The following is a 144,179-nucleotide window of genomic DNA, read 5'->3' as shown; positions in this document are numbered from 1 at the left end:
CATTCAATGAGGTCATGGCTGATCTGATTGTGGCTTTAGTTCTACTTTCTTTCCTGTCCCCCATAACCCTTGACTTCCTTGTAAAAACTGGTCTAAATCAGCCTTCAATACGTTCAGTGTGCTGAATCCCCATGCTATCTGGGGTAGAAAATTCCAAAGGTTAAATACCCTCTGAGAGATTCAGTCTTAAATAGGAGGTGCCTTATTTTGAAACCATGCCCCCCTAGTTCCAGATGCCCCCATGATGGATAACATTCTCTCAGCATCTGCCCTGTCAAGCCCCCTCGAAATCATCTCACATTCTTCTAAACTCCAATGAGTATAGTCATAAGACAACAACTGAGCATACTCTGGCACCAAACATAAGTGTTCTTTCCTTCATGTGTAAATCTGAACAGTGATCGCATGCAAGCTCTTGTGCGCAAGAGAGAAGGGTAGCTATTAAGAGAGTAAGTGAATGGGCAAAGCTGTAGCAAATGAATTTCAAATTAACCAAATGTGAGGTCGTCCACTTTGAACCTAAATAGGATAAACCTTCTAAATGGTGAAGAGGTAGCAGATGTGGATGCCCGAAGAGATTTAGGGGCCATTAAAATGTCAAGAACAAGTAAAGAAAATAATCAAAAAGCCTAATGAAATAGAGGAATAGAATATTTGAGGTTAGATACCATGCTACAGCTACACAAAGCCTGGTTAGAACACATTTGAAAGCAAGGTGTTCGGTCCTGGACACCATGGGCAGAATATTACATTCCCCCCACCGGCGGGTTTATAAGGGGGATGAGCATAAAATTTGTCCAATGGCCTTCCTGCCTCACCCAACCTCTCTGCCATTTTACTCTGGGACGGCAAGGCCTGCCCATCTACCCTTGCCCCAATTGAGGCTCTTAAGTGGTCAATTATTTCCAATTATTTCCACCCAGTCTCAATTTTCACACTGGCGGGAGGAGTTCCTGAGTATAGGGGAAACCTGAAAATAAATCAGATTCAGGCTTCAGATGGAAGGGGTAGAGGGGGAATGCCTCCATCAACAGCTGCTTTTAACCTTGGTGCTGTCCCTTAAGGTCCCATAGCAGCAGAGGTTCCCTCCCCCCAGGCTCCAGCCTCTCCGCCGACATCCCAATTCCCCATTATCCACCTCCCCTAGACCTCCTCTGGCATCCCCGCCCTTAGACCCCCCCAAAACTTACCTCCTCCTGGAATCCCAGGACTTAGGCTCTGGGGACTGCTTGCAGTCTCAGTCCTAACCACTGCAGCTTCTAGTGCTGCATGAACTAAGAGCTGCCGGACAATCAGATTGGCCGGCACCTCCCTAAGGCAGGACTTCTTCCTGAGTGAGGGCCAGAAGTCTCGTCTCCAGCCAATTAACACTCGGAGCAATAAATCGCTGCAGGGTAGACAGTGTTGGTGGAGATGTGTTCCCCAATGACTCTTTGGATGGCAGAAAGGAAAGCCCCGCCATCCTAAAAATCCTGACCCATACCTAGGAAGGGTGTATTGGCCTTGGATGGAGTGCATTGTAGTTTATTAGAGTGAGACCTGGAATCTAAGGCTAAAGTTGTGAGCCGAGATTACACAAACGAGTGTTTTATTCCTTGGAATTTACAAGGGGTAACTTGATTGAAATTTTCAAGTTATCAAAGGGGGCTAATACACCAGATAGAGAGAAACTAATTTTGCTGGTTTGGGAGCCCAGGACCAGCGAACACGGCCCAAAAATTATGACCAGGCCTTTCAGGAGTGAAGTTAGGAAACACTTCCACACTCTAAGTGTGGAAGAAGTTTGGAACTGTTTCCTGCAATCAGCAACAAATTCCAGATAATTTGTTAATTTTAAAACGGAGGTGGATAGACTTTTGTTAGCCAAGCTATTAGGGGAAATGGGGAAAAGGCAAGTTTGTGGAGTTAAATCACAGATCAGCAATGATCTCATTGAATGGTGGAGCAGGGTCACTGGCTAAATGGCCTCCTCTGTTCCTATGTTCCTCTATTCCCAGATATTGGAGCAGAGGGAAAAGAGATCATCAGACTAGAAAGATGTTTGAAACAAAAAGAGGAAATGCTGGAAAAGCTCAACAGGTCTAGTAGCATCTGTGGAGAGAGAAACAGAGTTAATGTTTTAAATCCATATGAAAGGTCATACAGACTTGAAAGGTTAACTCGGTTATTCCTCTCCACAGATGCTACTAGACCTGCTGAGTTTTTCCAGCATTTACTGTTTTTGTTCCAGATTTCCAGCATCTGCAGTATTTTGCTTCTATCTTAGGAAGATGCTTGTATGGAAGTAAAACACTCACTTGGATGGGAAAAGCCAGTTTCTATGCGATAGATTGCTCATAAATTTGGAGTCATGAGGGAGCAGAGCGTTATACCTTTGTCAGGTCCCCTGCTCCATAATGACCATACACACACTCTCTCTAGCTGGAGTCACAGAGTAATGATCTAGTTTAGGAGATTTGATTAATTTTTCCATCTTCCTAAACCAACAACACTAAGGTCAACCATAGAGTCCCCACTACGGGTGACATTGTAAATAGTTCCTGCTTCTCAGATACTGTCCTCTCTTTCCAAAGTTCCATCATCGCCTCCTTCCCAAAACAAGCTTCAGCCTGTTCTGTCCTTACAAATTATCACTCGTTTTCCAATCTCCACTTCCACTCCAGAGTCCTTCAATTGTTCTGGCCTCATAAATTTTTGCACATCTTTCCATTAACCTCCTGCTTGAATCTCTCCAATCAGCTTTCCACACTTATTACAGTAACAAAATAGCCCTAACCAAAGTCAGCAATGACATCCGCCTGACTGGTACATTGCCCTGCTTCATCTTCCTTTGGCCCTTTACAGCCTTTTAATCAGTCGATCACATAATCCTTTCCCAACCAGAGGAAATAGATTAGATAGAAAGAAAGTATCAAACCCAAACTCTTCTCCATTGTTCAGCTCTGTCCTTGCTCAGATCCACTCTTAGCTTTCTCATTATGGCTGGAGCAACACCAGCAATGACTTCTATTTTTTCTCCAAGCCATTAACTCCTGCGTTGCTCCAAAAATCGACCCGTGGTCATCATTTATATGTTGTCCATTGAGGACGTCATTCAATGACATGGGCCAGGATTTTCCCACCCATGGAGTCAGCTTTCAAGGGCACGCTGCCGGAGAAATTCCCTAAAAATTGCATCAAACGTGTCCTCCAAAATAGAGCCAGCAGTTAAATTGAATGCTGAGTAAGGAAAGCGGTAATGACGGTTATACCATGAAGGGTTACATAAACAAATAATTGTTGCTTGGTAGTGCAGAACTTGAATATTGCTGAAAAGAGAGACATGTTGCCATGTTTCATTTTGCACTCATCAAGGCTGTCAGAAAGATACAATAATTTTCATAATGTTATTGAACTTTATTGTAGAGTAATAGTGGGGTCTGTGTCTATGTGTGTATATCTGTGCAGGGGACTTAATTGAATTAAAGGCAACTGTTCTAAAGGCTTTGATGTACCAGAAGATAAGTTAGGTTTGAAATGTTAACTAGTTAAACATGGGGAAAGTTTTAGAATGTGAGATGTAAAGGGAACATTTGCATTTTTAAATAAACCAGACTAGCTTGAATTCAAAAGAGGGAGCGAAATGTATCACCTAGCCTGGGGAAATTAATAAACAGTGTGTTTACTTTTCCCCAAAGATTACTGATAAAACTGGTACAATGATAGATTTTATTATTAGAGAGGTAAAGTCCCAAGACATAGTAAAACAATGGGAATATGCATTCAAAGGGGAAAATACATATAAAGGAGTGAAGGTTGTGTGTAAGGGCAGGCATTCTAATATTTAATACAAGTGTGAAAAGCCTCCAGTATCTAAGCCTTAAGCTGCTGTCTACAAGGAACTGAAGCTGAGAAAAACACACTTTGAATTCGACTGTTCAGGGTATTGTGTATTACTTTGCCTGGATCTTTTAAAATCTATGTGTTTTACTATTGCCTTAATGGAGGTGTAACTGGGGTTTAGATTAATTAGGGGATTTAGAAGTTATCATAGTAGCAATTTGTAGATCTATGTATGTGCATAAAATAATTTCTTCTATTAATAAAGGTTTAATTTAGTTTTCTAAGAAACCTATAAGGCTTGGTGGCCTTCTTTTACTGAATTCAAAGCCCGCATCTCGAAATAAGTACAAATTGCAAATAGTTATGGCAGCTGCTTCAAGTTTCCCTCTGGGGTTTGGGCAACTTGGCATTTACCATCTGCCTACCATAATAAGGACAAATTTGAGAGTGCCAAACTTCAAACAATCACAATAATTTATACTAGACTGGTAAACAAGTCGACTCTGATTGGTTGATGCATTAGCCAGGAGGTTGGGGAGCCAATAGTTCCCATTCTGTCAATCAGAGTTGACTTGACAACAATGAATACCCTTTTCTACAGCAGTATAAATTGTTTTGATTGTTTGAAATTTGGCATTCTTGACCTGATGAGTGCAAGATAAAAAGTTTTGGCAACATGTCTCTCTTTTCAGCAACAGGCAAATAATTCCATACCAGCAATAAAGAGCATAAGCATCAAGGCCTTAACCCCTCAGGGACAGGAGGCCCTACCCAACAGAGTTGCCAGCCAGTCTGATAGTTGTTTTAGTCAGCCAACTTTAGGGATCATTCACTCTTAAACATTGGCTGGTTCGTAAAACCCAGGAGAAGATGTTAAGAGTTCATGTCCTGCTGATTATATTTTGTATTACAGGATTGTCAGGCTGACTATGCAATGCAACTGAATATTAAATGTTAAATTGAATTGACTTTGCAGCCCATACCACAAAATACAAAAGCTTGCATTTTTACAGGCAGACTTTTGAAAATTCATTATCAGGATATGGATATTGCTGGCAATGCTACCATTTATTGTCCATCCCTAAAAGATATTGGTGGACTTCTCCTTGAATTTCTGCAGTCTGTGTGAACTCTCACCCTAACTCTCAACATGCTTTAAGTCGGGAGTACAAGGATTTTGACCCCATGACCATGAAAAAATTGGGATATATACATAAGTTGAGATGCTGGGTGGAATCATCCCAGGTTTGCACCAAGTGCGGTAGCGGGTGGGTAAAACATTGCCGGCCACAATGGCGGTTTTTCACACAATAGCGTCTAAAACTCAGTGCATTGATTATGTATTCCCCGGGAAACATGTCATTTCCATGGCGGGCAGGCTTTCATTCATCCACCACACCATCACCTTGCTGCTTCATCATACCAGGGGCTATATTGAAAGTGCAGCCACGTGCACACCTCTTAGCGCTTCCAGCCCATGACCATTGCACTGAGGCATGGCCCTGAAAGGCAAGAAGACTGCAGCCCTGGGTTCAATGACGCATCTCTCGAGTGCATTTTGGATGCAGTGGAGGCCTGCCATGATGTCCTCTACTCCTATTCTGGCCACAGGATGGACAGCAACATCACTAATCCAGCTTTGGAGACAGTGACAGCAGTGGTCAGCACCAAGCCCCTGCCAAAGCGGCCCTGACAGCCGCCCAATACTGCAAGAGGATGAATTATCTCTTCCGTTCCACCAGGGTAAGTCACTCTTCTCATCGCTCTCAACTCACACACTCACAAACATCCACAGGGCCCTCACTCACTGTCGGTTCAAGGGACATCACCTTTCACTCTCTCACACACACCTTAATTGTCCTCATCCTGTCCATGGGACCACTCACCACCCACACATGTCAGACATACTTATCATCTGGCCTGATAAGCATCCTGCTTACACTCAATCCATCTCTATTCATGCAGGACAAGCTGGCACATAAAAAGAGGGAAAGGTTGCAGACTGGTGGAAGAATGCCTGAAATCAAGGTCCTCACAGGCTCCAGCTGGCAGGCGAGGATCTAGACCATCCCTGAGTTGACGGTGAGGTCGCTGGTGCTCTGCCAAGTCAGGATGCAGCAGTGCAGCATCCATCAGGCAACCATGCTGTGAGTTATGTTTTCTGTTTCACAGGCCACTGCCATGCATTAATCAGCTCTCCCTGCTTTCAGAGGCACATGACCTAAGGCCTCCAATCAAGCCCCGAGGGAAGCTCAGAAAAGGAATCCGCTGAAACCCTCCCAGAAGTTCCATCGCAGCGCTCACCTACACCCTCCATCTGCCCAGAGACACACTCCTCAGTGGGGCCTAGCTTTAGAGTAGCCTCAGGATCATAATCTGGTATATCGTACTGTCTGATCTACAGCAGTGGGCGGCAGGGGTTTCCCAGATGTCCGACACTCGGAGAACTGCTGGAGGCCAGACAGTTGCTGAGTCTGAGTCAGATGACAAGCCTCTGGGATCGGCCATGTCACAATGGCAAGCTCGGGAATATCAGGAAGGGATGTCCACTGCGCTCCTCAGATTGCAAAGCATGATGGAGGAGTCCGTCCGCCTTCAGGCTGAGGTGAAAGCGCCAGCATGCCAAAACACCAAGGTCAATACTGGTTAAATAGTGGTCCCTATTGCTGCACAGGCTGAGATCTATCGCTGATGCTATAGTTGGTCTCCAACAGTGTGTACATGAGAGGGCGCAGGGCAGCCTGATCTCACCCCAGCTACCCCTTCTCCTCAAGGTGTCAGCCAGGGGCCCAAGGGCACCCATAGGGAGGAGGATCAGCAGGTAAACCACCCTGGGCCATCCATCCAGGTGACTCCAGGAGTGTCCAGCCCATCCGGACTCCCTCTTACTGTGACCTCCACAGCTCCAGCTCCACATGCCAAGAAGGGTGCCAATGCCACACAGCAGGACCCCAAAAGCAGGCTGGGGTCCTCCAGGTCTCAACCATCCTGAGGACACCCACCAAAGTCATCAAGGACAGGGCATAGCAGTCAACAAGCTGCCTCCACCTCCACTGTAGATGTCCAGAGAGCACCAAGACGCTAAGTCTGTTTGAAAAGTTAAGAAGATGTAGTTGCATAACCTGGGCACACATGTTAATCATTTGTACATAATGTTCACTATTATAAATACACTCCCAAGAATGTCTCCCTGCCTGTGGGCCCTTGTCCTGATCAGCAGTATTTGTGTCACTCAGATGTGAAACCATTCTGCACAAGATAAAGGCAGGTATCTCGGTCCAGGGCCTCTTCCTTGTGTTTTGTGCAGCCTTCATGCCAAAGTGATGGGCTGGCCTTACTCTCCCTGCACAGATTAGTAATGCCTGCACCTTAGCGGTTCTTGTCATTGCTGCCAGAATGCCGTGAACAGGCATCACAGAGTTCCGTCATTCTCTCTGAGTGCTCTCAGAATCTTTAAGGTGGGGCTGGCCCCCAGCTCCCTCCTCAGCATCTATGACCAGTGAAACTGTGCTCCTGAAGGAATCAGGTGCTGAAGGCAGACAAAGGATCAGATGCTTTAAAGTTTCATGGCTGCGTCTCCATTGAAATGACCCTGATCATGGAGCTAATATAGCCGTTCATTCTACCTTATAAACATTTCTGTAAATTCCATTGTGCCATATGTCTTTGAAAATAGACATTCCCATAATATAAAACTTTTCATGGTGCTAATATTGCCAGTAACCTTTGGGAAAAATAAACACACAGCTTGACCTAGCTTTATCTGTATGTTTATGTATTTAGCATTTTAACCCCTTTCTACCTAACATCTTTTGATACTTCCAATCCTCCAGCACCACCAACACACACAAACACGCACACACACACATACGCACACACCAAACCCTACAGTTACACTATTAGCCTAATTTACAATAAATCACAATAATATTATGAAAATTATTATACTTTCCTAATACCGACTGAGAATGTAGAAGTCGTGCACACTCCCTGCAAACTGTGCACAGATCTGCAGGATGCATTTGTGGTGTTTGCACACCAGCTACACATTCAGCAAATGGAAGCCCTTGTGGTTGATATAGTTGACCCCTTGTTGTGATGGAGATCTGAGTGCAACATAAGTGCAGTCGATTGCACCCTACACCTGTGGGAAACCCAAGATCTGGCCAAATCCCCAATCGCTCTTGCATCCTGGCTCTTTTGGTTCCTGTCAGGAAGATATAATAATGCTACTGGAATTTATTGTAAAATAGTGGTACCTGTGTTTATAAGTAACTCTTTCAAGCACAAACACATTTCCATCTGTTCCTATTTAGATGAAGTTGCATTGTTTCATAGTTTGCCATTGTGAGATTTGAACTCTTGATTTTGGGGTTATAAACCTAGTACCATAACCACTTGGCTATTTAGGCCAAGCCTTAGGTCTAATTGTATGTGTGAGAGACTTAATTGGATTAAAGGCAGCTGGCCTGAAGGCTTTGATGTATTAGAAGAGAAGCTGGAGTTGAAATGTTAAGTAGGTAAACATAGAGGGATAGGGAACATTTGCATTTTAAATAAATTGACTAGGTTGTTTTGAAAAGAAGAAGTAAAATGTGTCACCTAGCCAGATGAACTTTAGAAACAGTGTGTTTATTTTTCCCAAAGATAGCTGGTAAAACTTGGCATTGTAAGGGGAGAATTTTCTGAGCGGGACCAGGCGCAGGTGGGCGCGCAACCAATCGCTGCCCGCAATCGTCTGCATTTTACATGGGCAGGCCACTGAAGGCCCGCCCAGCATGATGCGCACCTGGAAGCGCTGAGCGCTCCCTGTGCAGGAAGGGGCAGGAGGCTGAGTCACCTGCGCGTGAAAGAGCACAGAAATCTCCCTGAGGCACAATGCTGCCTCAGGGAGATTAGTTTGATTTTGAAAAATTTAAATAAAGAAAAAAAAGAAATTTGAGTCATGTCCCCTCATGTGACAGTGTCAAATGAGCTGGGACATGTCACTGAATTTTAATAAAAATTTTAATGCAATTTATAAACATTTCATGAAACCTTATCCCGCCTGTGGATGAGGTTCCATGATAAATGCGAAGGCTGTCTGGGCTCTTCGCCTGCCCTCTGCCAACATTAAGATTGGATGGGCTGCCCTGTTAATTGATTGAATTGGTTTTTAAATGGCCTTAATAGGCCTTCGACAGTTCGGTGGGAGCGCAGCTGACTCCGGTGCACGCCCGTCCAACTGAAGATCGGAATGACGCGCAGTGACATTGGGACACACGCCCAACATTACCGTGTGTCATTTTAAGCGTCGGCGAGCGGGGCCCACCCCGGCTCACCGACCAGAAGATTCAGGCCTAAGAGATTTTTATTATCAGAAAGGTAAAGTCCAGAGACATAGTGAAATAATGGAAATTTGCGTTCAAAGAGGAAAAAATGTATAAAGGAGCGAAGGTTGTGTGTAAGGGAATGCATTTCTAAGATCTAACAAGTGTGAAAAGCCTTCAGCATCTATGCCTCAAGCTGCTGTTTTCAAAGAACTGAAGTTTTGAAAACTCACTTTTAATTCGCCTGGTTCCGAGTATTGTGTGTTACTTTGCCTGGCTCTTTAAAAATCTATGGGCAGAATTTTCTGCCTGTCAGGCGGGCCTGACCCAATCTCCGGAGGCCAGGGAGCCGATTCCCACCGGAGAAGTGGGCCCTGTTGCCAGTTTACGTGGGCTGGCCAATTAAGGCCCGCCCAGTGGGAAGCGCTATGCACTCCCTTTGTGGGCGAGGGGGATTCCCTAAACACGAGCCTCAGGGAGATTGCTGACACTTTTAAAAATGTTAAAATTAGAAAGAAAAAAAAATCCTTAACATGTCCCCCTCATGTGACAATGGGTCATGTTCATTAATTACACTAAAACCCGCCGCTGGATGAGGTTTCATGTTTTTTCTAATTCCCACCGGGGCTTCTGGCTGACCCGCTAACCTTAAGGTTGGACGGGCAGGTCCTTTAATTATTTCAATGATCCTGTCAATGGCCTCAATTGGCCATTGACAGGTCGGCGGGCCCGCAGCTGATTTTGCTGTGCCCCCATCTCCCTGAAAATTTAAATGGGGCGGGATGATGTCAGGGGGTTCTGCCCAATGTCATCCTGCATCATTTTACACATCGGTGAGCGGGCCCCGCCCCCTGCTCGCTGACAGCAAAATTCAGCCCCATGTGTCTTCCTGTTGCCTTAACGAAAGTGTAAATGGGGGTTAAATTCATTAGGGGATTTAGGAGTTATTATAATGGTGCTTAAAAATAATTTTTCTTATTAATTTCAAAAAACCTGTAAGATTTGGTGGTCTTATAAAGACCGAATTCAAGTCACGCACCTCAAAATTTGTACAAGTTACAAAACAAGTTGTTGTAGTTTTTCCAAGTTTCACTTTGGGATTTGAACAACTCAGTGTTTACCACCAGCTGTGCTATAACAGTCCCAGGAGTGTGCCCTCATGAAGATGGCATCTGTGACCGCATGGATGCATTTGTGGGTGGATATCCGCCTGTGGAGCCCTGAAAGGAGCCACTGGCATAAAAATTAAGCACTGCGGTCACTTTCATGGCCACTGCAGTGCATGGTCTCCATGTTCCCATGGTGCCAAATCCTGCAGTAGATGGCAGATGTCACCAACTAGCTCCCTAGAAATGCACAGTCTTTGGCAACACTGGTTGTTGGCCATATGCAGGAACTAAAGGTGGTAACTATAGACCCTGGATCTAGCTGCACACTGAGCAGCAATGACTCACTGTGGCTCTTCAGCAGCATGTGCAGCAGCCTCAGCCATCTCTTCTTCCTGAGGGTGCTGCTCCTCCCTCTGCACAGCCAGGCACCTCCATTGCTCTCTTCTCTGTCGTCTCCGCTCTCTGTACGCCACGAAGCATACAGTTAGTTCACCAGGCTCCATTGTCCGGATGTACTCCTCCTGAAGGGTGAAAGAAAGAGATGCATGGGTTATCTTGGGTGTACTAAGACACTCTCTTGGTTCAATATGAAGGCCCCTTAATACATCCCAGAGAGCGCTGGTCACCACTTGGATGGCCAGGGTTTAGTGCACTGCATGGCTGCCCGAAATCCCAACCACCTCCGGCCGCTTCGCCTGACCAATTGGCAGCAGCTGTTCCCAATGGACTGCATGCTGTGCTCTCAGCTCAGGCGCAGGCATTCTCCTAACCCACACTGCAAGGCTGCACTGTTAGCTTCAACCATGGGAGAAACTGGTCTAAGATGGGATAACATTGCAACGGGCTGTGAGTGCCTCCACCAGTGACTGCTGCACGACAGCTTTAGCATGGATTGTACAACGTGCCCAGTCATCCAAAACACAAACAGAATTACCTGGAAAAACTCAGCAGGTCTGGCAGCATCGGCGGAGAAGAAAAGCGTTGACGTTTCGAGTCCTCATGACCCTTCAACAGAACTGAGTGACCAGTTATCCAACTGTTCTACAGTCCACTAAAGTACTCATTAATTTACAGTCTGTGCCCAAGGACTGAAAAGCTCTGGAACACTTGGTAGCACTTGCATGCCTCTGCATTGCTTGAGTGGGCACATAAGCTACACGCCTGACTCCACACATGTCAATGTGGCTGCGTCTGAACAGTCTCAGCTGAAAAGGAATGGTCACTTTATACAAGGTTTCTCTAATGCGTGGTCATTTCCCTCCCTGCCACCCACACATGCTTGTGCACCACCTTCAACCACAGGGCAGCCCTTGCCTTCCCAACCCTACGTCACCTCAACTGCAGGGCAGCCCTGGCCCCGCCCTCAAATCGCCTCGACCGCAGGATAGCCCTTGCCCCTACCCCCAATCACATTAAGCATAGGGCAGCACTTGCCCCCAGCCCCAATCACATTAACCATTGGGCAGCACTTGCCCCCAGCCCCAATCACATTAACCATATGGCAGCACTTGCCCCCAGCCCCAATCACATTAACCATAGGGCAGCCCTTGCCCCCATCCCCAATCACATTAACCATATGGCAGCCCTTGCCCCCACCCCAATCACATTAACCATAGGGCAGCACTTGCCCCCAGCCCCAATCACATTAACCATATGGCAGCCCTTGCCCCCAGCCCCAATCACATTAACCATAGGGCAGCACTTGCCCCCAGCCCCAATCACATTAACCATATGGCAGCACTTGCCCCCAGCCCCAATCACATTAACCATAGGGCAGCACTTGCCCCTATCCCCAATCACATTAACCATATGGCAGCACTTGCCCCCAGCCCCAATCACATTAACCATATGGCAACACTTGCCCCCATGCCTCCAATGTGCCTCAACCTGGAAGTCCAAAAGGCGACCTGGGCAAACTGAGCAACTTCACTGTATACTCACCTCCGAGTTCCCCTCAAAGTGCAGCCCACTGAGTGCACGCCTTATATATGCGGTTGTGAAACACGTTGGCCTGCAATGCCGACTTACGCGGACGATCCAGCGTGGCGGAATGATTCCGGCGGGCTGGCCTTATTATGACATGCAGATGTATTATAATGAGGTTCCCGACGTCCAATGGTGGGAAACACAGCCCGCAATCGACTGGCTGAGCGGACGATCGCAAACTGGTTTCATGACGCAGTGAAACCAATTGTTGGCCTTCTCACCATATTGCCTGCTCATGATACTGAACATGCCCGATGCTAGCAGACACAGACGATTTCACCCACTACGTTACTTGGAGGGAAATTTGGAGGTAATGGTATTCCAATGCACCTGCTGTTCAACTTTAATTTCTAATTTCATATACCTGGGGGTGGATTCACAACAATAGCAACAACATGCATTAATAAAGCACTTTAATGTAGTAAAATATCCAAACAATCTTCATGGGAGCTATTATCAAACAAAATTTCTGACTGAGCTCTATATGGAGATAAAGGTTAGGTGCTCAACAGCATAGTCAAACAAGTAGAGTTAAAATAGCAGGATTATTAAAAGTGGACGGAGGCAGAGAAAGAGAGATCAAGAGAGAGATGCAGGAAGGTTTAGGGAGGGAAGTTTAGAGCTTCAGCTCTAGGCAGTTGAAGGTAGATCAGTGGTGGAGCAAAGAAAATCCACCATGTGCAAAATTGGTGAAGCACAGAGATCTCCGAGGTTTGCAGGGCAATACCAGTTTAATGCCCACAGGGCAATTTGAAATGTTATGCTGTAGCATTATATATGGGGCATATCATGAATCACAGAATCACAGAATTTTAATGGCACGGAAGGAGGCCTTTCGGCCCATCATGTCTGCACCAGTTCTCCAAATTACAACCTAGTGCTTTTGCCCTACCTTTTCCCCATAGACTTGCACATTTTTTCTATTCAAATAATCTTCTAATGCTCTCTTGAATGCCTCAATTGAACCTGCCTCGAAAACACCTCCAAGTAGTGCATCCCAGGCTGAAACACTCGCTGCGTGAAAAAGTTTTTTCTCATGTCACATTTGCTTCTTTTGCAAATCACATTAAATCTGTGCCCTCTCGTTCTTGTTCTTTTTATGATTGGGAACAGTTTCTCCCTATCTACTCTGTCCAGCCCCCTCATGATTTTGAACATCTCTATCAAATCTCCTCTTAGCTTTCTTCTCTCCAAGGAGAACAGTCCCAACCTCTCCAATCTATCCTCATAGCTGAAGTTTCCCATCCCTGGAACCATTCTTGTAAACCTCTTCTGCACTCTCTCCAATGTGTTCACATCTTTCCTATAATGTGGTATCCAGAACTCCAGCTGAGATCTAAAGAGTATCTTATGTAAATTCAGCATAATATCCCTGCTCTTGTGCTCTATGCCCCTAATAATAAAGGATACTATATGCTTTATTAAATGCTCTCTCCACCTGTCCTGCTACCACCACTGATCTATGCATATATACACCCAAGTCGTTTTGCTCCTGCACCACCTTCAAAATTTCACCCCTTATTTTATATTGTTTATCCATGTTCTTCCTACCAAAATGTATCATTTCACACTTCTGCACATTGAACTTCATCAGCCACCTATCTGCCCACTCCACCAACTTGCTTATGTCCCTGTGAAGTTCCTCCTCAAAGTTCACAACACTCCCAAGCTTCATATCATCCACAAACTTTGAAATTGTCCCCTATACACCAAGATCTTGATCATTAATTTACTTCAGGAAAAGTAAGGGTGCCAATACTGACCCCTCGGGAACTCCACTATAAACCTTCCTCCAGCCTGAAAAACATCCATTGACCACTACTCTCTGCTTCCTATTTTTCAGACAATTTTGTAAGCACGCTGCTACTGTCCCTTTTATTCCATGAGCAATAACTTTTCTCACAAGTCTGTTGAGTGGCACTGTGTCAAACGTCTTTTGAAAGTCCATGTACACGACATCAACAGCATTACCCTCATCGAGTTTTTCTGTTACCACTTCAAAAAAACTCCAGCAAGTTAGTTAAAACTGATTTCCCCTTTAGAAATCCATGACGGCTCTTCCTTAACAACCCATATTTTTCCACGTGACTACAAATTCTATCCCAAATAATTGTTTCTATAATCTTGCCCACCACTGAAGTTAAACTGACTGGTCTGTAATTGCTGGGCTTATCTTTACAACCTATTTTGAACAAGAGCGTAACGTTTGCAATTCTCCATTTCCTCGTCACCGCCCCTGAGTCTAGGGAAGACTGAAAAATGATGGCCAGAGCCCCTGCAATTTCTACTCTCAATTCCTTCAATATCCTTGGATGCATCTCATCCGGTCCCAGTGCCTTGTCAACTTTAAGTACCAACAGTCTATTCAACACTTCGTCCTTATCAATTTTGAACCGTTCTAGTGATAGAATTTCCTCATCTGTCACCATGGCCTGGGTAGCATCTACCTCCTTGGTAAAGACGATTGCAAGGTATTCATTTAAAACCTCAGCCGTGGCCCTTTCCTCCATGTGTAAATTCCCTTTTAAGTCCCTAATCAGCCCCACTCCTCCTTTTACCACCCTTTTACTATATATATATGCCTATTGAGGACTTTGGGATTCCCTTTTAAGTTGGCTGCCAGATTTTTCTCATAATCCCTCTTCACTTCTCCAATATGCTTTTTCATCTCCCCTCTTAACTTTCTGTATTCCTCTTGGTTCTATATTGTATTTTCTACCTGACACCTATCATAAGCAATCTTTTTCATTTTTATCTTACTTTCCATCTCCTTTTTCATTCAGGGAGCTCTGGATTTGTTAGCCCCACCTTTCCCTTTCGATGGACTATACCTTGACTGTGCCCGAACCAATTCTTTTTTGAAGGTAGCCCGTTGTCCAGCTGCAGTTTTCCCGCCAATCTTTCGTCCCAATCTAGCTGGCACAGCTCCGTTCTTGCCCCATCGAAGTCGGCTCTCATCCAGTTAATTATTTTTACACCGGATTGCCTTTTGTCCTTTTATATCATCATCCTAAAACGTAAAGGATCACTGTCTCCTAAATGTTCCCCCACTGACACTTGGGGCAACATTTTCCCCCCATCAGGGGCGTTGTGCGGGAGTAGGCGTGAGCGGGCAGGATCCCGATCAGCGCCCTCGGTCGGGGGCACGCTGCCATTTTATGTGGGCACCAGCGTAATGTCCGTCCGGAAGCTCTGTGCGCTCCCTGTGCGAACAGGGGGGGATTCCCTGAGCAGATCTGTCACCCACACACGTGGAAGAGCGCACAGATCTCCCTGAGGCAAAGTGCTGCCTCAGGAAGATTGGCTCAAATGTGAAAAACAGATTAAAGAATAGAAAAAATTTTGCTGACATGTCCCCTCATGTGACTCTGTCAAAAGAGCTGGGACATGTCCATAACTTTTATTTGAAGAGTACATTAAGATTTTAAAACCCTCATGAAACCTCATTCCACCCGCGGATGAGGTTTCATGTTTTTTTCTGAAGGCTGCCTGGGCTCTTCGCCTGCCCACCGACCGTAAGGTTGGACGGGCAGGTCCATTAAGTGTTTTAAGTACCTCACGAATGACCTTAAGTGACCGTTGACAGGTCGGTAGGCACGCAGCCAACTCGGCTGTGGGCCCACCGAACTGAAAGTCTAAATGACGCAGGGTGACATCGGGACACACGCCCAACGTCACCCCACATCATTTTACCCATCGCCAAGTGGGTCCCGCCCCCGCTCGCTGACCAGGAAATGCTGCCCTCGATCAACTTGGCCCAACTCATTTCCAAGAACCAGGTCCAACAGTGCATCTTTTCTTTTTGGATTGGACACATACAGCTGTAGAAAATTCTGCTGAACACAATCTAGGAACTTTTTCCACTCTCCGCCCTTTACACTACCACTGTCCCAACCTACATTCAGGTAATTAAAGTCCCCCATTATAACTATTATATTATGCTTGCATCTCTCTGTAATTTCCCTGCAGATTTGTTCTTCTACATTCTTCTCACTCTATAGACTGCGCCAAGCAATAAAGTCCATATTTGTGCGATTATTTATAGATAAGTCATTGAATATACAAATATTTAGTTTAGTAGTGCACAAAGCTTTGCAAAAATTGATCATAAGCCAATATATTATGGAAATAAATTATTTCAGATAGCAAAGTCGGAAAATTAAGTAAACAAGGTAAACACGGTTAAAATACATACGTTGTTCAGTTCATATTTTCACAGAAAGGATTGAGATGGCTTTAATCAATTAATTAAAACAAGGTAATACATGGCAATTCGGTGTCTCTTCTACTGTGTCCAGTCTGTCGTGTTTAATTGAATCTAGGGAAGCAGATGAAAATTTTCCTTTTTATCCCACTGACAATTGATTGATGTTTCCACTCTGCTACAAAAGTTCACACATTATTGTCAAAAACCACAAAGCCTCAGGTGTCAGAAATGGTAACAGGCAAGTTCTGAATCAATAGAGAATAACAATCTAGCAAATCGGCATCTGGGTCACAAATTGCTTCTGGGTGACTATTTTTGCTTTGCTAGTTTCTGAGCTCTTCCTTCCTGATCTGCTTAACAAAGCATATGATTTATATAAACAGAATATGTAACTGATTTCATGCTGAAGTTATAGGATTATTTGTTTTCTTGGTTATTTCGGTTTTTGCAAACATTTTGCTCAGAGGGAAATCTCCCAAATGCAACATTTCCTTAATTTCCATCCAAGCGAGACTTTGTGCAGTGCTGGCTGATGAAATCTTTCCCTAGTGAAATTTGTCCAATTACTTCCTTATAATCATAAAGAAACTGACATTTTTTGCCAATATGATCCATGAACATTGCTACACAGGAAAATTCAACCTTTAGGGCCACTAACACTGCTATTAAAAGGCAATGTTTACTCCACCTTCTCCGTTTGAATAGAACCTTGTCTAGGATTTTCTTTCCTAACATCTCAAAGCTATATTTCCTGTCTCCTGGAATCTAAAGACTACCTTTTGCAATATAGCCAATGCATTTCCTACAATGACATTTCAAAACAAAGGTCTATAATGCAATAAAAACATTTTAAAAATTAACAGTAACATAATTAAGTTTCTCTTTAACATACAAACATACAAGTTAGGAGCAGGAGTAAGCCATTCAGCCCCTCAAGCCTGCTCCATCATTCAACAAGGTCATGGTTGATCTGATTGTAACCTCCAGCACAAGAAGCTATAATTGAAGGAGCACAAAGATCTCAGAGGGTTGTAGGGCTGGAAGAGGTTACAGGGAACAGAAGGGATAAGGCCATGGAGGGATTTATAAACAAAGGTGAGAATTTTAAAATTGCGGCATTGCTGGAGAGGGGATATTATACTTCAGCAAGCATAGCGGTGATATAAATGGAACTTGGCAACTGTTGGAATACGTGCAGCAGGAATTAATTGAGACCTGCGAGTTAAAACAGTTTGGGCCACAGTTGGATGACATTCGGGAGGGGAACGCAGAGGGGCTTGAAGCACACCTCAATGTCCTGCCTGCCCAAACAATTTCTGAGTGTAATGGCAGGATAAATGAGTGAACAATTTTGCTTTTAATCAACTTCACCTGAAATGATTGAAAAATCTATTCTCATCTGTGCAACAAAGAAAGGATTCTTCAAGCTGCTTCTTGGCATTTTGAGACCCTACACTCTTGGAGTGGTTGTGATGGGATTCACTGCGGTCATTACGATATGGCTCATATGCGTGGCTCAGAAATGTGCATAGAAGTAAACTGTATCTGCTGATGCACAGAGTTGTCAGAAATGTATTGTGCCTATAACTAAAACTAGATCGAATAGTTAGAAAAAAATGTAAACATGTAGAAGTTTGTAGGGAGCAGTGCAATCAGACAACCATATCTGGTGTAAGTGTCTGCACCTGATGGAACTGTAACTCAGAGTTGTTGAGCTGGAGTCTGACTTTCAGACATTATGAGGCACCATGGAAGGGGAAAGGTACCTGGACACTTTGATATAAGATGCAGTCACACTCCTTATGTCAGAAAGTGGTCCAGGTCTGGTTAGTGATCAGTGACAGGAGGGTATGACAAGAAACAGACAGGTTAGGGGACACCATGTGCAATGCTGGAGGAGCCTTGACCTTTGCCTTTAGCCAATAAGTAGGAGGTTCTAGCTGCCTGTGTGGTTAAGAGCAAAATCTGTAGGGTGGTATAGGAGGCCTTTCAAGGGCTGGTAGGGCTGTAAAGGAATGTAAAGCCAACGGGACATATACTGTTCTCTGCAGCTGCAGCCAAGAGTTCTGAAGTTTGCGTTGCTTGCCTGGTGCCAGGGTTAAAGACACCCCCTTGCAGCTGGAGAACTTGACATGGGAGAAGAAGAATTCAGTGTTCAGCAAACAATAACATAAATAGAATGAAGAATCAGTTGGTGCTCGAGGAGTTTGATGAGCTAGTGCACCCAAATTAAAAAGCAGAACCTCAAAGGTAATAATCTCTGGATCACTAACTGAGTCACATGCAAATTTGTACAAGGTCAAAATATCAGAGAGTTGAATGCATGGCTCAAAGAATGGTAAGGGTTCCTGATTCTTTCACGTAGCTAACGTTTCAGCAGAACTGGACCATGGCCATCCCAATTCCAGCACTGCTGCTCTGACCCTTGCTCTCCTTCCCAGAGCCACAATATGATTCCCTTTGTCCTCAACTTCAATCCAGTCAGCCTCCACATCTTCTCTTCCTTTTCCCTTTCAATTTGAAGAGATATTTTCTTCTGTGACAACCTAGTTTACCCATCAATCACCTCCAACATTTCCTCAGCACCACCCTGTGCAATGCATAGGAGAGACAACACTGGCCATTTTACCTCCTGTCTTCCCACAATTCAGGGCCCCAAATACTCCTTCCAGGTAAAACTGAGATACAATTGTACTTCTTTCAATTTAGTTATAATGTTCGTGAGGGAGCCTCCTCTGCACTGGGGAGGTTAAACGCAGGTCTGGTGGCTACTTTGTGAAAGTCTTCTGCTCAATTTGCAAATTTAAGCCTGAGCTTCCGGTCATGTATCATCATATTTTCCACCCATTCCCACTCTCTCCTTGGTCTCTTACACTGTTACAATGAAACCTAACGTAAGCTTGAGGAACAGCATCTTATCTTTCAATTTACAGCCTTCTGTACTCAAAGTTGAGTTCAACAATTTCAGGTCATGACCACCACTCCCATCTATTTGGCAAGTAATTGTTGGTAATGATTCTGCCATTGTCATTATGCCTCCTCTAAATCCAACTTTGATTCTTTACTGGCCCCATTACTATGCCCTTTCATCTTGCACCATCAAAATCTCCCCTGCTTTCCATTCAATCACAAACCTTCCCTTTTGCACTTTCCTTTGCTCCTCTCCCCCCACCCACCTTTCCCGGTCTCTGCAATTGCTTAAAACTTGCTATGTCTCTCACCTTTTCCAGTTCTGATTATTGAGCTGAAGCATTAACTTTGGTTCTTTCCACAGATGCTGCTGAGTATTACCAGCATGTTCTACTTTTACCAATGGGCGCATTTGAAATTAATGGATAGATTAGATGCAAAGATAGATAAAAGCATGGGGGAGGAAAAGGTATGTTGATGGGGTTAAATGTAGGCATTCAGGATGAGATGAAGACGAGTGGGAGGAAGCTCATGTGGAGCAGAAATGCCAACATGGGCCTGATGGGACAAATGGCCTGTTTCTTGTAAACCATATTTAGTAATTCAGTTTCATACAAACATACATATGAAAAATATTTGGCCCTTTTGAGCCTGCTCCGCCACTCAATTAGATCACAGCTGATCTTATTGTGGCCTCAATGCCACGTTCCACCTACCCCGATAACCTTTCAGTCCCTTCTTAGTCGAGAATATATCTATTTCTGTCTTAAAAATATTAATTGGGCAGAATTTTGCACTTGATGGGCGTGCGGGCCCCACCGGCTGGGCGGCGGGAGGACAGCCAATCCCCGCCGCCGAAATGGCACCAGCCGCCATTTTGAGTGGGCAGGCCAATTAAGGCCCACCCAGCGGCCTGCCTGACAGGTAGCACTTTGCTGTTCCTGTGCAGGGGGGGGAGAGAGATTCCCCAGCTGTCACAGTGCGCTCTTTCCTGTGTGTGTGTGAAAGAGTGCACTGCTCCCTGAGACTAAGTGCTGTCTCAGGGAGATTAGTGACGGTGTACAAAACTTAAAAAATAGCAAAATAAAAATATTATTAACATGTCCCTCTCATGTGACAATGTCACACGAGATGGGACAGGTTAATAAATATCACATTACATTTATTAAAGTTTTTAAAAAAGAATATGAAACCTCATCCCACCAGTGGATGGGGTTTCGGTATTATCAGAAGCCGCTGGGTCTCCTGTCCCGCCCGCCAGCCTTAAGATTGGACGGGCAGGGCCTTTAATTACCTTAATTGCCCTGTCACTGGTCTCAACTGGCCGAACAGGTCGGCGGGCGGAGAGCTGATTTCGCTGTCCGCCTGCCTTCCTGAAAATTTAAAGGGACCGGGATGTCATCCCATCATCCCATGTCATTTTCCCATCGGCGAGCGGGCCCCACCCCCAAATTGCTGACGGGAAAATTCTGGCCATTAACTCTGCCTGCACCCCTTTCTGGGACAGAGTTCCAAAAATTCATGACCGTCTGAGAGAAAACAAACACTTCTCATTTCTCATCTCTGTCTTAAATGGGAGACCCCTTATTTTTAAAACTATGTCCCCTAGTTCTAGACTGTCCCACAAGGGGAAACATCCTTTCAGCATCCACTCTGTCAAGTCCCCTCAGGATCTTATATGTTTCAATAAGATCACCTCTCATTTGTCTAAACTCCAATGGGAACAGGCCCAACCTGTCCAATCTTTTCTCGTAAGATAACCCCCTTATCCCAGATGTCAGTCGAGTCAACATTCTCTGAACTGCTTCTAATGTACTTATATTGTTAAGACATGGCAGATGATGTGTGCCAGGTGGATCAAATCCACGAAGGAAACTTGATCACAAGGTCACAATGGTCTTGCAATTTGTATTTTATTTTGAGATGCGTGCCCTGAATTCGGTAGTAATAAGTCCAGCAAGACTTAGAGATTTTTTAGAAAAATAATTAAATATTTATTAACAAAAGAAAAGATTTCAAGCACATATATATGTCTACAAATTACTAATATAATAACTCCTAAAACTCTTAAGTAATCTGGCTTCCAGTTATACCCCTGCTAAGACAATAGTAAAAAAATTGATTTAAACAGATCCAGGCAAGTCACCGCAATAAAAACAAAAATACCTGGAAAAACTAAGCAGATCTTACAGCATCTGCGGAGACAAGGATACAGTTGATGTTTCAAGTCCGTACGACTCTTCATCAGAACTAAGACAGATAGAAATGAGATGAAAAATAAGCTGGTAGAAGTAGGTGGGACAGGAGAGCTCAATAGGGGGCCAGTGATAGGTGGTGGCCAAGAAGAGACTGCCAAAGATGTCATAGACAAAAGGACAAAGGGGTGTTGATGGTGGTGATATTATCTAAAGGATGTGCTAATGGGGACATTAAGCTAGTGGCAGATGGCCCTAGTGTGGGTGGTGTGGGGGGAAGGGATCGAAATGGACTAAAAGGTGGAGATGAAACAATAAATTGAAATAAATGTAAAAATAGGAGGGAAAATAAAAAAAATGTAGTGTAAAAAAAGTTATAAATTATTGGAAAAGGGGGGATCGGAAAGAGGGTGGGGATGGAGGAGAGAGTTCATGATCTGAAGTTGTTGAACTCAATATTAAGTCCGGAAGGCTGCAAAGTGCCTAGTTGGAAGATGACGTGTTGTTCCTCCAGTTTGCGTTGAGTTTCACTGGAACATTGCCGCAGGCCAAGGACGGACATGTGGGCAAGAGAGCAGGGTGGTGTGTTGAAATGGCAATACCTTGGATAGTAGAATTCAAAGTGTCTTTTCCCAGCTTCGGTTTGCGTAGACTGCAGCTTATTGCACAAATACTGGAGGCTTTTCACACGTCTGGTAGACCTTCCAATGCACTCTCTGACACATTACCTCAATCTCCTTGATACATGTTTCTCCGTTATAAAGCAAATTCCATTGTTCCCATATGTCTTTGGAGCTTTACTTTTCTCATAATATAAATCATTGCATGGTGCTGATATTATCAGTAACCTTTGGGAAAAACAAATACACACTGCTTGGTCTAGCTTCTCTGGCTAGGTGTAACCTGTTACCAGCTCTTTGAAATTCAATCTACCCTGTTTTATCTAAACATGCAAATTCTCCTCACCTCATATTCTAAAACTTCAGCCATGTTTAGGTATCTAGCATTTCAAACCTAGCTTCTTTTGATGAGTTAAAGCCTCCGGACCAGCTGTCTCCAATTTATATCACACACACACACACACATATATACACACACACACCCACAAACATACCCGCACACACACACACACAGACACAGACACACACACACAGACACAGACACACACACACACACACACACACACCCACAAACATACCCGCACACACACACACACACACACACACACACACACACACAGACACAGACACACACACACACACACACACACACACACACACACACAGACACACACACACACACACACACACACACACACACACACAGACACAGACACACACACACACACACACACACACACACACACACAGACACACACACACACACACACACACACACACACACACACAGACACAGACACAGACACACACACACACACACACACACACACACACACACACAGACACACACACACACACACACACACACACACACACACACACAGACACAGACACACACACACACACACACACACACACACAGACACACACACACACACACACACACACACACACAGACACACACACACACACACACACACACACACAGACACAGACACAGACACACACACACACACACACACACACACACACACACAGACACAGACACACACACACACACACACACACACACACACAGACACAGACACACACACACACACACACACACACACACACACACACACCCACAAACATACCCGCACACACACACACACACACACACACACAGACACAGACACAGACACACACACACACACACACACACACACACACACACACACAGACACACACACACACACACACACACACACACAGACACAGACACACACACACACACACACACACACACAGACACACACACACACACACACACACACACACACACACACAGACACAGACACACACACACACACACACACACACACACACACACACACACACAGACACAGACACACACACACACACACACACACACACAGACACAGACACAGACACACACACACACACACACACACAGACACAGACACACACACACACACACACACACACACACACACACACACACACACACACACACACACACAATCCAAACCCGACTACTAACATACACACACACACACACACACACACACACAATCCAAACCCGACTACTAACATACTGTTACAACTAATCACAATAATATTATGGGCAGGATCTTCGGTTGGCCCGGGCAGGACAGGGCCCGCTCGCCTTTGTGTAAAATGACGCGGGATGATGTCAGGTGGAACTCCCAATGTCACACAGCGTCATTTCCATTTTCAGGTGAGCAGGAGCGCAGCCAAGTCAGCTGCGTGCCCACCGACCTGTCACAGTCTACTGAGGCCATTTAAAAACTAATTAAGGTCGTTAATGGATCTGCCCGTCCAAGGTTGGACGGGCAGGCCGGGACCCCAGGCGGGCTTTGTAAAACACATGAAGCCTCATCCATGGGCGGGATGAGGTTTCATGAGGGTATTTAAATTTTTAAGAAAGGCTTCAATAAAACGTATGGACATGTCCCAACTCATGTGACAGTGTCACATGAGGGGACACGGCAGGGAAAATTTTTAAACATGTTTATTGAAAGTTTTAAATCGGAGCTGATCCCCCTGAGGTAGCACTTTGCCTCAGGGAGATCTGTGCGCTCTTTCACACGCATGCGTGAAAGAGCACACTCCTGGCCGAGGGAACCCCACCCCCCCAACCCCCCTACTCCCACACAGGGAGCGCATAGCATGAGAGCATTTTGGCCTTATCAGGATGATCTAGACATCTCCAGGGGAATCATTTTTAAAGGCAGGCAGGTCATACCAAGTATTCTTCAACCACTTCATCACACATATTTGGGCATAGATTGGGCAAGAAGAATTGCAAGAGAGACAGTCTATTGGTCGGGTATGAACAATGACATTGAAGTCATCATCAAGAAGTGCAAGGCATGTCAAGATCTTATGCCAAGTCAGCACAAAACACCATTGATTCCACATGCAGTCCCTACTCTTTCTTGGTCTAAATTTGCATCCGATCTCTTTCATGTCCATGGTACTGACTTCATCGTCATGTCAACTACTTTACCAAGTACCCCATTATTTCACAGTTGCGCAATATGTCAAGCACAAATGTTGCGCGCACTCTAAGTGCTATTTTTAGTTTATTTGATGTGCCTAGAGGGATCATTACAGACAACTGTAAGCCATTTCAGCATATGTGTGAAAAGTGGAAAATTGATCACGCCACTTCTTCTGTTCATTACCCTAGAGCCAACAGCCTAGCTGAACAAATGATTCACACAGTGAAATCCCTAATTCTTAAATGTAGACATACCAAGCAAGATCTGCTTATTGCAATGTTACATCTGAGAGCGACACCTTTAAGTGCAACTATTCCATCATCAGCAGAGCTCATGGGCAGAATCTTCTGTTCAGCATGCAAGGTCAGGCCCTTCACACCGACGCATAAAATGGCGCGCGGTGATGTCGGGCACGGGTACCAATGTCACCGCGCATTATCCCAATCTTCACCCTCCGAACTGTCAAGGCCAGTTAAGGCCATTAAAAAACTAATTAAAGTGATTGTCAGGGCTGCCCGTCCAATCTTAAGGTTGGCGTGGGGCAGGCGAAGAGCCCAGGCGGCCTTCGCATTTATCATGAAATCTCATCCATGGGTGGGATGAGGTTTCATGAAGGGTTTATTACATTAATAAAATTTTTTAAAACATTTGATAAACATGTCCCAGCTCATGTGACGCTGTCACGAGGGGACATGTGTAAATGATTTTTAACTTTTTTTATTTCGAACTGTCAAATTCAACTTAATCTCTGAGGCAGCTCTGTGCCTCAGGCCCCGATTCTCCCTCCTCCCCCCGCCCGCACAGATAGCGCTGAGTGCTGCCAGGCGGGCATCATGCTGGGGGGGACCTTAATTGACCCGCCCATTTAAAATGGTGGCGCGCAGCCGATCGCGGGTGGCGATCGGCTATGTGCCCACTCCCGACGGAGAGAAAATTCTCCCCCATGTCTGACAAACCAGTGTGTACCAATTTACCCATTCTGCTCTCTCAGAAACCAGAGAGATACTTTAAAACTACAAGAGAAGATGAACAATGTGCACAATGCAGATGCAGAATTGTCAAGTTTGCAGTTGGGACAAGAAGTTTGCATCCAGAAGGTATGTGGCCACCAGCTGAGGTGACAAGGATTTGTTCAGAACCAAAGTCTTATGAAGTTACTACACACAAAAGTGAAATGGTGAGGCATAATGGAGCACAAATCAGATCCATTCCAGCCACACTCAGCCATCGTACAGGTCGACTGCATCTCGGACAAGATCCTGCATGCTACCAACAACAACATCCAAGAATGACAATCCCACTGATCACTGTAGGCAGTTAAAGAAACCTCCAGACAAGGTTCCCATCACAAGATCTGGGCATACCAGCCGATTGCTTTTATGTTTTACAGACTGGTAGATTCATCAGTGCTATGCGTTTATGTAATGCTAACTAAACATGAACATGTATCGTAAATAGTTATACTTCTTTGGAAGGGCGGAGGAAGTATCCTTAAAAAGAAAGGGGGATGTTGTAAGGGATATCAGCATGACATCACCAGATGGAAAACATGTCATGTGATCCAGTCTTAGTTTCACTTTTGCTTTGAACAGAGCACACACACAGTTTTGATGTCTTCAAGCTTTATACCTACATATAACTGTTCTCGTGTGCCAAGTCTTAGTAAATGAACTCACAATCTAACCAATCCCTTATGGGCTATTGGTGCCTTTTCTTTTGTACAGTAAATAAGTCCATGGTATTATATCATTATGATAACATGACAAAGGCAACTCCTTATTATACCTGGTGTCCTTTGATATGCTAAAGATAATCAACCTACGTCAATCAAAAGGTAAGTTTATTTTTTTATTTTACTCGAATATAATTAAATATACATAGATTTTGTCAGCAACGTCTTGAGTTGAAATCCTTAAAAACCCCAATTAATATGGACTTCATTTCAAACAAAGAACAGGGTGAGTGTGCAGACATCATTTCAAACAGAGCGGGTTGAGTGTACAGACTCCATTTCAAACAGAGAGTGTTGTGAGAGTGCAGACTTCATTTCAAACAGAGAGCAGGGTGAGTGTGCAGACTGCATTTAAAACAGAGAGCAGGGTGAATGGGGAGACTTCATTTCAAACAGAGAGTGGGATGAGTGTGCAGACGTCATTTCAAACAGAGAGTGGGATGAGTGTACAGACTCCATTTCAAGCAGAGAGCGGAGTGAGTGTACAGACTCCATTTCAAGCGGAGAGCGGAGTGAGTGTACAGACTCCATTTCAAACAGAGCGCAAAGTGAGTGTGCAGATTCCATTTCAAACAGAGAGCGGTATGAGCATGCAGACTCTATTTCAAGCAGAGAGTTGGGTGAGCGCAGGGATTTCATTTCAAACAGAGTGGTGTGAGTGTGCAGACTTCATTACAAATAGAGAGCAGGATGAGTGTGCAGACTTCATTTCCAACAGAGCGTGGTGTGAGTGTGCAGATTTCCTTTCAAACAGAGAGTGGGATGAGTGTACAGACTCCATTTCAAACAGACAGTGGGATGAGTGTACAGACTCCATTTCAAACAGACAGTGGGATGAGTGTACAGACTCCATTTCAGAGAGTGGGGTGAGTGTACACACTCCATTTCAAACAGAGAGCGGGGTGAGTGTACAGAATCCATTTCAAACAGAGAGCGCGGTGAGTGTACAGACTCCATTTCAAACAGAGAGCGGGGTGAGTGGGGCAACTTCATTTCAAACAGAGAGCAGGGTGAGTGTGCAGACTTCCTATAAAAAGACTGCGGAGCGCAGTTGATTGGTGAGTTAGATTAGTGAGTATTTCTGGTTTTTACAGTAAAATTGAAGTCGATAGTTTGTGTTTAGGTCTCTCATCTTTATTTTCTTTTTCTTAAAAATAGCTTGTGAAGTATGAGTCCACTCCAGGTGTAAAAGAATTAATTACAATAAAGTGTAAAGAATGGGGATTCTGCAAGTGTAAAGAGCAGGGCTGCTAGAGTAATTAATTAATAAGTTAAGTTAAATACGATTGTGATGGCAGGACAGGTGATGTGACATGGAGCTGCTAGACACAAGGTGATCCAGAGCAAGCACATCTGTAGTAAGAGAATTACCTGGAAAAACTCAGCAGGTCTGGCAGCATCGGCGGAGAAGAAAAGAGTTGACGTTTCGAGTCCTCATGACCCTTCGACAGAACTTGAGTTCGAGTCCAAGGAGCTTGGACTCGAACTCAAGTTCTGTCAAAGGGTCATGAGGACTCGAAACGTCAACTCTTTTCTTCTCCGCCGATGCTGCCAGACCTGCTGAGTTTTTCCAGGTAATTCTGTTTTTGTTTTGGATTTCCAGCATCCGCAGTTTTTTTGTTTTTACATCTGTAGTAAGTGCTTGCAGTTCGAGGAACTTTGGTTCAGAGTTGAGGAGCTGAAGTCTGAGCTGCACCACATCAGGGAGGGGGAAAGTTACCTGGACACTTTGCTCCAGGAGGCAGTCGCACCCATGATTCAAGTCTGGTCTGTGATCAGGGACAGGCGGGTCTGACAGCAGGTGAGGCAGGTATGGGGGTCTAAGGGTAGCATTCAAGGACACTCAGTCCCTGCAATTGACCAACAGTTATGAGTTTCTTGCAAGCTGTGTGGATGAGAGCAGGAACAAGCAAATGAGGATGAGCAAACTGACCACGGCACATGGTACAGGGAGCCATTCAAGTGGGGGAAGGAAATAGGAAAGTAGTAATGGTAGGGGACAGTATAGTTAGGGGGAGAGATAATGTTCTCTGCAGCCATGAGCGTGAATCCCAAACACTGTTGCCTACCCAATGCCAGGATTAAGGGCATCCCCTCAGGGCTGGAGAGGAACTTGGCGTGGGAGGAGAGGGATCCAATTGTTGTTGTCCATGTTGGTACCAACAACATTGATAGGACTGGAAAGGAGGTTCTGCTGAAAGAATTTGAACAGTTAGGAGCTAAATCAAAAAGCAGAACTTCCAAGATAATACTCTCAGGATTACTGCCTGAGTAACGGGAAAACTGGCGTAGGGTAAATAAAATCAAGGAGGTAAATGTGTGGCTCAATGATTGGTGAGGGAGGAATGGGTTTCAATTCATGGGGCACTGGCACCAGTACTGGGGTAGAAAGGAACTGTTCCAGTGGGATGGGCTTCACTTGACTCATGCTGGGTCCAGTTTCCTGGCGAATTGAATAACTAGGGCTGTAGAGAGGGCTTTAAACTAAATAAAAGGGGGGAGTGTTCTGGAGAGGGGATACGTAGGCTTAAAAGGCAAAAGGCTATGGCAGCATTACAGGGCAGCTATTTAGATAATGATACCCAGAGTGTGATAGGAAGGGGCAAAGTGTACAAAGATAAAGAACAGCAGCAAATAATGTCAAAGAAGGAAAAAATGGTAAAAAGACAAAATTAATGGCTCTTTTTTTAACTGTATGTAGTATTTGGAACAAAATAAATGAATTAATGGCACAAATAGAGGTTAATGGGTATGATCTTATAGCCATTACAGAGACATGGTTACAAGGAGATCCAATCTGGGAACTAAATATTCAGGAGTATGTGACCTTTCGACAAAACAGGCAGGGAGGAAAGGATGGTGGGGTAGCTTTGTTAGTATGAGGTGGAATAAGTACGATAGCCAGAAATGATCTTGAATCAAACGATGTGCAATCCATATGGGTGGAGGTAAAAGATAAGAAGGGGAAGATGACACTGGTGGGAGTAGTCAATAGGCCCCCTAACAGTAGCTATACTGTAGGATAGAGAATAAATCAGGAGATAATGAGGGCATGTGGAAAAGGCAGTATATTAATCATGGGTGAAGATTGGGAAAATCAAATTAGCAGAGATAGCCACAGGCAAGAAATCAGAGTTTATTCGGTGTATTTTCCTAGAACAATATGTTGTGGATCCACCAGGGATCAGGCTACTTTGGATCTGGTAATGTGTAATGAGGCAGATTTAATAAATGATCTTGGAATAAAATATCCTCTGCAAAATAGTGACCATAACATGGTGGAATTTAGCATTCAGTTAAGAGTGAGAAACTTAAGTCAAAAATAACTGTGCTAAACTTAGATCAGGGTAATTACAAAGGAATGAGGGCAGAGTTGGCTGGAGTGGGTTGGGAAAGAAGTTTAGCAGAAAATACGGCTGATGAACAATGGCAGACATTTAAGTAAATAGTTCATGACTCACAACAAAGATATATCCCAGTGGGGAAGGAGGATTGTAGGAAGGGGATAAATTAACCATGGTTAACCAAGGAAGTTAAGGATAGTATCAAATTGAAAGAAAAAGCATACAATGTGGCAAAGATTAGTGGTAAGCCAGAGGATTGGGAAAGTTTTAAAAAAACAATAGAAGATGACCAAAAGTATAATGAAGAGGGAGAAAATAAACTTTGAGGGTAAACTAGCAAGTAATATAAAAATGGGCAGTAAGACCTTCTTTAAATATATAAAAGGGAAGAAAGAAGCCAAAATCAATATAGGCCCCTTAGAGAATGAGGCTGGGGAAATAATAATGGGGAACCAGGAAATGGCAGAGGAATTGAATAAATACTTTGCTTCAGTCTTCATTGTAGAAGACATTAATTGCATACCAAAAATGCTAAATAATCAAGGGAAGAAATGGGGGGAAGAAATAAATACAATAACTATCACTAGAGAAAAAGTGCTAGGGAAATTAGTGGGCCTGAAGGTCAATAAATCCCCTGGACCTGATGGGTTGCATCCTAGGATATTAAAGGAAATAGCTGCAAAGATAGTGGATGCACTAGTAGGAATCTGCCAAGAGTTCTTAGATTCTGGAAAAGTCCCAGAGGATTGGAAAACTGCCAATGTAACACCCTTATTCAAAAAGGGAGGGAGACAGAAAACAGCTAATGATAGGCCAGTTAGCTTAACATCCATCATTGGGAAAAGGTTAGAGTCTATTATAAAGGATGTAACAGCAGAGTATTTAGAAATGCAAAATATCATCAAGCAGAGTCAGCACGGCTTCATGAAGGGGAAATCATGCATGACAAACTTATTAGAATTCTTTGAGGATGTAACAAGCAGGATAGATAAAGGGGAACCAGTCGATGTAATATATTTGGATTTCTAAAAGGCGTTCCATAAGGTACCGCACATAAGGCTACTTAATAAGATAAGAGTCCATGGTGTTGGAGGTAGTATATTAGCATGGATAGAGCACTGGCTAGCTAATAGAAGACAGAGTTGGGATACGGGGTGTCATTTTTTAGCATGGCAACCTGTAAGCAGTGGAGTGCCACAGAGATCAGTTCTGGGGCCACAGTTATTTACAATATATATCAATGACTTGGATGAGGGAAATTAATTTACTATCACCAAGTTTGCGGAATAGCACAAAAATAAGTGAGAATACAAGTGGTGAGGATGACACAAAGAGTCTACAGAGGGATATAGACAGGTTAAGTGAGAGGGAAAAAACTTGGCTGATGGAATATAGTGTGGGAAAATGTGAGGTTACACATTTTGGCAGGAAGAATAGTGGAGCTGAATGTTGCTTAAATGGAGGAAGGTTGGAGAAAGCTGCAGTGCAGAGGGATTTGGGGGTCCTCATGCAGATAATAGGAGAGGAAAATGAAATGTTGGCCTTTTTTCAAAGGGAATGGAGTATAAAAATAGGGAAGTCTGGTTAAACTTATGCAAGGCACTAGTTAGACTGCAACTAGAATATTGTGAACACTTTGGTCCCCTTATCTAAGGAAAGATATACTGGCATTGGAGGCAGTCCAGAAAAGGTTCACTAGGTTGATCTCAGGTATGGAGGGGTTTTCTTATGGGGAGAAGTTGAGATGGTTGGGCCTGTACTCATTGGAGTTTGGAAGAATGAGAGGCGGCCTTATTTAAACAGATAAGATTCTTAGGGGGCTTGACAGGGTAGATGTTGACAGGTTGTTTCCCCTTCTGGGAGAGTCTAGAACCAGGGGGCATAATCTCAGAGTGAGGGGGTGCCGATTTAAGACAGAGATGAGGAGGAATTTCTTCTCTCAGAGACTTGTTAATCTGTGGAGTTCTTTATCACAGAGGGCTGTAGAGGCTGGGTTGTTAAGTATTTTCAAGGCTGAGATAGACATATTTTTAATCAGTAAGGGAATCAAGGGTTATGGCGAAAAGGCAGGAAAGTGGAGTTGAGGACTATCAGATCAGCCATGATCTCATTGAATGGTGGAGCAGGCTCGATGGGCTGAATGGCTCCTACATCTTCTGGTCTTATGGTAAGTACATTCACTACACATTTTGCAATTACTGAATTATGGTTGAAAGTGTTTGTTTTACTTTGGTGTTCAAGAATAACCATTAAAATTCCATTTGTTATGACACCAATATGCTTTATTAAATGGCGAAATAATTTTAAATGACAAAACAATATTCAAAATGGTACAATATTATACATAACAGTCAGTATTACTGAAACAAAAACAGAAAATGCTGGAAAACTCAGCAGGTCTAACAGCATCTGTGGAGAGAGAAACAGAGTTAACATTTCGAGTCCGTATGTCTCTTCTTCAGAACATCTGGACTCGAAACGTTAACTCTGTTTCTCCCTCATATTAACTCTGTCAAAGTGAAACTTCCTTCCAGCCCAAAACATAGGCCCTGATATCAGAGGGTTCGGTGCCAGGTGAGGAGGTTTCCACTTTGGGAATTTCTTTGGTTCTGTCATTCAGTTCTCTGGACAATGAGGTTGGCCACCAGGAGGTCCAAGTGTCAGTCTTTCTGTAAAATTGACACCCTAGTCAAGAAAACCAAGGGAAAACCATTGGAAAACTCTTCCAGGTTACTGGTGCTAAGGAACTGGAAGAAATGTGCTTGTCCGATTTTCCCATTGCTCCCCATTTCTGACTGGCTCAGGTATTTACCACATCTTTGTAATGTGGTGACTTCCTCTGACTGATCAGAGATCATTGGTGCTCAATCTGCTGCACTTCAATCACTTAAACAGACAATTGTGCTGTCAGTGCCAAGTGATCCAGCCATTTGGGGAACTGGTAAAGCCACAAACAGACACTGGGTTGTCTACCCTTTCCACATGTGCAGCTCTCTCTCTCTCTGCAAATCTGCAGTAGCTTTATTAGATTTCACCTTGGCCTACTGTTTGTCTCCTGCTCTTGACTTCTTTTTTCCTTATTTTCCTCATCAACATTCTCATATCAGTTTCTCTCCAGAAGGTGTTGATTAAGCAGTGGTTCTATGGGCACAGAGGCTACATGAGCCTATTTGGTTCTTTTACCCCCACCTGATACCCAGGAGGAGTCTTTGGATAAAGATCAAGAGTAGGAACCTAGGCATTTTTTTGCCACCCCAGGCCATAGGGTCTGAGCACCTTTGTTGCTCCCCTAACAGTGATGAGCTAACTCAGCAGTCAGGTTTTCAAACTTATAAGTTTCAGAATTGTTTGGTAGCTTTAGGCTCTGGATAACCTCGGTAAGTCAAGCGGAAATCTAATATTGTTAGTTCTCCAAGCCCTGGTCCATCATTGTTACTTATGCAGAATATTGTCCAGGTAATCCTCCATCCTGCTTTGACAACTTTTCGGATTTGCTTTGAATTTTTGATGGGTAATGTTTTCATTGAGTTATGTGGTGGATTCCACAGTTAGCACATTTTTACAAATCTGCAGCTTTGTGTGATAATTAAGTATTAGCTGCAGGCGACACTGCAATTTGGATCATTCATGAACCATGAACTAACCACTAGTTTTCATTCTAAGAGAGATCTTTAAATGTGGCTGTTGTTTTCCCCATTCCTTTTGTACACAAGATTACATGGGATATACGGCATAGGAAAATGCCATTTGACCCAACCAGTCCACATTGGCACTTATGCTCCATTTGAACACCTCCCATTTTTCCTCATCTAAATCTATCATTGTAACCCTCTATTCATTTCTCCCTCATATGCCTGTTCAGTTTCCTTTTAAATGCATCCAAACTATTTGCTTCAAATAATCCCTGTCATAACAAGTTCTACATTCTCAACACTCTTTGGGTAAAAATGTTTCTTCTAAATTTCCTATTGGATTTATTTGCCCATCCTGCAAGGTTATTAATATCCTCTTGCAATTTGTTGCAGTACTCTTCAGTATTGACTATCTCTCCCAGCCTCAGCTAATATGGAGTCATCTGCAAATTTGGAACTTGTGTTGTTGATTTCAAAGTCCAAATCTGTGGTAATTATAGTTTCTGATAAATGTAGAACTGTAGCTTTAAGAGTAATCCTGTGTTGTAAGCTATCATGATCTGTGTAAACCAATGGGTTAGCAACATGGGGAACCTCTAGGAAAGAGTTCTCCTTTAGTATTGGAGTTAGATGCATACATGTAGCTGCTGCTGCTGTCTTGTAAATAAAGTTCAATGTTTCCACCAAGAAATGTTGCCTGGAAAAGCAACTCTATAACCAAATCATAAATGTAAATTGTGAACAGCAGTGATCCCAGCACTGAACCTTCTGGAATTCCACTTCTCACCATGTGACACTCTAAATAATTGCCCTTTACTCCCACTCTCTGCTTTCAGCCTTGAATCCAGCTAGCAATCCATTTTCCACATGTTCCCTGACTCCGCATACTCTGATCATAATCATTAGTGTGTTACCAGGCACTTATCAAAAGCTGTTTGAAAATCCAGATAAACGCATTATCACTACTTTACCATCATCTACTCTCTCTTTTACCTCCTCAGGCAAGATATTTCCTTTTGAAATCCACAATGAATGTTCATTATTAATCTTTTCTTTGCTGGATGTTCTTCTATTCTCTCTTTCAGTAGAGGTTTTTCTATCACCAATGTCAAGCTGACTGCTCTATAAGTTCCTGGGCATGCTCTGTTCACCTCCTTAAATGTAGGAATGATGTTAGCTATCCAGCAGTCATCTGGTACTATACCTTATTCAATATAATTATTCATTATATGTAGTAATGCCTCTGCTAGCTCTTCCCTAGATTATTTAAAATGTGTGGATGCAATCCTTTCAGACCAGGGGTTTTATACTCTTTGAGTTTGATGAGGTTAATCAATACAACCCCCCTTTTTTATTTTAAATGCACTTATCTCATTATTCCCATCTCATCATTCTATGGCATGTCCACTTATTCTATCTCCCTGGAAAATACTGAAGTGAATGATTATTTAATATATTTGCCATCTCTCTACTGGTACCTGTGGTATTAGCCTCTCTTAATGGTCTTATTCCTATCCCAACTATCCTTTCTTTATTGATGTGTTTGTAAATTATTTTACTTTTTTGCTTGATAATTAATGTCTTAATTCATCCTTACCTTCTTAATTACTTTCATTTATTTAATTTCACTGCACTTTGTAATTTTTAATGTTTTCTTAAACTGTGAACTCAAAGCATAAACAGATCTAATTGAATGGCGGAGTAGGCTCAAGCGCCTGAATGGCCTTTTTCTGTCCTATTTCACATGTTAGTATGTTTGTATGTGCCTTACAGTTATGTTGCACAGTAGGTGGGGCTTGGCAAAGGGCATACAGAGTTCAGTCATTTGAAATGTAGAGAAAACAATTAACGTGATCAGGGAGGGTGGTGTTCAGGGTATAGTAAGATGATAGACATGCTTGACATGATGGTCGCTATGGGGCTGTGCCAATGTGTATTCCTTAAAGCTTTTTTGAAGGTATTTTCTTCATCAGCTTCCTTTTTGTATTTTTCTCTGGTCTGAAAAAGATAATGTAACATTTTGGGCCAAAAATGCGCAAAAGCAAACCAAAGCTGGATGACAAAATAGCCAAGATTTCAACAGCTACTGTGTACTTACCAGGTGAGCTTACATAAGCTGGGATGAACTTTAACCATACTGCACAGAAGATAAGTATGCTACAGGTTATGAGCTTTGCTTCATTGAAATTGCCTGGTAGCTTTCTAGCCAGAAAAGCTAATAAAAAACACAAGCATGATAAAATGCCAATGTAGCCTAATACACAGTAGAAGGCAATTGGAGACCCCACGTTACATTCCAGAATAACCTTTGTATTATGATATTGCATGTATTTTGTTGGGAATGGAGGAGCTACAACAAGACAGGTGACGCATATCAGAATTTGGATGGAAGTACATATACAAACGATGAGCCTTTGTTGCAGAGGTCCAAACCATTTCATCGGATTCTTTTGGGGAACAGTTGCCTTAAATACCATCAGCACGACAATCGGTTTCCCCAGTAAACAGGACATGCAAAGGACAAATGTGATGCCAAACAACGTGTGCCTCAGTACACAAGACCAGACTGAAGGCTTGCCAATAAATGTAAGTGAACATAGAAAACAAATTACCAATGAAAACAGCAGCAGAAAACTTAGTTCAGAGTTGTTGGCCTTAACTATGGGTGTATTTTTGTGATATAGGAATACTGAAGCAATAACCAAAGTGATGCATGCTCCAATTAATTCAACCATCATCAGGATAATCCCCATCGTATCTTCAAAGGAGAGGAACTCAATTTCTTTCAGTAGACATCTTTGGCCATCATCACTGGACCAGTATTCCAGAGGGCATTTCATGCACTCTAATGAATCTAAAAGAATTTAATCAGCAATAGATACTTGTTAATAATTAACTACAAGCTTCTGTTATTCCAAGACTCAAAGAATTGTGTAGCTCAGAAGAAGGCCATTCAGCCCATTGTCCCTGTACTAGCTCCCCTACTCTATGATCATTACTTTGCAATTTTTTTCCTTTTCAAACACAGATATCCAATTTTAATTTGACAGTTGAATCTGCTTCCATCATCCCATTCAGGCAATAAATTCCTGATCATAACTCCCCGTGTTAAAATTAAAATTCTCCTCATCTCCCTTCTAGTTCTTTTGCCAATTGCTTTAAGCTTGTGATCTTTGGTCATCGACCCTCCTGCCAATTGAAACTGTTTTGCCTTATCTACTTCATCGTAATCTTTCTCAATACTTTCATATTAAAGAATTTGTGATTTCAAATGCTATGATTCTAGTGAAGGTTATACAAGTTTTTAATAAAACTTTTAAATGGAAAATGACATTTACTAACTTGTTGTATTGCTGATTTCACCTTCAGCACATGGTATGCAGTCAAAGCAGCAAATGTATTGTCCATTTTGTATGACTTTCCTTGTGCCATATGGGCAGCTTTCACTGCATACAGACTGTGGGACCTTCAAAACAAAAGAGAAAAAAAATGTTAAAATTTGTAGCTGAGATTTTAAGGATGAAAACTTTTTGGGGGTGGTGGGTGGGGGGGATCTTATCTGTTCAGTACAAATCAAGCATCTGCTCTAACCTCCAAATGTACTGAATAGGAAGCTTTGCACCATTACCATCACCAGGCCTAATTTAAAAGCAATTGTGAACTACCAACGCTATCTGAATTCACTATATTGGGAAGGCAGGAAATCATGACCTTTTAGGAGAAGTGCACATTTTGATGCTGGATAATAGGCAACAATATTCTGGGATTGCAATCATGATTTTAGCCATGGATCCTTGAACCACTGCAGTCCATTTGGTGTAGGTACACCCACAGTGCTCTTAGGAAGGGAGTTCCAGAATTTTGACTGAGTGACAATGAAGGAATGATGATAAAGTTCCAAGTCAGAATGTGGGACTGTTCCCATGCACCTGCTGTCCTTCTCCTTCTAGGTGGTAGAGGTTGTGGATTTGGAAGTTGCTGTTTAAGGAGGCTTGATGAGTTGCTGCAGTGCATCTTGTAGATGGTACACGCTGTGCATCGATGGTTCAGGGAGAGAATGTTTAAGGTGCTGGATGGGGTGCCAATCAAGAGGGCTACTTTGTCCTGGATGGTGTTGAGCTCCTTGAGTGTTTGTGAAGCTACACTCAGCCAGGCATGTGGGGTGTATTCCATCACACCCCTGACTTGTGCCTTGTAGACGATGGATGAGCTTTGGGGAGTCGGGAGGTGATTTACTTGCTGCAGAATTCCCAGTCCCTGACGTGTTCTTGCTGCCACAATTTTCATATGCCTGATTCAGTTCAGTTTCTGGTCAATGGTAACCTGCAGATTGTTGCTGGGCGATGGGAGCTTCAGCAATGATAATGCCGTGGAGTATCAAATTAAGACAGTTAGATTCTCTTTTGTTGGAGACAGTCATTTCCTAGCACAATGGTGATGCAAATGTTACTTGACATTTATCTACCCAAATTTTAATATTGTCCAGGTCTTGCTGCACGAGAGTACAGACAGATTCAGCATCTAAGATGTCATGAATGATACTGAACACTGTGCAATCATTAGCGAACATCCCCCACTTCTGACCTTATGATGGAGGGGAGGTCACTGATGAAGGAGCTGAAGTTGGTTGGGCCTAGTACTACCTTGAGGAACTTCTGCAGTGAGGTCCTGGGGCAGAGATGATTGACCTCCAACAACCACAACCATTTCTTTTGTGCTAGGTATGACTTCAACCAATGAAGACTTTTCCTCCTGATTCCAACTAACTTTAATTTTGCTCCATGATGACACACTCAGTTAAATGCTGCCTCGATTCTCACTTCACCTCTTGCATTCAGCTCTTGACTCCATGTTTGGACCAAGACTGTAATGAGGTTTGGAACAAAATGACCCTGGCAACCCCCAAACTGAGCATCAGTGAGCAGGTTATTGCTGTGTAAGTGCAGCTTGATAACATTGTTGACAACATCTTCCAGCAGTTTGCTGGTGATTGACAGCAGATTGATGAGACAGTAATTGGCCGGATTGGGCTTGTTTTGCTTTTTGCAGAAAAAACATACCTGGCAAATTTTCTACATTGTCAGGTAGATGTCAATGTTGTACCAGAACACCTTGACCAGGGGCATGGTGAACTCTGAAGAAATCTTCAGTACTACTTGCTAGGATGTTGTCTTGCCATAGTCTTGCTGTATGCAGTACCTTCAGCCATTTCTTGATATCATATAGAGTGATTCAGATTGGCTGAAGACTGGCATCTGTGATTCTGGGAACCTCAGGAGGATTCTGAGACAAATCATCCACTTGGCACTTTTGGCTGAAGATAGATGCAAATGCTTCAGTGTTGTCATTTGCACTGAAGTGCTGGACTTCCCCATCAGTGAGGATGGGGATATTGTGGAGCCTTATCTGCAAGTTAATTGTTTAATTACCCGCCACCATTCATGACTGGATGTGATAGGACTGCCAGCTTGGATCTGATCCATTAGTTACGGGATTGTTAAGCTCTGTCTATCGCATGCTGTTTCCACTATTTGGCATGTTGCAGTTTCAACAGGTTGGCACCTTATTTTTAGGTATGCCTGATGTTGCTCTTGGCATGCTCTCCTGCACTCCTCAGTGAAGCAGGGTTGATCATCTGGTTTGATGGCAATGGTAGAGTGAGGGATATTCCAGGTGGTCACATTATTGATTGTGCTTGAATACAATTCTGCTGCGACTTTTGGTCCACAGTGCCTAACGGATGCCCAGTTTGATGCTAGTCAATGGAAGTGAATTCAGTAGTAACTTTCAAAATGGAATTAAATAAATACTTGATGGAATAAAACTGTAGTGCTATGGGGAATGAGCACGGGAGTGAAAGTAATTGGATAAAGCTTCAAACAACCAGCATAAAAACAATGGTCTGTGTTTGTGCTGTAAAATTCTATGATTTCCATTTCTGTGAAGAGGTGGTTTGTGACATCACCTCCAAATGGCCTGGCCCTCTTCCCCTAATAAAGTAACAACTCATTAAACAAAGAAACATTGATTTTTAACAGAGGCTTACTCTTGTTTTGTTCCCATGCCATATAATACTATCTTCATTTATCATAAATTGTTTTCCTGTTGCTGCGGATGCATCGAAATAACCAACGGTTACTTGTTCAACCAAACCATTCTTGTTCTTCTGTCAGTTTATAATATCATATGATGCAGTAGGATCCCCATTTGGATCAAAATATACATGCTCTCCAAGGCGATTTGCAAATCTTACTTCTTTCAAATGCTGGAGTAGCATGGAGTAGTGACCAGAAAGCAGTTTAGTTATTTAAAGCAATTCAAAGATATGTTAAGGTATTCATTTTAAGACATTCAAATACCATAGTCCACTTTTAATTTTTTTTTAAGAAACGTGATTAATGGTAATACCAATAACTTCAACCGTAATGTACTGTATACAGCAAGTGAAAAATTTTTGATTGGCATCTTCTTCCCCACTCTCCCTTGGCCATTTCAGTTTTCTTGGTTACCAAGGGATCTAACTTGTGCAGATGTTGTTTTCCACGATACTGATCATTTCTCTGTAGTTTAACCAACTATTCATTCTACATATATGAGTCTTTACAGTGATTGTCGTTGAACTATTTGATTACAGTGAGATCACAGTAAACCCCAATCCTGTCCCCATTCAGTGTGCACACAAATCCATGATTCAATTCAGATCATTGCATACAAAACAAAGGCAGGAGCCCTGGTTGTTTACCTCCTCCTAATCTCTGGATTATAGGAACAATGCTGGAACCTTGCTTCCAATCCTGCATGGATACAACATGGATAATAAACTGATCCTGGGTCTTGCCAATTTTTTACATCTTTCCACAATGGGCAATATAGTGGAGTCTGCTATAAGGCAGACTAGTTGAGGTGAACAGCATAGATGCATTTAAGGGGAAGACTGATGAACACAAAGCTAATAGAAGTTCATGCTGCTCAGTTGAGATGCAGTGGGAAGATGCTCAGATGACAAAACCACTGGCATAGAACAGTTGGGCTGAGTGGCTTGTTTATATGCTGTAGGCTTTATTCGATTTTATACATTATGAATCTATAAACCTGGGTTGGGTCAAGACATTTATTTTTAATGATGGTGCATTGTCACTGTCATTTCTTTATTTATAAATGTTTAAATAAAATTGTAATTTGCCATAAACCATCCTAACAATGAAAGCCATGAGTACAGTTTATAGATCTGCATATTTGAAATTGGCATTGTTAAATTCAGCATTAAAATATTAATTGGAATATTTCTCTTATCTGCCATGGCTTGATGTTTGAAACATTGGCACAGAGATAAGTTCCCAAAAATTCATCTTCACAAAATAGCAAGCTACAGAGTCCATGACCTATGGCATAAACTGCTTTGTAGACATTATAGGAAACTCTCAACTGAGTTACGTCAAAGAAGGAGTTATTCACTTTGAGTAAGTTTTCATGCCCTGTACATTTCTTGGTACTGAGCACAGATATGTTAAATGTGCAACCAAACATTGTTTCCCAGAAAGCATTTACAAAACCATTAGTAGAATACGATGTAGAGCGTAGACTCATAAGGGAATGTTTAATTTCTGGGATTGCCATTTTGCGACTTGCAAATCCTATCGTTCCCCCGAGAGATTTGAAATTGTGTTTTGTGGAGGGTCTTGCTGCTGTAATCCATGCTTCACTGGCTATCCACTGAATCCCAGTGATATTCTGATGGACAATTTCCTTCAGCAAAGGGTAAAGGTCACCCTCGGAAGCAAAAGCCAAGATAACCTTTGCAGTTTACGTTTTTATAATGTCTACAATCTTGAGTATTCTTTCTTTAGAATATGTTCTGAGAACCATTTCTGAGAAAGCGATGCAGGCTCCAGCTTGTTCAATGAGCTCACTAAATGCTTGGATTCCATAGCGACCATATTCATTGTCACCTCCAATGGTCCCAATCCAAGTCCAGCCAAAATGTTCTACTACCTGAGCTAAAGCCTTCGCCTGAAAGAAATCACTTGGTACAGTTCTGAAAAATGTAGGGAATTCTTGCTTGTTGCTTCGACATGCACAAGTAGAAAAATAGCTGACCTGCAAAGTTTTTAAGAAAAATGAAATTAAGTGTCATGATATGTAGTCTTCTTTTGGGACATGGCCGATTAACAATAGTGTTTTCCTTTAGGACCTTGTGCAAAAGTATATTTACAGTTAAAAGTAACTGTACATTCAGTTCAAACAAAATCTGAACCAGTTTCTCAATGGAACGAAGATCATGAGGTACTTGTAATATTAATAAGAATCAGAGTAGTTTCCCAGACTATACTTAGGATGCCCCAGGGGGTCACAGCAATATTTCAATTACTCCCCCCTCATTATCTCAGTTTTGATCTGGAGTTTTGCCTCCAGATCATGGTTCTGGGTGAATTGGAAAGTCTATGAATTGTGATGCATGAGGCTGGATGGTCCTGTAGGTCGTTTTCATCTGTTAACACTAATAGCTACGAAGTTAGGTGGGCTCTATTATGGACTTTCACTCCTCCACATTATATTCCTATATTCACTGTGCCCAAGAGATCTAATAGCTATAAACGGAGGAAGAGGAAAGCCTGCAATATAATGTTCAGGTGCAAAGCAGGGAGCAGCTGAACCACTGATTTAAGCCATGTTTAAAAAGTACAACAAACCGCACCCCCACCCCCCCGCCCCCCCCCCCCCACCCCCCCACCGCCCCCACAACTCAATTGAAGTTTATATTTGATAGACCAGGTTTACACCCTGCTGCTCTCAATTCTAAATACTTTGAGTCTCCATAATTCAACGTACAAACATCCAGTCAGGTTTCTGCCCCTGCCCCAATTCTAAAATGGCCCTTATTAAAGGCAAAAGTTGCATCCAGTGTAGCAATGACCATGGTAAACTATTCCTCCTCAGCCAATAGGAAGCCTCTGATACAGCTGGACATGCCATCTTCCTTCCATATCTCTCCTTCATCATCCAGCTGGGTGGAGATCACTCTAGCCTGGTGCCATACATATCTATCTAGACACAGTCAGAGAATCATTTGCAATAGTTTCTCTTCCAGACACTTCACAATAACTTCTGAAACCCTCCAACAATCTATCCTTGGCTCCTTCCTATTTCTCATTTACACACTGCCCCTCAGCAATATCATCCAAAAGTACATCAGGTTTCACATGTGCACAGATATGAATTACTTCTCTCCAACTCACCATTACGTCTCTCGACCCCTACAATGTTTCTGATTTGTCCCTGATTACCAACATCCATTACTGGATGAGCAGTAATGTCCTGCTGCTAAACATTGGGAAGACAGAAGCCATTGCCTTTGGTCCCTATCACAAACCTGTTCCCTAGCCATTGAATCTACCTTTTCCCAGGCAACTGTCCAAGACTGACCAGGCCACATGTATCCTTGGTATGATATTTGGCGCCAAGGTGAGTTTTTGATGACATATCCACCAGCATTGCCTATTCCCCCTTCCATAACATTACTCAACTCTGCCCTTGCCTCAACTAATCTGCCACTGAAACTGCTATCCATAACATTGTTATCTCTGGAGTCGACAATTCCAATGCTCTCCTGACTAGCCTCCTATTTTCCACCTTCCAGAACTTAAGGTTATTGAAAATTCTGGTACCCACATCCAAGCCTGCACCAAATGCCATTTAATTACTGGCTCTGAGTTTTCTGGCCTGCATTGGCTTCTGATATGTCAATGTCACAATTTTTAAATTGTCAGCTTTGTTTCCAAATCTCTCAATGTCCTCATGTCTCGCTGAATCCATCTCCAATCCAAAACACTCCCAAGATCTCTGTACTCCTCCAATCCTGACCTCTTGCACAACCCAAGTTTTCTTCGCCCCACCCGTAGTGACCATGTATTAATTTGCATATAAAACCAAGGCCTGAAATTCGGTTCTTGGACCTCTTCTCCTCTTTACCTTTCTCTTCTCATTTAAGTTGCATCTTAAAATCTACCTCTTTGACCAAGCTTTTGGTCATATGTCTGAATCAGCACAAAAAATCTAGGATGACACCCTGATACAACACTGTTGGAGGTGCCATATTTTGGATGAGATCTCAAGCTAAGGACATGCACACCCTCTCAATAGGAGACAAAACGTTCCATGTCATTTTTATTGAGAAAAAAACAGTGGAGCTATCCTGGTGTCCTGACCAAAGTTCACAAATTACTTCTATAATAACTCCTCAACTTCCTAATTAATCTAGCTCCTAGTTGCACCTCTGTTAAGGCAACAGTAAAACAACATAGGTTTCAACAGACCAGGCAAAGCACACAATACTCTATTCAAAGTGAATTCTCTTAGCTTCCATTCCTATAGACAACAGCTTGACACATAAACGCTGGAGGCTTTTCACAGTTGGTAGATCTTAGAATGTCTCCTTTCCTTAGACATAACCTAATCTCCCTTATACATGTTTCTCCCTTTTTAATGTAAACTCCATTGGCCTAAAAGGTCTTTGCAACTTTACATTTTCCATAATATAAATCTTCCATAGTACTCATTATCAGTAATCTTTGGGAAAAATAAACACACTGTTTAGCGTAGTCTTTGTCGGCTAGGTGTAACACCTTACTATCTCTTGGAAATTTACAGCTCTGGTTTATCAAAAAATGCAAATGTTCTTCACACCTCACATTCTAAAACTTCAGCCATGTTTATGTATTTAGCATTTCAAACTTAGTTTCCCTTCTGGTGCCATCAAAGCACCCAGACCAGCTGTTGAAATCCACAGACACACACAGAGAATCTAATCTAACCCCCACTGTTAACCTACCTTTACAACAAATTACAATAACATTATGAAAATTATTATATTTTCACAACAGCAGGGTGTAGCGCTATGAGCAGTGTGTCAGGTTAGTATGGAGGTGGATAGCAAGTGGAATTTGAATATGCATTCACTGACCTTGACTACTTGTGTGAGTTCACTTTGCTTTCTTCAGCATTGACCTAACTAGCAATCTGTTCCCATCCTCTTTTAAGTGTTTAGTTCAAGATCCTCCTGGCCAGCAATTCCCCAGCCCCCAGGAAAATATGACTCCCTCCTCCTTTCCACCTCATGTATTAAGGCCTCCAGTACTAAACCAGGGGACCTTTTCTCTGGCCTGCTGTTCCACTGTTCTTCCTGCTCAGAAACTCTTTCACATCCACTTCCATCCTCTGCTGTTGCCAGAACGCACCTCCCATTTGAGAGGTGCAAGCTGTCTTTAAAAAGCGCAGGCTAGCACAAACCTGGGCCCCCTGCTTGAACATGCAGGTACTCAGTGTTGCATTTAGCACTGGGCTGTACACTACAATTAAGGAGATAAGCAGGCAGTTTGCATGCAGGCTGCATCACTTCCATCATATAGAGCTACACTAAATGTTGCGAATGGAGGTTCGTACACTTGTTACTTGATCAACTTTTAGTTTCTGTTGTCTCATTTCCCTGCTCAAGTATCAGATTGTGAAATTCAACGGAACATTGGAGCTTTCCCTTTTCATCTTGATGGGTGCTTTGCTCCACCACTAGCCTGGTTATTTCTACTTATTACTTCTTGCAACCATCAGTATTAGAATGGTCCGTAATCCTTTTGCCACATGTTGGCCATTTGATCTGTTGCTTCAGTATGTTTGAGGCACTGCAGTGAAGAGTACGCTTCTGATACTGTTGCTTCCCACTCCTCCCAGGATTAAAGGTTCTCCATTTTATTGTTCCATTAATTTGCCTCTGGCATTGGTTGAAAATCACATGAAGTTGCTGAAGCAATTGTATTGCTACAGCAGCAGAGCCCACTCCATGCACAAAGAGTTGATTTCCATGAGGAAAGTTAGCAGAACTGGGAATCCAAAATGAGTATCCAATCACTTTGAACTCAGGAAGATGGGACAGGGTCACAATGGGTCAGATTTTTTTCTTAACATACTTTCATGGGTAATACTGCCATTGGGGATTCTAACAGTTGTTGAGGAAAATCACCCTCCAGGGTGGAGAAAGATATTAGAGCAGATGCAAAATATAATCACAAAATACTCTTCTAATATTATAACAGCAGATAGTATGACAAAATGGATTTAAATCCCAGGGACTCAAATGATATTGAACAGAAGGGTGAACAGGAAATAGGCTATGTGCTAAATAATTATTTAGTTTATACCTGTGACGGAACCAAAGGTATACCATCAAAGATTAATAACATGCCTTTTATGCACTGCTCCTGAGAAATTGGCCACACTGGAACCATTTGTGGGTTCACATGGAGGATTCCTGCATACCAAAGGCAGTATTCTACAGCAGATTGAGCATAGGAACCTGCACCATAGGAGCCACAAACCTAGATGCAAAGCCAGTCTTCCAGCTTGTAAATTGAACCCCTCTACAATGGAAATAAGAGCTCAGCTGAGATCCACGTGGGAAGTCTCTGGCATCGAGCAATCTCAAAATTTGAGGAGAACAGAGACAGGTCCCTACAGGAAAAGTGAGCATCCCACAAATCTGGTCCCTTCACACATTTCTCCAACAGTGATTTCATATGTACCATCTGCAATCGGATCTGCAAATTCAGATTTAGTTTAACCTTACATGTGAGATGGCACCAGCCTAAATGCTAAACACTTGGTCTGAATTGCTGAACACTCAGTCATCAAAGTGACAGGAGAATCCATCAACTGTGATGTTAATAAAGCCACATCCTGAATAGACTGATAGAGCTAAAGCCAATAAACCACACGAGGCAGATAACAACAAATTCAGGTCATTTTCTTAGGTTTGGTGACATCAGTCACTTCTGTAAGTCTTTCCAAATTTTCCGTACCCATTTTCTGTGGAATTGCATCATAGCATCCAATATCTCCTTATGCAATATTACAAAACCTGGTACAACAATGTCCAATAATCTGCTGAGAAAGTAATGGCAGGTAACCATACTGGTTATTAATCTGCAAATTGTCCTCCAACTTGTGGCGAGGAAGAGACACCCCATGATGTGTAAGTCCCTGCTAGTTGCTGGATGATTTGCAGTGCTCCCCCATCAGTTCTGCAAAAACAACAACCATCCTTCTCTTCCCCAGACTGAATCTCACGCTGCCCTGCTGGTGGGTTTTTAGGCAGGTGGAGTGGGAAAAAGCACGAATGGGCTTCCTGCTGGCATGCCGACCACCCCAACCTCTCTGAGTTTTACTCTGGGTAAGGGCGAGGCCTCAGACTCAGACTGCCCCCCTTGCCCTAGTTGAGGCCCTTAAGTGGTCAATTATTGATCATTTAAGGGCTGTTATCCACCCAGCCTCAATTTTTAGACTGGCAGGAGGATTTCCTTGGTGTAGGGGAAGCCTGAAAATGATCTGGTTTCGGCCTCAGGCTGGAAGGGAGGGGGTGTCCATCAGAAGCTCCCATCCAACTTCAGGCGACACCACCACCACCCCTACCCGCACAAAAATGCCTGGTGGCCGTTGGACCTTCCTCATCCCCACCCACCCAACACCCCAATCTCTCACTATGCAACCCACCACCCAGGCCTTCCCTACCCTGCCTACCCTGAGACTCTGAAAACTTACTTTTCTGTGCATTCCCAGGACTTAGGCACAGTGGACATCATAGAAGTAAAAATTCTACTTCTGTCCAGTGCAGTTCTTTCATTGCAGGGATTAGAGAGCTACCGGCCAATCTGATTGGCCAGCAGCTCTCTAAGGGATTTTCCCCCGAGTGAGGAATGGAGTCTCGCCTGCAGCCAATTAACATTCAATTGAGCATGAAATGGCTGTGGGGCAGGCAGTGTCGGCAGGGATGTGCTCCTCGACAGTTCATTGGATGGTGGGAAAGGAAACCCCGCCATCTGAAATATCCTGACCCATGAGTATTATGCTGTTTGCTGCATTAATTGTCAATGAAACTCGCTATACAAGTTTAATGCTACTAATTAATATGAGATTATAATTTGGTAATGGCTGCTAATCAAATAATTGCACAAAAGAAACCATTTAATATTGTAGAGCCTCTATTGCTCCGGCTGTGAATTGTTGTTGGAGATTTTAAAAATGCCAAATTATGTTTTTGTTTAAAAAGCCAAACTTATCATTTCTGAATTCTCTCTCTCTCTCGCTTCCTTTTAATCCAATATTTATTTCTCTCTATTTCTCTTTCTGTATTTGATTCGATATTGAATTCATCCACTCTAATTCACCCTTCTTCTCAACCCTACATATTTATTCCTCAAACCTTTAATCTCACTGGTTAAGGAAATGCACTGCTTGTCCCATTGTTCACCATGACCTCAGATGCCCTGTTGGTCTCACTGCACCATTACTAGTTCATACCTCTAAGAAACTTTTGGGTAAAGCTTTTTTGAGCTGAATCAAACTGACAGAGCATTCTTGTGAGATACTCTGTACCTTCAGGTTCTGAGTCAATAATACTACCTTATAATTAAAAGCAGATGCTGATGTTTTTCATGCACATTTCTTCATTTCTTCAACCTCTCGAAAGGCGGTCCAAACAAGCACTTTCTGAGGAAAGGTTTTATATAACTTGTTTAGCGGCTTTATTTCAAAGTGAGTAAACCAACAAGGCAACAATTATGATTGGATGCATTTAATTCAATCAATTGCCTGGATGAGTGCAGCTCTAACAACAATCAAGAAACTCGACATCATCCAGGACAAAGCAGCCCACTTAATTAGCACCCCATCCACCACCTTAAACATTAACTCCCTCCACCAGTGATGTACAGTGGCAGCCGTGTGTACCATCTACAAGATGCACTGCAGCAAGTCACCAAGGCTCCTTCGACAGCACCTTCCAAACCTACAACCTTTACCACCTAGAAGGACAAGGACGGCATATGTATAGGAACACCACCATATGCAAGTTCCACTCTGAGCAACACACCATCCTGACTATGTTGCTGTTCCTTCACTGTCACTGGGTCAAAATCCTGGAACTCTCTTCCTAACAGCACTGTGAATATACCTACACCACATGGACTGCAGCAGTGTAAGAAGGTGGCTCACCACCATCTTCTCAAGGGCAATTATGGATGGGCAATAAATGCTGGCCTAGCCCAGCAACACTCAGGTCCAGTGAAAGAGCAAAAAAAATTAAGAACAGTTTTGCTTTGAATAACTATACCAAATAAAGAACACATTCACCTATCAGTGGGTAACCTTACTGGACTTAAACTTCTCCCTTTCTTCCAGTACTTCTAACCTCATTGTCTCTATAAAGGTTTTTACAGCTTTCACCTTAAGTGCCTGAGAATGGAATCTACCAGCTCACTTAGCAATGAACCCTACACCCTGCTGATTTCAACAGAATTGTTACAGCAGTAATGAGTGTGAACATCACTACAACATTACACTATCTTCCACCATCTCAAGCAAACTAGTTCATCTATCCTATACTAGCCTTGAAGTCTGTATAATTAACCCTTCTAGAGTTGAGTTTAACTCAATCATATGCCAAAGTCTTGAAGTGTGGCATAGTTGATCCATATACCAGATCACTCAGAAATGGAAAGTAGAAGATTGATGAAGTGCTGAATTCCATTTATAGAACACCAATAAACACAGAGAGTACAGTAGATGAAAAGTGGCAAAAGCGGATCACACATTTAAAAAGGGTAACAGAATAATACATGGAAATGACAGACCCATTACCATGACACCACCATCTTCCTCCACGTTTCTAATAGAAACCTTCATTAGAACTGAAAACTGTGTTATGATAAAGGTTTATATCTGAACTGATAAACTCGCATTCTTTTTTGGATGTATGGTGATCTGTCGTGCGTTTCTAAAATTTCATTTTATGGCTTTAAGGTACACTACTGCATTTTGTTATCGCACATTGGTACACTTTACCTTATTGTGTACAGTGAACCTGCTACAATACAATAAATTGTTAAATTGTGAATGACACCGGGGATTAACTGTGCACAGTTGTGGCACTGGCATTACTGTCCATTGTTGTGTTGACATGTACGTCATTATTTTTGATGCATCATCAAAGTTCTGGCTATGGTTGAGTGGAGGATGAACTTGGTGTTCAACTTACATAGAGGATGTTCCTGACATGTTGGCCAGACACTGACAGTCATTTAGGCATGAGGGCCCAATTTTCAATATTTTCTCTTTGTTCTTCCATAGAGGATAGAAGATTTTCTCAACTGGATTATCTTCCCTGGAGCATAAATCCATTTAGGTGGGCAGAAAAATTTAGATGGTTCCCATCACCATATGAGAGGCTTATATTAATAGATTGGAGTTAGGTGAAAACTATAAGTAAAAACTTGTTTAGGTTGGGATTTATGAGGATACTACATGGAGAATCAGATGACAATATATTGTGATTGTCTCCCACATCCAGCCTGATTGATATAATGTACCACATAATATCCAGAAAATATTGAAACATCTCTGGCTGAAGTAACCAGAGCCACATTTTACATTTTCTGGGTTTTTTTCCAATTCCCATTCTTCCTGTCAATCCACATTATCATTTTATTATTTGTGGTCTTCTAAATTGTTTTTTCCGTTACTTGTAAGTGTTTAATCCCCCATGTTGTTTCACATTATGTAATGTTTACGCTTAATAATAATCAAATATTCTCTTTTTTTTCTAGCTATGTTCCCTTTTATGTATAGAGCTATGAGAGAACTAGACAGTGAAAGAGACTTCAGGTTATAACTTAAAAAGCACAAGTGACTAACTGAAATCAAAGAGGTGTAAGATGTGAAGGATGGGGTACATTCAGTTGACAATCAGTAGCTGTGTTACAGCTTACCAGCCTCCCTTTTCCACAAACATATTTAATGCGAGAGGCACTTGCACAAGTCAAAGTGCAAGTGTAATTCCAAGTACAAACAAATTAATGTTACAATAATGAATTTTTTTTTTAAAAGCTCATTATGCTTTTGCAAAATAATATCCTGCAGAATAATTATCAGCCCAACTATGGGTTGGAGTTTGATTTTTCACAAAGATCTTCTTATGAAGTGAATGTTGGTTGATATAGTGTCAAAGATGCAACAGAAAATATGCACTAATGCAATGCAGAAACAATGGTGTGCACCGTTTAAATAAAGTAACAGATAAATTATTTGTATGTCTGAAAGATCACCGATATTAGTCTTATGATTATTATATACTCTACATGCATAACATTCATAGAAAGCCAATGTGAAGCTGCATTACTTTCAACACAATTTTAATATTTAAATAATTTACATAAGAAAACTGAAACAGGAGTAGGTCATTCACCCTGATGAGACAATCAATGAGAGGATTGCTAAGCTGTATCCTAAATCTAGCTACATACCTTGTTTCCATAACCTAACAAGCGAAAACCACAGTTTTGACATCTTCAGTTAACCTAGTTTCAGCACATTTTAGATGAGGGAGTTAGAGATTTTTATCAATCTTTGTGGAGAAATGCTTCCTGACTTCTCCCCTGAGTGGTCTTGCTCTAATTTTTAGTTTATGCCCCACTCTGGCTTTTTTCGCTGGAGGAAATAGTTTACTTCTAGCCCCCTTACAACTCTTATAATCACTTTTAAAATCTCAATTAAAACACCCCCAAACCTTCTATAATAATTGGGATACAAGCCTAGTCTATGCAATCCAACACCAGAATTTAATCCTTTTAGTCCCGCTTTGTTCCAATAAAATGAAGAGTTTGCTACAAAGGACTATTAGAGGAGAAATGAAAGGTATCAATGTTTTTTCAAGTGACTTTACCAATCAAATTTTTCTTAGTATTCTTCTCTGGTTTTAGTAGAATAATGTAACATTTAGGAAGAAAAATGCAGATAAGTAGGCCAAAGCTGGATGCCAGAATAGCAAACACTTCTACAGCTACGGTGTATTTTCCAGGGGAACTTATATAAACTGGAATGAATGTTATCCAAACTGCACAGAATATAAGCATGCTAAAAGTAATAAATTTAGCCTCATTGAAATTGTCTGGCAGTTTACGGGCTAAAAAGGCAACCACAAAGCAAACACAGGACAAAAATCCAATGTAACCAATTACCCAATAAAAAGCTGTCACAGACCCAACGTCACATTCTAAAATGATTACATCTTTAAAATATTTAACATTTTTCAATGGATAGGGTGGTGATGTAATTAACCAGATAGTGCATATTAGACATTGTACAAACATAAGGATTAAAACAGCCAGGCGCTGTTGCATTGGCCCAAACCACTTCATCCTGTTATTATTAGGAAGGGTTGCATTGAAGGCCATCATTACAACCAACGTTTTACCTAAAACACAAGAAATGCAGAGAACAAAGGTAATGCCAAACACTGTGTGACGTAGCATGCAAGACCAGTTTGAAGGTTTTCCAATGAACATTACTGAACAGAGAAAGCACAGTGCTAAAGCAGAAAGAAGCAAAAAGCTTAATTCTGAATTGTTAGCTTTAACAATGGGAGAGTTTATGTGAATATAGAAAATTATGATGACAGTTACTGTGAAGCTGGTTCCGATTATTGCCAGTGTCACTAAAACAATCCCCATGGTCTCCTCAAAGGAAAGGAATTCGGTTATCTTCGGTATGCATTGGTTTCGCTGTACATTAGACCAATAATCCCAAGGACATTTTAGGCACATTGCTGAATCTATCAAAAAAAGGAAGATTACATTAAATAGCATCTCTTTTAGAAATTAAAACTATACAAATAGGGTAGAATGTATGAACAGCAAATTATATATGTGCGTGTGTTTACATACCTGTCACGTTACTGATTTCACCTTCAGCACATTCTATACAATCAAAGCAGCAAACAGGTTGTCCTTTTCTGGCAGCTTTCCTTGTTCCAACGATACAGCTTTCAGAACAAATTGCCTGTGGTACCTTATGTAACAGAGAGGACAACATGTTTGGAGTTTTGCAAGATCCCAAACTTGGTCTGGTGATCAGAAGCACAGTCTAATGTAACAAAAATCACAAATGTCTGTAAGATCCAAGTTTGATTTTGATCTACAATGTATTTCCCCAAAAAAGAGGTAGAGATCATAAAACTGGTTGCTATGCGAATGGATTATGTATGGGCACTACCAGATGGCCTATGTTAGAAAGATTGATTTGTGAATTTGGATAATTCTTTTACAATTATTTATTCATTCACAGGATGTAGACATTGCTGGCAAATACACCATTTATTGTCCATCCTTAATTATCCTTAAGATGCTGATGCTGGCAACTCAGTGGCTTTCACGGCCATTTCATAGGGCAGTTCAGAGTGAAGCACTTTGCTGTGGATATGGAGTCACACATGGGTCAAGCCAGGCAACAGGTTTTCTTCCCTACAGGGACATTATGAACCCAGTTGGATTTTTCCAAAAATATAGAAGTTTCTTTTTATATTTACTTAACTGATTTTAAATTCTCCAACTGCCATGGTGGGATTTAAACACCTCACAAGATCATTAGTCCAAGGCTCTGAATTAATAAAACACTGACATAACCGTTATGCTACTGTTCCTGATAATAATTGCTATTGTGCTGTTCAACCATGGCCACATCTTGGTCCACCCTCACAGCATAGCCATGCAAACAGGGGGCGGGGGGTGGGGGGGGGGGCATGAAGATTAATTGGACGAGGAACTGAATTTGCATAGGCTTCCCTTACTCATCAACGTTAAATTATTTAGAACTAGTCTGCTGGAGATCTGACAGAAGATATAAAGACCCTATCGACAAAGCAAGTCTTAGAGTACCTTCCTCTGGTTTTCACTCCAAACAACTGCTTCTTCGTTTATGTTTAATTCTTTGCCTGGAGGTGCAGATCCATCATAATATCCAACAGTTACTACATCAGTGCTACCCCCAGCGCTTTGCCAGTTTACGATGTCATATGTTGCAACTGGATCCCCATTTTCGTTGAAATACACAGTTTCACCAGTCTTAGTGGTGAAATTGACCGCTTTCAAATACTGCAAAAGCTTCCGAGAGAAAAACAATAGCAGGAGTTATTAAAGAAAAAGCTGTGTAGAGGCTTGCAATTTTGTTTTCTATCTTACCATGAATATAATTAAAACACTTTCTACTAGAAGTGGGGTATAGTTTCCGTACCTGTTGTGATTGAAAATTGGAAACGTTTTTACACTTGTTCTCAGTGGATGCTCCTTTCACCGTTTCACATGAGAGCATATTGTGCAGAGCATGCGCTAGAGCATATGTTGCTTTGTACACGTTATACGTAATTCTCAAGCGAGATGCGTCCGTGTAGGTATTCTTAATTGTTCGCAAATTCTCTCTGCCTGAACATTCAGAAGTTTGTTCCGTCTCATTCGCCTTGTTTTCTGCCAAGCTTAGCCGACAGCTAAAAGTCGTTTCCCAAAATTCTTTGAGTAAAATATTTCCTGGGTCTGCCGAAGGATGAATTTGCATTAGAAATTCCTTAAAATTGGGTAAATGTACTTGACGTATTGCGATTCCTAATGCTCCGATAAGGAACTTCCGGCTTTCTTCTGAGGAAAGGATCGGTGTGGAAATCCAAGCCTCGCTCCCTACCCATTGGATGCCTGTGATATTTTGTTTTGCGATCTCCTTTAGCAAAATAGCCATATCACCTTCAGCAACAAAGGCCACGATAACTTTTGTACTTGATTCCTTCACAGCTCTAACGGTTTTGAGTAGCTTTTCCCTGGGATAGGTTCTATAAAACGACTCCGAAAAGGCAATGCAAACTCCCAACTGTTTCACGGCATCAGTGAACGCTTGCATTCCAAAGTTACCATAGTCATTGTCACTGTTGATTGTTCCAATCCAACTCCATCCAAAATGTTTCACCAGTTGGGCCAAGGCCCTTGCCTGAAAGTAGTCACTGGGTATTGTTCTAAAAAATGACGGATATTCCTTTTTGTTGCTCAAACATGCACAGGTTGAAAAGTAACTAACCTGTGGGAAATCAAAATTATAAAAAAAAATTATTGCAAAATTGACTACTAAAATTGGCTCTCATGAGCTAGTGGTCAAATCCGCTATTTTGTTCATGTAAATGAAGGCTGTCAAGTGTAGGTTGATGGGGATTTTATCCGCGAACTATGCTTCGTCAGCCAATTGCAGCTGATAAGGGAGCGAGGGCACTGAAAATCGGTCCGGATCACTAAGCAGCGATCCATTCTGGAAGGTGAATGCAGTCAAACATTGGATGAGAACAGAATTCGACAAGTCATTGCGATTGTAAAAGGCTAGCTGATACTCACTGACAGGGTCAAATGTTTAGCATGTTCACTAGTCCGTGCAGAAAAAATAACCATGTTATTATTGTTCCTTCTGTTGGCTGCATGGATTCGTAAAGCCCCTCTGGCCCTCATGTTAAACGATTGTCAAGGGATGGAACAATGTTGCATTCAAAAAAATTCATTCGCGAAAGTAGTTTGGAATATAACCACGGTTATAACTGATGCGTTTTCAACACATTTAAGGCGGAGGAAATGGGATGCGTAATTAAGCTTGACGACAACCGGTCCGAATTCACAACTATTTCACTAACTAGAAGGGAGGTGGTGCCATAGTGGTATCGTCACTGGATTGGTATTTTAGATGAACTCGGGTTCGAATCCCACCGTTGGTAGAATTTGAATTTAATAAAAATTTGGAATTAAAAATTTGGAAAACAATTGCTGCAAAGCCCCATAGGGCAGGGTGTCTGACCTACATGTAACTCCATGGGCCTGCCCTCTGAGCAAGTTAATGAAGTTGTGGTGGGGGGAATGAATTAGCCTATGTTGTAATCCGAAGAATGTGAGGCGACTCCACAGCTTCTCAGACAACCTTCCTCTTACAAAATGACCCAGGGCGTAATGAGCACACAATGAAGATTTATACTTATAAGGAAGAGAAAAGGTAAACAACCGAGTAAAATGTGATATAAATACCGAACTGCAATTATGCCCTGAAACGGTTCACAATATCAAATGGGAACGTGGACATAAAAGTACAAATCAAATTGGAAGATAATTGTTATAGAATTTGGATTGCAAGGGTGACCCTGAGAACAGTTATACAAATTTATTTTGCAAGACACACACTTGAGTAAACTTTCAATAAAATACCCCAGAATCAGCAACACGTAATCTTTCTTACTAATTAGGAACATTGTCACCCTTAAATATGTGTTTAATCATCTTGAGTTCAAATGGTTAAGTGGCAGGACGGAGATAATGAATAAATTAAATATTCAGTTTATTTTTCTTTGCCCGCAATCATGGCAAAGCAATGAAAGAAATGGTGCTATTTAAAAATTTCTTCGATCGTTTACCCGGGTTGATGTTAATACGAATTTGGAAAGAGAAAGTTGTGTCAATTTAATCAACCTTTGTGCTACTTTCTGAAATTGCCGGGTGTGCTCTAGGAATTTGGCAATGCAAATTACAATGTCGTAAATTCTTGAGAAGCAGTTTACTTACCATGGGGATTCTGAAAGGACTCAGTAACCTTGCGGCTGCGGCGGACTGGGAGGATCCAGATTCAGCTACAATACCGTAAAGATTCCTGCAGTCATCCCCTGATTGGACACCCTTTTGCCCATCCAAAATTTCAAAGGCTGCTTTAGTAGACAAGGATGGCATGCTACAGGAATCATAAATCTGGTAACCCAGTGTAATATTGGGGAGCAGTGTACGGTTCCCGTTTATTTCTTCAATCGCAAACATCATTGCCCGCACAAAGCGAAATTCTCTGAAATCAAACCTGCAAAATGCAGAAATGACAGTAGACGGGTAACAAAAATCACATTGATATTGTCCAAGTATACGCTTTTTCCAGATGTGATTGCACGATTAGTGGAATTTCATAGTAAGATACGTTTATTAAGCAATTCTAAACCATCGTTGTGAAAGCGACAGAAGCAATGACAACCGACTATATATATATTCATGAGACTTATACTGCTTCAACTCATACACAACTCAATCTGCTTTTGGCTCTGAAGAAGAATCATACGGACTCGAAACATTAACTCTGTTTCTCTCTTCACAGATGCTGCCAGACCTGCTGAGTTTTTCCAGCATGTTCTGGCTTTAATCTGTTTTTGGTCGTAATGGTTGAAGGATAAAGTTCCCTTTATTCTTGCAGCACTTGTATATCTAAAACACAATTCCATATGCAAGCAAGCTCAATGATGCAACGCGCCGTTCACAACATAATGCAGCAGATACTTAAAAGGATTTCCTGAACTGCAAAATCAACTAACATTTTACATTTTACCGCTTTGGGTTGGGTTTCAAAGGAAAGCTCCGGATTCTCTATACTGGAGTGCAGACTGAAAATTCCGCCCAGAACGATGTCTCCATCTTTGGACATACTGGGTAAATCAAATTTCTCCCAATGTTTACATGCTGTCTGATCGCCTGCCCTTACAAGTATCAACACAGTTAATGGAGCCCAAAGCAAACGACAATGCATCATTTGTCAGCGAAGATACCTACGATCGGAAATTACTACAAAATGCCTTTATATACAGTTGCATCTGATTGTCTTCCGGTTTCTTTCAGTTTAAATCGATTCACTGTAAAGGAAATATTGAGCAACCTCCTCAAAACCCACAAAGGAAACAATTTACGGGCAAGTCTTGACACACCCTAAGCTCGGGAGGAGCAAGGAGACACCAAGCAGGGTCTCACTGGAACCACGTTCAAAGGGGAATTGGCGTATACTTGAAAAAAAAAATACATGACCATGGGGAGTGGAGCTAATTGCTGGGGAGTGGGACTACTTAAATAGATTTTACAAAGGCACAGGCATCATGGACTGAGTGCATTGTTCAATGATTAATGCGGGAAAAAGTGGTCCCTTGCTTGGGATTCAGCAGTAAAAGGATTAAATAGATTCTTAAATTGTTTATGACATCTTTGGCAATCTCTCCTTTGCCTCCACTGGCCCTCTATCCAGCTTCACCTGTCCAACTCCCCTTAAACAGCTTATATTTCACCACATTTCTATTTCTCTTTAGTTCTGATGAAGAGTCATACGGACTCCAAACCCTTGTCTTCCTCTCCACACAAGCTGTCAGACCTGCTGACTTTTTCCACCCTGTTTTTGTTTTCGTTCCTAAATTGCAACATTGACTGCACGGGATAAAGAGTTTTGGGGCGTCCTGAGGTCGACAAAGCCCCTATATAAATGAAAAGCCTTCTTTTAATTTGAGGTAGGCAAGCAGGATTAGATTGAAGAGCGTGTTTCACGTGTTAATAGAATGTCGGATTGGACAGGCCGCATCAGAAGAATAACAATCCCACTGAGATTCAAGCAGAGCGCAGTAATCCGGCAACATAGTCTTCGCCAGGTGAGATGGACACGGCGCCATCAGCCTGACTCAGTGATTTAGAATGATACTTAGGGAAAATAAAAGGCAAGTACTTAGATGAGCACTTGAAACGCAAAAGCATACAGGGCTACGGGCCAAGTGCTGGAAAATTAGATTAGATGGCCGGCAAGGACACGATGTGCCAAAGGACTCTATGAGCAGTTCTAAGCGGTTGTTGTAGAAATCTGCTCGTTGGTACTTCACTACAGACGCGGAGGTAGAAGAGAAATGGAATAGGATAAAAATTGATAAAGATGATGGACTTAAAAAATTGTCAGCCCTCCTAGATTTCTAATGGATGTAAAGGTAGAGATAGCCGTGGCCCTGTCCACAATCTTCCAATCCCCCTTAGATATGGGAGCACAGGAGAAGAAAGGAGGATTGCAAATGTAACACTTCTGTTCAAAAAGGGAGAGAGGGATAAACCTGGTAACTTCAGGCCAGTTAATTAAATGTTGATGTTGGCAAAAAATATATAGATAATAATCTAAAATAGAATTGATTGTCATTTGAAAAAAAATATGAATTAGCGAACAACAGCCAGTATGAACTTGTTAAAGGCAAGTTTTGTTAACTAACTTGATTCAGTTATTTCATGAAGTAATAGAGAGGTTTTCTGAAGATGCTGCGGTAGATTTTGTGCATATTTGGTCGTAACTTCTGAGATCCCCAGCTTTGGATTGGGAAGGGTAGCACACGATGCGCTGGGGCACTCCTCTCAGAACTTCACTGATTTATTCCGCCATTCGCTGACTTATTCTTCAGGGTAATGCCTTGGCCAATCGGGGTCAAACTAGTTCGTTTAAATTTCAAACAATGCTTGGCAATTAACTGTCAATCACCATCATGCATTCTCCATGGCAACACCTCCACCAATCAGATTCCACTTGCCTACCATTCAGCACTCTCTTCTCATACAGTATAAATTGTTGTTTTCCCCTTGTATTGGTATTCTTGCAAAGTGTCCTGATGAGTTCAAGATGAAAAGCTTTGACATGTCTCTTTTTTCAGCAGTAGTCAAGTTCTGTGCTACCAAACATTCCATTTGCTTTCCAATCCCTTGCTGTACCAACATCCTGACTTCCTGTGATTCATGCATCAGAACACCCAGATCTCGCCGTATCACCAAGTTCTGCAGTTTCTCTCCTTTTAAATCCTATGCTGGTTTTCTTTTATTCCTGTCAAAATGGACAACTTCACATTTTCCCACATTATACATGATCTGAAGCTTTTTTGCCCACTTACTTAACCTATAGACCTTTGCAAGCTCTCTGCCTCTTCTTGACAATTTGATTTCCTGCCCATCTTGGTATCATCAGCAAATTTAGCTACCATACATTCAGTCACTTCATTCAGGTCATTGATGTAGATTGTAAACAGTTGAGGCCCCAGAACAGACCCCTGTGTCACTCCGATAGATACAGTTTGCCAACCCGAAAAAGACCCATTCATTCTTACTCTGTCTTTTTACCATGTTTGAAACATCTGGCCTTATCTGCTAGTGCACATTTAAGTTTGTACTCTCTTTCCCTTCCTGCCATACCCTGATTTTCTTTACCCAAAGCGCGACCCTGCCCTAATACCTCGTTATTATGCTTTGATTTACTACATCTCCTCTCACACAATTCCTTCCCCCAACTATTTAGTTTAAAGCCTTATTTACCACCCTAGTTATATAACTTGCCATAACACTGGTCCCAGCACGTTCAAGTGAAGCCCATCCCAATGTTACAGCTCCCACTTGCCCCAGGACTAATGTCTGTAACCCATGAACTGAAACACATTTCTCCTACACCAGTCTTTGAGCCACATATTAATCTCTCTCGTCTTATTTTACCTATGTCAATTTGCTCCAAAGAATAGTACCTTTGAGGTTCTGCTTTTTTATTTAGTCTCTAGCTACTTATAATCCCTAAGCAGATCTTCTTTCCTAGTCCTATCTATGTCTTTGGTACTCACATGACCCATGAAAACTGGATCTTCCCCTTACCACTGCAGGTCCTCTCCAACCCAGAGCCAAATTCCCAAATCCTGGCCGCCAGCAGGAAACACAAGCCTCTGGTCTCACACTTCTGACTGCAGAGAATTGTCTCAATCCCTCTGACTATACTGCTCCCTACTACCACTACATTCCTATTAACTCTCCTACTTGAATAGCTTCCTGTACCATGGTGCCATATTCATCCATCCTCCAGCTCCCAGTTTTGTCCCCACAAGATGCAAAAATCTTGAACTTATTGGACAATTCCAATGGCTGAGGCTCCTCCACTTCAACCTTTTCAATCCCCTTACACCCTCCTGCCATTGACCACTGCCCAAATCAGAAAACCAAACCTAAGGGCTCTGACAACCTCCTGAAATGATATGTCCAGGTAACTATCTCACTCCCTGATGCATCGCTGTGCCTGCAGCTCAGCCTCCAGCTCAATTACTCTGAGTCAAACTTCCTCAAGCCACTGACACTTACTACAGATGTATTTGCCCTGGGCCATGCTGGAGTCCAGGAATTCCCTCATTCTGCAGTCACCACACATTGCCTGTCATCAGTATTATGTTTTAATTAACTGATTATTATTTTCTTGATTAATTTATAATTAATTACCCTACCCCCCTCAATGAGCTTTGCTACTGCTACTAATAAAACCTTGCAACTACTGTGAAATTACCTGAGTTTTGAAAGGTAAGTGAGCAAAATACTCACCAACAATCACTTAACTGCTTCCCTCTTACCCTAATGCACTGAATTCCCATACTCACCAAATTCCCAAGTTTAAACTCTGTGACAAGTTGCTCTCAGTGATGAGCTGCTATCTTCATGCTGGCTTACTTTGTGCACTTAGATCACCTATTATCTGAAATTCTACAGAGATGACTCAGCATTGCTGGCTAGAGAAACTAGTTCAAAATAGTTATCTAATTAACTAATTGCAATTGCCTCTCCTTTAGGGAGCTTGTTTATCCCTTGCTAAGGCTGAAACAAACTTTAACAGTAAATTGTAGTCAAACTCTAAATACAAACTAGACTAGATTTTAGAAAGAGATTAACCCTTAAATTTAACCCTTAAAATTTCCTTACTCACCAAATTCCCAAGTTCACACTCTGTGACAAGCTGCTGCCTTTCATGTTGGCCTACTACCCCTGTACGCCCCACTGACAACATCGTGGGTGATACCATTAACCATAAATTAACTGAACCAACTATAAATGTATTGTAACTACCAGGACACATCAGAGGCTGGGGACTCTGCAGTGAGTAACTCACTTTCGACTCCCAAAAGCCTATCCACCACCTGCAAGGCTCAAGTTAGGAATGTGATGGAACACTCTCCACTTGCCTGGATGCAGTCCCAATAACTCAAGAAACATGAAACCATCAAAGACAAATCAACCAGCTTTAGTGGCACCTTATCCATCCTATTAAAGTTATAACCCCTCTAACACCTTCACATAGTGTTTGCAGCATGTACCAGCTGCCAAGATGTATTGCAGCAAGTTGTCAAGTTCCTTCAGCAGCACTTTCCAAATGTGTAGCTGCTACCACCTAGAAGAAAGAGGGCAGTGGTGGCTTTGGTATGCAATCATCTGCAAGTTCCCCTCCAAATCATGCACCATCCTCACTTGGAAGTAAAATGCCATTCCTTCACTGTCACTATGTCAAAATCCTGGAACTCCCTTCCTAAAAACACTTGGGGTGTATCCATACCACAAGGGCTGGAACAGTCAAGATGTAGCTCCTGTCCGACTTCCTAAGGGAAATTAGAGATGAGTAATAAATGCTGGCTTAGTCAATGATACCTACATCCTATAAACAAATATGAACTGGCATGATCAGTTTCTTCTCTAGAGAACATTCGAGTAAATAAATTCAGGCCAGCCAAATTAAACTGTTCATTAAAATAACTGATTCATGTTTTATGCAGCATGGAAAAAAACAGCTAGCTGAAAGGCTAGAGGCCATAGTACAGAATATTACCAGCAGTGAAAAATAGGAGAAAGTGATGTGCTACATCACCATTCCTGCACATATTGCTCGCTTAAAATCTTGGAACTGCATTCCTAACTGTGGATGTACCTACATCACATGGACTGCAGCAGTTCAAGAAAGTAACTCAACACCACCTTCTCAAGGTCAACTAGGGATGGGCAATAAATACTGGCCCAGCAACAAATGCCCACATTCTGCATACAATTTTTTTTATAAAGGTAGAAAAGTAAAAGAAAAACAGATAATGCTGGAAACAGTTAGTGAATGTCAAGGACTATCATGGGAGAGGAAAACAAAGTTAACCTTTCCACAGAACTGGCAGAAGTTGGAATATTAAAAGTTTCTAAGCAATTGCAATGCAAGGAAAATGGCAATGGGCATGAAAGAATAAAGGAGAAGATATGTGATGGGCTGGAAGGCAGGGATGATTAAATTAAAAAGGGGTTCAGGTCAAAAGGCTTGGTGACCAGACAATAAAAAAACAGAAGATGTTGCCAAAGGATAGTAAAGTATTGACTTGGCTTTCTTCCATTCACCTGGTAGGGTTGTTCTGTAAAAGGCTAACAACAAAGTCCTATTGAAATTGCAGATATTTGCATAGGTATCTCAGTTTAGAGTGTCAGTGTAGGGGGGTGGGGGTCGATGGGGGAGTACCAGAGTCCCTGGGTTACAATGTGAAAACTGCCCCCTGTTCACACTACTTGTAACTTTCAGTGGCTCCTGCATGAATAATTTATTTGTTACATAGTAAAAGACCACATACTATTGTGATGTCCTATTAATCTGACTGTATCTTGACACATGATTAATAGACACTTTAGCGATGTGCAGCAGTGGGTTTGGTGCGTATAGAACCTCATGTCAAATAGGGATCCATTCATGAGTGACAAGAAAGTGTTTAAGGAGGGTTCTGACTTAAAATTTACTCCTTAAATCCATATTTTTTTACACAAACATAAGAACAATGATAGGCGAATGCTAAGCAGTTAAGATATCCTGCATATTGCAAGCTGTATTAAAGTGTCAACCCTACCAAAAGCCATCTCTCACTTCTCATCAAATCATTTTGGCCTTTGAGTTTCATTCATCAGCAGTGGTATTCCATTCAAATTTCTTGGACATGATTACCACCAACAAGATACAAATCTATGAATCCTCTCCCACTTGGGGCCTGATGGACCTGAAGGCACAGAATCAACAGAGATTCCACACTCAGGTCCCTCTAAACAGCCTCGTAGGCTCTGGGACCACTTCAACAGCATCAATGGGAAGTGTCCAATCCACAATCCCTTGTGCGTTCTGTTCTCAGTGTTCTGTGATTTCCAACTGTATAAAACATGCAGTAATATAGTCTCTGTGTTATTCTCAGAGGCCTGCTTCAAGAACAAGATCCTTTCAAAGGTTGCCAAACAAAAACCTGTTCAATTCCAAGAGACACTTGATTGTTTTCTCATTCAACAAATTGACAATGTTCTGAAATGCCAAAGGTAACAAAGATTTAAATCTAGCTCCATTGCAATTAACATTATTTTTATCCTTTGCTTCTTAGCTGTTCGCATGGAACATAAAGATGTCATCATCAGGAAACCAACTAATCCTCCTTCAAATTAACCCCTAGTCCACTTTGTTCTTAAAGACACATCACGCAAAGAAAATACAGCTGCATGCACCACACAAAGTGTACCTTTAAAGTAGCAAAGCATGCCAAGAAATTTCACAGGACCATTATCATTCAAAAATATTGGCATTAAGACAATGAAGGAGGCCCAAGGACTCCAGGGGTAGATGAGGTAAATTATCCTTTGTATTTCCATAACAAAGAACTCTGCATCTATCAATGAGGAAGTATCAATCCAGTTATGTGCCAAAATCCTGATTTGGGATTTGGATATCTGCATTGCATTTCAAAGATACAAACAGTATGAAATCATCAATAAACCAATATTTGTCAGTTTACCTGTTCCAAACTGAGCTGTGAGTTTAATGGCTATTCCAATACCTCTGCGCATAATTTAGGCAGGTATTTCAGTTTAACGGGGTGGTCGTTGGGGGAGGGGTGTAGGGATGTGTGGTGCAGTAACATATTGAAGAAGAATATTCTTTTAGGATCAGGTGTTAAATCAAGGAGACCGTGTCTTTTTTAGGTGGACATAAAACATCCCATGGCAAAAATCTAAAAGGAGCAGTGGAATTTTCCTGGTGTGGTTCTCACAATTGGCCCTCATCCAACACCACACATTGAAGCAGATTATACGCTCATTTATTTCAGTCTGCTTGTTAAAACTTACTGTGCACATTTGATCACAGTATCCATCTACATAGCAGCAATGGTTGCATTTCTGAAGTATTCCTTTGTCTCTGAAGCATTTTGGGGACTTCCTGGGACTTCGAGGTGCTAATTTAACATATTTTCTTTTCCCCTTAATAATAACGTTTCTCCCAGCTTCCCTTTCATTAAGATTACAACCTTCATCTGGCTAGGTGCAATGAGGAAAACATAAGAACTAGGAGCAGGAGTAGGCAATTCAGCCCCTCAAGCCTGCCCCACCGTTCAATACGATCATGGCTGATCTCAGTTTGGCCTCAACACCAATTTCCCTCCCTCTCCCCATAACCTTTCAACCCGTTACTAATTAAAAATCTGTCTATCTCCTCCTTAAATTTATTCAGCGTCCCAGCATCCCTTGCACTCTGAAATAGTGAATTCCACAGATTCACAACCCTTTGAGAAAAGTAATTTCTTCTCACCTCTGATTTAAATCTACTGCCCCTTAGCCTAAAACTATAACCCCTTGTTCTAAAATGCACCACAAGGGGAAACATCCGCTCCACATCTACTTTGTCTATCTCCTTTAGCATCTTATATACCTCAATTGTATCTCCTCTCATCCTTCTAAACTCTAGCGAGTATAGGCCTAAGCTGCGCAACCTCTCCTCATAAGACAAGCCCCGCATCTCTGGAATCAATCTAGTGAACCTCCTCTGAACTGCCTCCAATGCAACTGCCTTCTTCCTCAAGTAAAGGGACCAGAACTGTGCACAGTACTCCAGGTGTGGTCTCACCAATGCCTTGTAGAGTTGCAACATTTTTATTTTTATACTCTATTCCTTTAACAATAAATGCCAAAATTCCATTTGCCTTCCTTATTACCTGCTGTAGCTGCGTACTAGCTTTCAGCGATTTAACAATTGAGTTACAGATTTCTATGGGTGTACTCTTTCTAAACCTTACATAATTTTAAAGGCCTCTATTAGGTCACTCTTTCCAAGAGAAAAGAGATCCAGCTTGTACATCCTTTCCTGAGAGGTATGGTTTTGCAGTTCTGGTATGACCCTAGTAAACCTCTTTTCCACTCACCCTGGTGCCTCAATCCTATTGTTACAATATATGACCATAAGATTATAAGACCATAAGACATAGGAGCAGAAATTAGGCCATTTGGCCCATCGAGTCTGCTCCGCCATTCAATCATGGCTGATAAGCTTCTCAACCCTATTCTCCCGCCTTCTCCCCGTAACCTTTGATCCCCTTACCAATCAAGAACCTATCTATCTCGGTCTTAAATACACTCAATGACCTGGCCTCCACAGCCTTCTGTGGCAATGAATTCCATTGATTCACCACTCTTTGGCTAAAGTAGTTGCTCCTCAATTCTGTTCTAAAGGTCTTCCCTTTACTCTGACGCTGTGCCCTTGGGTCCTAGTTTCTCCGACTAATGGAAACATCTTCCCCACGTCCACTCTATCCAGGCCTCTCAGTATTCTGTAAGTTTCAATCAGATCCCCCCTCATCCTTCTAAACTCCATCGAGTATAGACCCAGAGTCCTCAAACGTTCCTCATATGTTAAGCCTTTCATTCCTGGGATCATTCTCGTCATCCTGCTCTGGACCCTTTCCAGGGCAAGCACATCCTTCCTGAGATATGGGGCCCAAAATTGCTCACAATATTCTAAATGTCGTCTGACTAGAGTCTTATAAAGCCTCAGCAGCACATCCCTGTTTTTATATTCTAGTCCTCTCGAAATAAATGCCAACATTGCATTTGCCTTCCTAACTACCGACTCAATCTGCAAGTTAGTTTTAAGAGAATCCTGGATGAGGACTCCCAAGTCCCTTTGCACTCCAGATTTCTGAATTCTCTTCCCATTTAGAAAATAGTCTATGCCTCTATTCTTCCTACCAAAGTGCATGACCTCACACTTCCCCACATTGTATTCGATCTGCCACTTCTTTGCCCATTCTCCTAACCTGTCCAAATCCTTCTGCAGCCTCCTCAATACTACCTGTCCCTCCACCTATCTTTGTATCATCTGCAAACTTAGCCAGAATGCCCTCAGTTCCTTCATCTAGATCATTAAAGTATAAAGTGAAAAGTTGTGGTCCCAACACTGACCCCTGTGGAACTCCACTAGTCACCGGCCACTATCCTGAGAAGGACCCCCTTATCCCCACTCTCTGTCTCCTGCCAGACAGCCAATCTTCTATCCATGCTAGTACCTTGCCTCTAACACCATGGGCTCTTATCTTACTGAGCAGCCTCCTGTGCAGCACCTTGTCAAAGGCCTTCTGGAAGTCCAAGTAGATAACATCCATTGGCTCTCCTTTGCCTAACCTGCTCATTACCTCCTCAAAGAATTCTAACAGATTTGTCAGGCATGACTTACCCTTGATGAAACCATGCTGACTTTGCCTGCTTTTACAATGCACTTCCAAGTATTCTGAAATCTCATCCTTAATAATGGACTCTAAAATCTTAGCAACGACCGAGGTCAGGCTAATCAGCCTGTAATTTCCCGTCTTTTTCCTCACTCCCTTCTTAAACAGGGGGGGTTACATTAGCGATTTTCCAGTCCTCTGGGACTCTCCCTGACTCCAGTGATTCCTGAAAGATCGCCACTAACACCTCCACTATTTCTTCAGCTATCTCCTTCAGAACTCTGAGGTGTAATCCATCTGGTCCAGACCTTTCAGTTTTCCTAGCACCTTCTCCTTAGTAATGGCCACCATACTCACCTCCCCACCTCTGCACCGCCCCCCCCCCCCCCCCACCCCCCCCCCCCCCCCCCACGCACCCCCACCAACCCCGCCCCCCCCAAACTCTCTTGAACTTTGGGGATATCACTCATGTCTTCCACTGTGAAGACTGACACAAAGTATCTATTCAGTTCCTCCGCCATTTCTTTGTTCCCCACTACTACTTCTCCAGCGTCATTTTCCAACAGCCCAATGTCCACTTTTGCCTCTCTCTTACCCTTTATATATCTAAAAAAAACTCTTGCAATCTTCTTTTATATTACTGGCTAGTTTAACCTCATATTTAATCTTATCCCTCCTTATTTCTTTTTTAGTTGTCCTCTGTTGGTCTTTTTATGCTTCCCAATCCCCTGGTTTCCCACTGCTCTTCGCTGCATTGTATGCTTTCTGTTTAGCTTTTATGCTGTCCCTGACTTCCCTTGTCAGCCATGGTTGCCTCGTCCTCCCTTTATTATGCTTCTTCTTCCTAGGGATGAATTTTTGCTGTGTCTCCCAAATTACTCCCAGAAACTCTGCAATATAGGAACCAGAATTGTACTCAGCCCTCCAAATGTGGTCAAATCAAGGTTTGATAAAAATTTTAGCATAACTTATTTACTTTTCAATACCATCCATTTAGAAATAAACCCTAATGCATGGTATGATTTATTGATCGGTGTCAATACTTGTAGTGATTTCTGCATTTTTCTTCCAGACCCCTTCGTTCATCTACCCCATTTGTATTCTATTTCCCCAGGTAATCTCTCACCTTTTTATATTTTTTCTTATCAAATTACAATACCTCAAACTTACCTATGTAGAAATTAATTTGCCAATCACATGTGATTCTGCACATTTATTAATGTCATAGGAAGATGGAAGAGGAAACAGTCACTCAAACCTTTGAGCCTATTCCACCATTCAGTGAGATCATGGCTGACCTGTGGCTGAACTCCATATACTGACCTTTGCTCTATTATCTTTATTCCTAGTTGACAACTGTAGTTGACAGAAATTGATCAATCTTAGATTTGAAATTACCAGTTGACCCTGCATCTGCTGTCATTTGCGGACGAGTTTCAAACTTCTACCACCCTTTGGGTGCAGAATTGTTTCCTAATTCCACTTCTGGAAGGTATGGCTCTAATTTTGGGCTGTGTCTCCTAATCCTAAATTCCCCAACTAGCAAAAATAGTTTGTCTCCGTCTACCCTTTCACTTCCTCTTACTATTTTGAAAAGGTCGATCAGATCAATTTTTAGTATTCTAAATTCCAAGGAATACAGCCCTAGTAAATCTCTCTTCATGATTTAACACTCAGTCCAGATAACTTCTAAGTAAATCTATGCTGCACTTCCTCCAAAGCCAATTTACCTTTCCTAAGGTGTGATGCCAGAACTGAAATAGCACTCCAGGTGTAGTCTAACCAAAGCTTTGTATATAGGGTGGTAGACGTTTGGAACTTGTCCGCAAACGACAGTTGATGCAGAGTCAATTGGTAATTTTTAATCACTTCTAACCCACCATTTTCTAGTCCTCTAGATTCAAAGGTCATCATTCTTTTGTCTTTTCTCATTTCGTGTTCCTGTCTATGGCAGTCCATTGTAATTGGTTGTTGCCCTCTTCAGCATGGATTACTCCCACCCCCAACCCTAAATTTGGTGACGTCCGCAATTTAGAATTTCTGTCTATGCTTCCAAAGTCTAAATAGTTAACATAAACTGTGAATAGCAGTGGTCGCAACAGAGATTCTTGTGGGATTCCACCTCCCACCTTCTGCCGCCCTGAATACCAACTCTTCCCCCCCTAATACTTGTTTTCTGCCTTGCAACCAGCGAGGTACTCATTCTTCAAGGAAAATTTTTCACTTCTCTCTAAACAAAACAGTCGTGTCATGAACCAGCGTTACACGAATCTAATGCAGAGTGTGCACAATATCTTTATGACTGTCCTCAGTGCGGCTTACAGAACGGCGCAGTGCGTAACAATTGCCAATAAAGCACAAATATAACAGTCTGTGACCGCCGCTTCTGTTTCTGCATAGTTCAGTGGGCATTTCGAGTGTGGATAAACAAAACACACTATTAAAATGACATGGAGGTAGACCTTGACTTTGTGCAATACTGTAAAAAAAACTAACTCAATGGCGGAACAGGCTTGAGTTGAGGGGCTGAATGGCTTAATCCCGTTCCTATGTTCTGGAAAAGGATAAAAGCGACAGTTTTGGTGATTTTTAAGTCTACTTTATTATTCATTCACGGGATGCGGGCCTCGCTGGCTTATTACCCATCCCTAGTTGTCCTTGAGAAGGTGGTTGTGAGCTGCCTTCTTGAACCGCTGCAGTCCATGTGGTGTGGGTACACCCACTATGCTAAGAGTAGTAGAACGTGCTACCGACTCGCCCTCACCCTGTTTACAGTACTCCGCAAAGTCAAGGTCTATCACACGTTTTGCTAACTCATCGTTTACTGCATGACCTTTTCTCAATTGAGTTTTGTACACTTGGGAGGCAAAATACTGTAATTAAATGGCATTCCTAATATTTTGATCTGATAGGCATCAGAATGCAGCTTGCTTTCTTTCGCTAGTAACATTGATTGTCACTCTTATTTTGTATCGGATTTACTTTCACGCAATAACTGGTAAACGTGTATCCACCCTGATAGATGTACAATATAATTCGGATCAGGATGAAAGGATGTTAATTTGACCTCCGCCCATGACAATATGGATAATTTCGCAAATTGGCGCTCAGGTGCCACGCTTGGGTCTTCGGGGATGTCGGTGTGCCAAAACTGCACCTGCTGGCAAGAGCTTTTATTCTTCGCTTTTACGCGTTGTTCTTTTTCTGAAATAAACTAAAGGGATATTTTGATTTCTTTGGGGGATTTGTCGGTAACTTGTGTAATATTTGTGGAAAATCGTACCAATTTTCGCTCAAGACTTGAGTATAAAATGAACAGTGCAACACTAGCTCTAACTGCATTTAATGACAGGAGCAATGTTAGCAATGTATCACCAGTTGGCTCTGGTTCTGTTGTTATTTGATTCTTTCCCAGTCCACGCCACGAATGAAGGAACCTGCGAATATTGGGGGCTGGATGATATGATGGATCTATTTAAGGACGGGGATATCATTCTCGGCGGGATTTTCCGAGTGCACGCCAAAGTGAATCATCGCGACCTTACATTCAAAATCCAGCCGGAATCGTTGACATGCACAAAGTCGGTAGAAGTTTCCAATTAATTTTAAAAATGTTTGACTTCAGTTGCATTTTTACTGTGGGGTTTTCGGGCCAAAAGATTTTAATGAACACGCAGCGTGTTGACAGCGGGTTTCGAAGTAGAAGTAATTTAAGATTTAAAATTTCTTGAAATATCAGTCAGAAATTGTCGATTTTTAAAAGAAATTATCCACTCTCCTAACATAGCTCTTAGGATTAGCAAAAACAGCTTATATTGTCCTGCAGGGCTCTGTTTAGTTCCAGAAGCCGATTTGAAACTGGGGAAGTACTTTTCTTTATAAAAACAAAAAAACTACGGATGCTGGAAATCCAAAACAAAAACAAAAACAGAATTACCTGGAAAAACTCAGCAGGTTTGGCAGCATCGGCGGAGAAGAAAAGAGTTGACGTTTCGAGTCCTCATGACCCTTCGACAGAACTTGAGTTTGAGTCCAAGAAAGACTCTCTCCGCCCCCCACACACACACCTTAAACCAGCTTATATTTCAACTCTTTCTTGATGCTGTCGGACGGACTCGAAACGTTAACTGTGTTCCTCTCCGCACTTGCTGTCAGACCTGCTGAGTTTTTCCAGGTATTTTTATTTTTGTTTTGGATTTCCAGCATCCGCAGTTTTTTTTTTTTGCTTTTATCATAGGTTCCGGGGATATTTATTTATTTTGCAAATTTTCGAAATTGTATTCCCACAGATTCTGGTTCAGATTTTTTCGTTTCGCGCTCACAATGATATTTGCCATCGACGAAATAAACCAGGATTCAACTCTGCTTCCCAATATTACACTCGGGTATCGGATTTACGATGCATGCACCACGCCGAGTTTATCGCTGAAAGCAGCATTTGAGTTTTTGAACGGACGCCCGGGTATTTCACTGAATAATCCCTGTAAAAGAACACCAATGGTTTCTGCTGTTGTTGGTGATTCTGGATCCTCGCAGTCTTTAGCAATAGCGACTTTAATCGGCATTTTCAGGATTCCCATGGTAAGTCACCAGTTGCACTATTATCACAGTAAGTGTACAGTAGCAGAAACAAAAAAAAATGTCCACTTCCATTTCGAAATAGAATCGCCCCAACTGTTTCATTAAGTGGAACTATTTCTTTACATATTTAAATATTGGAATCGTAGCAATAATGAATTTATTTTCAATATTTATTATTTGTGTAACACGATATTAATTTCATTCACTCCATTGAAAAGTTTATAGGATAAACTTTCAGTGTTTCTCTTTCGAATTAATGCGACATAAAGTGTGGAAACTATTAATATCCTGCAAAGTTTCAGCCATCATGACTCAGTGGTTGCTTTCTCTCTTCCTCAAAATCTATCAATTGAACCATGCCTTTGGTCACCTCTTGGGTGTCTCCAAGCTACTTTCGGTGCTTAATGTCACTCCTTTTATACAAACTTACAAACAAGGAGTAGGAGTAGACCATTCAGCCCCTCAAGCCTGCTCCGCTATTTAATAAGATCATGGCTGATCTGTCAGTAACTGCATCCTGCCTACCCCTGATATCCTATCACCCCCTTGCTTATCAAGAATAAATCCACCTCTGCCTTAAAAATATTCAAAGACTCTGCTTCTACGACCTTTTCAGGAAGAGAGTTCCAAAGACTCACGACCCTTTGAGTGAAAAAAGTCACTGCATCTCTGTTTTAAATGGGTGACCCCTTATATTTAAACAATGACCCCAGATCTAGATTTTTCCAAAGAGGAAACATCCTCTTCACATTCACCCTGCCAAGACCCCTCAAGATGTTAAAGGCTTCAATCAAGTCACCTCTTAGTCTTCTAAACTCAAGTGGATACAAGCCTAGCCCATCCAACCTTTCCTCATAAGACAACCTGCCCATTTCAGGTATTCATCTGGTAAATCTTCTCTGAACTGCTACAAACGCATCTACATCCTTCCTTAGATAAGGACCAATGCTATACACAGTATTCCAAATGTGGTTTCACTAATGCCCTGTACAACTGAAGCATAACCTCCCTGCTTTTGTATTCAATTCTCCTCGCAATAAATAACATTTTATTAGCTTTCCTAATTACTTGCTGTACCTGCACACTAGCCTTTTGTGATTTGTGCTCTAAGGCACTCAGGCTCTCTGAATCTCAGAGCTCTGCAATCTTTCACCATTTAGATAACATGCTTCTCTTTTATTCTTCCTGCTAAAATGGACAATTTCACATTTTCCAATATTATATTCCATTTGCCAGATCTTTGCCGACTCACTTAACCTATCTATATCTGTTTGTAGCCTCCTTATGTCCTCTTCACAACTTACCTATCTTTGTGTCATCAGCAAATTTGACAACTTTGAATTTGAAGTTCTTCAGGATGTTTGACTGCTGAGAAGTAAATTTATCAGTGCAGATTAGACACGATGGGCAGAATTTTATGTCCTGTGGGCGGGTAAGCGCCTGACACGACTGGACATAAAATCATGTGAAAAGACATTGGTCCTAAAGTCATCGCGCACTCACACAATATTTCACTCGGCAGCATGTGCAAAAGGTCTAACACAGGCAGGAATTATGCAGTAAATGGCAGAACCCTTAAGTGCATTGACAGGCAGAGCAATCTGGGTGTACAGATCCACAGGTCACTGAGAGTGGCAACACAGGTGGATAAGGTAGTCAGGAAGGCATATGGCATGCTTGCCTTCATTGGCAGGGGTATTGAGTATAAAACTGGGAAGTCATGCTGCAGCTGTATAGAACCTTGGTTAGGCCACACTTGGAATATTGCGTGCAATTCTGTTCGCTACATTACGAGAAGGATATGGAGGCATTGGAGAGGGTGCAGAGGAGGTTTACTGGTCTGGAGATAATTAGCTATGAGGAGAGGTTGGAGAAACTCGGATTGTTCTCACTAGAGCGACGGAGATTGAAGGGCAACTTGATAGAAGTTTACAAAATTATGAGTGGCATGGACAGAGTAGATAGTCAGAAGCTTTTTCCCAGGATGGAAGAGTCAATTACTAGGGGACATAGATTTAAGGTGAGAGGAGAAAACTATAGAGGAGATGTGCGGGGCAAGTTTTTTATGCAGAGGGTAGTGAGTGTCTGGAATTCGCTGCCAGAGGAGGTGGTGGAAGCAGGTACGATAGTGGTGTTTAAGAGGCAGCTTGACAAATACATGAAAAGGATGGGAATAGAGGGATACGGACCCCGGAAGTGCAAAATGATTTAGTTTGACAGGCAAGATAATCAGCGAAGGATTGGAGGGCCGAAGTGCTTGTTTCTGTGCTGTACTTTTCTTTGTTCTTTGTTTTGATATTAAAATCCCAGGTAAGGCCCCAGCAAGATTTGAACTCGCGACCCCTGGTTTACAAGACCCGTGCTCTAACCCCTGAGCTATGGAGCCGGTTGGGTAGCTTTCCCTTAATGACTTTAATTGAGGGTTAAATGGCCTTAATAGGCCTTTGACAGTTTAGTGGGTGCGCGCCGGCCGAACTGAATGTCTGAATGACGTGAGTCACCCGCCCGCCTGACGGCACCACGCGTCATTTTACATCACGTCAGCGGGCCCCGCCCCCTGCTCGCCCAGCCGCAGATCCAGCCCAATGAAAACTTGAGGATTTTGGACTGATGCTTTTTCATTATGTGACTTACGGTGAAGGCTGTGGGTGCGCGACACAACCGCTCGATGCTGTTTGGCTAGAAAGTGGCCGGTAGTTTTGTGATATAACCAATGACCCTGGATCAAATGGATAAATACATTTCGTTTGACTTTACCCCAGGTCAGTTACCTTTCGACGTGCGAGTGTCTGAGCAACAAAAAGGAATATCCGTCATTTTTCAGAACAATCCCAAGTGATTACTTCCAGGCCAGAGCGTTAGCCAAGCTGGTGAAACATTTCGGATGGACGTGGATCGGGACGATTAGAAGTGATGATGACTATGGTAACTTCGGAATGCAAGCTTTCATAGAAGCTGTGCAACAATTAGGCATTTGTATTGCATTCTCAGAGACTTTCCATGCAATTCACTCAAGGGACAAATTACTAAAAACTATTGCAACAATAAAGAAATCATCCACGAAAGTTGTGCTGGCCTTTCTCGCACAATCCGACATGGAAATTTTAATTAAAGAAATAATACGGGAAAACATGACTGGCATACAATGGATAGGAAGCGAAGCATGGGCTGCCACCTTGGTGGTACCAGCGGAAGACAGTAAACGATTCCTTTCTGGCACCATTGGAATCGCAATCCACAAAGTCGATATACGAGGTTTGAAAGAATTCTTCATGCAAGTCCATCCTTCTCTGTATCCAGGAAACCTTTTAGTGAAGGAGTTTTGGGAAACGACATTCAGCTGTATCTTTAAAAATAGAGGGAGCAAAACGGATGACACTAAAAGTGACCGGTGGATTAACGAATGCACAGGGACAGAGGATTTGCAGACAGTGCATAATTCATTTACAGATGTATCACAGTACAGAATTGAATATAACGTGTACAAAGCAACTTATGCCATTGCTCATGCTCTTCACAATATGCTGTTATGCAAAAATGGAGCGGAACAATTCCCCAATAACAGTTGCATAAATGATCTAAATTTTGAACCATGGCAGGTACGAAACGTGTCCAATCGTTAGCAGCAGTTGAGTTCATGCATGTAGTTAATAAAAGCATGTATTTAGATGTTAGTTTAGTAACTGTCTATACTGAGCGTTCGCTGTAGATTTATGAAGGAATCTTTCTATTAGTGTCAGTCGTGCCTCAGGAGTAGCACTTTTGCTTGTGAGTCAAGAGATTGTGGATTCAAGTTCAACGTCAGAGACGACAGTGTAAAACCTACCTTGAAAATTCGGTGCGATTCTGAGAGCGATGCGCTTTTCAGATCAAAAGAAACACCGAGCCCCCTTCTACCCTTTCAAGTAAAAGATCCTATTTTATTTTGAAGAGGGCCGAGTGAATCCTCCTCATCGAGTTCAATGTTTATCTTCAATCAGCATCACTACAAAATGATCAATGCTGTTTGTGGCATCTTGCTGTGCGCAAATTGGTTACAGCCTTCCCTACATTCCCTATATTCCACTTTCCGGCTAAAATTGGGTACATTACAACAGTGATGATATTCCACTTTCCTGCTAAGCATTTTGGGAGCTCCTGGGACTGTGTAAGGTGCTAAATAATGGCAAGTTTTTTCTCCTCTCTTTTTACCCTTCTAGCTTCTGCATCACATGAAAACATTAAGTTTCATCACCAAGATGGGAGAGAAAGTGAATTTTGATGAAAATGGGGACCCAGTCCCCACATATGACATTGTAAACTGGCAGACAAATTCCCGTGGTGAAGTTGAAATTGTAGATGTTGGGCATTACAACGGATCCGCTCCTGAGGGTGAAGAATTTCTGATAAATGAAGAGGCAATGGTATGGAGTGGAGGTCAAATTGTGGTAAGGCTCTCATTGTAAAATAAGATGTAATTTGTGCTCCTCACTCCCATCATTAGACATAATCACTCACAATGATTGATAGTACCTACTGCATTTTTCTAAGTTGTTCCTCTTGTATTGCAAACCAAAATTCATCTTACATTTTAACACTTAATAATGTAAACTAAGTGATTTTAATGCCTTCTATTGGCCACTATATTGAATTAGGCACAGAGAGCTGTACTATTGCATTGGCTGCTTCTGTTATAAAATTATTAACATTACCACAATGTTCAGCATGGACACTTTAAATACAGAATACAAAACCTCACAGAACAATGCTAAACTTTATTTATACTCTTTCCCCAAATATTTTCACAATAACAGTAATATACAGTAACAATAATGGAGGTCCAAGGTAACAATATGGATTTGATTAGATAAATTTCAAAGCCCACTCTAGTATAGCCAAAGTATTGACATGTATTAGAAGGATTATAGGACAGAATTTTCCATGCCCGTTGGCATCACATGTGTTCAGTGGCATGAGTGGCCAATATGGTGAGAAGGCCAAATATCAATTTTACACTGTCATGAAACTAGCTTTCAATCGCTCGCTCCAGCCATCAATGGCAGGCCACATTTCCCACTGACACACATCAGGAACCTAATTTTAATACTTTAGCATCTCATTATAAAGCCTGCCCGTCGGAATCATCCCCCCATGTGGTATCATCCTCAACATGTTTCACAGCTGTACATAAGCCACATGCACTTGGCGAGCTGCACTTCGCTCAGGACTTTGAGGTTTAGTTACCTACCTTGCTTTGGGCAGCAGCTATGGTCATCAGTGTCAGGATTCACAGGCAGCGCCGCATCACTTATAGGGGGGCTAACGGGCAGGTCTCTACCTACCAGACCAGCCATTGTCTTTTCAACAGCTGCAGGGTTAGGGCTTGCTTGGGCAAGGGGGTGAAGTGATCTCATGCAAGGGAAGAGGCTGGAGGGCAAGGGCTGTACTGAGGAAGAAGGGTATCCCAGGGTGTGTAGTGGGGGTCACATTTTGATCAGTGCAAGTGGAGGAGGCAGTCTCTAGAGGAGATGAGGCCAAATGGAGATGTGAGGGTGTGTGTGGAAGAGTGAGTGGTGATGTCCCTTGAGCTGGCAGTGAGTGAGATGGCAGTGAATGTATGATGGCCTTGTGAATGTGTGAGTTTAGAGTGATAAGATGTGAGTTTAGAGTGATGAGATGGTTGCCTTACCCTTGCAGCATGGATGCGATCATTCATCCTCTTTCTGCACTGGATGGCCAACCTCTCCTGTGCAGCATTGGCACTGACCACATCTGCCACCACCTCCTGAGCCGGCGTGGTCAGATTGCTGGACCTCCAATGGCCAGAATGGAGGTGGAGGGCATCACAGTGGGCCTCCAAAAGGCAGTCCAGTGACAGGTCACGTGGCCTTCAGGGTTGTGCCTTCACTGGAGTGGCCCTGGGCTGCAAGCATTAAGAATTATGTGCACGGCTATAGTTCAGATATGGCATGCAGAGTGAGGAAATGGTGAGATAATGGTGTGGCAGGTGATTCAGAGGCCGCCTGCCAGCAAGACAGTGTGTTTCCTGTGGCTGCATAATTAATGAGGCAGGAAGCAGACATTATGGCGTGAAAACCCACCATCGCGGCTGGCAGGTAAAACATCACTTTTCATGCCCACGACTATGCTTAGTGCAAATTTGGGATGATTCCACCCATAGAATAATACAATGACACAGCATAGAAGAAGGCCACTTGTCCCATCATCCCTGTGCCGGCATTTGTTTGAGTAATTTCATTTGTCCCATTGCCCTTAGTTTAAGTATCTCTTACACAGCCATCCTCAATAGCTTTGCGTTTTTATGATATTGCTTTATACTTTTCTTGACCATGACTGAAATGAATTTCTTTTTTTTATTATTCTTTGATGGAATGTGGGTGTTGCTGGCAAGATTAGCAATTGTTGCCCATCACTAATTGGCCTTGAACTGAATGGCTTGCTAGGCCATTTCAGAAGGAAGTTAAGAGACTCATTGCTCTGTGTCTGGAGTCACATGTAGACCAAACCGGGTAAGGATGGCAGACATCCTTCCCTAAAGGACATTAGTAAGCCAGATGAGCTTTTCCGCCAATTGATGATAGTTGCATGGTGTTATTACTCAGGTTATTTTTCAGTTCCAGATTTTTATTAATTGAATTTAAATTCCACCAGCTATGATGGTGGAATTTGAACCCATGTTACCAGAGCATTAGCCTGGGCCTCTGAATTACTAGCCCAGCAATATTACCTCTACACCACCGTCTCCACTGCCTCCTTGGCTAGACAGCAACCCCATCCCAAAGCATTGCTCCGCACCCTCATCAATAGTTCAGCCAAGCATCCTCATGCCTAACCTTGACTATTTCTCAATCTGTCCTACAAATATGGAGCAGACTTGAGGGGTCAAGTGGCCTTCTCCTGTTCCTAATTCATATGTTTTAATTCGTATGTTCTTTTCTCCCTAATAATGAATCCAAAAATTAAGCTGAAAACCAACCAATGAATTGAGGTGGCATTTGTATGATGTATTGCAATCACAATAACAATAACACTCTGAGAATTGTTCATTCAGAGAGCTAGTGCAGATATGATGGGCCAAGTGACCTTCTTCTGTGCTGTAAAAATTGTAGTTCTGTGATTCTGAATGACTTGTAGTTTACGAGCAGGAAGAAGGGGTCGGCCAAGGACAATGCTACAAAAGTCAAGCCCAGAGGTGATAATATCATGGATTATGGTTTTGTTGGTGGGGGGATTGAGCTGAGGGAGATGGGTTCAACACAAAAATAAGAACATTACAACATAGACATTAATCAGGTTTTTTGTGTTGTTATATTAATGTGTAATACTAATGATTCTGATAGACAATTTGAGAAGTGTAAAGCCAAAATATTGAATTAAAGTCAGACTGGCTAGATTTTAACACCCAAGTGGTAAATGATGTTTTTCATCTGAAAAGCCAGTGCGATTTTACATCAAAGATGATAACAACTTGAGGGTAGTAATGTTCATAGAAAAAGAAGACAACAATAACCCCATAATCGATAACCTAACGAACTGAAAATCAATATATGAAATTGATAGAGTCAAATGCAACAGAAGCCTAAGTTTAATTTTAGAAGATCATTATGACATTTCTGTTTGAAAACCACATGAATACCAACAAAATAACTAAAATTGTTTGCATTTTTCTTTGACAGATGAATAGTTTGAATTCCTGATTGCAATATATTATCTTTTTTTAAGGTTCCCAAGGCAACTTGTTCTGAGAGTTGTACCCCTGGAAAAAGGAAGGCAACAAGAAAGGGGCAACCCGTTTGTTGTTTTGATTGTTTACCATGCCCTGACGGTGAAATTAGTAACACGACTGGTAACAAGAAAAAATAGGTCTTCAAATTGTAAAGTGGGATACTATGTATAAATGCACTGCGGAAATTACTATGTGACCTACTTGAACATTGAGATCAAACCATTGCAAAAGCAATATGCAGAGAAAAGCAAAATGCTGTGGATGCTGGAAATCTGAAACAAAAACAGAAAATGCTGGAAAAACTCAACAGGTCTAACAGCATCTGTGGAGAGAAAAAAACAGAGTTAACATTTCGAGTCCTTATGACTCTTCTTCAGTGCAACTTGAGTACAATAGGCTGACACTTCAGTGCAGAAATGACATTGCTAATGTCAGTAAAATATTGCATGTGTTTATTTGCTAGGGAGGGGAAGTTCCGATTAATATTTATCCCTCGTCCAAAACCTAAAACATATCATCTGGTAATAGTCACATTTTTGGTGTGTGGAACATTGGTGAGTGCAAATGGGCTGCTGTGTTTCCTACAGGTCAGCAGTGACTACACTTCAAAAGCATTTACAAAATAGATTGGAGAAGTTATACTGTTTTCCTTGGAGACAACTGAGAGGAGACTTGATAGAGGTATCCAAAACCATGAAGGGTCTGGACAGAGTAGATAGGGAGAAACTGTTCCCACTCATGAAAGGATCGAGAACCAGACGCCACAGGTTTAAAATAATTGGCGAAAGGAGCAAAAGTCAAGATCTGGAATGCACTGCCTGAGAGTGCGGTAGAGGCAAATTCAATTGAAGCATTCAAAAGGGAATTAAAGAGTGATCAGATGAGGAAAAATATGCAGGGGAGAAGGCGGGGAATGGCACTAAATGAATTGTTCATCCGGAGAGCTGGTGCAGACACGATAGGCCGAATGGCCTCCTTCTGTGCTGTAACAATTCTAAGATTCTGTGTAATACTTCACTAGCTGGAAAGCGCATTGGGATGGTCTGAGGTTGTGAGTTGAGTTTTTATAAATGCAAATTCTTTGTTTTCTTTTTGGTGAAATGAAGGAGAGAAAATTTGGAGAATACATGAGCATCAATACATTAGTTTTCCATGATACAATCCTCATATTTTTAGATATTCTGTGAAACATTTTTTCATATTATTTGGAATGAAAGTTCTTTTGAAAACTGTTTCTTTTGCTTTAGATGCTACAAGTTGTATCAACTGCCCTTTGGAGTACAGATCCAATCAGAAGAGAGATCGGTGCATACCAAAAGAAATTGAATTCCTTTCATTTGGAGAGACCATGGGGATTATTCTGGTAGTAGTGGCATTGTTAGGAGCCTGCATCACGCTGGGTATCTTTTCTACATTCTATATGTACAAGGATACTCCTGTTGTTAAAGCCAATAATTCTGAATTAAGTTTTCTCCTTCTTGTAGCATTAATGTTATGCTTTCTGTGTTCAATCACATTCATTGGAGAACCCTCAGTCTGGTCTTGCATTTTACGTCATACAGCTTTTGCTGTCATTTTTGTTCTTTGCATATCATGTGTCTTGAGTAAAACGGTTGTTGTGGTGATGGCATTTAATGCAATGCATCCCAACCATAATATAATGAAGTGGTTTGGCCCAACACAACAGCGGTTAACTGTTATCTTGCTTACAATGGTACAATGCTTAATATGCACAGTCTGGTTGAGCACATCACCTCCCTATCCTCGGAAAAGCAGTGATTACGCAAAAGACATAATCACTTTTGAATGCAATGTAGGTTCTGTAATAAACTTTTACTGTGCTTTGGGTTACATTGGATTCTTATCTTGCGTGTGTTTTGTGGTCGCTTTTCTAGCTCGACAACTTCCCAATAATTTTAATGAAGCGAAACACATCACTTTTAGCATGCTTATTTTTTGTGCAGTGTGGATTACTTTCATCCCAGCTTATATAAGTTCTCCTGGGAAATATGCTGTCGCAGTGGAGGTGTTTGCTATTTTGGCCTCTAGTTTTGGTCTGCTTCTCTGTATTTTTGCCCCAAAATGTTACATTATCATGTTTAAACAAGCAGAAAACACGAAGAGGCACATTATGGGTAATAAGGGCTCCCAGACACTTTAGAAATTATTCTGATACCTTGCATATTGGTTAAGCAGTAAAACTATTATACTCCATATTTAAAAAATGTTTTCATCCAATTGTTATGTTTTCATGCATTTCAACTGAGAAATATGTGGACATAGATGCCCCACAGTATTTGTGTTACTGAAAAGGTTGCTTGCCAGGATTGGTAATAAAGGTTTAAGTGAAACATTGTTTTGTCTTATGTGCACACTAGTTCATATTGATCAATTTATTTCTCAACCCAATGTTTTATTAATAAGGAATATTAATTTGATGATGTATTGTTTCCTAAAGTAAAGCTCTAAAAAAAGCTATCATCCAATGCGCAAATCAGCAAATTACATAAATTAAATCCCCAAAAAAACAGATTAATTGGGGATTGATCACCTTGCTACACATGGGATCTTTATACACATAACATTCAAACTGCATTTGTCCACATTACCACAGCAGCTGTTCAATAAAATTCAAGTGCTTTGGAATATTTCTGACAGATTGAAAGGTTCTGTATGGATCCAAGTCTTTTGCCCTTTTCGTGTAAGAAAGACCTGTATTTATACCAAGCCAGTGTAAGATTCTTTTATGCAAGGGATTTGGACCTGACACCAGTTTGTTGTGGCAAATTTATTTTATTCTCACAAAACATGGATCAACACATTACAATGTTTAAGGAGTATTTTACACTTCAAAACAGATCATCACTTCTAAGTACAAAAACAAAAATACCTTGAAAAACTCAGCAGGTCTGGCAGCATCTGTGGAGAGGAACACAGTTAACATTTCAAGTCCGTATGACTCTTCAACAGAACTAAGGAAAATTAGAAAAGAGGTGAAATATAAGCTGGTTGAAGGTGGGGGGTGGGGGGGTGGTGGGACAGGTAGAGCTGGATAGAGGGCCAGTGATGTCATAGGCAAAAGGACAAAGAGGTGTTGATGGTGGTGATATTATCTAAGGATTGTGCTAATGGTGACATTAAGGGTAGAAAGCAAGACGAGCAAGGTACAGATAGCCCTAGTCGGGGTAGGGTGGGGGGAAGGGATCGAATTTGGCTATAAGGTAGAGATAAAACAATGGATGGAAATACATTTAAAAATAATGGAAATAGGTGGGAAAAGAAAAATATATAGGAATTATTGGAAAAAGGGGGATAGGAAAAGGGGTGGGGATGGAGGAGACAGTTCATGATCTAAAGTTGTTGAACTCAATATTCAGTCCAGAAGGCTGTAAAGTGCCTAGTCGGAAGATGAGGTGCTGTTCCTCCAGTTTGTGTTGAGCTTCACTGGAACACTGCAGCAAGCCAAGGATGGACATGTGGGCATGAGAGCAGGGTGGAGTGTTGAAATGGCAAGTGACAGGGAGGTCTGGGTCATGCTTGTGGACAGACTGAAGGTGTTCTGCAAGTGGTCACCCAGTCTGTGTTTGGTCTCTCCAATGTAGAGGAAACCGCATTGGGAGCAGTGAAGGCAGTAGACTAAATTGAGGAAAGTGTAAGTGAAATGCTGCTTCACTTGAAAGGAGTGTTTGGGCCCTTGGATGGTGAGGAGAGGGGAAGTAAAGGGGCAGGTGTTGCACCTTTCAAGGATGCATAGGAAGGTGCCATGGGAGGGGTTTGAGGTGTAGGGGGTAATGGAGGAGTGGACCAGGGTGTCCCAGAGGGAATGATCCCTGTGGAATGCCGCCGGGGGCGGGGGGGTGAAGGGAAGATGTGTTTGGTGGTGGCATCATGCTGGAGTTGGCGGAAATGGCAGAGAACAATCCTTTGAATGCGGAGGCTAGTAGGGTGATAAGTGAGGACAAGGGGGATCCTATCATGTTTCTGGGAGAGAGAGGAAGGTGTGAGGGTGGATGTGCGGGAGATGGGCCGGACACAGTTGAGGGCCCTGTCAACCACTGTGGGTGGAAAAACCTCAGTTAAGGAAGAAAGAAGACATGTCAGGGGAACTGTTTTTGAAAGTTGCATCATCAGAACAGATGCAACGGAGGTGAAGGAACTGAGAGAATGGGATGGAGTCCTTACAGGAAGCAGGGTATGAGGAGCTGTAGTCAAGGTAGCTGTGGGAGTCGGTGGGCTTGTAATGAATATTGGAGGACAGTCTATCACCAGAAATTGAGACAGAGAGGTCAAGGAAGGGAAGGGAAGTGACAGAGATGAACCATGTGAAAATGATGTAGGGGTGGAAATTGGAAGCAAGATTAATAAATTTTTCCAGGTCCAGACAAGAGCATGAAGCAGTACCAAAGCAGTCACTGATGTACCGGAGAAAGAGTTGTGGGAGGAGGCTGGAGTAGGACTGGAACAAGGAATGTTCCACGTACCCCATAAAGAGGCAGGCATAACTGGGGCCCACGCGGGTACCCATAGACACATCTTTTATTTGGAGGAAGTAAGAGGAGTTTAAGGAGAAATTGTTCAGTGAGAGAACAAGTTCAGCCAGACAGAGGAGAGTAGCGGTGGATGGGGATTCTTCGGGCCTCTGTTCGAGGAAGAATCAGAGAACCCTCAGACCATCCCAGTAGGAGATGGAGGTATAGAGAGATTGGACATCCATGGTGAAGAGGAGGCGGTTGGGGCCAGGGAACTGGAAATTGTTGATATGATGTAGGGTGTCAGAGGAATCATAGTGGGAAGAGACTGGACAAGGGGAGAGAGAAGGGAGTCAAGATAGCAAGAAATTAGTTCTGTGGGGCAGAAACAGGCTGACATGATCAGTCTGCCAGGACAGTCCTGTTTGTGGATTTTGAGTAGGAGGTAGAGGTGGGCTGTCCATGGTTGGTAGACTATCAGGTTGGAAGCTGTGGAGGGAAGATATCCAGAGGAGATGAGGTCAGTAACAGCCCTAGAAACAATGGCTTGATGTTCAGTGGTGGGGTCATGGTCTATGCCATGCGTGAAACACGTTCTGAATAGCTCAGCGCTGCTGGGGTGGGGGGTGGGGGGTGAGAAGGATGCAGCTGATGACATCAATACGGGCATAGGCCAGCGCTGAGAGGAAGCTTCCTGAAGGCAGAGAGCTGCCTCAGGGAGCTGAAGACCTGAGACAGCAAAAATAAAGCTGGAAAAAAAATGCCCATGCATCATAATCGGTCACCTGAAAATTTAGCTTATGAAAATTCTGTCCACGGAAATTTAATTATATTTTATTTCATCACAAAATGAGGTTTGTTCAAAACTGCCTAGCCGATTCCCTGCCTGCGAACCGTGATGTTGGACAGGCCTCGTAGAATGACGGACAATCGTGCCGTTAATAGGCTAAATTGCTCTCTTGACTTCTACGCATGCCCGCCGGCCGAAATACCTGGCGCGATTTCACGCCCGATCAGGTCAGTTGCACGCCCGCCCCATCAGCGTGAAATGCAGCCCATAATAAAACAAAAAGATATCTAGGGACTGAGGTTTTTTTTTTAGCTCTGCTGTCAGGTGCTTGAATGTGCTGCACAGACACAGTTTGGTGCATTTTTTGTTTTGTTGCCATTAAATCTGTCCAGGTCTGCAGCTCTCTGCCTTCAGGGAGGCTAGAAGCTCTCACCTGCATCCTCAGTTTTGTCGACACCCGCCCTCTTCCCCAGCCCGACCCTCCCCCACCTCCCACCTTCCTTGGCATGCATTTCATGCTGACTGGCTGTTAATTGGCTAGCTAGCGTGAAATTGCATTCGGGCGCTGATCACGACCAGAAGCGCATTTCGCATTCAATCCCAGGCCCGTTGATTCGCACGTACCCGACGAACATAAGATCCAGGCACTTAAAATAGCAAGGTAAGCATTGGGCTCTGGTCAATATTTACATTCGCTTGCTCAGGCTAAGGTATTCGGTTCTGTTACCGTCATCTTTGATTAGATGTCCCCACCTCATTATAAGCCTTCGCCACAGAACCCATTGAATATAATTATTCTTTTCTACATAAAGTCACTTTCTCACACTTTCCTTCGCTCCACGTTTGGGAGTGTTTCCCACTTTGCGGAGCATATTATGGGGCGTGATGACATTGGGCGGCGTTTACGATGTCATCACACCAGTTTCCAATAATACCGCATGCGGGCAGGTCAGAAAGTCGGGAACCCGCCTGCGTTATTTCAACATCAATGTAAAAGCCAATTCAGCTAATTAACTGCCCATGTCACTGCAATAATACAATCAGAAGACAATAGTGCGCCTCAAGGCAAGATTTATGGCAGGTGGGAATTAGATAGGGTGAATAGGAAGGCACTTTTTTCCATTAGTAGAGGGGTCACTAAGCAGGGGGCATAGATTTAATATAAGTAAAAGGCTAAGAGTGGAGTTGAGGGGAATTTTTTTCACCCAGAGGGTGGTGGGAGTCTGGAACTCACTGCCTGAAAGGGTGGTTGAGTCAAAAACTCTCCTAATATTTAAGAAGTATTTAGATATTTGCTTACATTGCCGGCTATGGGCCAAGTGCTGGAAAATGGGGTTATTGTAGTCAGACCTTTGTTGACTGGCATGGACACGATGGGCCGAATGGCCTCCTTCTGTGCTGTAAACATCTGTGAGTCTCTGAGGTGGGGAATTGGACTGACTTCTTTAAGCCCAAGCTTGTTTGGGCGAGTTTTAAAACTGCAGGAGAGTCCAGAGTCTCAGCTTTGCAGCTCAAACTCTACTGAATGCAGGGACTGCTCATTTGAGTGCACAGAGGAATCTTCTGGACATTTTTCATGAGGAGAGCTCTCCTCTGATTCAAAGTGCTCTTTTGATGGGTAATTTTCCTGTCTAATACCCAGGGGCAAGGGATAAAAAGTGTCTGAGACAAATAGGGATTGTTGTCTCAATTGGGAGCACAAGCTCCAGTGAGGAGGAGAGAAGGATTAGGAGGAGGAGGAGAAGGATGAGAGGAGGAAGGGAACACAGGGAGGCTCAGGATGTGATGGTTCCTCAGGAAGGGGACAGAGCAGTGCCAGGGGCAGGAGGAACCCAGAAACACTCAGCGGAGGTACAGACCATATTTTGCCACTCCAAGGGCATACAGGGAGGAAACCTCATTGCCCGCAACTGGCCTCATGAGGTCATTGAGCCTTTTGTGGCACTGGAACCAAGTCCCCCTCACCACCTCAACACTGTGGACATCATCAACCATCTCATCCACCTGCTGTCATGCAGCGCGAGTCTGCCAGGGCCTCCTCCTCTTCCCAGTGTTTGAAAAAGAGCTGGTGATGCCTATCATGTACTACAGGCAGGAGGGCACCAAGGGAGGTCTCACTGAATCTGGAGGCAGCTTTGCCCCTTCTAGAATGTCTCTCTCCTTGCTTCAATGTCACAGACATCTATGCATAGCAACATGTAATAAATATACAATGTCTCAATGCCAAAAGGTGGGAGACTTGCAGAATTTAAAACTTTTGCCACCTATGAAGCTTACATGGTTGGCAGAGATTAGCTAAAATTTAAAACAAAAAATGAAAATGTTGAGAAATACCCAGCAGGTCTGGTAGCATCTGTGGAGAGAGAAACAGAGTTAATGTTTTGAGTCCATTTAACTCTTCTTCAGAGTTCAAGAGAGGTAAAAGTGTAATAGGTTCTATTGCTGAAGAGGGCAGGTGGAGCAAAATAGTAGTTTAGGGGTAGGTGGGTGCTCAGGGGAGATTTGACAAAGATGTCATGGACACAAGACAATAGGCATGGTAATGATAGTGTTAAAGACTAAGGAAAGTTTTAATAGTTGCATGAAGATCAGATCGCAGAATGTGTTAATAGCAGAACAAGGGTCAGCGCTTTCTGAAAGCAAAACATAAGAATAAGTTACAAACTGGCCTTGTTGGGGAGCAGGTAGGAAAAAAAATATCAACATGGAGGACAGAACTCATGTTAAGTGTGGAAGGCTGTAAAGTGCCTAATCTGAATTTGCTTTGGGGAACTGGAGGAACAGTGCCTCATCATCCAGTTAGGCATTTTACAGCCTTCTGCACTTACCATTGAGTTCAACAACTTCAGACAATGAACTCTGCCCATCATTTTGATATTCTTTTCCCAACACTCTCTCCCCATGGGCTAATCTGTAATTTGATCTTATGCTTTGCTTTCAGGGAGCCAAGATTCTTGTCCGCTATTAACATTCTGCAATCTGACATTTATGTCACTATTAACAAATTCCTTAGCCTTTAACACCATCATTACCATTCCCTTTGTCTTGTGTCCATGAGCTCCCAACTATCCCTGGCTTTCTATTTTGCTCCACCTGCTTCACCCCCTCTCTTCAGCAGAAGAAAAACCCATCACATTTCTACCTCTCTTAAGCTCTGAAGAAGAGTCATACAGACTTGAAACGTTAACTCTGTTTGTCTCTCCATAGTTATTACCAGAACTGCTGAGTTTTTCCAGCATTTTTTGTTTTTATTTCAGATTTCCAGCATCGGCTGTATTTTCCTTTTATTTTAGCTCAAATTTAAATTGAATTACCTGACCAGACTGGAAGCTATGCAAATTTTCTCAATGTACAGTAGATGCACTCAATTGATCATCTGATGGGTCACCTGACACTGTCAAGTGCCAGGGGGCCCTTTACAATATTGGCCGTTACCTTGTCCCAGGTGCCTGCAACTTCTGAGACTGGACATCCCACTCACCAGCACGCTTTGGGTAGGATAACTTGCAGCAATTAGCATATTATAGGGTGCATACTGACAGCAGGCCTGGAAATTGGAATGCTGCCAACTTACAAGTGCAGAACTCACCATCAATGAGCAACCGTATTATTCAGCCCCCTTATCTCAATGACACACCTTAAGAAATTTGTAATTTTTTTCTATTTTTTGAGCCTTTGTTATGGCACAACTAATGATAAATGCTGAGCTGCTCAAATCCCAAAGGGAAACTTGAAACAACTGCCTCAGCTGTTTTGCAATTTGTATAAATTTTGAGATACGTTCATGAATTCAGCAGTAATAAGACCACTGAGTCTTATAGGTTTCTTACAAAACTAAATTAAACATTTATTAATAGAACAAATGATTTTAAGTACATACATAGATCTACAAATTACTATTATGATAACTTCTAAATCCCCTAGTTAACCTAACTCACAGTTATACTTTCGTTAAGGCAACAGTAAGATACATAGGGCAGGATTTTCTGCCCGACCCAATCTCCAGCGAGCGGGGAGACCATCCCTGCTGGAGAAGCGGGCCGCACCGCCATATTACGTGGGCAGTTCAATTAAGGCCCGCCCAGCATGATGTCCGACGGGAAGCGCTATGCACTTCCTGTGTGGGTGGGGGATTCCCCAAAAGCAAGAGTGCGCTCTTTCGCACATGTGCATGAAAGAGCGCACATCTCCCTGAGGCTAAGTGCAGCCACAGGGCGATCCCTTCCACTTTGAAAAAGATTAAAAATGAAAATAAAAATTCCCTAACATGCCCCCCTCATGTGACAATGTCACATGAGACGGGACATGTTCATAATTTACACTATAACTTTACTAAACTTTTTTAAACCCTGCATGAAACCTCAGGATGCTGGATGAGGTTTCATGTTTTTTCTATTTGCCGCCTGGGCTCCTGGCCAACCTGCCAACCTTAAGCTTGGCGGGCAGGTCCTTTAATTGTAGAAACACAGAAACACAGTGCAGAAGAGGCTCTTCGGCCCATCGAGTCTGCACCAACATGTGAAACACCTGACCCACCTACCTAATCCCATTTACCAGCACTTGGACCATAGCTTTGAATATTATGTCGTGCCAAGTGCTCACCAGGTACTTTTTAAAGGGTGTGAGGCAACCCGCCTCCACCACCCTCCCAGGCAGCGCATTCCAGACCATCACCACCCTCTGGGTAAAAAAGTTTTCCCTCACATTCCCCCTAAACCTCCTGCCCCTCACCTTGAAACTATGCCCCCTTGTGACTGACCCTTCAACTAAGGGGAACAGCTGCTCCCTAACCACCCTGTCCATACCCCTCATAATTTTGTACACCTTGATCAGTTCGCCTCTCAGTCTTCTCTGCTCCAACAAAAATAACCCAAGTCTATCCAACCTCTCTTCATAACTTAAATGTTTCATCCCAGGCAACATCCTGGTGAATCTCCTCTGCACCCACTCCAGTGCAATCACATCCTTCCGAAAATGTGGTGACCAGAACTGTACACAGTACTCCAGCTGTGGCCTCACCAAGATTCCATACAACTCCAACATGACCCCTCCCTACTTTTGTAATCTATGCCGCGATTGATAAAGGCAAGTGTCCCATATGCCTTTTTCACCACCCCACTAACGTGCCCATCCACCTTCAGAGATCCATGGACATACACGCCAAGGTCCCTTTGCTCCTCAGAACTTCCTAGTGCCATGCGTTCATTGAATACTTCCTAGTCAAATTATTCCTTCCAAAGTGTATCACCTCACACTTTTCAGGGTTAGATTCCATTTGCCACTTATCTGCTCATGTGACCATCCCATCTATATCTTCCTGTAGCCCAAACACTCAACCTCACTGTTAATCACCCGGCCAATCCTTGTTTAAATGATCCTGTCAATGGCCTCAATTGGCCATTGACAGGTCGGCGGCACGCAGCTGATTTCGCTGCATCCCCGCCTTCCTGAAAATTTAAGTAGGGTGGGATGACATTAGGGGTTCCACCCGACATCATCCCACGTCATTTTACGTGTCGGCAAGGGGGCCCCGCCCTGTGCTCACCAACGGCAAAATTCTGTCCTCTGTCTTGTTAGAGATGGTCATTGCCGGACACACAATGTGGCGTCCACACCCTTGTGTGGTGTGAATGTTACTTACCACTCATCAGCCTAAGCTTGAACATTGTCCAGGTCTTACTGCATTTGGACATTGACTGCTTCTGTATCTGAGGAGTCATAAGTGGTGCTGAACACTGTATGATTATCTACGAACATCCTCACTTCTGACCTTATCATGGAGTGAAGGTCATTGATGAAACAGTTGAAGATGGTTGGGCCTAGGACACTACCCTAGGAACTCCTGTAATGATGCCCAGGAGCTGAGATGACTGACCTCCAACAACCACAACCATCTTCCTTTGTGTTACCTATGACTCCAACCAGTGGAGAATTTTCCCCATGATTCACATTGACTTCAGTTTTGCTGGAGCTCAGTTGATGCCACATTCAGTCAAATGCTGCCTTGATGTCATGGACAGTCACTCTCATCTCAACTTTGGAGTACAACTCTTTTGTCCATGTTTGGAACATGTTGAACCTCGGCTGTAATGAGGTCAGGAGCTGAGTGGCCCTGGCAGAACCCAAACTGAGCGCCAGTGAACAGATTATTGCTGAGTAAGCGTCATCTGATTGCACTGTTCACGACACTTTCCATCACTTTGCTGGTGATCAAGAGTACACCGATGGGGCGGTAATTGGCCAGCTTGGATTTGCCCTGCTTTTTGTGGACAGGACATTGTTTGGACTATTTTCTACATTGCTCTATAGATGCCAGTGTTGTAGCTGCACTGGAGCAACTTCGCTAGGGGCATGGCAAGTTCTGGAGCACAAGTCTTCAGTACTATTGCCCAAATGTTGTCAGGGTGCATAGCCTTTGCAGCATCCGGTACCTTCAGCTGTTTCTTGATATTATATAGAGTGAATCAAATTGGCTGAAGATTAGCATCTGTGATGCTGGGGATCTGCGAAGGAGGCCGAGATGGATCATCCACTCGGCACTTCTGGGTGAAGATGGCAGCAAATACTTCAGCCTTATCTTTTGCACTGATGTGCTGAGCTCTATTTGTGAAACCTCCTCCTCCAGTGAGTTGTTCAATTGTCCACCACCATTCATGACTGGGTGTGGCAGGGCTGCAGAATTTAGATCTGATCCATTGGTTGTGGGATTGCATTAATCTGTCTATTACATGCTGTTTCCACTCTTTGGCATGCAAGTAGTCCTGTGTTTTAGCTTCACCTGGCTGACACCTCATTTTTAGGTACAACTCCTGCTGTTCGTGGCATGCCCTCCTGGAACTCTTCACTGAACAAGAGCTGAGACCCTGGCTTTACAGTAATGGAGATATGCTGGGCTATGAGGCTGAACATTGTGATTGTATACAATTCTGCTGCTGTTGATGGCCCACAGTGTCTCATGGATGCCCAGTCTTGAGTTGCTAGATCTGTTAGAAATCTATCCCATTTAGCACAGTGGTAGTGCCACACAACAAGATAGACAGTGCCCTCACTGTGAAGATGGGACTTCATCTCCACAAGGACTGTGCAGTAGTCACTCCTACCAATACTGCCATGGGCAGAAACATCTGTGACAGGTAGATTGGTGAGGATGAGGTCAAGTAGGTGTTTTCCTTTTGTTAGCTCCCTTAGACCCAGCTTAACAGTGATGTCCTTTAGGACTCAGCCAGTGCTGGTGTGAACCAGCCACTCTTTGTGATGGACATTGAAGCTCCGCACCCAGAATGCATTCTGTGCCCCTGCCAATGTTAGTGCTTCCAACAAGTGGTGTCCAATACGGAGGAGAATTGAACCATCAGCTGAGGGGGCGGTGGGTGGTAACAATGGAAGGTTTCCTTGCCCATGCGTGGCCTGATCCCATGAGACTCCAGAGTCAGGAATCAATGTTGAGGACTCCCAGGGCAACTCCCTGCCAGCTGTGTATGACCATGCCACCACCTCTGGTGGGATAGGACATACTTAGGGAAGGTGCTGTCTGGGACATTGTAAGATATGATTCCATGAGTATGACCATGTCAAGCTATTGCTTGACTTGTCCGTGAGACAGCTCTCTGAACTTTGGCACAAGCCCCCAGCTGTTGGTGAAGGAGGATTGTGCAAGAGCTGGGTGTGCTGTTGTTGTTTACGCTACCTCACTGGATGTCAGTTGTTCCATCCAGTTTCATTCCTTTTCAGCTTTGTAGCGGTTTGCTATGACTGAGTGGCTTAGTAGGCCATTTCAGAGGCCAGTTAGGAGTCAACCAGATTTCTGTGGGTTTGGAGTCACACATAGGCCACTGAAAGGCATTGGGGATCCAGATGGGTTTGTGGTCACCATTAGACTAGCTTTTAGCTGAATTTAAATTCCACCAGCAGCCATGGTCAGAGTGGGGTTCGAACCTGCGTTCCTTGTGGGTTATTAGCTCAATAACATTATCACTACGCCACTGCCTCCCTTCTTAAAATGGCTACCATTGCGTTTTGTAAGATTCCTGGGAAATGTTTACTTTTTGTGAATTAATGACAGCCAACTTAAATACAACAACTGCCTGATTATAAATTAATATCTTTCCTGGTTGCGGCAAGGAAATGCCTATTGTGAACTGTCTTCAATCTTTCATTGATAACACCATTCAATTTCATGTATTTCTGGCTACTATGAATGGTATCATGGGTAAAATTTTAGAATGAGGTGTAAAAGGAGCATTTGCATTTGTAGATAAACCAGACTAGATTGATTTCAAAAGAGGGAGTGAAATATTACACCTAGCCTGAAGTAGTTCAGAAACAAAATTTAACCATCTCCCCTTGATATTCAATGACCCTTGCTGAGTCCCCCAATATCAACATCTTGCAGATTAGCATTGACCAGAAACTGAACTGGGTCAGCTATATAAATACTATGGCTACAAGAGCAGGTCAAAAGCTGGAAATTCTGCAAAAAGTAACTCAACTCCTGACTTGCCTGTCTACCATCTACAAGGCATAAGTCAGAAGTGTGATGGAATAGCTCCACTTGCCTGGATGAGTGCAGCTCCAACAACACTCAAGAAGCTCAACACCATTCAGGGCAAAAGCAGTCCATTTCATTGGTACTCCATCCACCACATTAAACATTCATTTCTTACACCACCAATGCGTAGTAACAGCAGTATGTACCATCTACAAGATGCACTGCAGCAATTCACCAAGCCTCTATTGACAGCACCTCCCAAACCCATGAACTCCACCACCTAGAAGGACATGGACAACAGAAACCTTGGAACACCATCACCTGCAAGTTCCCTTTCAAGCCACACACCATCCTGACTTGGAAATATATCGCCAGTCCTTCACTGTTGCAGGGTCAAAACCTTGGTACTCCATCCCTAACAACACTGTTGGGTGCTCATATGACACGTGGACTGCAACCCTCCAAGGAAGCTGCATGCCACCAACTGCTCAAGGGCAAATAGGGGTGGACAACAAATGCTGGCCTAGCCAGCAATGCCCACATCCCATGAACGAACAAAAATAATAATAATTCAACATTTTCAATGGAAATATATTCCTTTAAGGGATTAACAAAGAGTGGGAAAGTGCTCTAGCTGTGGCTAATGAAAGAGGTCAAAGATAAAATTAGATTAAAGGCAGAGGCTTGTAATGTTGCCCAAAAGAGTAATAAGGAATAGGATTGGAACAATTTTAAAATTCGGCAAAGAATAACCATGAAATTGATGAAGATAGAGAAAATAACATGAGAGTAAACTATCTGGAGGCTTAAAAAGAAATTGTAAATGAATTAGATTGTTAAGAGCAAATGTGTGTTCTTCAGAGACAGGGAGAGAAGAAATTATCGAGGGAAATAAGGAAATGATAGGGACATTAAACAAATACAGCATAAATATCTTCATAGTAGATTATAGAAAAATATCCTAGAAGTGATAGGGAACTAAGGCTATAATGAATGTGAGGAACCTAAGGGAATTAGTATTAGCTTTGAAACAGTACAGGAAACATTACTAGGACTAAAGACCCATAAATCCCAAGACCTGCTGACCTACATGACAGGCTTTAAAAGAGGTTGCGATGGATATTTTGATGCAATACTTTTGTTCTTTCAATATTTCTTAGATGCTAGGACAGTTCTGTGGATCAAAGGCAGCAAGACAGGAAGGAGAAAGAAAACAAATCAGTAAATGGCAGTTATCCTGATATCATAGAGCCAAATCATTATTCTTAGTGACGTATTACAGGGCACTTAGAGTATTATAATCCAATTTGAACAAGTCAACACGGATTTATGAAAGGAGTCTCGTGTTTTACAAATAGGTTAGAGTGTTTTGTTTAGATAAAGGGAAACCAGTCAATGTGGTGTATTTGATTATTATACAAAAAGGAGTATTATTTTAGCATGGATTGGGGATTGGTTAACGGACAGAAAACAGAGAAGGAATATGCATGACATTTTCAGATTGGCAGGCTGCAACTAGCTGCGATCTGTACTTGGGCCTCAGCTATTTAACTTCCATATCAATGGTTTAGATGAGAGAAATTAGTGTAATGTTTCCAAGTTTCCTGACAGAACAAAGTTAGTTGGGAAATTAAGCTGTGAGGAGGATGCAAAGTGGCTACAAAAGTTTAATGTTAACTTAGTAGGTAAGAACGTGGCAGATGAAATATAATGTGGAGAAATGTCATGTTATTCATTTTGTAGATATTGTAAAGGAGAAACACATATTTTATTAGTTTTAAATTATAATTGGGAAGCGTGGGTATTCAAAGAGACCTGTGTTTCCATATCCATGAATCACAGAAAGGTAACATATCGGTACCACAAGCAACTAGGAACACAAATGGTATGTTAGCCTTTATTTCAAAGGGAATGGAGTGTAACACTAAAGAGGTCTTACTGAAGTTATATATGTCCTTGATGGGACCACAACTGGAGTACTGTGCATTATTTTGGTCTCCTTCTCTAAGGAAGGATATATTTATCTTCGAAAGGGTGCAACAAAGTATCATTAGACCATTACTGGGATGAGGAAATTGTTTTATGAACAGAGATTGAGGAGGCTATGTCCACGCCCTCTGGACTCTGGAAGAATGAAACATAATTTCATTGAAGCATAATTTTTTTAAGGGCTTGATGGGGTAGATGGTAGCAAAATGTTTTCCTTAGTGGCAGGAATCTCGCACTGGGGGCCAGTCTCAAAATAAGGGATTGGTCATTTAGGGCTGAGATGTGGGTTCAAAGCAATGTAAACCTATTGAATTCTCCAAACCAGGGGGCTATGGCTGGATCTATGGGTATATTCAAGTCAGAGATTTGACAAGTCTTTGGATACTAGGGACATCAAGGAATATACAGGTACTTCTGATGGACGCTCAGCCATGATCTTAGTGAATTGCGAAGTATGCTCGAAATTTCCATTGGCAGACTCCTGCTTCTATTTCTTGCCTACTTACAATGCTTGCACAATAAAGTACAGCACTGAGTTGTGAATTAAAATTAGTACAAGGATTTGGTATTCCCATTTGTCCACTTTCAGAACCCCAAAGAATGTCATGACCTATGAAATAGAATTACCACTGTAACTACAGTTTACATTTTTAAAATACTGCTTTCTTGAGTATTGTTATGTGCAATTCTTTTTTTAAATAAAGTTTGTATGAAAAAGACGCATTATGAAGCACGATAATTCGTAACTAATTTTAAAACCCTTCGTTTGCGAAGTTACAATTGAAAAGCAATGGCAAAGATTTAACTTTTCATTTAACCAAATAAGGGCTTCATTATAATTGTTTCCTTCACACACTACTTCTGCGCCCCTGGCAAATTGAAATCATTACTTGTTTTCTTTTGGGAGCTTGTTTGAGTGTGACAGCAATCTATTAGTAGCTAATTGGCAGATTGTCATTATATGGAGGAATATATAAACGCAGTTGGTCGCTCTATGAAAAACAGAGCTACGTTGGACGTTAATGATGTATTACATCTTGTCATGCCTCTTGCCGTTATCCCTCTTCACTTCTGTGCTGATGAAGAATGAACCAACCTGCAGACAGTGGGGGACTGATGATTTGGTTGGTTTGTCTAAGGAAGGTGACATAGCTATTGGCGGAGTGTTCAGTGTGCATATGAATATTGATCGTCCGGATCTTTCCTTTCAAAGGCAGCCAAGAGCGGTAAAATGCAAAAAGTCAGTGAAACGTGTAACGTGTTCTAAAATTTCATACTTTACAGTGATCTGTTCTGAATGAAGCAGTTCCTTGTGTAACCCACTATATTGTACTGTCTCAGCGTGTTTTTCAACGTTAGCTCTAACAGGAGAGGATGTGTGCTCTTCAGTAATATATCCATTGACGTTTTTATTCGTTTTGAAATATAATGCGCGTTGCTCGGGAAATTAATGAACCCGGTGAAAAATGCAAAATGGTTTAATAGTAATTCGCTAGACCAACCGTTATTGAGGCGCAACTGAAACATGGAGCGATTTTAAACCATTCAAAAGCTATTAACTTTCCAAGAAAGTCCACAGAATCACAGGATATTCGATTTTTGAGTTGATTATAAACATGATCGTTCCGGTGATTTATTTATAACATTAGATAAAATAGCCTCCAGGCTTTTCGATAATAGCAATTGTTCTTACGAAACCCAGATATACATGAACCTGCTGTCAGGTTTCCTTTTTGTTAACCGTTCTCGCTCACTTTTGGAGGCCTCAATATGTTACTTCTAATCTAAGCATTTTACTCTAGGCTTTCAAGTTGGTTATTGTGAGAATACTTGGGGAGTTTGATTTTTTTTGCCATAATCATACTTCAAAGTGCAATAGACTTAAGAGCAATGCGATTGGTATCTCTCATTAACACTCAGTTGGAAAAGTCGCTTTCAACGTTATATGATACCAACTATAATTGTCATCCCAGCAAGGGGATGTTTTTCAGGCTGCTATTTGTAAACGGCGGTGCCTGCAAACCATGACGAGATTGCGAGAGGAGGACCCTGGGACAGGCAGTCAGCAGCACCTAGAGGGGAGCTAAGTCCCGTGATTTGCACATCCTGCGCTATGTGGAAAATCTTAGACACTCCTAGCCTGGATGACCATGTTCGCAGGAGGTGCCTCCAACAGGAGCAACTCAAACTCTGGGGTTTGGAGCTTGAGCGGCAGCTGGGGGCACGACGGTGCATATCACTTTCAGGACATGGTCACTCCGCAGCTTACGGAAGTGCAAGCAGAGAGGGAATGGGGGTGACTGCCAGACAGAAGAAGGGGACCAGACAGGTAGTGATGGAATCCCCTGAGCGCATGTCGCTCACAAACTGTTTTTCGACCTTGGAAAATGGTAAGGGTGATGGTTCCTCTGTTGAGGCCAACCAGAGCCAAGGCCATGGCACTGTGGGTGGTCCAGCTGCTCAGGGGGAGAGGGGGAAGTGTGGAAGGGCAATATTGGTAGAGGATTCATTAGCGTGGGAGTAGACAGCGCTTCTGCATCCATAGTCATGACTCCAGGATGGTATGTTGCCTCCCGGGTGCCAGGGTCAAGGATGTCATTGAACAGCTGCAGGACATTCTGCAGGAGGAGGGCAAACAGCCAGAGGTCATGTTGGTATAATGACATTGGAAAGAAGAGAAATGAGGTCCTGCAAGTAGGCTTTAAGCAGTTAGGTAGGAAATTGAAAAGCAGGACTTCAAAGGTAGTAATCTCCGGATTACTCCCGGTGCCACACAGTAGTGAGTATAGGAACAGAAGGATAGAGCAGATGAATCCATGGCTGGAGAGATGGTGCAGCAGGGAGGGCTTTAGATTCCTGGGGCATTGGGACCATTTCTAGGGGAGGTGGGACCTGTACAAGTTGAACGGGTTACATCTGAACAGGGACGGGACCAACATCCTCATGGAGAGCTTTGCTAATGCTGTTGGGGGGGATTTAAACTAAATTGACAGGGGATGGGATCCTGAAAAGTAGTTCAGAGGGCAGAGAGGCTGAGATAGAATTGGAAGTTAAAACGCTAGTAAGTGAGTTTGGAAGGCAGAGGAAACATAGGCTGAATAAGAAAGAAGTAAGTTTAGCAAGGCTAGATGGGATATATTTTAATGCAAGGAGCTTGAGGGATAAGGGAGACAAGTGGAGGGCACAGATCGGCATGTGGGAGCATGACATCATGGCTATGACCAAGACTTGGTTAAAAGAAGGGCAGGATTGGCAGCTCAACATTCCTGGTTATAGGCTACTCAGATGAGATAGAAAGGGAGATAGAAGAGGGGAGGATCGCAATATTGATTATGGAATCAATTATAGCAGTGAGGAGGATTGGTCTCTTGGATGGATCATCAGAAGTGAAAAACACAAAAGGGGCAAACACGCTGTTGGGTGTGTACTATATGCCCCCAAAAAGTCAGAGAGAGATAGAGGGTCAAATATGTAATGAATCAGAATCACAGAATCACAGTGCAGTAGAGGCCCTTTGGCCATCGAGTCTGTACTGACACGTAAGAAATACTGGACCTACCTACCTAATCCCATTTACCAGCACTTGGACCATAGCCTTCAATGTTTTGAGGTGCCAAGTGCTTACCCAGTTACTTTTTAAAGGATATAAGGCAACCCGCCTCCACCACCCTCCCAGGCAGCGCATTCCAGACCATCACCACCCTCTGGGAGAAAAAGTTTTTCCTCATATCCCCCTAAACCTCCTGCCCCTCACCTTGAACTTATGCCCCCTTGTGACTGACCCTTCAACTAAGGGGAACAGCTGCTCCCTATCCACCCTGTCCATGCCCCTCATAATCTTGTACACCTCGATCAGGTCGCCCTTCAGTCTTCTCTGCTCCAATGAAAACAACCCAAGTCTATCCAATCACTCTTCATAACTTAAATGTTTCATCCCAGGCAACATCCTGGTGAATCTCCTCTGCACCCCCTCCAGTGCAATCACATCCTTCCTATAAAGTGGTGACAAGAACAGCACACAGTACTCCAGCTGTGGCCTCACCAAGGTTCTATATAACTCCAACATGACCTCCCTACTTCTGTAATCTATTCCTTGATTGATAAAGGCAAGTGTCCCATATGCCTTTTTCACCATCCTATTAACATGCCCCTCCACCTTCAGAGATCTATGGACACACAGCAAAGTCCCTTTGTTCCTCAGAATTTCCTAGTGCCATGTCGTTCATTGAATAATTCCTTGTCAAATTACTCTTTCCAAAGTGTATCACCTCACATTTTTCAAGGTTAAATTCCATCTGCCACTTATCTACCCAAATTTCAGAGAAGTGTAAGAGTGATAAGGCAATAATAGTAGGGAATTTTAACTTTCCAAATATTATCTAGGATAGTTTTAGTGTGCAAGGTGGGGAGGAACCAAATTGATAAGGTGCATCCAGGAGAACTTTTTTAGCCAATACATAGAAAGCTCAACGAGGGTGGAGTGGGGGCAGTTCTGGGTCTAATCTTCAGAAATGAGCCCAGACAGATGGAAGGCATATCAGTAGGGGAGCATTTTGGAGATGGTGACCATATCTCAATTAGATTTAGGATAGCTATGGAAAAGGGTAAGGTTGGGCTGGGGATAAAAGTTCTAAACTGAGGAAAGGCTAATTTTACTAAAATGAAATACGATTTGCCCCAAGTGGACTGGGAGCAGCTACTTGAGATAAAGCTGTGTCAGGGCAGTGGGAGGCATTCTAGGAGGAAATAATGTGAGTACAAGGCAAATATGTTCCCGTAAAGACAAAGGGCAGACCATGTCTGAAGAACCCTGGATGTCAGGGAATATAAAGGTTAGGATTAAGAAAAAATGAGACGCTTGTGGCAGATAACAAGGGTTAAATGCAGCAGAGTCCCTAGAGGTGTATAAAAAGTGCAGAGATAACTTAAAAAGGAAATTAGGAAAGCTAAGAGAGTGCACAAGAATGCAAGAGCAAGAGAATAACTAGGGAAAGAGTAGGACCAATTAGGGATCATAGAGGTAATCTGTGTGTGGACCCAGAATACATGGATACAGTCCTCAATAAATGCTTTGCATCAGCCTTCACAATGGAAAAGGATGACGCAGGTATTGACATCAGGATGGAGGACTGTGAAATATTTGAGGAAATTACCATACATAGAGGGGAGGTACTAGTGGGTTTAGTGGCCTTAAAAGTGAATAAACCCACAGGCCCTGTTCAGATGTATCCCAGGCTGTTGATGGAGGCAAGGGAAAAGATATCAGGGGCCCTGGCAGTAATTTTCAAATCCTCTCTGGCCACAAGTGAGGTGCCAGAGGGCTGGAGGACTGCTAACATTGTCCCATTATTTAAAAAGGGAGGAAGGGATAGACCAGGAAATTACAGGCGAGTCAGTCTAACCTCAGTGGTGGGGAAGCTATTAGAAAGGATTCTGATGCAGCTTGCTTTTGCTTGTCCGAAGTAGCCCTTCCTGCAAGTGCATCATATTTGGAAGTTGCATGATATCAACGGCAAAACACCACTGATGCACAGAATCTGAAGCAATCAACAGGTCAGAACTTACTGTGACAAGTCTGTTCCCAGTATTATTCGTCATGTGGGATATGACTGTCTTTCTTCTTCCAAAAACTAGAACTAATGCATTTCTACCAAAATTTCCCTGAAGGAAATTGTTTTTTTTTAAAAAAGAGAATCCGAGTGAATGACAAGCCCAGCAGTGCAGAACATGACCAGACCAAACAAGGACTGAGTGGAGAAATCGTAGCTGAGAGATGCTAAACACTATTTCCAAAATGCTTCTGAATTGCAAGTGGAACATAAGGCTGGGGTGGGGAGAGTTAGGACTCTTTAAAGAATGAATTAGAGTCGGAGACTTTATTATTCATGGATGTGGGCATCACAGGCCAGCATTTATTGTCCATTCCTAATTGCTCTTATCCAAAGGGCATTTTTAAAAGTAAAATGTAGGTCAGGATAGCGGATTTCCTTCCCTAAAAGGCATTAGGCTTCACAGCAATCGCTTCATACATATTTAATTCCAGATTTTTATCGAATTGAAATTTCACCACATACCGTGGCGGGATTCGAACCCGGATTCTGGGAGTATTACGCTGGGATCTCTGGATTATTAGTCAAGTGATAATGCCATTAAACCACAGTCTCCCCCATTGCTGAAAGGTAACTGCGATAAAATGAGATGGAGGAAAATGCCATCTTTTGAATTTAGGACCAATCCGAAAGTAATTCTCCAGTGCCCTAATTTTACAACACAAACGGGAAAGACTGGAAAAGAGCGACAGAGTTCGAGACAGAGAGGAAAAACAGAGCGCCAGAGAAGAGAGATGCAGAGGAGTTGAATCCGCACCGTTAGTTTCAAGCCGATGATATTTCATCAGAACTGTTCATGATAAAAGTACGTGAACGGCAAACGTTTTAAGTGTTTCTCTCTTCCACAAACGCCGTCTAACTCGTTGCGTTTGTCTGTTATTTTCTGGTTTTATTTCAGGTTTTCAACAGTCGTTGTATTTTGCTATTGTTTTGTAATCAAGTCTACAAGTTGTGTGCTAGCAAACCGAAATACGAGTTAATTAGATCATCAGATATGTCTGTTTACTAACGCTCCTTTCGGGAGTGGACTGCCGACTTGTTCTTTCACTTGGATCCTCTTTTTGGTAGAAAACTAGTGCATCAGTTTTAGTTTTTGGAAGAAAGGCGGTCACACCTTGCATGAGGAATAATACTGGAAACAGAAGGTAGGGTTGTCGCAATAAGTTCTGACCTGCTGCTTGCTTCAGATTCTGTGCATCGGTGGTCTTTTGCCACAGTGCAACTTCCAAATATGATACACGTGCAGAAAGGGCTACTTCTGACAACAAAAGCAAGCTGCATTGCTGCAAATTGCACACAAAACGCTAAAACCAATGTCGTGAGAAACCCGAGCGAACCTGGGGCATGAGGCATGGGTAGTCACACAAGTTTTGGCAGAGTCACTGGAATAAGAGGAGCAGTAAAAATATCTTCGATTTTCATAACACTTATGTGTCACTGGGAAGAAGGCAGACATGGGACATTATAAAGAAAATCGAACCACCTGGAGACAACGTTTGTACTGCAAGAAATTTGCCCATTGCAGTTGAGGTTAGAGGAGTTAATAAGACCAAGAGACGATAGAGATAGAAGGACTGAAGTTGAACAGACATGGTAGCTCATACATGGAGATTCCAAAAACATGAAAATATTTACTAAGGGCGGTCAACATCAACAGCAACATGCTAATCCTATTATTCTAACAGTGAATGTTTTCACCATTGTTTATTCATCTAATGACAACGACGAAGCAAAACTATACCCTTTACATGCTTGAAAGAGGATTCATAAAGATGTCAATTTAGATATATGTGTCTTCAAAGATGCATGCAAGGATTTGTGGCTGAACGTCGCCTTTTAAAAGCGTTTCTGCCGAACTAAAGGGCTACTTTATTGACTTTGTATTTGCGATGCGCTTTTAGAAACGATAACTGTACCATTTAATTAAACGTTAAGTTCTTGAATGCAATATCTCAAAAATAATATGATTCGCTCATTAGCACGATCAGTTCGGAGACTTACTGTTGGTGTTTGAAAACAAAATAATGATAATATTACGAGATCTATGAAATTAAAAAAATAATCCCTATTAATTTCACCCACACAAAAATGCGGGGTTTTTTTTCTGCAGCTTTTGGTCCAGAGGTTTTCGCTTTGTGCTGGCGATGATTTTCGCCATTGAAGAAAACAACAAGAATCCAGGGCTGCTCCCTAATGTTACATTGGGTTACCGGATTTTTGATACCTGCACCATGTCGCCTTTAACTCTGAAATCAACTTTTGGGTTTTTAAACAGAGGCGAAGACAAGTCTTCCAATCTTGCTTGCACAATATCTTCTATTGTCTCTGCCATTGTCGGAGATACTTCATCGTCACAGTCTGTAGCAATGGCCACTTTAATCGGTCCATTCAGAATTCCAATGGTAAGATATAAATATATATATGTATATATAATGTATATAGTTAGGTCAATGATTATAGCTAAAGCTAGGCTAACCACAATTACTGTCAGAGAGCTGGATTATTTACTTTTATTGTCGGTTTATTAGACCATAACTCTCATTATTGCACATTAAGGAGGCTATTTCTTGGTGCAAATATATTGACATTTACATCTAGTTATATAACTACACTGGGGATCAGCATTATCAATAGAAATCGAAGCCTGTCGAAATTTGGTAAGTGGTACTTTTGACTTTATGTCTAAATTATGATTAAATGCAACGGGAACACAGAAAAAAAGATATTTGAACGGCTTAAACTAATGACCAGAATTTAACTAAAGTTATCAAGAAAGACTGAGTAGCCCGGGGTTCTTCTCTCTACAAAAGACTGAAATGTAACTTGATAGATATAAAAACAAAAAAACTGCAGATGCTGGAAATCCAAAACAAAAACAGAATTACCTGGAAAAACTCAGCAGGTCTGGCAGCATCGGCGGAGAAGAAAAGAGTTGACGTTTCGAGGCCTCATGACCCTTGGACAGAACTTGAGTTCGAGTCCAAGAAAGAGTTGAAATATAAGCTGGATTAAGGTGTGTGTGGGGGGGGGGGGGGGCAGTGAGAGAGAGAGAAGTGGAGGGTGGGGTGTGGTTGTAGGGACAAAGAAGCAGTGATAGAAGCAGATCATCAAAAGATGTCAACAACAATAGAACAAAAGAACACATAGGTGATAAAGTTGGCGATATTATCTAAACGAATGTGCTAATTAAGAATGGATGGTAGGGCACTCAAGGTATAGCTCTAGTGGGAGTGGGGAGAGCATAAAAGATTTTAAAATATTTAAAAATAATGGAAATAGGTGGGAAAAGAAAAATCTATATAATTTATTGGAAAAAAAAGGAAGGGGGAAACAGAAAGGGAGTGGAGATGGGGGAGGGAGCTCACGATCTAAAGTTGTTGAATTCAATATTCAGTCCAGAAGGCTGTAAAGTGCCTGGTCGGAAGATGAGGTGTTGTTCCTCCAGTTTGCGTTGGGCTTCACTGGAACAATGCAGCAAGCCAAGGACAGATATGTGGGCAAGAGAGCAGGGTGGAGTGTTAAAATGGCAAGCGACAGGGAGGTTTGGGTCATGCTTGTGGACAGACTGCAGGTGTTCTGCAAAGCAGTCGCCCAGTTTACGTTTGGTCTCTCCAATGTAGAGGAGACCACATTGGGAGCAACGAATGCAGTAGACTAAGTTGGGGGAAATGCAAGTGAAATGCTGCTTCACTTGAAAGGAGTGTTTGGGCCCTTGGACGGTGAGGAGAGAGGAAGTGAAGGGGCAGGTGTTGCATCTTTTGCGTGGGCATGGGGTGGTGCCATAGGAGGGGGTTGAGGTGTAGGGGGTGATGGAGGAGTGGACCAGGGTGTCCCAGAGGGAGCAATCCCTACGGAATGCCCAAAGGGGTGGTGAAGGGAAGATGTGTTTGATGGTGGCATCATGCTGGAGTTGGCGGAAATGGCAGAGGATGATCCTTTGAATGCGAAGGCTGGTGGGGTGATAAGTGAGGACAAGGGGGACCCTATCATGTTTCTGGGAGGGAGGAGAAGGCGTGAGGGCGGATGCGCGGGAGATGGGCCGGACACAGTTGAGGGCCCTGTCAACAACCGTGGATGGAAAACTTCGGTTAAGGAAGAAGGAGGACATGTCAGAGGAATTGTTTTTGAAGGTAGCATCATCGGAACAGATGCGACGGAGGCAAAGTAACTGAAAGAATGGGATGGAGTCCTTACAGGAAGTGGGGTGTAAGGAGCTGTAGTCGAGGTAGCTGTGGGAGTTGGTGAGTTTGTAATGGATATTGGTGGACAGTCTATCACCAGAGATTGAGACAGAGACGTCAAGGAAGGGAAGGGAAGTGTCAGAGATGGACCACGTGAAAATGATGGAGGGGTGGAGATTGGAAGCAAAATTTATAAATTTTTCCAAGTCCCGCCGAGAGAATGAAGCAGCACCGAAGTAATCATCGATGTACCGGAGAAACAGTTGTGGAAGGGAGCCGGAGTAGGACTGGAACAAGGAATGTTCCACATACCCCATAAAGAGACAGGTATAGCTGGGGCCCATGCGGGTACCCATAGCCACACCTTTTGTTTGGAGGAAGTGAGAGGAGTTGAAGGAGAAATTGTTCAGCGTGAGAACAAGTTCAGCCAGACGGAGGAGAGTAGTGGTGGATGGGTATTGTTCGGGCCTCTGTTCAAGGAAGAAGCTAAGGGCCCTCAGACCATCCTGGTGGGGAATGGAGGTGTAGAGGGATTTGACATCCATGGTGAAGAGGAAGCGGTTGGGGCCAGGGAACTGGAAATTGTTGATGTGACGTAAGGTGTCAGAGGAATCACAGATGTAGGTGGGAAGGGACTGGACAAGGGGAGAGAGAAGGGAGTCAAGATAACGAGAAATGAGTTCTGTGGGGCAGGAGCAAGCTGAGACGATCGGTCTACAGGGCAGTTCTGTTTGTGGATTTTGGGCGGGTGATAGAAGCGGGCCATCCGAGGTTGGGCGACTATCACGTTGGAAGCTGTGGGAGGAAGATCCCCAGAGAAGATGAGGTCAGTGACAGTCCTGGAAACAATGGCTTGATGTTCAGTGGTGCTGTTGTTGTCTGGCGCACTGACCTCTACCTCGCGGAGGCTGAGCGTCAACTTGCAGACACTTCCTCCTACCTCTCCCTGGACCATGACCCCACCATATATATGATATATATTTGCTGGGATTGTTCGCCCTAGAAGAGGAACAAATAATTTGATCTCCACTCGAGTGGGAATGGCTTCCTCTTCACCATGGACATCCAATCCCTCTACACCTCCATCCCCCACCAGGAGGTGTTTTGGATTTCCAGCATCCGCAGTTTTTTGTTTTTATCCCCTTGTTAATCTTACTGAACTCTATCAAGTTACAAAACAAAAACAGAATTACCTGGAAAAACTCAGCAGGTCTGGCAGCATCGGCGGAGAAGAAAAGAGTTGACATTTTGAGTCCTCATGACCCTTCGACAGAACTTGAGTTCGAGTCCAAGAAAGAGTTGAAATATAAGCTGGTTTAAGGTGGGGTGGGGGAGGGTGGTGTGGAGAAAGAGAGAGAGAAGTGGAGGGGGGTTGTGGTTGTAGGGACAAACAAGCAGTGATAGAAGCAGATCATCAAAAGATGTCACCAACAATAGAACAAAAGAACACATAGGTGTTAAAGTTGGTGATATTATCTAAACGAATGTGCTAATTAAGAATGGATGGTAGGGCACTCAAGATATAGCTCTAGTGGGGGTGGGGAGAGCATAAAGTATTTTAAAATACTTAAAAATAATGGAAATAGGTGGGAAAAGAAAAATCTATATAATTTATTGGAAAAAAAAAACAAAAGGAAGGGGGAAACAGAAAAGGGGTGGGGATGGAGGAGGGAGCTCAAGACCTAAAGTTGTTGAGTTCAATATTCAGACCGGAAGGCTGTAAAGTGCCTAGTCGGAAGTTGAGGTGTTGTTCCTCCAGTGTGCGTTGGGCTTCACTGGAACAATGCAGCAAGCCAAGGACAGACATGTGGGCAAGAGAGCAGGGTGGAGTGTTAAAATGGCAAGCGACAGGGAGGTTTGGGTCATTCTTGCCGACAGACCGCAGGTGTTCTGCAAAGCGGTTGCCCAGTTTACGTTTGGTCTCTCCAATGTAGAGGAGACCACATTGGGAGCAACGAATTCAGTAGACTAAGTTGGGAGAAATGCAAGTGAAATGCTGCTTCACTTGAAAGGAGTGTTTGGGCCCTTGGACGGTGAGGAGAGAGGAAGTGAAGGGGCAGGTGTTGCATCTTTTGCGTGGGCATGGGGTGGTGCCATAGGAGGGGGTTGAGGAGTAGGGGGTGATAGAGGAGTGGACCAGGGTGTCCCGGAGGGAGCGATCCCTACGGAATGCTGATAGGGGGGGTGAAGGGAAGATGTGTTTGGTGGTGGCATCATGCTGGAGTTGGCGGAAATGGCGGAGGATGATCCTTTGAATGCGGAGGCTGGTGGGGTGATAAGTGAGGACAAGGGGGACCCTATCATGTTTCTGGGAGGGAGGAGAAGGCGTGAGGGCGGATGCACGGGAGATGGGCCGGACACGGTTGAGGGCCCTGTCAATGACCGTGTGTGGAAAACCTCGGTTAAGGAAGAAGGAGGACATGTCAGAGGAACTGTTTTTGAAGGTAGCATCATCGGAACAGATGCGACGGAGGTGAAGGAACTGAGAGAATGGGATGGAGTCCTTACAGGAAGTGGGGTGTAAGGAGCTGTAGTCGAGTTTGCTGTGGGAGTCGGTGGGTTTGTAATGGATATTGGTGGACAGTCTATCACCAGAGATTGAGACAGAGAGGTCAAGGAAGGGAAGGGAAGTGTCAGAGATGGACCACGTGAAAATGATGGAGGGGTGGAGATTGGAAGCAAAATTAATAAATTTTTCCAAGTCCCTCCGAGAGCATGAAGCAGCACCGAAGTAATCATCGATGTACCAGAGAAAGAGTTGTGGAAGGGGGCCGGAGTAGGACTGGAACAAGGAATGTTCCATATACCCCATAAAGAGACAGGTATAGCTGGGGCCCATGTGGGTACCCATAGCCACACCTTTTATTTGGAGGAAGTGAGAGGAGTTAAAGGAGAAATTGTTCAGCCTGAGAACAAGTTCAGCCAGACGGAGGAGAGTAGTGGTGGATGGGGATTGTTCGGGCCTCTGTTCGAGGAAGAAGCTAAGGGCCCTCAGACCATCCTGGTGGGGGATGGAGGTGTAGAGGGATTGGACGTCCATGGTGAAGAGGAAGCAGTTGGGGCCAGGGAACTGGAAATTGTTGATGTGACGTAAGGTGTCAGAGGAATCACGGATGTCGGTGGGAAGGGACTGGTCAAGGGGAGAGAGAAGGGAGTCAAGATTACGAGAAATGAGTTCTGTGTGGCAGGAACAAGCTGAGACGATCGGTCTACCGGGCAGTTCTGTTTGTGGATTTTAGGTAGGAGATAGAAGCGGGCCGTCCGAGGTTGGGCGTCTATCAGGTTGGAAGCTGTGGGAGGAAGATCCCCAGAGGAGTTGAGGTCAGTGACAGTCCTGGAAACAATGGCTTGATGTTCAGTGGTGGGGTCACGGTCCAGGAAGAGGTAGGAGGAAGTGTCTGCGAGTTGCCGCTCAGCCTCCGCGAGGTAGAGGTCAGTGCGCCAGACAACAACAGCACCACCCTTGTCAGCGGATTGTGACACGGTTGCTTATCCGGGGTTCTTTTCAGGTTTAGGAAGAAGTCGAACTTTTAAAAGTCCAAAGACTCATAAACTGAACAAAGTTTCACACATAGTTAGTAATTGCCAAATATCTTCGCTCCAGAAAATAAGGTTGGCTTTTGCCGATATTGGACCAGTTTTAGCCTTTCCGCTATACCCTATATTTCTAGTAATTGTTGATAAAACCAATTATCGCGAGAAGCCGGCAAGATCATGTCTGATCTTAATTTCAGACACACATATCAGGTAATTGAATAGTGCATGAGACACAATAGCCAAGACCTATTTCAACATTAAAATACGGACGGGTAACACTCCATGTTTTGCGATAATCCAATGGAACCAGCTCTGCAGAAATTGGGATGTGTTGATGCAGTGAATAGGGAGAAAACCTCGCCACTGTCAGGAGGGTTGGTATCTAGAGGGCACAGATTTAAGATAATTAACAAATTAATCGGAACGGAGGTGAAGATAATTCTTTAAGGTAGCGAGTTATGATTTGGAATGCAGCCTGAAAGGTTTTGGGAGCAGATTCAGTAAGTTTCAAAAAGGAATTGAATAAATATTTGAGGAGATAAAATATGCAGGGCTACGACGACAAGTAGGTCAGTGATATTGATTAAATAACTCTTCCTCCGAGCGGAAACGTACAAGAGGGCCCAATGAGCTTCTTTATAAAAATCACAGAATAATATAACAGCGGCCATTCGGCTCATGCTGTATGTTTCCGCGCTTTGAAAGATCTATCCCATTATTCCATTATTACCACTGCTTTCCACTCAAAGCCCTGTGGTTGTTTCCCTTCAAGTATTTCTTCAATTCCCCATTGAAACTTATTTTTGAGTCTGCTTCGTCACCATTTCAGGCAGTGAACTGCAGACCATAACAGCTCACTGCGTGAAACACCCCTCTTTCTTGCTCTTTTGTAAATCACCTTTGCTCTGCGCCTTTCTGTCACTGAAAAGAGTGTCTCCTTATTTAGTCTATCAAAACCTTCATGCTTTTGAACAGCTCTATTTAATCGCCCTTTGACCCCCTTTGCTCTAATTAGAACAACCTTGTCTTCTCTAGTCTCTGCCTGTAACTGAAATCGCATCTTTCCTGTAAATCCTTCAGCGTCATTTCCAAAGGCTTCATATCCTTCCTAAGGATAAGACACAATACACCATCTGAGGCTGAAGCTGTGATTTATAACTTCCTCGTGTCTGTACCCTGCCTCTGTGTAGAAAGCCAAGCCAAAGAACCGATGCGGTTTTCTAATGGCCTGGCACGAAAAGGGAGTTGAGGCCTGGGGCAGATCAGCCATGATCTTATTGAATGGCGGGGCAGGCTTGAGGGGGCCGAATGGCCTACTCCTACTCCTATTTCTTTTGTTCGTAGCGTAGAAAACGTCAAAGTTTTGCTCACCTATGCCCCAGGTCTCCTTGCTCCCTCATTGATTTTAAGCTTGCAACAGGTAATCTATATTGCCCTTTATATTTTCTATTCCATTTTTCCTTTTGCACTGCATGATTCTTAGAGTCAATAATATCAATTAACCCAGAGTACAAGGGGTTTGAGCTTTGGGGAGGAAAATCAAGCAAGGTTCGAGCAACTGGTCCTCTTTCAGTGACTCACGCTGGCCAGTGGTCTCGTTTGGTACTTGGATCTTGAGGTGAAATGGGTTGCCGCCAGTTGCTTTACGGGGTCACATTCGGGGAGTAACTACCAGAAGAAATAAGAGAAGGAAAAGCCAGGAGATGGCGCCTAAGAATGAATCAACATCACTCAGAAAGGAAAAGGGAGGAACATGGGGGAAAATATGCATTCAGGATTCCCTGATCACACTCCCACCTCCCCCAAAGAATGTCGACATAATTGCCCTTTAAGGCAGCGAATATTAAAGGAATAAAAGCGAAATGCAAGATGACCACACTATTACATTTTCCTTCTCTATCACAAGGTTCGGAAAGCCGTTTGCTCCGATTCCTGTCCTAATGGGACAAGGAAGGCAGCAAGAAAAGGTCAACCCATTTGCTGTTTTGACTGCATACGGTGTGCCGATGGTGAAATAAGTAACGTGACTGGTAAGAACAAGTAGGATGGACCTTTCACAAATAATTTATCTACAATTCGTTTACGAATATACGTTGCTTTGAAACATCTTACTTTCGATTTCATTTTTTTTTTACATTCAACAGAATGCATGAGCTAAAAACAAAAAACTGCGGATGCTGGAAATCCAAAACAAAAACAGAATTACCTGGAAAAACTCAGCAGGTCTGGCAGCATCGGCGGAGAAGAAAAGGGTTGACGTTTCGAGTCCTCATGACCCTTCAGCAGAACAATGCATGAGCTGTCCGTTGGAATACCGGTCTAATCTTCAACGAGACCAATGCAGACTAAAGGAAATTCAATTTCTTTCCTTTGAAGAAATCCTGGGAATTATTTTGGTCACACTCGCATTGTTTGGAGCCTGCGTTAGCATAAGTGTCTTTGTTACGTTCTACCTTCACAGACACACACCCATTGTTAAAGCGAACAACTCAGAGTTAAGCTTTTTGCTGGTTTTCGCGATAACACTGTTTTATGTGTTCAGCTACATTTATTGGAGAACCTTCAGCCTGGTCCTGTATATTACGTCATATAGCATTTAGTATTACTTTTGTTCTTTGTATTTCTTGCGTTCTGGGCAAAACGATCGTTGTGGTGATGGCATTTAATGCAACCCTTCCTAACAACAATCTCATGAAGTGGTTTGGACCCACACAGCAGCGTGTAACTGTTGTAATTCTTACACTTGTAACTCTGGCTAACTCTGTCGCCACCGTTCCCTGAGAAAAACGGTGACTATTTTAGTGAGATAATAGTCTTTGAATGCAATGTAGGGTCTGCAATAGCCTTTTACTGTGCATTGGGTTACATCGGATTCCTGTCTTGTGTGTGCTTCGTGGCTGCTTTTCTAGCTCGAAAACTCCCTGATAATTTCAACGAAGCTAAACACATAACTTTTAGCATGCTGATCTTTTGTGCCGTTTGGATAACTTTCATTCCAGCGTATATAAGTTCTCCTGGGAAATAAACTGTTGCGGTAGAAATATTTGCCATTCTGTCATCTAGTTTTGGTTTGATGGTCTGCATATTTGCGTCTAAATGTTATATTATCCTTCTGAGACAAGAAATGAATACAAAGAAATGTTTGATGGGTTAAACTGGAAATAGATTTTCATTGTCATTAGCGAAAATGAGGATTCTGTGACACTTTGAGGTGCGATACTGTGAATCAAATAAATAGACTGACAACAAGGAAGTGCCTTGACGATTGTGAATATATGATAACAGCAAAGGTGGTACAGACAAAATAATTAACGAAATGAGAAAAAAAGTCCTGTGGCATCCCAAGTTCTTCTCTGCACAGGAGGCCGCAGGCCCTAAATTCCACCCCTTGTGCTACATTGTTGTAAGTGTTCTCATTTACCACCCCACTTTTGATGAGCGCCATTCTCTTCCCATTTTCTACAGTCATTGAATCACAGAATTGCTACGGTGTAGAAGGAGGCCATTCAGCCTATCGTGTCTGCACCGACTACCTGAGAATTTTAAGTTAGTGCCAACCCCCTGCCTTTTCCTCATAACGCTGCACGTTATTTAATTTAGAGCAGGAGGTTTGGGGAAATGTTAAGAAAAACTTTTTACCCAGAGGGTGGTGAAGGCAGGTTGCCTCACATCATTTAAAAAGCACCTGGATGAGCACTTGGCACGTCATAACATTCAAGGCTATGGGCCGAGTGCTGGTAAATGCGATTAGATAGGTAGATCAGGTGGTTCTCACGTGTCGGTGCAGACCCGATGGGCCGAAGAGCCTCTTCTGCACTGTGAGATTCTGTGATCCAATACCCTCTTCAATGCCTCAATTGAACCTGCCTCCACCACGCTTCCAGGCAATGCATTCCAAAACCTAACTACTCGCTGTGTGAAAATGTTTTTTCTCACCTTGCATTTGCTTCTTTTGCAAAACACTTTAAAACTGTGCCCTCCCTATCTACTCTGTCCAGACCCCTCATGATTTTGAAAACTTCTATCAAGTCTCCTCTCAGCTTTGTCCTCTCCAAGGAGAGCAATCCCAACTGCTCCAATCTTTCCTCATATCTGAAGTGTCTCATCTCTGGTACCATTCTCATAAACCTCTTCTGCACTCTATCCAATGCGTTTACATTCTTCCTATAGTGTGGTGCCCAGAACTGTACAGAATACTCCAGCTGAGGTCTAACCAGTGTCTTATAAATTGTTGGTGTTGTGATGAATTTATATATTTACTTGGCAACTTTAATGTAATAAAACCTCCCAAGGTGCTTGATAAGATCATTATAAAGCAACATTAGATAGGGAGCTTCATGGGCCAATATTAGGGCAAATGTCAAAAGCTTCACCAAAGTGTTGGAGTAAAGCAACCTATAGAGTGAGGAAATAGAGTAAGAGAGGCGGATAGGCTAGGGAAGGAATTTCAGAGTGTAAGACCTAGGCAGCTGAAGACACATCCAGTAGTGTGCAACAATTAAAATTGGGGATGCTCAGGAGGTCAGAATTAGCTAAGGGCAGATCAACTTTCCCTCTAATTTTCTTTTGGGCTGAGAGGGTGAGTTGTTTAAGTGTGCAGCCCTATTTATTTTTTTTAAATATAAAAGCCAAATACTGCAAATGCTGGAAATTGGAAATAAAAACAGAAAGTGCTTTGAAAACTCAGCAGGTCTGGCAGCATCTGTGGACAGAGAAACAGAGTTAACGTTTCAAGTCCATATGACTCTTCTTCAGTGCTATTTTTTTGTTTTTCACAGCCATAAACATGTGATAACTTAAAGGCACCAACATTTGCATGAAGGTACATGGGGGCAGATAGCTGGGAGGGCTGTGGGGCACGTATTGATTACAGAGATAAGGAGTTGTTGCTTGACTGGGAGGTAATATAGGCCAGTGAGTACAAGGTTGATAGGTGCATGGGACTTGGGGTGAGTAAGGACACAGGCAGCAGAGCTTTGGATGATCTCAAGTCTGCAGAGTGCAGAATTTGGGAGACCAGCCAGGACTGCATTGGAATATTCAAGCCTAGCAGTAACAAAATTATGAATGTGGGTGTCCTAATGCACTGATTGCAAAATCTTCATTCTAATTTAAAATTGTCTGGGCACTTCCCTTGCGTAGGTCTGAAGTATCCTATATAGCTCAGGGCCTCCTCCCTCCTCACTTTGTATGAGTTCCTAATACACTGATTGCAAAATCTTCATTCTAATTTAAAATTGTCTGGGCTCTTTCCTTGCGTGGGTCTGAAGTATCCTATATAGCTCAGGGCCTCTTCCCTCTTCACTTTGTATGACTGACCCTCTCTAGCCCCTCCACCATTGGTGGCACAATTTTGACCAATCAAAACAAAAGCCTATTGCAAGCTTCAACATGTTCAACATTTATTATTTTGATCACATATACATTTATCTTTTCAAAGCACTCTCTGATTTTCTCTTGAATTCCCTGAATTCTCCCAAAAGTCTTCCACACCTACTATTCATCCAGACCTCCTCCTTATCCACTTTTCCTTAATTAAAGGCTATAGAATTTCAATAATTGAATTATAGGCTTATATCCATCACTTTATTGTTCAACTAAAGAGATGCCACACACCAAGTCATTGATCTCTGGCATCACTTATTTTGACTGTTGGGGTAGTTTTCAGTGCAGTTGTTGTTACACAAAGGACTGTGTCTCTTCACTGAAGAGATTTGGTGATATTGTTCACATTCAAGTTGATGACGTTACCTACATATTCTTCATCCCCATGGGAACATAGCTGCCTCTGCTTGCTGTGCCATTCTCCCTTCTGCTGGTAGTCGTCCTTTAACTCAATTTTATCCAGGACCTAATTTTATTTAGACAGGAAAGCAGAATGATACGAGACAAAGTGATGGTCCAGTCCAGGAAAAAGCAGGACCATCCAATCCAGTCAATTACCATCCCCCATCAGTCTACTCGCAATCATCAACAAAGTAATGGAAATTGTCAATTACAGTTCAATCAAGCGACACTTAGTCACCAATAATCTGCTCAGTTTGTATTCCACCAGTGCCAATTGGCTCCAGACCTCTTTACAGGCTTGGTCCAAATATGGATGAAAGATCTGAATTTCAAAAGGGAGGTGAGATATGCTGTTCTTGACATCAAGGAAGCATTTGACCAAGACTGGCACGAAGGAGCCCAAGCATAAGCAAAGTCATTGGGAATTGGGGGGGAAATGCTCCAATGGTTGGAATCATACCTACCACAAATGAAGATGGTTGTGGTTGTTGAAGGCCAATCATCTCAGTCCCAAGGCATCACTGCAGTGTTCTGCAGTTTTGTGTCCTAAGCCTAAGCATCTTCTCTTGCTTCATCAATGACCTTCCCTTTAAATAAGATCAGAAGTGGAGATGTTCGCTGATAATCGCCTGATGCGTGTGCCGTACACAATGCCTCAAATCCTGAAGCAATCCATATCTGCATATAACAAGACATGTATGACATTCAGGCTTGGGCTCATTAGTGACAAGTGACATTTATGCCACAGGAGTGCCAGGCAATGGTCATCTCCAGCAAGACTAGAACATAACTATTTCTCCTTGATGTTCAATGGTATTATCATCACTGAATTTCCCCCATCATCAACATCCAGCATATCAGCATTGATGAGAAAATTAACTGCACCAGCCATATGAATACAATAGCTACAATTTAAATCAGAGTATGGGAATTCTGTGGTGAGTAATTCACCTCCTGACTCTCAAAATCTTGCCCACTATCTAAAACGGGCAAACCAGGAATGTAATCAAATACATAGACATCACAGAGAGGATGCAGAGCGTTCTGCAGAGGAGAGGCGAGTGGGCCAGATGTTATGGTACACGTCAATGCCCCCAAAATAAAGAGCACAAGTATTGAGGTCCAATGGTCAGATTTTCAGGAGCTAGGGAGGATGCAAAAGATAGCAATCGCTAGATTACTCCCAGTGCCTCACACCAGCGAGAGTACAAATATGAAGATAGGCAGCATCAATGCATGGCTTGAGTATGGTGTAGGAGGGGAGCTTCAGATTCCAGGGGAATTTAGACCAGTTCAGAGGCAGGAAGAACCTATTGAAAAGCAATGAATTGCACCTCAACAGGACTGAGGACATTCTCATGGGGATGTGCAACAATGAGGTTAAGAAAAGGTGGAACTAAATTAGCGGCGGGTTGGGCACCAACACATATAAGTAGAAAAGAAGAATAAGGTGCGTAAAATATGAGCGTTGGATATTAGTAGGGAATGAAATCGGACCACATCCATTAAGAGTGGACTAAGAAGTTTTAGGATCAGTAAAAAGAAATGTTTAGAATGTATTTACATACATGTACAAAGTGTGGTAAATAAGGTTGGTGAGCTGCAAGCACGTGTGGGAATATAATGTAGTGGCAATAATAGAAACATGCATTATAAATGATGATAACTGGGTGCTTAACGTTATAGGATTCCAACTGTTTAGGGAAGGCCGGGAATAAATAAACAAAGGCAGGATGACAGTACTGATTAGGGAAGCCATTACATTATTGGAAAGTGAGGATGTCCTTGAGGGGGCAATGACAGAATCCATCTGGTTAGAGCTGAGAAGTAAAAAGAGAATGATCATGCTACTGGGTATTCTGTAGACTGCAAATAGTTTTGTGTGTGTGTGTATGTGTGTAAGTGAGAGAGAGAAAGAGGAACAAATCTGTAGGGTTATCTCAGAGATATGCAAGAGCTAGAGAGGGGTGATGCTGGGGACCTTGTTTACCCAGATATCAGTTGGGATACTCTTAGAATAAAGGGTGAAGGAGTGGGAGGAATTCTGAAACATGTTCAGGCAAACGTCGTTGACTAGTATGTTCTTGGCCCAACTAGGAAGGAGACATTGCTTCAGCTGGTGCTCAGGAATAAGGTGGACCAAGTGGACAAGGTGCAAGTGCAGCAACATTTGGGTAAGGGTTATCATAATATCATGATGTTAGTCTAGTAATGGAGAATAGCAAGGACCAATCTATAGTAGAACTTTGAAAATGGAAGGGGATTAACTTCAATGGGATGAGAAAGGATCCAGCCAGGATAAAATGGAACTAAAGACTGACATGATAAACTGTAACTAAACTGAGTGATCTTCAAGGGAGAGATGCTTCACACACAGGCTGGATATATTCCAACAATGGTGAAAGATAGCGGAACCAAAGCCAGGGATTCTGGACGACAAGAGGGATAGTGAATATAATGAAATTAAATAGAGGTTGTGTCAAATGAATTCTTTTAGTGAAAACCAGGACAAATGCAATAAGATTGAATAAGATTTTGGGTTCAGGAGCCATAGATCTACCCCCTCCCACTCCTCCCTCCCCAAGTCACCATTGAAGAGAAACTGAACTGGACCAGCCATATAAATACTGTGGCTACAAAAGCAAGTCAGATGCTGGGAAATTTATGGCAAGTACCTCACCTCCTGACTCCCAAAAGCCTGTCCACTATCTACAAGGTACAAGCCAGGAGTGTGATGGAATACTCTCCACTTGCCTAGATGAATGCAGCTCCAATGCTCAAGAAACTCAACACTAAGCAGACCAAAGCAGCCCGCTTGATTGGCACCCTATGCACTGCCTTCAATATTGACTCCTTCCATTACTGAGGCACATTGGCAGCAGTGTGTACCAGCTATAATATGTACTGCAGCAACTGACCAAGACTCCTTCGACAGCATCTTTCAAACCCACGACCTCTACCACTTAGAATACCAATGACAGCTGATGCAGAGGAACACCACCACCTGGAAGTTCCCCTCCAAGCCACACACCATCCTGACGTGGAACTGTATTCGTTCATTTATTGTTGCTGGGTCAAAATCCTGGGAATTCCCTCCCAACACCACCAGGACTATGAGTGTGCCTACATCACCTGGACTACTGAAGTTCAAGAAGAAGGCTCACCATGGGCTTCTCTTCCTAGTGCCACCGCCATAAGCATACCGCTTGGTGTCCCATTTCTCTGGGGAGAGGGTTTGCAGACAGGAAAATCAAACCAGACATCATGTCAATCTGACAGTCACTCAATTCATCGCAATTCACCTGAATATCATCGGCAATTATGGAAGGTGAGAGTAGGATGCACAGCACAGCCGAACCATACAAGTGTTCTGTGATATAAATGCCATCATTACACTGTGGAAGTAAAATCAAGACTCTATTTGGACAATTAAATGGATATGTAAAGGAGAAAAAAAAATCACCTTCCCAAGGACAAGCCAGAATGGGCAATAAATGTTGGTGTAGCCAGTGATGCCCACATCCTATGAAAGAATAAAAAAATACCTAAGATAGGTCGACGAGTAAGTAATTTTAAGGTAGTTTAAGAAGAAGCATCAGTTTAGATATGACGCCTTAACAAATAGACAGGAAAATATGCAACACGTGGCAGTTGAGAGCATTTCACTAATCCCAGAAGACGAACAGTTAGCACAGATTGTATTGGTCTCACTAGCTTGTGATAGTAACTTCCTGCTTTCCAGTTGAAGAGTTAGAGAATTCTTCCCCCAGTCTTCCTCCATCTTCCCTGGTCCACCTTCCAGCTGAAGAAGGCAGCAGCCTGATGAGGACTGCCACCTGATCAGGTCTGCTCCCCTTCTCCCAGCATTCATTCATATATTTTATTTCTCAGAGCTGGTAGATTAGCCCATGCCAATCATCCATTGAAACTCTTCTGATCAATGAATACAGGGCAGGTACCCAAGATGTCAGTGTGGTCAACACCTTCCCTGTCTATCACTTTTTTTGAGGTCATCTTTTTATTTACCTCATGTTGGATGCCATTTACCTGGTATAGGGGCATGAAGGCTACCAGAAGGTTCTCTGCTATCAGTTCAAGAATGTTTGTAGAGTCTAGTGACCAAAATACAGGGAGCGCAATCTTTGTGAACTTTATCTCTACCTTATCTTGGTCCCTGGCACCTTAGAATTGTTTGTTTTTTTTTTCCCAGAGAGAAACAAGTACTGTTGTGCCAGCTAATTCACTAGTTCAATTTATAATGGGTTCTACAAATTTCTAATAATTGCCATTTCTTAAAGATCCCTTTTTCTTACTGTTCCCCCTTACTGACTCCTCACAACTATATTTTAGCTAACCTATTTGTAAAGTACAAGTTAATTTCCCTAATTTTTTGATTACATATCATAGATAACATACGAATGCTACTAGAATTAGTTGATTATGATTGACTTGGATTGATAATCCCCACCTGCACGTCACTTCAGTCAATGAAATTCCTTAGCTATTTCTAAAATATAAGCTTATTTCACTAATTTCTTATCCTTTTGCAGGAGAGCTGGTAAATTTCTTGGCTATTAGCATATACATACATACAATTAAAGCAACAGATTATGATGGACTTAAACAACTTTCCAGCTTTCTCTTCATCTGTATCCATCTTGGGGCTAATCCTTAGGAAGTATTATTTCTCCCTAGCCTTCAATTGTCCCAACCCAAAATTCCTTTAAGTTTAATATTGATATATTCCACTGAACTACACCCAAGGTGAATGATTCTCATTCCCATTTGGTAGTGTGCTTTTTTCCCTACTCCTACCCTCAATCATTACCTCAAGCTGTTTTACACATGCAATTGTTACCATTTTATCTCATTCACGAGCCCCGGAGAAACTTTACAGTCCAATAAAATGTTTTCATAATATTTTTAAAACAAAAATTAAACATTCTTACTTGATTCCAGGGATGATCATATTTTGCCTGTTGGTTCTATCTTTTAAGTAACATTTTATTTTCTCAGAAGTAACCCACTAGATTATACCGGGTTTTTTTTAAATTTAAAACTATCCCAAACTCAAATAGCAGTGTTGTTGGGATGATAGATTTTGCTAGTGTTCATTTTATTTTTTCCAAGAACAAACGTCCTTTTTTGTGATACACCTAGGCTTTGAGTTTTTTTTTGTAAAGCTGATTTCCCTCTGGTAAATGTTCCTAAAATCACATTTGAGTGATCACTAACTGGCCACTTAAGGGCATCGACTGGGGCAGGGGCAGATACAAACTTAAGAATAAAGAGTAGCAGTTGGCCATTCAGCTCCTTGAGCCTGCTCTGTCGCTTAATAAGATATTGGCTGATCTGATGGCAACCTGAAATCTGCACCCCACCTACCTCCGATAACCTATCACCCCTAGGTCTTGCCTGCCCCATTGTAAAATTGCAGAGAAATTGGAGTGGGCGGGAGCCCTGGAGAGGGCTATCCAAGGAATGCTATGCCCCGCACCCCCCCTCCCCCCCACCACCCCACTGCCTCCCCCCGCCTCCCCACTTGCAAGCCCATCGGTAGGGAAATGTAAAATTCTCCCCTTAATGACATGGTTCTAAAGGTTGTGCAGGGAAGAGCGTCCTTGGGTGCATTTGTTTAGATCTTTAAAGGTAGCAGGAGATATTGATGGAGTGGTTAGCAAAGCATATCATATCTTGGACTCCCTAAAGAGTGCTATTGAGTACAAAAGCAGGAAAGTTGAAGATGCTGAACATTTATAAACCTCTGGTTTGCCCTCAGCTAGACTATTGCATCCAGCTTTAGATACCACACTGTAGGAGGTATGTGAGAATCCTTGTGAGGGTTCAGAACATGATTCCAGGGATGAAGGATTTTAGTTTCAATGTTAGATTGGAGATGGTGGGTTTGTTTTTCTTGGAGAAAGTGAGGTTGAGGGGAGGTGTGATAGAGGTGTACAAGATTATGACACGTTTGTTTAAGGTAGACAAAGAAAATATGTTCCCATTAGCTGATGGCACAAGGCCGAGTGATAACACACATCAGGGATCTCTGAGCCTTGGAGCACCCATCAGCAGATGTTGGAAGAGTCCATCCACGCCAAAGGCACAGCCATATACCTGGTGAATGCGTGCACAGTGTCATCCATTGATGGAATGGTGCCCTTCATGCAGAGCCACTTCCAGCATACCCTATGGGTGCAGGTGATGTACTCTGGCCTGCATGCTATCACTTCTCCCATGAGCTTTGGGGAGCAATGACTAGTCAGGAGTGGCATGAACCACCTGGACTCCTCAGCAGGTGCTTTAGCTGATGCAGAGGTATCATACTAAGATACTGACATATATCGGATCATTATCGGGTCCAGAACGGGGAATAGAAAAGTACCATCTAATTAAATGGCATTCCTAATTTCTTCAAAGTTTCATGACAGTGCTGCTCCCTTATTAATCATCAGCACTAAAAACATGGAATGTTTCTATAATAGCTATTAGAAATACCTATAATATTGAGAATAAGAGCATAATGTATATTTCATTCCTTCTGCACAGTATTATGAAAGTTTTTTTGAATTGCCTTGAATTATTCAAAACTTCTTTCACAGGAATAATATTTGTGTGCCCCTAAAATATGATATAAAGAATATTACCTTTCACTTCATATAATTGACCATGGAATTACATGAATAGTGACTAAAGTTAAAACATTAAAATTAATATCACTTGCCATAACTGCATTGTGACATTACAAGCAATGTTGACACCCAATTGTGAAATAAGCAACATATTTTAAATGATATATCCCATCACCAATATCCCTGTGATGTTACCCCCTCTTGTCCTAAAGACTAATAATGCAGTTTGTGTCGAGTTTCTGATGTCGGGAGGAAATGCTTGGCGCTGATACTCACGGGTTGGCGGTGGGACTTCTCCCTATCTTCCCCATCAGTAGCCAATTAATCGGCTGCCGGTGAGGGAGTCATCCAATTAATGGGGGAATAGAAAAGTACCATCCAACTAAATGGAATTCCTCACTTCTTTACGGTTTCATGACAGTACTGGCCCCTCATTCAACGCCACCACCAGCCATCTTAGCCCCAGGACATCACTGCAGGAGTTCCTCAGTATGATGTCCTGAGCTCAACCTTCTTTAGCTGCTTCGATAATGACATTCCCTTCAGCAAAAAGGGTTAAAGTAGGCATGCATGACGATGGCTGCACTGTGCTCAATACCATTTGGAATCCCTCAGATACTGAAGGGCTCTGTGTGTAAATGCAACAAGACCTGGACAACATTCAGGCCTGGACCGATAATTTGCTAGTAATGTTTGTGTCACACAACTGCCAGGCAATGACCATCTCCAACAAGGAGGGAGAATATAGCCATCTTCTCTTGACACTCAATGATGTTACCATCACTAACTCCCCCAGCATCAATATCCCGGGAGCAACCATTGACCAGAAACATAATTGGACAAGGCATATAAATTGTACGGCTATAAGAGCAGATGAGAGGCTGGGAATTGTGCAGCGAGTAACTTATATCCTGACTCCACAAATACTGCCCAACATTTACAAGGCATAAGTCAAAAATGTAATGGAATATTCTCCACATGCATGGACGAATGAAGCTCCAGAAATGCTCAAGAAGTTCGACACCATCCAAACCAAAACAACTCACTGGCTTAGCAACCCATACATCACCCTAAACATGCATTCCCTCCACCACAAGCAGAGTGTCAGCATTGTGCATCTTCTACAAAATGTACTGCAGCAACTTAACAAAACTCCTTCAGTAGCATCTTCCTAAACCATGACCGCTACTACCTAGAGGGACAAAGGCAACAGATGCATGGAAACATCACAACCTGCAATTTTGCCTGCAAGTTACACCCCACCCTGACTTGGAGCTATATCCTTTACTGTTAATGGACCAAAATCCTGGAAATCCCTCCTGAGCAGCATTGTGGCTGTACCTACACCAGATGGACTACAGTGATTCAAGACAATGGCTCACTACCACCTTCTCAAGGGCAATTATGGATTGGTAATAAATGCCAGCCTTGCCAGCACAAGTCACATTCCATGAAGGATTAAAAAATTATGATGAAGTATTTGATAAAAAAAGGGACAATAAGATGTGAGAGTTAGCTAGAGAAAGAAGAACAGTTTCAGAATGCTTATATAGGTACGACAAAAAGAAGAGATTGGGGAAAGTGAATTTGCATACCTTACATACAGAGGGAGAGGAGCAAGTATAATGGGGAATAAGGAAATAGCAGAGACATTAAGTAAAAGCTTTATAAATGTCTTCACTGTAGATGACACCAAAACAACAGAAGTGCTGGTGAATGAAGGATGAAGATTAGAAGATTAAAAACCTAAGTAAACTAATATTACTGGAAAAAATAATAAGAACATAAGTGGACAGATTCCTCACATCTTTTGTTAAAATTCATTTTTTTCATCGGATGTGGGCATCGCTGGTTAGGGCAGCATTTATTGCCCAACGCAAATTGCCCTTGAGAAGGTGGTGGTGAGCCAACATCTTGAACCTCTGCAGCTCATGTGGTGTAGGTACACCCGCGGTGCTATTAGGAAGGGAGTTCCAGGATTTCAATTCAGCAACAGTGAAGGAACAGTGTTATATTTCCAAGTCAGGATGGTGAGTGGGAAACTTGCAACTGATGGTGTTTCTATGCACCTGATGCCCTTACCCGTCTAGGTGGTAAAAGTTGTGGGTTTGGCAGATGCTGTCAAAGGGGACTTGATGAGTTCTGCAGTGCATCTTGTATATAGTAAACACTGCTGCCACTGTGCATCACTGATGGAGGGGGTAAACACTTAAGGTGGTGGATAGGTTGTCAATCAAGTGGATTGCTTCCTCCTGGATGGTCACAATCTTTGGGGAGCACATCAATGCAAAAGATAAGGTTGAAGCATTTGCAACAATCTTCAGCCAGAAGTGCCTAGTCGATGATCCACCTTGGTCTCCTCCAGAGGTCCCCAGCATCACAAATGACAGTTTTCAGCTAATTCAATTCACTCCACGTGATGTCAAGAATTGGCTGAAGGCATTGGACACTGCAAAGACTATGTGATCTGGCAATATTCCAGCAATAATACTGAAGACTTGCACTCCAGAACTTGCTGCACCCCTAGCCAAGCTGTTCCAGTGCAGCAACAACAATGACATCTAACTGGCAATGTGGAAAATTACTCAGGCACATCCTGCACACGAAAAGCAGGACAAATCCAACCTGACCAATTACCACTCCATCAGTCTACTCTCCATCATCAATAAAATGATGGAAGGGGTCATCAACAGTGCTATCAAGTGGCACTTGCTTAGCAATAACCTGTTCATTGATGCTCAGTTTCAGTTCCAGCTGGGTCACTGACCTCATTAGAGCCTTGGCTCAAAAGTTGGCAAAAGAGCTTAATTCATGAGATGAGGTGAGAGTGACTGGCCTTGACATTAAGGCAGTATTTGACAGAATGTGGTACCAGGGAGATCTGGTAAAACTGGAGTCAATGTGAATCAGAAGGAAAACTCTCTGCTGGTTGGAGTCATACCTAGCACAAAGGAAGATGATTGTGGTTGTTGGAGGTCAATCATCTCAGTTACAGAACATCATTGCAGGAATTGCTCAGGGTAGTGTCCTCGGCCCAACCATCTTCAGCTGTTTTATCAATGACATTCCTTCCATCATAAGGTCAGAAGTGGGAATGCTCGCTGATGATTCCACAATGTTCAGAACCATTCACAACTCCTCAGATATTGAAGCAGTCCATGTCCAAATGCAGCAAGGCCTGGACAATACCCAGGCTTGGCTGACAAGTGGCCAGTGACATTTGTGCTACACAAGTGCCAGGCAATGACCATCTCCAATAGCAGAGAATCTAACCATCACTCATTGACATTCAATAGATTACCATCTCTGCATCCCCTACTAGCAACACCCTGGAGGTTACCAATGACTAGAAACTGAACTGGACTAGCTGTATAAATACAGTGTCTACAAGAGCAAGTCAGAGGCTAGGAATGGTGCAATGAGTAACTCACCTCCTGACTCCCCTAAGGCTGTCCACCATCTACATGGCACAAGTCAGGACTGTGATGAAGTTCTCCCCACTTGCCTGGATGAGTGCAGCTCCCACAGCACTCAAGAAGCATGACACCATTCAGGACAAAGCAGCCCATTTGATTTGCACCCCTCCACAAATATTTGCTCCCTTAGTCTATAGATTCTATAGAGAAAGGAGATAGCAGTCTGTACCCTCCACAATTTCTACACAGCCAGGCTTCAAAGCAGATGCTACCACCAAAACCTAGATTCATGGAACGAGCAGTTATAATATTGCTTCAAAACTTGAATCTTAGAAACATAAAAAATAGAAACAGGAGTAGGTCATTCGGCCCTCGAGCCTGCACTGCCATTCAACATGATCATGGCTGTTCCTCTATCTCAATGCCGTACTCGCACTCTCTCCCCATACCTCCTGACACCTTTAGAATCTAGAAATCTACCTATTTCCTTCTTAAATATATTCAGTGACTTGTCCTCCAGAACCTTCTGTGGTAGAGAATTTCACAGGTTCATCACCCTCTGAGTGAACAAGTTTCACCTCATCTTAAACAAGACTTGTCATGAGCAAGACAAAAACAGAATTACCTGGAAAAACTCAGCAGGTCTGGCAGCATCGGCGGAGAAGAAAAGAGTTAACGTTTCGAGTCCTCATGACCCTTCGACAGAACTTGAGTGAGTCCAAGAAAGGGGTGAAATATAAGCTGGTTTAAGGTGTGCCCCCCCACACACACCTTAAACCAGCTTTTTTTAACCCCTTCTTTGGATTCACCTAGTTCTGTTGAAGGGTCATGAGGACTCGAAACATCAACTCTTTTCTTCTCCGCCAATGCTGCCAGACCTGCTGAGTTATTCCAAGTAATTCTGTTTTTGTTTTGGATTTCCAGCATCCTCAGTTTTTTGTTTTTATTTTTGTCATGAGCAGGTTTGGTTGTCAGGAAGTTGTTTCTTCGATGCCAGATGCTGAAACTATAACAGGCATATTTCAAATAAATAGGATGTTTATTCCTCGAATAAGCTTGAGCCCATCAGATGTAAACCTGCTTTTTCAAATCAGAAGAAAACAATCCCCAATACGACTTTCATTTTCTATAATTATAAACAAGTCTAGACTCTTGACAACATTAATATTTTATTACTAGGCTCATTTTTACATGCGGACAGCTTTACGTATCTTTTTACAAAGTGAGATGTTTTGATTCTGTTAAAGTTTTGGTGAAAATTTATTAGAAACTCCGAATTTAAAGGAGTACCGTTGCAATAAAGTTACTCATTTGACAGCAAGGATTTTGCAGGTCTCTGCTAGTACTTAAATATTACGCCCTTTCAGTGTGGGAAGTTATAATTGAAAAACACCGACAAAAGTTTTACTAGTCAGTTCATGGCGAGAGAAATGGTATCATTGTAATTTGTTCCTTTACACTCTGCTTCTGTGCCCCAGGCAAATTAAAGTTATTATCTGTTTTCTTTTGGGAGTTTGTTTGAGCGTTGTGAAATAAATCTATTTATAGCAGTTTGAAGGTTGTCAATACACGGGACAACATATAAACACAGCAAGTCTGTCTTTGAAATAAAGTTACCTTGAATGCTAATGATGTATTACATTTTATCGTTCTTCTTGCCGTTATCCCTTCTCGCCTCTGTGTTGATGAAGAATGAACCGACGTGCAAACAGTGGGGGACTGATGATTTGGTTGGCCTGTCTAAGGAAGGTGACATAGCTATTGGCGGAGTTTTCAGTGTGCACACCAATGTTGATCGCCTGGATCTTTCCTTTCAAAGTAAACCTGAGCCAGCAAGATGCAAAAAGTTAGTGAGAGCTTGTATTGTGCGCTACAAATTTTGCAAATGTCTGTTCAGAATGAGGGAGCTCTTTGTGTAATTTTTGAACTACTACACCGTGTTTTTTCAACGTTCTCTCGGTCATTAAACTGTGAAAGGCGCGTGTTATTCAGCGAAATAATCATTGATGCTGGTGCTGTGCGTTTTTAGTTTTGAGATTTATATTGCACATTGCTCGGGAAATTAATGGGCACTGTCAAATACAACATGAGTTAATGGTAATACTTTAGACCAACTGTTATAGAGGTTGAACTGAAACATAGCTGGATTTTCACTCATTTAAAATCAAAGCACTTGCACGAAGTTAAAATCTGAACCTATAGAATGACAGTATATTGGCCTCATTAAAGCACTTCTTGTGAGTTGGCGAACATGATTATTTCGGCGATTTAGTTATAACAAATGGCAAATTAGCACCAGACTTGTGAATTTTAGAAATTGTGGGAATGCCTATATTTCATTAAACCCATGAACAGCTTCCAAATGTTTTGTTTTGTTAACAGGCCTCTCTCAAGTTGCTCTATTGGAGGCCGCGATGTTACTGCCGCATACGGGGGGAATTTGGTGCTTGTGCTGAGGCCATATTTCAAATTGAGAGATAGGCTGCTCTCGATATCGGTCCTTAATTTTCGATTGTAGCAGATGCTTTTGGAAGATTTTGTGACATCGATTAGAATTACTGTCCCAGTAAAAAAGCATTAGTTTTCTGGCTGCGTTTGTAAACAGCAATGGTGTCACGCACAGCAGGTCAGAAACTTGACCACGCCCATAACACGCTGAGACAATTGCATATTTTGTTTGGGAGACACATGACAGTCTTACCTCTCCGGCAATGCAAGAAAATGGTCGAATTGCCGGAATTGTGCTGTCCGTAAAGAAAACCCAATGAGGATTTTTGAATTTAGGAGAAACGAGAAAACGATTCTCCAGTGCCAAAGTAATATTTATAGAACAGAAAAACAAACGAGAAGGACCGCAAGAAACAGCGAGAAAAGGAGAGAGTGCGAGGCAGTGAGAAGGATTGAGAGCTAGAGACGAGAGGCATAGCGAGGTTAGTCAAATCCGCATAGTTAACTTTTCAAAACCGATCACATTTCATTACAGCTGTATATGATGTAAGTCCATCAATTGGAACAGTTAACTGTTTCTCTCTTCCACTGATGCTGTCTCACTCGCTGACTGTCCAACTTCTGATTTTATTTCAGCTTTCCAACACCTGCAGTATTTTGCTTTTGTTTTAGTTCCAGAAGTTGCGTATCCAAAAGATTAGTTAATAATTAGTGAATAATCTGCTATATTTATATTCTAAAGCCTTTGTCGGGCGCGGAGTGGGATGAGGTCGCTGTGGGATGGAGTAGTGGGCGGTTATAAAACGTATAACACCACCACCGAGAAATGGGAGCAGTACCTCATTTTATCAAGAGTCCCTGGAGAGAAAGTATACATTTGATATAATAAAGAATGCCTAGCTTCTGGAGCAGTTGTGTTGCGAGAGATCTGCCCATTGCAACTGACATTCCGGGAGATAATGAGCCCAGGAGGCTACAGATATATACAAAAAGAATGGTGGAACTGACAAAGTTCAGGGACGAAAACTCATACTTGGAGTTTCCAGAAACGTGCTATTAGTTGGAGTGGGGGAAGCAAAATCCAGAAGAACACGTGAATCATATAATTTTGGCAGTGAATTGCGCCATCACTATTTTGCTTATTTCATCGCATTGATGAAGTAAAGCCATGCTTAAAATAAGATTGAACAAGCAAATTTAATTTAAACGTAAGTGGAAAGCAGTTCATCACCAAAAATATATGGGGAAACTTGTACTTGAGCATTCATTGTCTTTTTAAAATGCTTTTGTCTAAGTAACGGTTTCCTTTATTTTCCCAGAACCAGTGAAGGTGGGCGGAGGTAATGTTTCACTCCTGCTTGTTAGTCTGTTTGTCTGTAAACAATATATCTCAAAAACTAATGGACGGATTTCAACGAAACTTGCTACGCAGTAGGGGTATGGCTCGAGCAAGAGTTGATTAGTTTTTGACGAAGATGCGGATCCGCATCTGGATCCTCAATTTATTTTTAGAGGATCTGCTAACTTTCAGAGATATGGTGAATTAACATTTGATTTAGAATGTTATGGGTTCATCATTTAGAATGTTGCTGATTGTTTTGGAATGTTGTGGATTGTTTCAACTTCTGTAGTGCGGTTTGTCACAGTTGTTCAAATATGAGCAGAATTTTCCGAGCAGGTTGTTGGATGTGGATTAGCCTAAAGCCTCCTCAGTGAAATGGAAGCTCTGAATAAAAATATTTTTTTCACTTTGTAGTTACAGAACATCAATGAGGCAGGGAAACGCATCAAGGAACAGCCATGTAATTGTGTTAACGTTGAGTTAACAGAACACTGTGAGATATGCTCTCCTGAGTTGCCTCTTCACTTGCTGACTTTTTGATTGCCTGTGATCTTTAAGAGCAATCATTCAGATGATTTTGGAGAGTTACTGCTCTGTTTCAAAATCAATTCATTATAATATATATGTGAAATTGAAAAAAAAGTCTTGATTTATTTTATCCACACCTAAATGTATTTTTCTACAGCTTTTGGTACAGAGTTTTTCGCTTTGTGCTGACAATGATTTTCGCCATTGAAGAAATCAACAAGAACCCAAGGCTGCTCCCTAATGTTACATTGGGTTACAGGATTTATGATACTTGTACAATGCCGTCTTTTACTTTGAAATCAACCTTTGACTTTCTAAACAGAGGTGAAGACACGACTCCCAATTTAGCTTGCAAAAAGTCCTCTACTGTCTCTGCCATTGTCGGTGACTCTGGGTCCTCACAGTCTGTAGCAATGGCCACCTTAATCGGCCCATTCAGGATTCCTATGGTAAGATATAAATTAATCAATGATCCTAGCTAGAGGTACAGAAACCATGGTTACTGTCAAAGTAATGGACTATTTCCATTTATTGTTGGATTATTAGACTCTAATGGTCATCATTCCATGAACATTTCATGGAGATTATTTCTTGATATAAATACATTTAAGTGCTAACTAATATTAATAATAACTGCAATGAGATACAGTAATATTGATAGTAAATTAGCTTTGTGTCTAAGTTAGGATTAAATGCAATGAAAACAGATAAATATATTTGAACTGCTAACAATAATGATGTAATTTACTATTGCTTTATAATGTTATCAAGAGAAACTGGGGCTAGAAAAGAGAAGACTAACAGTTGTTCTGATTGAGGCCTTTAAGATTATGAAGTGCTCTGGTAGGGTAGACATAGCAAAGTGTTTCCACTTGTGTTTGTATTCAAAACTAGTGATCATAAATTTAAGATCTCACTAATGATTACAATAAGGAAAATGTTCTTTCCTCAAGTAGTGGTGAGTAGATAGTAATCACTACCACATGGAACATTTGAGGTGAGTAGCAGAGATCAGTTCAAGAGAAGCTGGATAAGTACATGGGCAAAATCGAATGTATTACATGTTGATAGGGTGAGGTGAAAATAAGGCTGAGGAGTGATCTAATGGAGGTACTTAAAATTATGAAGGGTTTGGATAGCGTGAATACATGTTTCCCCTTGAGGGGGAGGGCATAACTAGGCCCCACTGATATAAGACAGTCACCAAGAAATCCAATAAATAATTCAGAAGAAACTTCTTTAGCAAAGAGTGGTGAGAATAGGGAACTTGTTACCAAAGGGAGTGGTTATAGCAAATAGTTTAGACGTATTTATGAGGAACCTAGAGAATCATATGGGGAAGAATGGAATAGAGAAACCTATGGGGATGAATGGAATAGACGGTTGCGAAGCTTGATTTAGATGAGGATAGTTGAGAGAAGACTCGAGTGAAGTATGAACGCCGACATGGACTGGTTGGGCCGAATAGCCTGTTTCTGTGCGGGGTATGACCTATGTAATCCTATGCAGCCTGGAAGGAGGGTCATATGGAGCATTGAAGCTACGTAGATTTGTTATGCCGAGTGGCCTATCTCTGTGCAGTAAACTCCTGTGTACTCCCATGTTAAGAATTTATTTCTTACATTTAAAGATATTTTAAACGATTCGAGTCAGCAATGTTATTCGTTGCATATCTGAATGCATATTAAAAATAAATTGGGGGGCATTCACATAAAGCGATAAATGATCAGATATTACTTTCTCTTCGGAGGTAACTTGCTCCGTTTCTCAGTATCAGGTTCCGGGTGCTCCGTCCACTAGCTCCTCCCAACCACCCCCTTCCCCGCCCCTTGTGTAAGACTCATCAGATTTTCAGGTGCTTTATTTTTCCTTTTAATTCCCTCTAGTCTATAGGCGTCCGTTTAGCGTGATCTTGTTCTCGTTCATTGTCGGCTCACATAAGGAATCCTACAAATTAAAGTCGCTAAGAACTCAATAGAAAACTCATTACCTTAGATGTAAGTCGTTGTGTTCCTTGCATTAGTTAAATTGACACTGCCAAAATTACATTAATGTAATTAGGAATGTATAAAATATTGAAGATTCTTGAATCACAATCATTCGGCGCAGAAGTTCATTCCCTATTGCACGTGCAAGGCTTATTGGAAGTGCTAATCCGTTAACTCAGCTCCCCTACACTTTCCCTTCAATGTCCCCATTTGTGTATATATCAACTTATTTCCCCGACTCTGTGGAGAACAGTCCCAGCTATCTGCATTATCCACATAACTGAACCCCCAAATCCCTGACATCATTCTAGTAAATCCTCTTTGAACTTTCTCCAAACGCTGGACATCTAAAGCCGAAAAAGCTGGGCGCCCTCAGCGATGCCTTTCAGAGGAGAAGGGGGAATCATTTCAGTTTTAACCCTGCATGAGGGATTTCTCTAACTCCAGCGCTTCTCACAGCTGTAGCCGGATCTGAATGCTTCCAGAATTTTTTGGAAGTAGATGGAGAATGCATGCTGGGCACTCGATATTGCATAAAGCGGGAATTATCAGAGTCGATATAGGAACGTTTCACATGCTTCCATTTTAATTCTCCACAGGTCAGCTACTTTTCCACCTGTGCTTGCCTGAGTAACAGGAGGAAATATCCATCATTTTTCAGGACAATACCGAGCGACTATTTCCAGGCAAGAGCGTTAGCTCATCTCGTAAAGCGCTTTGGCTGGACATGGATCGGGACGATTAAAAATAATGATGATTATGGTAACTTTGGGATGCAAGCTTTCACCGAAGCTGTCCAACAATTAGGTGTTTGCATTGCTTTCTCCGAGTCTATTCACAGAACATACCACAGGGACAAGTTACTTAGAATCGTAGATGCCATAAAGAAATCTTCCACCAAAGTCATCGTGGCCTTCGTCGCGCCTGCGGAAATGACAGTTTTATTGAATGAGATTATACGACAGAACGTGACGGGTGTACAATGGATAGGAAGCGAGGCTTGGGTATCCACGCAGTTCCTACCTCAGGCAGAAAGCAGACGTTTTGTCTCTGGCACAATCGGAGTTGCAATTCGCCAGGTAGATATACCAGGACTGAGAGAATTTCTCATGGGCGTCAATCCTTCTCTGTATCCAGGCAATCCTTTAGTGAAGGAGTTCTGGGAATCAACCTTCAGCTGTACACTGATGAGCACAGAGAACACAACAGATAAAAAGCCATCTCCTCTGCTGAAAGAATGCACCGGAAGAGAGATTTTGCGGACAATGCATAATGAATTTACTGATGTTTCGCAGTACAGGGTTACTTACAATGTATATAAAGCTACGTACGCAATAGCCCACGCTCTTCACAACATGCTGTCGTGTCAAAATGGCAAAGGACCATTTCCCCAGAAAGATTGTGCAAATATCTCAAGTTTTCAACCGTGGCAGGTAAGCGGTCAATATTTTAAACAGTTGGGTAATTTAAAATAGGAATATTTATAAGCTGGTTTCTATTCTTATCGGAATTAAAGGCGATATGAAATGTTTCAAGTTTCTTTCAAAGTGTTGTTAACTTCTCCATTCTCTATCCCATTTTAAAGCTTCTACATTACATGAAAACGGTCAATTTCACTACCAAGATCGGTGAAAATATCCACTTTGATGAAAACGGAGATCCAGTGGCCACATATGATATTGTAAACTGGCAGCCGACTGCGGCTGGCGGCGTGGATATTGTCGGTGTCGGGGTCTATGACGGATCAGCTCCTCTTGGCCAAGAATTTGTGATAAAGGACGAAGCAATTGTATGGAGTGGAGGTCAAATTACGGTAGGGACACTAAAGACACACCAGTGCTCCTAGTGGCGTAGATAAGATCGAAGAAAGCAGCCGCGTCCCTTTCTGAATTTAATAGTCTTGAAATCCTGCGCTGAGCATGCATTCGCTGCTCCCAATACATTGGAGAGACCAAACGCAGACTGGGTGACCGCTTTGCGGAACACCCTCGGTCTGTCCGCAAGCATGACCCAGAACTCCCTGTCACTTGCCATTTTAACACTCCACCCTGATCTCATACCCACATGACCGTCCTTGGCCTGCTGCAATGTTCCAGCGAAGCTCAACGCAAACTGGAGGAACAGCACCTCATCTTCCGACTAGGCACTTTACAGCCTTCTGGACTGAATATTGAGTTCAACAATTTTAGATCATGAACTCTCTCCTCCATCCCCACCCGCTTTCCGATCCCCCTTTTTTCCCAATAAATTATGGAGATTTTTCTTTTCCCACCTATTTCCATTATTTTTAAATGTATTGTTTTATCTCAGCCTTTTAACCTATTTCGATCCCTTCCCCCCACCCCACCCCCACTAGGGCTATCTGTACCCTTATTATCATGTTCCTTAGATAATATAACCAGCTTCAACACCTCTTTGTCCTTATGTCTATGACATCTTTTGGTTATCTCCGCCTATCACTGGTCCTCTACCCAGCTCTACCTGTCCCACCCCCCCCCCCCCCCAACCCCCTTAAACCAGCTTATATTTCACCTTATATTTTTCCTTAGTTCTGTTGAAGAGTCATGGGGACTTCTCCACAGATGCTGTTAGACCTGCTGAGTTTTTCCAGGTATTTTTGTTTTTGTTTTGGATTTCCAGCATCTGTAGTTTTTTGCTTTTATCTTAGTATTTAATTGACTGCCACTTCTCTTCAAGGAATGCCTACCTTGAAGAAGTATTGCTCTTCTCTCTGACAGGATTTCTGTCTCTCTCTTTTGCTTTGTTCACCTTCATTGCTTTCCATTTCTCTCCTGGTGTTTGACAAGGTGTTTACTAAAACCCGCTTTCACAACCATATTTCCTTCCTCAGTGACTGTCTCCTTCTCCGACTTACCCCACGTGGATTTCAACTGAAGTTCCATCCCTTATGTTTCGAACCCACCCAGGATTACAGGTATCTCCGGGACATACAATGCTCCTTGGACTGCTGTTCTCATCGCATTCTGAGATCAACACTCAGTGCCATGTGCCGCCATATGAACACACTCAACCCCTCCCTCCAGCAGCACTGCTGCACCCTATTTCTAAGCCGCCTGTGCCCCCAGTTTCATTTTATTCTTCATCTCATTCAGCACCCCAACAAGGAACTTTGTCTCTTTCGTTCAGGTGCAAAGGAACGCAAGCTCCAACAACTCATCGACACCAACACCCATCTAGGACCCGCCACCCTGCCTGTCCCTCTGTCCCCATCCCATCTTCCAATCCCAGTCCCAGCCGTGTATTCACCATGCCCCCTGACATTCCCCTCTCTGACGCTGAACATTCAGTGCTCAGCAAAGGACTTAGTTTCATACCCTTGTGCACTCATCTCAATGAATTTTGGGCTCGGCATGATGCTGAACTCTTCTTCCACCGCCTTCATCTCCCTGCTCACTTCTTTGGGCAGGAGTCGTCTCCCCATTCAATGGATCCTTTTACCCACCTCCAATATTCTCCCTCCACCTGGACCCCTCCCCCTGGACTCTTACCTTCTCTTGATCTTTTCATTGAGAACTGTCAGCATGACATCAGTCATCTCAATTTCTCTGCACCTCTCACCCACTCTAACCTGTCTCTCTCTGAACTTGCTGCACTCTGTCCTTTCAGGTCCAACCCTGACATTGTCATCACACCCGCTGATAAGGGTGGTGCTGTTGCTGTCTGGCGCACTGACCTCACCTCGCAGAGGCTGAATATCAATTCACAGACACTTCCTCCTACCTCGCCCTGGACCATGACCCCACCTCTGAACATCAAGCCATTGTTTCCAGGACTGTCACTGACCTCATCTCCTCCGGGGATCTTCCTCCCACAGCTTCCAACCTGATAATCTCCCAACCACGGACAGCCCGCTTCTATCTCCTACCCAAAATCCACAAACAGGACTGTCCCAGCAGACCGATCGTGTCAGCCTTTTCTTGCCCCATGAAACTCATTTCTTGTTATCTTGACCCCATTCTCTCTCTTACTGTCCAGTCCCTTCCCACCTACATCCATGATTCCTCTGACATCCTACATGATATCAACAATTTCCAGTTCCCTGGCCCCAACCGCCTCCTCTTCACCATGGATGTCCAATCCCTCTACACCTCAATCCCCCACTGGGATGGTCTGATCGCTCTCCACTTCTTCCTCGAACAGAGGCCCAAACAATCCCCGTCCACCACTACGCTCTGTCTGGCTGAACTTGTTTTCACACTGAACAATTTCTCCTTAAACTCCTCTCACTTCCTGCAAATAAAAGGTGTAGCTATGGTTACCCACATGGGCCCCAGCTAGTCCTGTCTCCTTATGGGGTATGTGGAACATTCCTTTTCAGTCCTACTCTGGCCCCCTCCCACAACTATTTCTCCGGTACATCGATGATTGCTTCGGTGCTGCTTCATGCTCCAGTCTGGACCTAGAAAGATTTTATTAATGTTGCTTCCAATTTCCACCCCTCTATCATTTTCACATGGTCCATCTCTGACACTTCCATTCCCTTCCTTGACCTCTCTGTCTCAATTTCTGGTGATAGACTGTCCACCAATATCCATTACAAGCCTACCGACTCCCACAGCTCCCTCGACTACAGCTCCCCATACCCCGCTTCCTGTAAGGACTCCATCCCATTCTCTCAGTTCCTTCGCCTCCGTTGCAAGTGTTCTGATGATGCCACTTTCAAAAACAGTTCCTCTGACATGTCTTCCTTCCTCCTTAACTGAAATTTTCCACCCATGGTGGTTGACAGGGCCCTCAACCGTATCTGGCTCATCTCCCGCGCATCCGCCCTCACGCCTTCCTCTCCCTCCCAGAAACATGCAAGGGTCCCCCTTCTCCTCATTTATCACCCCACCAGCCTCCGTATTCAAGGCATCATCCTCTGCCATTTCCGCCAACTCCAGCATGATGCCACCACCAAACACATCTTCCCTTCACCTCCCCTGCCGGCATTCCACAGGGACTGTTCCCTGCAGGACACCCTAGTCCACTCCTCCATCACTCCCTACACCTCAACCCCCTCCCGCGGCACCTTCCCATGCAACCACAGCAGATGCAGCACCTGCCCCTTTACTTCCCCTCTCCTCACTATCCAAGGGCCCAAACACTCCTCAAGTGAAGCAGCATTGCACTTGCACTTTCCTCAATTTAGTCTACTGCATTCTCTGCTCCCAATGTGGTTTCCTCTACACTGGAGAGACCAAACGCAGACTGCGTGACCGCTTTGCGGAACACCTTCAGTCTGTCTGCAAGCATGACCCAGACCTCTCTGTCGCTTGCCATTTCAACACTCCACCCTGCTCTCATGCCCACATGTCTGTCCTTGGCCTGCTGCAATGTTCCAGTGAAGCTCAATGCAAACTGGAGGAACAGCACCTCATATTCCGACTAGGCACTTTACAGCCTTCCGGACTGAATATTGAGTTCAACAATTTTAGTTAATGAACTCTCTCCTCCATCCCCACCCCCTTTCCAATCTCCTTTTTCCAATAATTTATATAGATTTTTCTTTTCCTATCTATTTCCATTATTTTTAAATGTATTTCCATCCATTGTTTTATCTCTGCCTTTTAGCCTATTTCAGTCTCTTCCCCCCGCCCCACCCCACCCCCACTAGGGCTATCTGTACCTTTATTATCACATTCCTTGGATAATATCACCAGCTTCAACACCTCTTTGTCCTTTTGTTTATGACATCTTTTGGTTATCTCCACCTATTCACTGGCCCTCTATCCAGCTGTACCTGTTCCACCACCTCCAACACGCCCCCCAAAAAAAACAGCTTATATTTCACCTCTTCTCTATTTTTCCTTAGTTCTGTTGAAGAGTCATACGGACTCGAAACTTTAACTGTGTTCCTCTCTGCAGATGGTGTCAGACCTGCTGAGTTTTTCCAGGTATTTTTGTTTATGTTTTGGATTTCCAGCATCTGCAGTTTTTTGCTTTTATCATGAATATGCATGTTTGCTTAGACTATTTTAGCAGACTATTGTTGTTTAGAGAGTTAAATTTACATCAAATCTGAAGGAAGCTATAAAAGGATAATGTTTCGGTGAATGCATCAAGGTGGGGCTGTCGGTCATATTGTTACATTTGCTCATCAATAACTTTATTACTTCATTCGAGTGAAATCCTGGCCTCAGATGTCCAGGTTATTGTCCACCTCTGTTTCTAAATTTAAGGTTTGTGATTTATATTGTCGATTCTGGATTCACCCCCCAGAATAATATCAATGGTGATTCCTCTTTGAACTGATAGCACTTTTCTGTTGTCAGTCAGTCAACTGGTCAGCAAGAATTGCATCTACTGTGTTGATTGGAAACAAATAGGAGCTCAGAGATGGCAGAACAGTCAAGAATCTCCTAATTGACTTCTATTTGGAATGTTGAACAAGTCTGGAAAGCTAAAAGTGTGATTCAGCCTCCCAAATAACCTTTGTGCAAAGAAATCACCCACAGGACTTCCTAGAAATGGGGCCAGGCCAAACTGAGTTGTTTGCACAGAATCACACACTGCAGAAGAGACCCTTTGGCCCATTGAGTCTGCACTGACACATGAGAAACACCTTATCCCATTTTCCAGCTTTGGCCCATAGCCTTGAATTTTATGATGTGCCAAGTGCTCATCTATGCACTTTTAAAGGATGTAAGGCAACCCACCTCCACTACCCTCCCAGGCAGTGCATTCCAGACCTTCACCACCCTCTAGGTAAAAAGGTTGTTCCTCACATCCCCCCTAAACTTCCTACCCCTCACCTTGAACTTGTGTCCCCTCGTGACTGACCCTTCAACTAAGGGGAACAGTTACTCCCTATCCACCCTGTTCATGCCCCTCATAACCTCGTACATCTCGATCAGGTCGCCCCTCAGTCTTCTCTGCTCCAACGAAAACAATCCAAGTCTATCCAACCTCTCTTTGTAACTTAAATGTTTCATCCCCGGCAACATCCTGGTGAATCTCCTTTGCACCCCACCCCCTCCAGTGCAATCACATCCTTCCTATTATGTAGTGACCAGAACTGCACACAGTACTCCAGTTGTGGCTTCACCAAGGTTCTATACAACTCCACCTTGACCTCCCTACTTTTGTAATCTATGCCTCGATTGATGAAGGCAAGTGCCCCATATGCCTTTTTCACCACCCCATTAACATGCCCCTCTGCCTTCAGAGATTTACGGACACACACGCCAAAATCCCATTGTTCCTCAGAACTTCCTGGTGTCATGCCATTCATTGAATACTTCCTTGTAAAATTACTACTTCTAAAGTGCATCACCTCACACTTTTTGGGGTTAAATTCCATCTGCCACTTATCTGCCCATTTGACCATCCCGTCTATATCTTCCTGTAACCCAAGACACTCAACCTCGCTGTTAACCACCCGGCCAATCTTTGTGTCATCCTCAAATTTCTAATCCTACCCCCAACATAGTCGCCGATTTCATTTTTATAAATGACGAATAATATGGGGACCCAGCACACCTCCCTTTGGTACGTCACTGGACACTGGCTTCTGTCCTCACCCTCTGTCTCCTACAACTAAGCCAATTTTGAATCCACCTTATCAAATTACCCTGTATTCCATGTGCATTTGCCTTCTTTATAAGTCTCCCATGTGGGACCTTGTCGAAGGCTTTGCTGAAATCCATATAAACAACATCAGCTGCACTATCCTCATCTACACACCTGGTCACCTCCTCAAAACATTCAATCAAATTTGTTAGGCATGACCTCACTCTGACAAAGCCATGCTGACTATCCCTGATCAAACCTTGCCTCTCCAAGTGGAGATAGATTCTCTCCTTCAGAATTTTCTCCAATAGTTTCCCTACCACTGACATGAGACTCACTGACCTGTCATTCCCTGCCTTATCTCTACAACCCTTCTTAAATAGCAGAACCACATTAGCTGTTCTCCAGTCCTCTGGCACCTCCCCCGTGGCCAGAGAGGAATTAAAAATTTGGGTCAGAGCCCCTCCGATCTTCTCCCTTGTCTCCCTCAGCAGCCTGGGACACAAATCATCCGGACCTGGAGATTTGTCCACGTTTAGTCTGCCAACTCCTCTAATACCTTGTCACTCTCTATATCAATTTGCTCAAGAACCTCGCAGCCTCTCTCCCCGAGTTCCATACATTCATTCTCATTCTCTTGGGTGAACATGGATGTGAAGTATTTGTTCAACACTCTACCGATGTCCTCTGGCTCCACCCATAGATTTCCCCCTTGGGGACCAACTCTATCTTTCAAAGAAGATGCATTCCTCCTTTAGTTTGTATTTTTTTTGACCCCATAAATAATCACACTGGCTCTCAGAGGAACTTTTCATCGAGTTCTTCTATGCACTGTTTTATGTCTTCCTTATGCTGAGTGTTCCACTTCTTTTTTCAAAAGTCCTAACCCCCCTGGTCAAAACATATATTAAATGGTATAATCATCTGCTTAATTTTGTAAAATTTAGAAGAGGAGCAGGGAGGTTGAAGAATGCAAATAACGATCAAAGTACAGGAGGAAAAGATCACAAATTGCTTAAATGCTTGGCGCATTGAATGTAAAGACAGGAAAGTAACACTGAATCTATATTAGGCAATCGGCAACCAATTGCAAATTTATATGCAGTTTAGCTAATACCTTTCTGCGAACGATTCTGGGATATGGCAACGCACTTGAATAACACAATCGATACAAGTGCATTGTCAGGAAGGAACACTTCACTTACCAATGCCCTTGATCAGTTAATAAATATAATTTTGTGTACACGAGATGCTGATAGAATTGGAAGAGAGACTTCAAAATTTGATCAGCAGAGCCAACATTGGTCAGAATGTGCACCGCAATTGCAACCATTGGACTGACAAAACTCATTGGAAAATATAGGCAAAGTCATTGATAGTTGTAACTGCAGATCAACGATCTTGGTCAGACATTACTGTGAGTGACAAGTGTCATCTACAATGCACAGATTGCTCCTGGTATGCTTGCAGATAAATACGCATTTTACACCTTGTGAAAAAAATCTCAATCGCACAAGTTTTCCTCTTTCATTTTGTTGCTGTTCAATTTATTGCGATGCTTGGCAATTGTATCGCTATCGACTTGGAACATTATTTTTTTTAAAAATTTCTTTAATCTATAAACAAACCACAAATGTCAGAAGCCCTCAATGAGTGTTATGGCAAAATATTCACTTTGTTTTCTTCCTTACAATCTTCTCAAATGATATTGAACAACTTTCAGTCAGTTTTTTGATAAGACTGGGATGTTAGCAAGTGGTAGTATATGTATTCCAGGCTTGTCAGCAAGTGTTGTGGAACTTGCCCCTAGCGCATTGACGCAACTGAACCAGTTGTTATTTCGTTCCAAAATCCACAGACAGATAGCTTCTCCAGTGGGTGCCAACTGACATTCCACATCTCCAGTCATGTATATTTGCTATCCTGTGGGTAAGGTGAAGTTCTAAGAAAGTTAAATTGACAATTCCATTTATGTCATGAAAAAGTAAAGATCTTTCAGGCATAGTTTCACATTTTCACTGTGATTGCTTCACGAATGGGCAACTTTATTCCTCGTGATGTTGGTGATATTTGCTGTTGAAAATCTAGGTAAGAGGAACAATATAGTCGCAGCAGCCGGTATAATTTGCATTCGCCAGCACAGTTTTAATTGCAGAACATCAGTGCAAGAGTAGGCCATTCTGCCCATCTTGCCTGCTGTGCCATTCAGTGGGGTCATGACTGATCCATATCTGTTAACACCCTTGGCTAGGATAGGTTTAGTAATTAGATATAATCTCCTTAGTGCCGAGGTGGGAATTGAATTAATGTCTTATACTAGCTTATGAGCAGAAAAGTTTCCCTAACAATTCCTTTAAAGCACCCCAAAACTATAATCAAATTCGCCTTAAACTTCTATATTGCAGGGAATTCAATCTCAGTTCATGTAGTCTCTCCTCATAATCTAATCACGCAGCTTTGGTAACATTCTGTTGGGTCTGGGCTGCACCCTTTCTAAGTCCAATTTCCCCTTTCTAAAGTGCAGTGTCAGAGCTGAATACATCATTCCAGATGTGGTGTAACAATGGCTTTTATGCTTATTGAAAAGCGTCCTCCCCTTTATATTCCAGTGCTCTAGTCATAAAGTTTAAAATTCCATGAGGTTATTTTCGATTATTTCATTTCCCTGTCCTCGACTTTAATTCTTCAAAAGTTTCAATTAGGCTTATTACAGATGACCTACTCTCTACAAATGCACAATGGGGGGGTCTCTAAGCAGCTCAAATTTCTCTAAGTGTCCTATCTCTCTGTTATTAATTATAGGCTCCAGTAACTTCTGCGCAACAGATGTTAAACTAACAAGTTTATAATTTTCTGATTTCTCGTTGACACTGGTGATATTTTCTGTTGAAAATCCAGATAAAGGGAACAACATAGTCGCAGCAGCCGATGTAGCTTGTATTGACCGGCACAGTATTAATAGCAGAATATCCATGTCAGAGTAGGCCGTTCAGCCCATCTGGCCTGCTGTGCCACTCAGTGGGATCATGACTGATCCATATTCTTAAATAATGGGGTTAACTTTGAAACATCACAGAATGAATAAAGAAGGACTTCCTCTGCTTTATCATAAGGTTCCAAGAGCGGTTTGCTCCGAAACCTGCCCCCATGGAACGAGGAAAGCAACAAGGAAAGGACAACCCCTTTGCTGCTTTGACTGCATAAGATGCGCTGATGGTGAAATTAGCAACATCACAGGTACGAGCCAACAAGGGCGAGTCGGATGTGCTCGCTTTGTGCTTGGTGAGAACTGATTTCCTCTGATTTCGAAAAGAAAGAAAACGCGGGAAGGAGCATTTTAAAGAAAGCTTCGAAGTTTTCATTGAAAAGCAAACATTACACAAATCCTTGTTCAATTTGTTGTGTTACTAACAAAGTAGGAGCTGGGATAATTACTGCTGAACTTTTTAATCACTGCATTATTTAGTATAAACACAGCACTGTAGGTTTTTTTTTACCACTTTCTCTTTCCTATGTATTTTGTGTCCTTTCTTTTAGATTCTCCAGATTGCATGAAATGCCCATGGGAATACCGGTCCAACAAGCAACGAGACGAATGCATATTGAAGGAAATTGAGTTTCTTTCTTTTGGCCATCTGATGGGGATTATTTTGTTGACACTGGCATTGCTCGGAGCTTCCCTAACGTTCGGTGTATTTGCTTTGTTTTATGTTCACAGAGACACTCCTATTGTTAAAGCTAACAACTCGGAGTTAAGTTTTCTGCTTCTTTTTGCATTATTTCTGTGTTTTCTGTGCTCAATTACATTCATTGGAGAACCTTCCATCTGGTCTTGTATATTGCGTCACACAACATTTGGTATCATTTTTGTTCTTTGTATTTCTTGCGTTTTAAGTAAAACAGTTGTTGTGGTGATGGCATTTAATGCACTCCTTCCGAAGAATAACATGATGAGGTGGTTTGGACCTGTTCAACAGCGTCTATCTGTTTGTGTACTTACATTGGTGCAATGTTTAATATGCACGCTTTGGCTAAGATTATCACCTCCTTACCCTCTAAAGAACGGCGAATATTTTAAGGAAATAATTGTTTTTGAATGTAATGTAGGCTCGCCAATAGCCTTTTATTGTGTCCTCGGTTATATTGGATTTCTGTCTTGTGTGTGTTTTGTGGTTGCTTTTCTAGCTCGACAACTTCCAAACAATTTCAATGAAGCTAAACACATCACCTTTAGCATGATTATCTTCTGTGCTGTATGGATAACTTTCATTCCAGCATATATCAGCTCCCCTGGTAAATACACTGTAGCTGTGGAAGTGTTTGCGATTTTGGCATCCAGTTTTGGACTCCTTTTCTGTATTTTTGCCCCCAAATGTCATATTATCCTACTGAGAAAAGAAAGGAATACAAAGAAGCATATGATGGATAAAATGGCTTCCAATGATCTTTAATTATTCCCCCAGAGCTTTGTAATGCAGTCGCGGTGAAGCGAATCTCTTCACTTGAAGTAAATGCTGTTAATCGTCATTTTTCTGCTACGAATCTCAACATTAGAATAAACTGCACAGTGCTTGTAAAATGTGGAAATTTTGCTCTGAACTAATGTAAAATCGATTCTTAACGTTGCGGATGCATGTATTAAACTCAGTTATCACTTTTTAAATATACGTCGCTCGTTCTTTCAAAGTCGGAAATGCTTGGGATAGCGTCAGTGGAGGAAGCGTGGGAAGCTGGATAGAGAAGGGATGGGTGACAATCACAGATGGAGGCAGAATAGGACAAAGCATTCCTTTTTCTATGCTAAACTCACAAGGCCTTGATGGAAAAATTGATTTAAATTTTAGAAATGAATGTAATGTACTGAAAAAATAATTCTGCCTCTTTTAAGAATGTTGTTTCGCTTCCGTTTAATTTCTATCCAGGAAGGCAGAACATTGGTTTGCGTGGAATTGAAAACCAGGACATGTCTTTAAATCATCAACGATTTTTTTTGTAGATCAGTATTAATTTTTTGCATTCTCAGAGAGACTTAAGATTTCTTCGTTAGCTCAAATTTCGCTGTTCAGCATTAATCTGGAGTGATTAGAGTGAGGTAGCATTCGGTTATCAGCGGTGGCTGAGTGAGTAGCACTGTCAGTTCAGTCAGAAAGTTGCGAATGAATAACCGCTTTAAGAGCTGAACGCAACAAAGTAGGCTGATGTAGTAAGGCAGTACCGAGGAAACGCTTCTCTATTTTGGTTTCTAAAACATGTTCTGCAACTTGCCTGCCAGGTATCCTAGATTAGAACAGGAGCTGCACTTCATTGGTTGTAAAATCTGCAGGACATCCTGGGATAGTGAAAGGTGCAGCATAAGTGCAAAATCTATATATTTTCAGTGCATTATTGGATTTACCATTTACCAGTGTGACACACTTACATAGATCATGTGGCATTCGAGGGACTGGCATTGTATATTTTGCATGTCACTGCTTGTTGGAGGATCTTTCCTTGAATATCTGGTAAATTTTAATTTATGCTTGCTACTTATTGGTTGTTAGTTTCTGCCAAATCTTGAGCTGTAATTTCCTTGTGTTACAAGAATTAGATACTTCTGAAAATCAGGTATACGTATTATATATACCCCTAGGGAAACAGTGATCATAATATCAAGAGCTTTAAAATAGCTCTGAGGTGGACAAGGACAGTAAACCATAAACATATAGGGGGAAGGGTTAACCTTAATAAGTTGAAAATTGCTTGGTCCCCGATGGATTGGAATCAAACATGGATCAGCAATGTAGGAATGGAGCAACTGACGGTCTGCAGGATGAATTTGACTGGGTATCGAACACATACATTCCCAAAGTGTGTGTGCTTATGGGACGGGGTGGGTGGAGGGGGGATGTGCGGCGATGAGAGGAGGGAGGACGTCGACATTTCGATCTCACTGGCTGGCAAAAGACAGAGAGAATCAACATGAGGCAGAAAAATAGATTTATGACGCATGTAAGTTTCATAATACAATCGAGAGTCAAGTACAGAGGATTCTAAAATGAAATGAGGGCAAAGGGAGTGAGTATGAGAATAAACTAGTGGCTAATACAGAAGAGAACAGAAGCGTCCTTTCAAAATATATAAATAGCAAAAGGCTAGTCAAAGGAAGAGTGCAGTAGGCACAAAGAATGAGATCTTCTTGTGGAAGTAGAAGGCATGGCTGACGTGCAAATGAATATTTTGCATCTGTCTTCAATAGAAAAGGCGATTGTGCCAATTTGGTTTAAAAGGAGATTTGTTACGATGCTGGAAAAATAGATAAAGAGGAGGTTCTTAAATGTGTGGCATTGTGATAAATCCGAGGCTCCTGAAGAAAGTAAGGGTTGAAATAGTGGGGGCTGTGAATACAATTTTTCCAATTGTATCTGGCAGTGCTAGAAATCTGAAGATTGTTAATGTTACATCCTTGGTTAAAGCAGGGATAGGGTTAAACCCGAAAACCACAGGCAAAGCAAGGTTACATTGTTGGTGCAGACACTTTGAGGAAAAAGAATCGAGAACAAAATTAATTGCGATTTGGAAAATTATAAGATGGACGACGAAGATCAGCACTGGTTTGACAATATCAAATCGTTTTTGAGTTATTGGCTTGGTTTCTCTGATGAGGTAACGTAGGATAATTTTAAAGGTCGTATAGCTGAAGTTGTTAAAATGGACATTGAAAATGCGTTCGATAAAGTACCACAAATTAGCAATATTAAGTCTCAAGCGATTATACAGAAAGTGGCACCGTG

The 144,179-nt window shown here is 42.5% G+C and overlaps 3 protein-coding genes, 1 non-coding gene and 2 pseudogenes across 4 annotated transcripts; 3 read left to right on the top strand and 3 right to left on the bottom strand.

Moving 5' to 3' along the window:
* Positions 1-35,334: 35,334 nt before the first annotated feature.
* Positions 35,335-46,353, bottom strand: LOC121275245 (annotated as a pseudogene).
* Positions 46,354-51,144: 4,791 nt separating this feature from the next.
* LOC121292999 (extracellular calcium-sensing receptor-like) lies at positions 51,145-56,740 on the bottom strand. Its single transcript, XM_041215559.1, has 6 exons — positions 56,631-56,740; positions 55,846-56,128; positions 53,504-54,331; positions 53,149-53,373; positions 52,159-52,282; positions 51,145-52,046 (listed from the first exon to the last, which is right to left on the bottom strand). Exons 1-6 carry the CDS (start codon positions 56,738-56,740, stop codon positions 51,145-51,147), a joined length of 2,472 nt encoding a protein of 823 aa, XP_041071493.1.
* Positions 56,741-69,912: 13,172 nt separating this feature from the next.
* Positions 69,913-81,033, top strand: LOC121275244 (extracellular calcium-sensing receptor-like). The gene is made up of 6 exons (XM_041182668.1): positions 69,913-69,967; positions 70,676-70,967; positions 73,685-74,566; positions 75,167-75,394; positions 78,690-78,813; positions 79,941-81,033. Exons 2-6 carry the CDS (start codon positions 70,710-70,712, stop codon positions 80,852-80,854), a joined length of 2,406 nt encoding a protein of 801 aa, XP_041038602.1. The 5' UTR covers positions 69,913-69,967; positions 70,676-70,709; the 3' UTR covers positions 80,855-81,033.
* Positions 73,281-73,353, bottom strand: trnat-ugu. Its single transcript has one exon. It is a non-coding gene; the product is annotated as a tRNA-Thr (tRNA).
* Positions 81,034-102,182: 21,149 nt separating the features above from the next.
* On the top strand, positions 102,183-110,910 carry LOC121275242 (annotated as a pseudogene).
* A 17,163-nt stretch (positions 110,911-128,073) lies between these two features.
* LOC121269142 (extracellular calcium-sensing receptor-like) lies at positions 128,074-141,860 on the top strand. Its single transcript, XM_041173643.1, has 5 exons — positions 128,074-128,358; positions 130,497-131,330; positions 131,483-131,710; positions 140,523-140,646; positions 140,947-141,860. The coding sequence occupies exons 1-5, from the start codon at positions 128,101-128,103 to the stop codon at positions 141,858-141,860; spliced, it is 2,358 nt and encodes a 785-aa protein (XP_041029577.1). The 5' UTR covers positions 128,074-128,100.
* The last annotated feature ends 2,319 nt before the right edge of the window (positions 141,861-144,179 follow it).

Source organism: Carcharodon carcharias, chromosome 2 (genome assembly GCF_017639515.1).
Source record: "Carcharodon carcharias isolate sCarCar2 chromosome 2, sCarCar2.pri, whole genome shotgun sequence".
In the NCBI taxonomy this organism is placed as follows: Eukaryota; Metazoa; Chordata; class Chondrichthyes; order Lamniformes; family Lamnidae; genus Carcharodon; species Carcharodon carcharias.
Note: the sequence above shows the minus strand (reverse complement) of the source record. Positions and strands in the feature narration are given on the sequence as shown.

Coding starts and splice junctions, on each gene's coding strand:
- LOC121275244 (XM_041182668.1), top strand. CDS start 70,710: ATGATATTTGCCATCGACGAAATAAACCAGGATTCAACTCTGCTTCCC. Junction 70,968..73,684: donor GCATTTTCAGGATTCCCATG/GTAAGTCACCAG, acceptor TATAACCAATGA/CCCTGGATCAAATGGATAAA. Junction 78,814..79,940: donor TGAAATTAGTAACACGACTG/GTAACAAGAAAA, acceptor CTTTTGCTTTAG/ATGCTACAAGTTGTATCAAC.
- LOC121292999 (XM_041215559.1), bottom strand. CDS start 56,740: ATGTCCAAAGATGGAGACATCGTTCTGGGCGGAATTTTCAGTCTGCAC. Junction 56,129..56,630: donor AAAGCGGTAAAATGTAAAAT/GTTAGTTGATTT, acceptor TGCATTTTGCAG/GTTTGATTTCAGAGAATTTC. Junction 54,332..55,845: donor GTCCTTTCAGAATCCCCATG/GTAAGTAAACTG, acceptor GATTTCCCACAG/GTTAGTTACTTTTCAACCTG.
- LOC121269142 (XM_041173643.1), top strand. CDS start 128,101: ATGATTTTCGCCATTGAAGAAATCAACAAGAACCCAAGGCTGCTCCCT. Junction 131,331..131,482: donor CAAGTTTTCAACCGTGGCAG/GTAAGCGGTCAA, acceptor CCCATTTTAAAG/CTTCTACATTACATGAAAAC. Junction 131,711..140,522: donor GGAGTGGAGGTCAAATTACG/GTAGGGACACTA, acceptor CTTTATCATAAG/GTTCCAAGAGCGGTTTGCTC.